At 37.7% G+C, this 144,179-nt stretch overlaps 3 protein-coding genes and 1 long non-coding RNA gene across 11 annotated transcripts; 2 read left to right on the forward strand and 2 right to left on the reverse strand.

Annotated features, from left to right (window-relative positions):
• Positions 1-527: 527 nt before the first annotated feature.
• CTXN2 (cortexin 2) lies at positions 528-23,789 on the reverse strand. Of its 5 annotated transcripts, XM_055279030.1 has the most exons (3): positions 23,581-23,758; positions 10,343-10,455; positions 528-968 (listed from the first exon to the last, which is right to left on the reverse strand). In XM_055279030.1, the coding sequence occupies exon 3, from the start codon at positions 909-911 to the stop codon at positions 666-668; it is 246 nt and encodes an 81-aa protein (XP_055135005.1). In that variant the 5' UTR covers positions 912-968; positions 10,343-10,455; positions 23,581-23,758; the 3' UTR covers positions 528-665. The 5 variants fall into 5 exon arrangements, with proteins under 5 accessions (XP_055135005.1, XP_055135007.1, XP_063496789.1 ...); XM_055279032.1 differs by lacking the exon at positions 10,343-10,455 and having other exon boundaries at positions 23,581-23,789; XM_063640719.1 differs by lacking the exon at positions 23,581-23,758 and having other exon boundaries at positions 10,343-10,813.
• On the forward strand, positions 10,486-17,635 carry LOC134736847 (uncharacterized). 3 transcript variants are annotated; one of them, XR_010121233.1, is made up of 4 exons: positions 10,486-10,553; positions 11,140-11,268; positions 12,687-12,707; positions 13,306-17,635. It is a non-coding gene; the product is annotated as an uncharacterized lncRNA (long non-coding RNA). The 3 variants fall into 3 exon arrangements; XR_010121235.1 differs by lacking the exon at positions 10,486-10,553 and adding an exon at positions 10,582-10,818; XR_010121234.1 differs by lacking the exon at positions 10,486-10,553 and having other exon boundaries at positions 10,825-11,268.
• A 93-nt stretch (positions 23,790-23,882) lies between the features above and the next one.
• MYEF2 (myelin expression factor 2) lies at positions 23,883-62,786 on the forward strand. Of its 2 annotated transcripts, XM_055279023.2 has the most exons (17): positions 23,883-24,150; positions 33,416-33,624; positions 34,851-34,903; positions 36,103-36,110; positions 36,205-36,298; positions 42,343-42,534; positions 43,232-43,385; positions 43,933-43,982; positions 44,101-44,164; positions 48,343-48,444; positions 49,951-50,001; positions 50,294-50,362; positions 50,669-50,767; positions 51,065-51,136; positions 52,859-53,067; positions 53,147-53,198; positions 59,147-62,786. In XM_055279023.2, exons 1-17 carry the CDS (start codon positions 23,990-23,992, stop codon positions 59,308-59,310), a joined length of 1,803 nt encoding a protein of 600 aa, XP_055134998.1. In that variant the 5' UTR covers positions 23,883-23,989; the 3' UTR covers positions 59,311-62,786. The 2 variants fall into 2 exon arrangements, with proteins under 2 accessions (XP_055134998.1, XP_055135000.1); XM_055279025.2 differs by lacking the exon at positions 51,065-51,136.
• On the reverse strand, positions 59,554-94,638 carry SLC24A5 (solute carrier family 24 member 5). Its single transcript, XM_055279026.2, has 9 exons — positions 94,463-94,638; positions 93,593-93,772; positions 67,858-67,941; positions 67,661-67,764; positions 67,215-67,315; positions 65,248-65,528; positions 63,038-63,244; positions 61,005-61,106; positions 59,554-60,192 (listed from the first exon to the last, which is right to left on the reverse strand). Exons 1-9 carry the CDS (start codon positions 94,581-94,583, stop codon positions 59,870-59,872), a joined length of 1,503 nt encoding a protein of 500 aa, XP_055135001.2. The 5' UTR covers positions 94,584-94,638; the 3' UTR covers positions 59,554-59,869.
• Positions 94,639-144,179: the final 49,541 nt, after the last annotated feature.

The following is a 144,179-nucleotide window of genomic DNA, read 5'->3' on the forward strand; positions in this document are numbered from 1 at the left end:
AAGGTGTAGGGGAGGGAGCATCAGTATGAGGCAGATCTAGTTTGGATTCCAAGCTATGGGATTTTACTGCAAGAGATTCGACAAAGAGAAGAGATAGGAGGGTCAGAGCTCTGTGAAATTTGGGGACCTTTAGGGCCTGTGACTACTTGTAGGCTTTGGGTGTTAGATTTTTGAGATATTTTTTCACCTGTGAACATTTTGGGCCTATGGTTATTATTAGACAAGTAATATTTTGATTATTCTTTGGACTAAATTCTCTGTTTAAGACCTGACTCACTAAAGCTAAAGGGGTCTGAGTCAGGAATGTGGAGGGGGTGCCTGGGCTTTGCAGAGCGGAGAGAACAAGATGCCTTTAGCACCGTTTATTAGCACAAGAAAGGAAGCAGAAATTCAAGGCAGTTGTTTAGGATAAGAATAAAGATGGTAAACATGGCTGCAGCCATCCTTATGCTCTATTCATTGGACACCTCTAAGTGGGAAGAGAGGAAAGTGACGAATCCCAACAATAGTTTATCATTTACACAGTATGGTGAAGAAATTAGTCACAGATGTTTATTGAATTCGCTGAACAAAATGAGCCTCTCTCCCACACACTCAAGGTAATTACAATTGTATCCAGAATGTGTCCCAATGGCGCAACCATAAAAACCATATAGCTGGAACTCTCACGCGAGTGCATATTCAAATGTCCCTTTATCAAACTCTTCAACTTCATCTTCCCATGTAGAGGAAGGCATGCTACTATATGGGTCTAGCAGGATTTTGAAGCATCGGATAATAAGAAGTCCCAAGAAGATACACAAAATCCCAACAAAAGCAAAGCCAGTTTTTTGCTCCAGAGTCAATGAGAAAGCTGATACTTCGTTGACACTCATCTTAGCTGAAGAGTTGCCACAGTAGGTACTACTCATTATTCACTGGCACATTGTTGTGGCTCTTCACAATTCCTTCTGGAGTCAACTCTTTGCCTAGGTACAAAATTGGAATCAGTTTAGTTTTACCCTTGTATGGTATTGGGTAGGTTGTTGCTTAATAAAATCTGACATTTTTCAAACCTTCTTGACTTAACTCACAAAAGATGTTTGAAAACATCATCAGATACAGATTAGAATCAAATTAGCATTGGAGGTCCTATTTCTAAATGTTGTAATTGAAGAATTTCCTTTGTGGACATATAAGACTGTGCCTACCTACTCTAAATAAGTCAAGTATGAAGGTGAATATTCAAATTATCAGCCCTAAAATCTTTTGATTCATTGCTAGACAGTTAGATAGCTGCTTCTTTGATCTGAATTGTCATCTAATTTTCACCTCATATTTGCACGTGTAGGTGGATAATATAAACAATCATAGCATATAAGCCGCTCAAGCTGTTTAAAGTCCATACTTCAAGGTCTATTTCCAGTGCCATTTTGACAGATATAGATTCTGATCCTTTTAAACAGTTATAATGATGTCTTTCTTTTTCATCCCCTTAGGTTTTATATCTATGTATTTACATTTTTTTCCTTCACTACCACTGGATACACTAAGTGTCAATTTCTTAAAGAGAGGAATTATGTTTTTAAAATTACATTAATGCAGGCAGTGCCCAACAGAGCAGCTTGCAAGTAATAAGCAGCAGTGGCTATGGCCATTAGCCACCTCCCCGCCATCTCCATTAGCTTTCAGAACACTCTAAGTAAACATAAAATCCAAGTTAAACAGCGTGCTTTCTCTGCAAATTCAACTTCAAGACAAGCTCCCCAGTCTCCCTCCCAACAAGATTTCCACTCCTAAGTCCCTATTGTGCTGAGATTCTAAAACTACCACTAAAGTGTTCAGAAAGTATATGTTGGACTGAAACAAAATAGGTTTTTTTCCCATTTGATGTCTTAAGTTAGTTAAATGAATTAATTACAAATAAAGATAAATTTAAATTAATCAAATAATTACTAATGTACAGCCACCTTTTTTGAGAGGACTGTCACCAAATAGCTTTTCATCCAATAACTGCAAACAATAGACTGTTGGTATTTTCTTTTTTATTGTTGCTTTTTCTGATAATTTTCAAGAATTATATTTATTAAAATTACTGACCCTTGAGATTTGTTTGGACCGAATTTTCAGGAAACAACTGAGACAGAATAAAGGATGGGAGGTAAGGAAGAAGAAAGAGGGTAATAAAAGCAGGCCTTGTAAGCTTTCAAAGTTATTCTGCAAATAATACACCAACTAATATCAATCAATATTTTGTTTTATAATGATTTAGATTACAAAAAGCTCTATCCTCAAACCTTAAGTGGCAGAAACATTCAATAATTATGGCTTATGTTCATTGTTTGATTTTTTTGTTTAGTAAAGGGAAAAAATATTGTTCAAACCCCTGTTGAGTTTCTTTCCACTAAGTCATTTTTTGTCCTAATCAATATAGTGTGGTGAAAAGACTTTAGTTTTTTAAATATAGGGACACTTATTGGCTGAGAATGATCTTCCTGAAGATTGAGTTCTTGTTGTAGTATTTATCCTGTAAAAGGCATAGAGGACTGGATTGAATCTCTAATGACTCTGAGACTTAGCTGGAACTTCTTTTGCTGACTAGATGTCTAATTTTCTTGCTTTTGTCAATTAAAAACCATTTTTTAAGATCCATACACTCACTGGATCATTTATTTAATGGATGGAGAAACTGAATAGCAGGATGTTTCTCTATGGAGATGTTGGACCAAGGAGATGATTCAGCCAACTAGCTTGTTCATTTAGTTTTTTACTAGAGCATAACCTTGCTGGGCTACAACATGTGGATATTTCATGGGATATGTGGGTAAGAGGAGGCAATAAACATGGTTTATTGATGGACACCATGGTTTCCCAATAGATTTCCTTCAGTGAAGGACTTGTTGCTCAGCAACAAAGAATGTTGCCAGCAAACAGTCTTCAGCTGTCAGCCCCTTTCACCGATTGCTTCGGTTGCAGAGAGCTGCTTCACCCAAAGTCATGGCCCTTCCCAGGGAAGACCATACTAAATCATTGATTATATAATAGTATAAAGGCATGGCCATCTTGTATCAAAGGGGGACAACTCTAAAAAACTATTTTAGCTTCAGAATTCTATATGGGGTCAGTGGAGACTGTCATTGGGTCCATAGCACAGTTCAATTTCTGGCCACTCCTGGTTAATTCCCCACTCTTCCATGGGTGCTGAGCCCAAGGACAGTCCTCAATAAAAATTCAGCAAACTAACCTCTGTCTCAGAGTCTGGCTCCTGGAGAACCCAACCTTTAACAATTGACATCACAAAAGTTAAAGCAGCTGGGCAGTTTTAATGATCTGTTCATTTTTCAACTAGTTCTTTTCTTTATCATCTAGCAGTAGCCTAAACTGATTATAGTTATGATGTTAGCTAAATTTATTTAGGTGTTTTGAAAATGCATAATGTAGTCACAGACACAGTATCATAGCTGATAGTTGGAGGAGTTAAGTCTGTTGGCTCTTAACTAGTGATTAATCCACTACACTCTTATTTTTCTTAAAACCTACTAACCAACCAAACAAAGCAACAAAAAGAGGCATTTTTTAGAGGCAGCAATAAAACATTCTTGTCATTTGTTACTATTAGTTTAAAACAAGGCATCTTCCTAGTTAGACAAACAAAATCCTTTTATTCTTTAGAATATAATATGTCCATCATACACCAAATGATACTTTGTTCCTAGAGCCTTAGATGATATGTAAATTAATGAGTTATTTATCATTTTTAAAGGGAAAATAATTACTTCTCACATAGTGATCACAGTTCCCAGCACACTGCAGGTATTCAATAAATATTTTAATTGAATTAAACTAAATATATTGAAGAATATATTTTTTGAGAAATAAAGTCCTTCAAATAAAGTTTTTTACAAAACTCTAGTTTTTAGATATCCAAAAAGCATGAAAATACATTTAGTTAAAATGAAAAAGACAATTTTTATTTGATTTCAAAAATTGGATTTGAAAATAAGTATAAAAACTCAGTAGCTCTTTCAGAGTTCAGTGTTTTTGTTCTTTTCTATCAAATTTACTTAGCATTCTCAGACTCACATCATTTTTAGTATTCAAAGATGGAGAAAACAGATCTTTCCTAACAACCTTGGGAGTTGCCTTTTGTTTTCTAAGGAAAGGTATATAGCCATCATATATTTTGGCATTAGTTTGTGCCAGGAAGTACAGGGTTAAATTTTGTATTCAACTGTAGTGACACTGGTTAGCTTAAGATTTCTGGTATAATTACTCCTTCTTCCTCTGTCCCTGCCCTCTACATTACTTGACTGTTACCCTTAACTAAGAAGGTATTGTAAGATACTTGAAAGGCTTTTGGAATCAGGTAAGGGCATAAAGAATGAGTAGATATGCAGAGTCACTGTTAATGAATAAACAAAGTCACCATTTTTATACTACCTTGGAGGAATAGATGAATGGCTATTTCATGGCTTTAAACATAATTTATAAGCACTCTGTGTCTCTATTATTGGTACAAATATAGGAGCAATGCAGTATAACTAGAGAAAATGCTGAGAAGTGACCAAAAACTTTCAGAATGCTATTAAGAAATCTAAAGAGCTAAATGAACTTAAGGTAACATATAATAATATTTTAATTTATTCATTAACCAAATATATATTGAGTATCTGTTAGATGTCAGCACTTTTCTTGGTACTAGAGTACAGTGGTGAACTAGATAACAATGTGCACCTGCCAAACTGAAGGTTACATCCAGTGGTGAAGACAGACACAATTATTTAAAAATATCTATCTCTATATATCCATATCTATATATTATACCAGGTACTCATAGTCATAAACGCTATGAAAGAAAGCAAGCACGTTAAGCGAAAGAGAATGATGGTGGATAAGTGGCACTCCTTTAGTTAAAGAGGTCAGCAAAGGCTTCCCTAAGGAGACAATATTTGCCCTGAATGATGTCTAGAAGGGAACCATGAAACTATTTGGAGGAATAGATTTGAAATTTGTGGAAACAGCTTTTACAAAGGCTTTGAGGTGGAAGGGTTTCACATACCATATGTTCAGATCAAGAGATAGACCAATATAAGATTAAGCCCTTTATTTGTACAAGATGGTTTAATGCTATCAAATAACAAAAAAAGGCAGAACTACTTAATCTACTTCTGTCTTTTTAACCAATGTAGAATGGGCTTTAGAAATGACAAAAAAAATCAAACAATGTAAGCGGATAATACTTTAGTAGAATAATGTTTAGCCACATTAAATCAGTTAAAAGTCTCATGATCAGACAATTTGTAACTTGGAGATATACTTTCAAGACTTTTGAGAAATTACAGACCATGAAAAAGCTGCCAGAGGTAAGGACATGGACAAATGTCTCAATTTTCAAGAGGAGTAAGGGGGAATTGTAAAAATTATATATTGGCAACTCGGAATTGATCTTTGTTGCAAACCCATAATTAATTATTTAACAAGTAATTTGTCAGTATTTAAGAAGTCATTAAAAGTTAACATGAGTTTAATAGGTAATGCCAATTCATTTCCTTTTCAAAAGTTTGCTACTAATATGATGAATCAGAGAAATAGCATGGACATGGTTTAGTTATTTTGGCAATGCATTTAACAGTCTCCCATGATATCTTTGTGAGGAAGATATGAGATATGCCTGGATAATAGTGTTTTTATGTAGATTCATAGATCTGAACTACCCTAATAAATATCGGGTTCTGTAATCATGGACATGGGTCTCCAGTGTGGTATTACAAAGGTTTCACTTTAATCTACACATACTTTTCAGTGTTTTTGATCAATGACTAAGTTGAAGATATTGAAGTGAAGCTTACTGAATTTGACAAAGCTTGGCTGAAATATGATAGCACATGGAAAAAAGACTCAAAACAATTCTGATGCCTAGAATTCTGGGTTGAAGCTAGAACATAAAATTTAATAGAAACACTTCTAAAGCCCTTTGTTTAAGTGGGAGGGAAGGAGATGCACCAATTCCAAACAGGGGAGATAATGACTTGGCAATTCATTTAAAATAAATCTGTAAGCTGCAATTAGTCAAGTTAGCCTGAGCCAACGATATGAGGTGGTGGCTTATAAAAACAAATGTCTTAAATTGAATGGGGGTGCAAATGATAGAAAGTAATAACATTATTATAATGTGTCAGGCCACGTATAAAGTAACACTGCATATATTCACTATACTTTCATTGAAAAATATTTACTGGGTTGCTAGTATGCTCTAGTAGATGTGGACTCCTCTACTCAAAAAGATTCCAACTAGTAAGGGAGAAAAGCCATGTACACACATGGAAAGAAACAACAACGTAGGCTTCTAAAAAAGCAATAAAAAAGGAAGAGGAAGCAAACTAGTATTTAAAATCTACTGTGTATCAAATACTGCGTTACATATATTATTTTATTTTATTCCCACAACACCCACATAGTGTCGACATTATCTTCAACATCTTGGTGAAAAAAAATAAGATCCAAAAAGGATAAACAAGTTTAGATGAAATCAAGATTTCACCCACTGAGGGATCAGGAAAGTTTTTCTTGCAAGAGGTTGTATTTGAACTGAGTCTTGAGAGACAGAATGATTCAGATCTGTGAAGAAGAAAAGAGCATGACAATAAATATGAAGGCAGAAAAGTACTGGATTTTTTCAGAGCACAGTGAGCAATTTGGTACAGGCAAGGGGGAGTATGGGAAACAAAGTGTTGGAAATGTAGATTGGAGCCAAATTGTGAAATATTTTGACTGTCAGGCTAAGAGTTTGAAATTAATTTGGTTAAAGGCTGAGTGGCTTGATGATGAGGCTGAAATAGACATAATTTTGAGGGAGACAGCATCATGGGAAAGAAATGGTTCAGGTCAGAAGCAATGAGGGTCTCCACTAGGGAGTAGATGTATGGAAGAGGGTAGAGGTTGGAAAGATATTTAGAAAACTAGGAGGGATAGGATTTGGAAAGTAGTGGGCCCAAGGAGAGAGAGGCATCAAAGATGACTCTACACTATTAAGCTCGGAAAAGTGTAAATATAGTGTTTTTATTAATCAAAACAAAGAAAATAAGAGCAAAGTATAGACTTAGAAAGTAAATGACAAGTTTATTTCTGGACCTGGTGAATTTGTAGTACTCATGTGTGGTGCATAGTAGGCACTCAATTGTCAGCTTTCAATAAATTAATACAGATCATTTTGTCTAGCATAAAATTTTTGATGGGGAGAATATTTTCAGGTATTGTTGTCAAATAATGTTTGTGTAGAAGACTATCCAGGATGGAGAGAGCCCAGTACATAGAAATATTTGCAGCTCAAAACTTAAAGAGAAGAAAAGAATTGTTGAGTTTTGCCTAGGAAAGGGAAGACCAAGGAAGACAATAGGTAGACTCAAATATTTGAAATATTATCTTGTAGGAAGCCAGATGGACTTGTTGTAGATTGACAGAGAGCAATTTTACTGTAATTCCATTAAAGTCTATTTTCTGTTACCAGAAAAGATTAAAGATGGAAGAAGCCTAGCAAGGAGCTTCAGGGAATGCCTCCCCTACAAGGAGGATCTCCTAGTGGAGTTATATAAGATGAATCATTAGTAAATCTGTAGCAGAAAGTTCACCTATAATAAAGGAGGCTAGGGTTTCTAGAAGGAGGCATTAGCAAACAGTGTCAAATTCTGCAGTGGTGATGGAAACTAAGCACTGAAAAACAGGGTCTTATGGTTGGCATTCAGAATTATTTCATCATGATAAAAATTTAGTTGAGAGTCTAGGAGGGACACTAAATTGAATTGGATTTAGGAGCGAGGGGTAATGAGAAAATGGAGTCAGGTGGTAAATAAACTTGACAGAAAATGTTTTACTTAGTCAGTACAGAAAGTTAAATCATATGATGAATCACTTTCAATAATGAAGACATGACTGCATATTCAGTTTTTAAAGGAAGAGCTATGTAAATTTACCTGGATTCAAAGAACTATAAAATTTCCATTTTTAACAAAAAAAAAATGGGTCGAGAAAGAATAAATGTTTTATTAATGTCTTAAAAGGGAAAACAGGCTTTTATATTTATCATAAAAGTATGCTTTATACTAAAGATGAAAACAAAATACAGGTCAAGGAGAGCAACTGAAAAAGTAATATTCAAAGGCTGATTAAAAAGTCTGTCCATTGCTGCAGGCTGTGCCTACACAAGCAAATAGAAGTAAAAAGTTAAGCAATTGCCTAACAATGTGTTCAGCAAATAGATGGTTTTGGTAATTTAAACCATATATGTAGCAGTTGAAAAATCAGTATTTCAGGCCTAAATTTTTCAAACAATTGGCCAAACTTTCCATTTTACTTGCTCTATGAAATGAACTACTTGTCTCATTTCAACACCAAATCCAAAGTTTTTGAGAATATACTGTTAAGTGTGCCAAGTCTTCTGCTTTTCTATTGATATAGAGCATAATATGATATGAAAATATTGTTAATAACAAAATATTGTTAAAAAGCCTCCAGTTATAAAGCTGATTCATTCACAATTACTAAGGTATTCAAAATACTCAACAATTATAGATAAAATATGCATTTGCACTTTCTCTAATTGCTGGAAGAGCTCTTCACAACAGACACTGTGATGCCTAGCTCCGGAGAAGCATCATCTTAATATCCTGTTTACTGGGAAATAGAAAAAGAAAGAAATCTGAGAAAATTTAGATTAAGTTACAAAACCATATATTAAAAAAATCCATATAAAAACAGTTAAGAAAAAAATGAACTTTCAAAAATAAGTAGAATGTAAAATTGAGTAGTGGTAAAAATTATTTGAAATATATTATACCACAAAATTGGGTAAAATCAACAATGCACAGTTTAAATATCAGGATCAATATATATATAATGATTAAAATATTTAAGCATCTTGTAATACTACTGATGCAAATGATAAAATATTGTCTTGAGCCATATTCACTGGAATAAATGGTTAGGTACTTTGGCAATGAGTAACTTGGTTGAAAGCACATTTCCTTCATGGCAATTGTCAGGCACTAAGATTTCTAAGTACTGATGAGTCATAAGATTGGGCCAAGGGTATTCCTGTAGATATCAAATAGCCCAAATCTCATGAAGTTGGTTTGTAATTAGCAACTAGTAAGTAAAAAACAAAGTCTTCCTATGATCAGTACTTACAAATCATATGTAGTTAAGCAAAGATGATAGTATTTTTATACCTGATATGCAGCCTTTCATATTCATGAATATTGTTAGTGATGTTTATTTCTTCTGTGAAATAACCTTACTAGAGATATAAAAATACACCTTTCAGATAAAATCATTTAATCATGCAACAATGCACAATTACAGAAACTAATGTTAAAAAGTGTGTACCCATTAAAGAAAGAACCTCCTGTGTTTTATTTTAATCAACAGGTTTTTCCTCTTGTTTATTTCTCTAGTAATGGTATTCCAAACAATAAACCTGAAATAATAACTATTAGAGTGGAATATGATGTTCTAGGTAGAAAGTATTTTAGCACTGGTCATTAGATACAATCATCTCTACTGCTAATGATGACATTCATAATTTCATGAAATAAGACATATAAGAAAACCCAAGCTTAAAAAATAATGAACCATTCCATACATATACACACCCCACACAAAATATAAAGATTATATCGCAGTAAAAGAAGCATTATTGAAACCACATCTGCACAGAGGTAGTTAATCATTAAGAATCAAATGTGTTGGAATCGAAGGAAAACCTTAAATTACAAACCTAGATGTCTTCATCATGGTGAAATGCATAAATTTCAGGGCTTTCCAGAGATCCCAAACCTTAGGATCTGCCAGAATCCACCCCTAAACCCTCAGATTTCAACCTTAAGAGAATTTCTCTCTTAAGAGAATCTTTGGATGGCTCAAGGACTCTGACATTCAATCCTTCCAACGCACTGGGAAACGTGGTCTGAAAATTCTCCAAATATCTCATTAAAGAAACCTAGACCATCATCATCATTCTGCGTTGTTTGTTTCCAGGTCTCTTTCTACGCACTAAACCTAAGAAGCATGGAAACTTCCTACAAAACATTATGGGAAAAGCATCAGCAATCTGCACGTACACAACACTTTTCCCCCGCCTGGCAGCCGCATCAGCAGTGGTGCTAGCATTAGGGGTGCTGTTTCCCCTTTAGAATTTGGACTTATCAGACCTACTGGCTCCTCCACCCACCGCCCCACCCCCCGCTCTTTTGCTTCAGAAATACAAGAGAATGAGGACATCCTTCTCGTCTGGACCTGCATTTGGAACGCTGTCCGTTAATGCGGAGGGAAGGGGGAGAAAGTTACTTCGCAGACAGCGATGTCTCACCTTCCATGCTTGTTGCCATGGAGATGAAGTCCAGCCAGTAGGCTTAAGTGTTGGCACGTTTGTCTGTGTTCGCTGATCGGTTCAGTAACAATGTAGAAGGCGTGTTCTGGAACCTGCGTAGAGTCACAGGATCCTGGTTAGCGCTTTCCTGGCCTAGAAGTGTAAATGTCTGTGTCTGTCGGTGAGGCAGAGGACGTGAGCGCCCGCCGAAGTACGTGTGCGCGCGCGCGCGTGTTTGCAGGAAAACGTGCATGGATTTCTTCGGTGTGGCAGTGTGTAAATATTTGCGCTCGCGTGTGTCTGTGACAGCGTCTGTGTGTGTATGTGAGACTGAAAGGAGGTGGGAGATGAAGAGGGGAAGGGAATCAGCTCCAGCAGCAACAGGCTCTATCTATTCTTCAGTTCTGCTAAAAGAGGGAGAAAAAGAGGAAGAAAAAAATAGACGCTCCTTTTTTTTCTCATAACAAACCCTGAAGGTTAGCAACTAGATTTCATCACTATCTTTGTTTACTAAGGCAGTGAGGGTTTAATTGATTTACTGCTGAAATCCTTGTTTTGCTCTTTGCTGCATTCCTGGCTGTGCCGCGGGCATTCTGCTGTGCTTTGGTGACAGCCGTTTTCAGTAGAACAGTAGGCAGTAAATTCTTACATGTTTCTTCTTATCCGGTAAGGAAAATTCAGGAGTGAAAGGTGTATTAGTTTAACTGGAGACTGAATGTGTCGTTTGGAGTTCTTTTCCTCTACTCTTTCCCTTCTCTCTTCCACACAAACACAACTGAAACCTCTTCCGTTTCTAGGAGAAGGCGCTTAGGCGCTGTCCGCAGTGCTGAAATGGTGCGTGGTGAGACCTGGCTCCCAAACACAAGCTAGAAGACAACAAAATAGCAGCCAGGAAACGCTCTGATAAAGCCTTAGATAGCTGCCAGGTACGTTTTCTAAACAGTGTTGAATATGTAGATTCTAAACCTAACCGACATTGAAAGCAAGGCAAAGCAAAGCAAAGCAAAGGAAAACAAAAAACAACAGAAACCTTGCTCTTTATCCTTATTTTAGGGGTCTGGTCATTTCAACAAACTCAGTTATAGGGTTCCCAATTCTATTTATGTTTTGCTACTCTATCCAGAACCTACAAGTTGCAATCACTGGTAGATTCCCTACAACCTTAATTATTCACCTTATAACTACTGGACTGTGAGTGGTTGGGGGAAATGTAGATACAGAATTGGGACATTCATCTAAAGAAAATAAGTTGAAAACATAATGTAAGTGTAACTAGATTCAATAACAAAGTGAAGATAAACTTTATGATTATTTAGAGTATTTACTGATTTAGGAAATGTAATGGTCTTACAAAAAAATGGGCAATGTATAACTGGGAGTTCATATAAGACCGCATTTTTTAAAAGTTGTTTTTTGATTTGAAACTATTAAGATGTCCTAAAATGTAGGTGAACTAACTGCCCTCTATGAAAGACTGAAAGACATATCTTCTTCTAGGGACATTTCCATGGCCATGGTTTTATTGACCCTTTTTAAGCTTGCCAAGGGCCACATTCTTTATTAGCACTCTGGGCTGGAACAGTGCTTCTTGAAATATAACATGCATATGAATCTCCAACGATCTTGCTAAAATGCAGACTCTGATTCAGTAGGTGTGGGGTTGGGTCTCGGATTGTGTTTTCTGACAAATTCCTAGGTGATGCCAGAGATTACTAGTTTTGGGACCAATTAAAGTAGCAAGATGCAGCCAGGAGTGGTGGCTCATGCCTGTAATCCCAGCACTTTGGGAGGCCGAGGTAGGACGATCACCTGAGGTCAGGAGTTCAAGACCAGCCTGACCAACATGGCGAAACTCTGTCTCTACTAAAAATACAAAAATTAGCTGGGTGTGGTGGTGGGTGCCTGTAGTCCCAGCTACTCAGGAGACTGAGGCAGGAGAATTGCTTGAACTCAGGAGGCGGACATTGCAGTGAGCTGAGATTGTGCCACTGCACTCCAGCCTGGGCGACAGAGTGAGACATTGTCTCAAAATAAATAAATAAATAAAAATAAAGTAGCAAGATGCTAGAGATATTGTATTCTGGCAGTGCAGTCAGTCATAGATTGTGGGAAAGGAGATCATTTTATTCCATCTATTATTCTATGTATGTTTCCAAACTGTTACAAAAATAATTTATTCAAAATTAGTTCAGAGACTAATCATGTAAACATTTTATCTGTACAGTATGAACAATTTTTTATGGATTTGAATGCTTTGATTTTGATTTTGACATTGTCTGGACCAGTGGTATAGTTGACTCTGTATTTCCATACTATGATCTACAATCATTCATTCTCTTTGCAGGCCAAGCTCAAGGGAACAGAAGTAAGTTACCTGATTCTGCTGCAGATGTATGAGCTCCACTCCAATAATTTATTATCATGGTTGGAGACTTTGACTTGTCACTTTATGACTTGAAATATGGCTCCATGGTAAATGCCCATGAAGCTGATTTTTAAAATCTGGACATTACAGATCTAATTCTCACTTAGTTTGAAAGGTAGAATAGGGTTCTTGTTTCATAGATCATTTGTGTGAATGTTGATTTGTCATGTCATTGACATCATACACACATGCTTACATTTTGAAGGTTGTTAGTGTTTCCCATTAATGTTTCTGAATTGATGCCAGAGGAAAGCATTGATTATAAATTAGCTTCCTTGGTATTAGTTGGTGCATGACCCTGACCTTTTTCAAGCTATATGAAAGGTAATGATGCTCTCAAAAGTCTGCAGAATGGCTTATTCAGGAAAGCATAATGGATTAAAAATCCATTAGGTTCCACTTTCTTTGCTAGATGCTGAGATACAAAGATAAATGAGATTTGGTCTCTGCCTTTGAGGAGATACATGGCAAAATAATATGGTAAGTTCTACAAAGTTCTATACAAACACAGATTAACATGCTATTCCTATTTTATTAGCCATTGCCAAAGAAGGGATGAAGAACTGCAAAAAGATAAAACACAGAATACTTCTACTTCAGGTCCTTGCCAATATCTGCTGCCCAACTTTTACAAAAAAAATTGCTGAAAGACATGAAATATATGAATGACTTTCTAAAGCACACATGGATTATCTATACTTCTGGAACATCTGTGATTTATTTTCAGAACAATCCAAGTTATTAGAAAGGTAAATATGTGGGTGGCATTGTTTAGAAGTTCCCCGAACAGAATTGCCTTTACTGTGCTTTGACATTATGCTCTCAGCTTATATACAGTAATTCTACATGAAACAGCTCCCAGCTTACACAACCTGCTCTATATCTACTACAGAGCTGTTACTAAAGTCTTGGTCAACATATAACTTACTATTTCTTATATAAAGATGCCTAAGAAATTTAGATTTCATAGACATATCCCCAAAAGCATTTCTTTCAATACCAGTTTAATGAATTGAACTTTCATACCTCTCTTCCTCACTTAAATCAATCCAGGGTAAAGTGGTATGTTCTGTTCTTACATACAATGAAAATCATGTAACTAATTAAAGTTAGCATTTATTTTAGTTACTAGGGATGTCAGAGTCAAATTAACAGCTGAAAATGAATAACTATATAAGACCTTAAGCCTTTTATATCTTTTCTTTTGTTTTTGTCACCATAACTACTGCAATTTTGGTTTCTCAGGTAATGGTAATATTATTTTCTTTTAATTATTTGTTTTAATGTGTGACCTCATGTAAATGTCCTCATAAAATCAGAAGTGGAGTAAATAAATAAATTTCTCTACTTTTTGATTATTGGGTGAGTGTATATGGTTGTTTTATAAATTTATTCTAAATAGGATACTAAAATACAGAAAATGTATCATCTAATTAGCTATGAAGATAAAAATCTAAACTATAATGAGGAAATATTAAAATGTCAAGATGACAGAAGAAATTTTTCAGTTTATATAATCATAGATCAGCTTAATTTCAAACCTCTTTGTTACCCTATTGCTATTTTTATACTCTAAATAGTGTTCCTTATATGACTAAGACTTTTTGTTATCTCAGAGATTGGAAATGTTAATTGTCCACCTTGTTAGAAGACATGGTAACTATAGGAATTTAGAAAGCATGATAGCCCGACTCTAATGAATATATTCTAGAATGAGGTTGTCACAAGGAAACTGAAAACAAGAATTTCCTCTAACAACTGAGCTCAGGATTCTTTTCAGAGGAAAATTTAGCTTGCATAAATTCTTGCCATCCTGGCTCTTGTTGACTTCTTGCGCTCAACTTTTGCAAAGTGAGATCACCTTTACCTCTTCAACCTATTAGGCCAACATGTTACTTTCAACTTTTCAGAAAAATCTATATCTTGTTTGGCTGTTTGATTACTATTCCTTAACTAAAATATTTTAATGTAGCTGTGCTTTTTAATTTGAATATTGCTATTGATTCAAATATTGGATAGCATATCTTTCAAATGTGAAATTTTAAAACATGTATTAAAGACAAACATAAATTAGTTTTGGTCTAACTATTTTTTAAGATTAATCTAATGCCTTTTTGGCTTTAGATGATGTTAGGTAATTAGCTATATTCAAAAGTCAACCTTTTTTTTTTTTTTTCAAAAAATGAATTCCTATGTATTTGAGTGTTATTTTTATCTACCCATGTCTTTTTTGTCTACATACACAGTTTTAATCATTGTTTTGGGGGGAGGAATAAGAATGATTTTGAAATTTCACTAAGAAATATATGCCTTCCTCCTAAAAATACATATATACAGATGTTTTGCTCACAGCTCAGGTATTCACGGACATGGATCTCTGGAAGTTCATTTTTATAATCCCAAGGTAATCCAAAGAGCCTACTAAAAAATCTGCTGTAAATGAATGGTACATGATCTCATTCCCTGTTTTACAATGAAGTATTGAATGGCTTAAACTCCTTTTTTTTTTTTTTTTTTTTTTTTTTGAGATGGAGTCTCCCTCTGTCACCCAGGCTGGAGTGCAGTGGCTCAATCTCTGCTCACTGAAACCTCCGCCTCCTGGGTTCAAGCAATTCTCCTGCCTCAGCCTTCTGAGTAACTGGGATTACAAGCACATGCCACCAGGCCTGGCTAATTTTTTTTTTTTTTGTATTTTTAGTATAGTCAGGGTTTCAGCCTGTTGGTCAGGCTGGTCTCGAACTCCTGACCTCATGATCCACCTGCCTTGGCTTCCCAAAATGCTGGGATTACAGGCGTGAGCCACCGCGCCCGGCCAACTCCTACATATTTTAAAACCACCCTCTTAGTTTTCTATTTTTTTCCCCTTGGAGATCTTCCTTTAGGTCATTTTTACCATCTGATATCTCAAAACTAAGCCAAGGCTGAATGTGCTGAAATAGGATTAGAGAGTACAGTAATAGGATAATTAGATTTGATTAGAAAATGACTGTGTGGGATTTTGTCAACAGTGAAGAAATGGTCTAAGTATGTGGACTCCTAAGTGAATTGAGCATGATGACACTTTAGTGTAGTTAATGATCTAATGCTGGTCTGGTTGATGAGTCCCATTGAAAATGAGATGCTATGTTTTCTGGTAAACTTTTCTGCAAAGAAAAATGTACTAAATGTTTCAGTTCAGAGTGATCTGTTTAAATGAAGTTTCATTTCATTACTTTTAGTTTTACTGCCCATAAGCCTTCAATTGTTTCATTTAAAGTGTACTTTAAGCCCTCTACTATATTCACTGGTGAATCTAATGAGTATGAGAGGGTACCTTGGGCACAATCTCCACGAATGTGTGAGCCATAACTACAGTATAATATATAGAGATTAGCTTAAGTTATTTTGCTCTGCTAAAGATAGAGAAACAAGAGCAGTTTTCTAACATAATGTATGCTTCTGTAATAGGACTCAGTTAAAAAATAATTGGCAAATAGGAATGTCAACGGAATGTGGAAATCAACTGTTTTACACATGATTTTCCCCAATACATTAATGTTTTGACTACCAAGTAAAAGCTGTTGCACTCTAAGTCCACTAACACAGCTGAAGGCAGTAAGCTGTGGAGGAAAGTAGTCCTATATACAACACCCATTCACTCCTCCTTTTTCCTCTTGGCTTAATTTGACCACATGATCTGTCTTGAAAATGCTTATTGCACAATTCTTCCTGATCTTTGTGCATTTGTCCTTGTTTTTGTAACTCAATCTTTAGTTTACTTATCCCATCATTCTTTCTTAACTCAAACAAATTTGTGAAGTTCCAAATATATTGAAATATATATATCATAACTTTTATTTTTAATTGTGCTAGCATTTTCTTAGCTTTGTAAATGTTTTTGTAGTGCTATGGTTGTGATGTTATGTAAGTTTTACACTTTTTTCTCCAACATAATTTTTTCCCTAAATATTGCCAGTTATTTTTGTTATTGAATAGACTTAATTTTCTTAGAGCAGTTTCAGGATTACAGAAAAGTCAGAGAATACAGAAAGTTCCCATATATCTCCCATCCCTTTTCTCACAGTTTCACTTGTTATTAACATCTTACATTAGTGTGGTACATTTGTTAACAATTGATAAAACAATTTTGTTACATAATTATTAATTAAGTACACAGTTTACACTAGAGTTCATTCTTTGTGTTGGTCAGTTCTATGAGTTTTGAAGAGGTGTATAATGTCATATATTCACCATTATATTTTCATGCAGAATAGTTTCACATTTCTAAATATCCCCTATTTATCCCTTCCTCTTCCCCTCACAAACCCCTGGAATCCGTTGATCTGAAAACTGTCTTGTAGTTTTCTCTTTCCCAGAATGTATGTATAGAGTCATATAGACTCTGTTGCCCTTTCAAACTGGCTTCTTTCATTTAACAACATTCATGTAAGCTTCCTTCATGACTTTTCATGGCTTGATAGCTCATTTATTTTTTATTGTTCAATAATATTTCATTGTACGGATATGCCACAGTTTATTTATCTATACATCTGTTGAAAGATATCTTGATTACTTCCAATTTTTGGCAATTATGAATAAAAATACTATAAACATTTGTGTGCAGGCTTTTGTGTGGACATAAGTTTTCAATTCGTTTCAGCAAATAACTAAGAGCATGATTGTTGGATTCTATGGTAAGACTATATTTAGCTGTGTAAGAAATTGCCATACTGTCTTCCAAAGTGGCAGCATCATTTTGTATTTCCACCAGTAATGAATGAGAGTTCCTGTTGCTCCACATCGTCTTCAACATTTAGTGTTGTCAGTGTTTTGGATTTTAGCCATTCCAATAATATATAGTGGTTTCTCATTATTGTTCCAATTTTCAACCCCCAGTACATCTGATGTTAATGATAATTTCATATGCTTATTTTCCATTTGCATATCTTCTTTGTTATGTGTCTGTTCAGATTTTTCCACTCTTTAATTGGGTTGCTTGTGCTCTTATTGTTGAGTTTTAAGAGTTCTTTATATATTTTGGATATAAGTTCTTTATTAGATATGCATTTTGAAAAGATTTTATTCCAGTCTGTGGCTTATCTTTCCATTTTCTTAAGTTGCCAGTTATTTTTAATGTATGATTTTGTAGAATGTGAGTTATTTTTCTTTTTCAGGGTTCTGTGCATTGTTAAAGAATAAACACTTGTATACTTGGTATCAGATGTCTAAAACTAGGCTAGCCAAATAAAAGCCACACCTCTCATAATTTAAGCAAAGCTAAACTGAATGAACATTTATCTGGTGAGATGTGAAGGCACTTGAGGCAACTATACGAGACAATCAGAAAGAACTAAGGAGGGGCCTTCTTTTTCAATACTACCTAAAAGTCAGTATAAAATAAATCGAAGTTAGTGACTATTATCTAAAACAGTACTTAAAAATATGAAGATTTTTGAGGAGAAAATGTAAGCCTAATGTTTTGAGGACTGATTAATTGTAATAATTTTTTAGTCTACAGTAGTTCTTATGTGACTGTCCCCAGGACTTTAGATAGTGTTCAAAGCAAAGGCACTTGGGAAGAATAAGGTTTGATTTTTCAGAAATGTTGTTGATACTAGTTTCCAGAAATATTCAGAGTCCTGATGCAGAAATCTGGTTTGAAGTACATGGACACTTATGCAAGCCTACATTTGCTCTGTAACGTTGGGACTGTCAGAACATCTAGACTGACAGTACTACCATGCAGTCTCTTTAGTAGCCTGAACGATATTGCAAGGAACTTACAATTGAGATTTGTTAATGGAGTCAAGAGAATAAGATAAGTCACAAGTATTTTTACATACTTTATCTTATTTAGAAGTTCAGGCGATTTTTAAATCCAGCACACACAATGAATGAATGGATTGTTAAAACAAAATAAAATAGAGACCAGGCTTGAGAATCCTCTGAGCAGACAAAACCAGTTAGGCTACGTAAGAGTAACTTAGGTTATTTCTTGTAAATACCTCTGAAAATTGTAAGTAAAACTTAAGTTGTCTTCCAAAAATGGTATAAGATGATGAATATTAAACCAATCTGTTGTCTGAAAACCTCCATGGTAATAACAAGTCACCGTAAAAGTTAAAGTTTCATTTTTGCTTTATAAGCCAGCCTATAATGCCATGCCTCTGAGCTTCCACTTAGCATTTTTGGTTTGAGATCTCTCAGTTCATAGGTTGTTGTTTTCTATGTATAATTTACACATTTTAAAACATTTGACCCGATTTTATTTTTTACAGCACGCTTGCACACATAGGGTAACTGTCTCCTTCATATGTAGGTACCTCAGAAAGCATGCCAAATGGTTTAGAAACTGTGAGAAATATTACCTATTGACACAGCATCATTTTCGCCCTTCTAAGTTCTGTCTCCTATGAGACATTTCTCAAACTCTGTTGCTAATAGTATTTCAACCTAAATTCTACCAAGGAGAGGCACTGTTACAAAATTTGCAAGGAGGCAGGGAAAGAGAAGCCATCAATTTCAGTAGTGGCTGCAGGTAACTTTGTGGGTATCGGCAAACGGCAGATGGAATGTTAAGTCAGCAGATTCTGGGCACAAGGAAGTCTTGAGACTTACCTTGTTACAGGTCAGAGGGATCCTTGGCCATGGTTCCTTGTGACTCCTGCTCTTCCCAATAGCTCCTGGACCTTTGCCCTCTCAGCCTTACTAATTGTTGTATAAGCCTCTAAGACTTTGTGCATTAAATCCTTTCCTAGAGGAAACATCTATAGTGTTTGACTGAGTCCAAAGCTTTCTTTTCCTGACTGATAAAAATAGCTAGAAATGAAAATCATGGAAATATATCTTGTTTATATACATACTGCATATTGCATATACACACATATATTCTGCATGTTTAAACACTTTGTGAATTGAAACATAATAACATGAAATCACTTCAATCTGCCACTTTGCAATACACCATGAAAAAATACCACATTAGTACGCTACTGAAAAATCATAGCTTTCAACAAACTAGGCTCATAAGCAGCTATCAGGAATGGTGTGACCCTTGAGGAAAAGGGCTGTAATAAGGTACAGTTTTTGCTGTTTAGTTTCATGAAATGGAGGATCACAGACAGAAATCCAATGGCAATGCCTAAAGGCAATGGAGGTTATTTTCTGAATTATTTGAATAATTGAGGTAAAAGTGGAGTTTCTGCCTGGATTATTCAGATAATTGTCTTAATTCTAAACTTCACTTAGCTAGCTGGTAGAGACCTTTCTATAGGATGTATTTTTGGAATGCTAAATGCTAAAAAAAAAAAAAAGGACTCCTAAAGTAAGCAGAGCGGTGGTGTCATGAGGGTGTATGGGGGGTGATAGACGGATAGGGAGGGAGAGAGAGAGAGAAAGGAGGAAAAGAGAAGAAGAGAGAGAATGGTAAATAGCTAATTGTTAGAGTAAGATTAAACTTTACTTTCTACTTGATAGTAACCAATGTCCACATTTTCATCACAGAATGAACTTTTTATAAAAAGGGAAATACACATGTAGATTTCAAATATAACCCATAGTATTTTAAAAAGTTACGAATTCCTTTTTAAGCTTTACAGAGGTAACTTTTTACTTTGTAAGGTTTAGAAACTTCATGCCTTCAAATCCAGCAATTTAATTTATATAGTGAAGCAAACTGACTTAGAAATTATACTATACTTTTTGTTTTACTTCATATTGTTGGTCTTTGCCTTTTAATTCTTTTTTTTTTTTTGAGTTTCTGAATCCTGCAGAGAAGGTAATCTATTTATTATGAATTCTAGGGCTAGAATATCAGCACAAATATGGAAGTATTTTTAGAAGCTGTTGTGACCATAGCAATGTTAGCCACCATTTTTGTCTGGTTTCTTTTTTAAAAAATTTTATTATTATCCCTAAAACTTAATTCTTAAAGACAAAATAAATTTTAAAAAAGAAGAATGATGACATCCATTCTCTTCTTCATTGGTAACAGAACCCTGTGCAGTAAGCCCAGCCCCCAAATTATTTGCCAACCTCCCCCACAGCTGAGTGTGTCATGTGACTAAGTTCTCGCCCATAAGCGGAAGTGTTGTGTGAGACTTCTGGATAGCTCCCTTCTTTTCTGGACTCCTTCTGACCTACAATGCAGACAAGGTGCTTTGATCTCCAGCAGCCATCTTGGGTCATAGGGCAACCTTAAGAATGGAAGCCTCAAACTAGGATGGTGAAAGATTAAGGTAGCAGAAACCTGACTCCATGATGACTGTGAAGCTACTATATATCCTCTGGGATGCTCCTTCTGCATTCATTTTACTTAAGAGAGTAAAAATGTATACCTTGCTTAAGACACTATTATTTCTACTTATTGTTACTAGCAGATGAATACAGTTCCTAAGTGATACATATATTAAGATATTAATTGAAAATATTTTGTGATTTCTAGGATTAGATTTCTAGATATGTGTAATAGCTTTTTCCCTATCCCCACCACGTACACACACATAAACATGCATTCTAATTTGTAAGAAAGAAAACTAAGTGATTATGTGAAGTTGTACCAGTAATATATTTTGTGCAATTGCAAAAGATAATGCTTTTGCAATGTGAATCATGGGAAAATAAGAATTTGAGCATCACTTAAGAATTTTTCAATGTACCTACATGCACTAAAAAACAAAAAACACCAAAAAACCAAGGCCGGGTGCTCTGGCTCCCGCCGGTAATCCCAGCAATTTGGGAGGCCAAGGCAGGCAGATCACAGGGTCAGGAGATGGAGACCATCCTGGCTAACACGGTGAAACCTGTTTCTACTAAAAATACAAAAAATTAGCTGGGCATAGTGGCGGGCGCCTGTAGTCCCAGCTACTCAGGAGGCTGAAGCAGGAGAATGGTATGAACCCAGGAGGTGGAGCTTGCAGTGAGTCGAGATCGCGCCACTGCACTCCAGCCTGGGCGACAGAGCGAGACTCCGGCTCAAAAAAGACAAAACAAAACAAAACAGTAGAGAGGAAGACAAGAAAATACAGAAATGGAATTCAGCAACAGAATATTAATAGTTTTTTTCTTTATCTTTTGCAATTAATAGCAAGAAAGGAAGGAAAGATCAATCTACTGAGCAGTCAGATGGAATGGTAAAGATTAATCATTCTCTTCCCTTCAGAAGTTGCCTTAATTCTTTGTCTTTTGAGGTCCATCTCTTTTATAAGGCCCTCACCAATCTCTCAGTAGGAATTACCCACTGCTCTTTATCAGGACTAGGACTAAGCTATAGCAGGTGAGGCGTTTGTCTTGGGTACAAAATTTAAAACTCAGTAATCAAGATAAATATTTTAATGGAATATTTTAATTGGCAAACTAAGGCGTGTGGGCCAGTCTCCTGTTTTTGTAAATAATTTTTTAATTATACTTTGCTTTTATTTGTATTATAGCACTCAAATAGTACTTTTTACATTGGCCCTCTACCAACAGGGCTGTACTAATTTTTGTATTCCTCATGTACCTACTACTCTGTTTGAAGCATAAAGGCCTCTTAAAAAAATCTTGCATTGAGTTGATTAAAGGATTTTTGCAAGAATATATTGTACTGGTGATGGTGGGGTTCAATTTTCATACTGAGTTCAACAATAGCAAAAGAATAACAGAATGATGACTATTTTGAAAGTACTTATAATTTGGTGCTGTGGGAAAAATCACTTGGCTTGTCTTTGACTAAAACCCTGCTGAGCTTAGGGAGATAGAGAATTGTAATATTACATTATGTTCATATTGCACTTTTTCCTACATAAAGTGCTTTCTTTTAATCCTCACCTCAATCCTGTAAGGTCGGTATTGCTATCCTTATTTATTGTAGAGAGATTGAGAAATGAGGTGACTTGCCCAGGGAGTTATGGGCAAAAAGAGGCAGAGCTGGGGTTCTAACCCAGATTTTGTCTGTCACAATTGAATACCCTTTCTGCGATTATAAATCTTATGTCTCAGAGTTGAATGAGAAACAATTTATACAGCAACTACAATAGCATTCTCATCATTAAAATGTTCTGATTGTGTGTGTGTGTGTGTGTGTGTGTGTGTGTGTGTGATGAAGTAGCTGAACTTGGTATTTTTTGGTAGAGGGTAGGAAACTACACATTGAAAAGCCGAAGATGAAATTATGTTATTTGAGTAATATTTGGAACTATAACTTTACCACTGATATGTGTATGATATTCTGCAAAGTAACTAAACTGTACATGTTTGCTTCTTTATGAAAAAAAAACATTTGGGAAGGCATTTAAACTTTTCAGCTGAAAAAGTTTATGTCAGTATGAAAGATTATAGTACTTGAGAATTAGGAGTTGATTAAATTTAACGGGTTTCCTTTTCATACTTAGGGGAAAAATCTACAACTATATTTTAAAACTCCATATGACAATTAAATTTGAGAGTGTATAACTACTTCATATAGAATTTCCATCAGTATACAATAAACACACAAGCAAAACCTCAAACGTCCATTATTAGCCCATCTAGTAGACGATATTTTATAATTATGGATTCCCCACATTGATTGATGTCCAGAGAAAAACTGCAGTCTTCTCTTACTAAGCTGATAGCTGAGTTCATGGGAAATCCTCACTCCTAAGAACAAATAATCTTCAAAGAAATTCAAAGTCATTCCTTTTGGTGAAATGCAATCAGTCATCAATAACTATTTATGGAATGTCCGAAGGGTGCCTAGGCATTGAAATGGCAAGAGACTTATATTTGTTTAATTCAAAGGATTTCTAAAGGGAGTCTGAGGACTTGCAAGAAGTCTTTAAAGATGCAAAGTGGTGTGTTCTTTAACTGTCCCTACCTGGAATGAATTGAACAGTCTGGGTGTTAGGGCTTTGGTGTCTAATCCCGCTTTGCAAGCGAAGACTCCACTGGTGCCAAGCGACAGGCGGGCTGGTGGGCAGACATGGCACCACCACCGGGGGCTTTCAGGACTGGTCCAGCCCTCCCAGGCAGGTGTAGGGCCGACTGCAGCAACGGCGGCCCTGACCCCCGCTCCCATGGCTCCCCTCCCCCCGCACTCCCACCCCCCGCACCCGGCACACACTATCTCCCAGTCGCCCAGTCTCGACCGGTTCTCGCGAGATCTGGGTTACTGAGCGCTCGGGGCCTTTTCAAATCGGGATCCGTTACCGCTTCCCCGGCAGCCGCCATTGTCGCGCTCGGAGCCCCTCAGCTCAGGCGGCCGAGGCGGAGGCAGCGGCGGCGGGATGGCGGACGCCAACAAGGCCGAGGTGCCCGGGGCCACTGGTGGCGACAGCCCGCACCTGCAGCCCGCGGAGCCGCCGGGCGAACCGCGGCGAGAGCCGCACCCCCCGGAGGCGGAGAAGCAGCAGTCGCAGCACAGCAGCAGCTCCAATGGCGTTAAAATGTATTGTCTTTTCCTCCGGGAACCGGGGCGAGGTGGGGGGCGGGGAGTCCGCCGGGGGGCCAGAGGCCGGGCTGGGCCTCGATGGGGGACAACCACCCCCAGACCCCGTCCCGCCCTCTGGCCATCGGCTGCCTGAGGAGCAGGTGCAGCTGGGCCGCTCCCAGGCCCTTCCCCGCCCGCCCCAGGCCTGGCCGCCTGCGATCCCGGGAGCCGGGGCTGGGGGCCTGGGGACCAGCGCTCCTCCCTGATTTCTAGCCCGAGTCAGCGGACACCCCTCTTCCCTGACTTTGGTTAAAGAGTCTTTGAGCAAAGCTCAGCGACTGCCACGGTTTGCAGGAAAATGGTCCCCCTTTAAGGACCAGTAGTTAGTGTTCATCACTAGGGAGTATCTAGGGATGACATCATCGGACATTTCCTCTTAACCACCGAGATCATATTTAAAAGGAATATCCCTGGCTTCTTTCTGAGCTTCACAAGTTTAGTGTTTTCTTGTTTTCTAACGTGTATGTTCATTTTTAAACTGATTTATACCGAGAGGAAGTTTAATAATGTGCTGTTAGACTTTATGTGTTGTGTTACTCTTGAATTGGCTAGACGTACTTTAAAAAGGGAAATGTGCGATGTACGTGGCTTCCTTTCCCACTGGGTAATGTGCGTCAGCTGTGGAGAGTATTTTTTTTTTTTAACTCAGTGTATGATTATCTTGTTTGGTATAATAGATGGTTAAGATTTTTTTTCCTAAATGAAGGAAAACTTTTAAGGTCGCAGCTGTCACCAGTGCTTATAAAGAATTTAGTTGACCCCAATCCATAAGAATTTCTGGTTCTAGGGAAATGTTATGCTCCCCTTTGTTCTTGTCCTGTGGGAGGATATGAAGTTAAGCGCTTACTTTCATATGCCTACCTCCTTAAACCTGAGGTTGAAAGTATGTTAATAATTTAGTGAAAACATCCTTTTCCTTCTCTGTTATGTCTCAGAGCAGAAAGCAATAGATACATGCTCACAGTAAAATAGACAAGGGAAAGATCTTTTCTGACCTTTGTATAAGAATGTTTGAAATGGTATGGTAAGACCTGGACCAGTCTGTGTAAAAGTTGGTGGCAGATAAGATGGGGGTAGCTCTCTCCAGCTCTTTGACACTCTTGCTCTCAAATGAGTTTGAATAGGATCGGCAGCATCTTCTAGGAGAATAGAGGTGCAGGTATAAGAGATTGAAACTTAGTGGAGTTTGTTCCTGGATGAAGAATGGTGCACCTCAGTAATTGAGGAACCAGAAAGTGAATGAAGCACTTTCTACCATGCTTGCCAAAATGTGGGCTTTTGGGAATTTGGCATTAAAAATAGAAATGAAAACCGGTTGAATGATAAACTTAAAAATATGTGCTATTCATATGTAAACACGAGTATACATGCCACCTTTTCTCCTGAACAAAAAGTGCAGCCTTGAATTACAGAGAGAAGCGCTCCTATACTTGGGTATGATTAGTGTTGATACAGGGGAAGTTTGGTATCTAAACCTCCATCAGATTCTCTAATCCCTTCTAAAGTCTCATCGTGATTTAGCAAGACAGGAAAAGAGAACGGAGAAAGGTGGAGAAAGAATCCCTTTCTAATTTAGGAAGAGAAAAATATAAGGTGAAGAAATGCAGAAATATTACTAGTAAATACAGATTATTTCCATATTGCTTATAATTCACCTCTCTCCCCTTCTCTTTATCCCAGAAGTTGAATCGAGTCCAATTTACTCTCAGGGATTTCTCTTACTGTCTATTCCATAAGAACATACGTGATGGTCCAGCATGAGTCATTCAAACTGAAAAACTAGCGACCTAGTCCTTTTTTTTTTTACTTCGTGAACTAGTAGGAGTGGATAACAACCCCAATGTATAAACCTAGAGTTGATTACTATATGATTTTAATAAAAATAATTCATTGTTCATTATAAAAATTACCATAATATTACCCCAAATTGTATATTGGTTGGAATTGAACAGAGTACTGCTTGTCATCAGGATTAAAATAATATTTGCTGAGGCTAATCCATAGTTATTGAGGGTGGGAGACCAAATATTTGCTGAGGTTAATCCATAGTTATTGAGGGTGGGAGACCACTATGTCTTATTCTTCTTTGTATTCTTAAGGCCTGGTAAATATTTGTGGAAGAAATGCAGAAGTGAACTTTCATGCTTATGAAACTCATATACAGGGAATTTAGTTTCCATGTTCACACCTTTAGAAAAGTTCCGTTTTCCAACTGTAGTCTTCTTTTTTAACACCAAATGGTATACTAGCTTTCCTTTTCTTAAAAATGAATAGGAGGGAAAAGAGAAGTATTATTATAACTTTATTATTCATGTGTAATTAAATATAACTTTGGAGTAGGTAGAGATTGAGAGTTATATTAGGGTACTATAAAATATTAAGCATTGGAGCAAGGTAATGTGTTCTTTAGTTGCGTGATTTTTATTAGGAATAAAGACTAGAACTGTTCCCCCCAGCTGTATTGAGGTAAATTGACAGAAATTGTATATTTTGAAGTGTACAATGTGATGTTTTGGTATACAAATAAATTGTGAAATGATTACTGCAATCAAGCTAATTAATGTATCTGTTACCTCACATAATTACCATATTTTTTGGTGTTGAAAATACTTAAGATCTACCCTTTAAGCAAATTTCAAGTATACAGTAAATAATTATAGTCACTATATTGTACCTTAGATCTACAGAACTTACTCATCCTATAACTGAAAGTTTGTGCCCTTCGAACATTTCCCCATCCCCTGCTGCCCTCCACCTCTGGTAAACACCCTTCTACTCTCTGCTTCTGAGTTTGACTTTTTTTAGAGTCTGTGTGTAAGTGAGATCATGCAGTATTTGTCTTTCTGAGTCTGGCTTTTTTCACATAGCATAATGTCCTCCTAGGTTTATCTCTGTTGTTGCAAATGGCAAGATTTTGTTCTTTTTGTAAGGCTGAATAATAATATTCCAGTGTGGATGTGTTGTGTAAACACAAAATATAATATATATCATGTTTCCTTTAACCATTTATCTGTCAATGGACACTTAAGTCGTTTCCATATCTTGGGTATTGTGGACGATGCAGTGAACATGGGAGTGCAGATATCTCTTTGAGATAGTGATTTCATTTTCCTTGGATGTATACCCAGAAGTGGCATTGATGAATCATGTGGTAGTTCTGTTTTTAATTTTTTGGGGACCCCTGATGCTGTTTTCCATAATGGCTGTACCAATATATATTCCCACCAGCAGTATCTAAGGGTTCTTTCTCCACATCCTCAGCAGCAGTTGCTATCTTTTGACTTTTTGGTAAATCATCCTAACAAGTATGAAGTGAGATTGCAGTGTGGTTTTGAGTTGTATTTCCCTGATGATAGTGATATTGAGCACCTTTTCATATACCTTTTGGCCATTGGTGTGTCTTCTTTGGAAAAATATCTATTCGGATCCTTTTCTCATATTTTAATTGGGTTGCTATTGAGTTGTATGAGTTCCTTATACATTTTTTAAATTAATCCCTTATTGGATATATGGTTTGCAAATGTTTTCTCTCATTTCTTAGGTTGCCTTTTTATTTTGTTGATTGTTTCCTTTGCTGTGCAATAACTTTTTACTTTGATGTTGTCCCAGTTGTTTGCTTTTGTTTGTGTTGTCTGTGCTTTTGGTGTCATATAAAAAAAAAAAAATCATTGCCAAGGCCAAGGTCATGGAGCTTTTGTGTTTTCTTCTAGGAGTTACAGGGTTTTAGGTGTTATGTTTTAAGTTTTTAATCCATTTTCATTTTGTTTTGTATGTGGATATCTAGTTTTCCCAATACCATTTTTTGAAGAGACTGTCCTTTCACCATTGTATATTTTTAGTGCCTTTGCCAAGGGTTAATTTACCATATACTTGGGGATGTATTTTTGAGTGTTCCGTTATGCTCCATTGGTCTGTGTGTCTGTTTTGGGCCAGTACCATATTGTTTTGATTACTATAGATTTGTAATATAACTTGAATCAGGTAGTGTGATACTTTTAGCTTTTTCTTCTTGTTCAAGATTGCTTTAGCCATTTGAGATCTTTTATGGTTCATACAGATTTCAGGAATTTTTCCATTTCTGTGAAAAATGCTGTTAGAATTTTGATAGAGATCACATTGAATTTATAGGTCATTTTGGGTAGGAAGGACATTTTGGCAATATTAATTCCTCTCATCTGTGAACATGGAATATCTTTCATTTGTATTATTTTCAATTTCTTTTATCATTGTTTGATAGTTTTTCAGTGTATAGCTCTTTAGCTTTCTTGGTTAAATTTATTTCTAGGTATTTTATTCTTTCTGATGCTATTTTAAATGAGATTGTGTTCTTAATTAATTTTTTGGATAGTTCATTATTATTACTGTATACATATGCAATGGATTTTTGAATGTTGACTTTGTATCCTATAACTTTACTGAATTTGTTTTAATAGTTTTTTTTTGGTGGTGTCTTTAAAATTTTCTCTGAATAATTTTCTATATAAGATCACATCTTCTGAAAACAGAGATAATTTTACTTCTTTCTCTCCAATTTCGTTGCCTTTTATGTCTTTTATTTGCCTAATTGCTCTGGCTGTGACTTTCAGTACAATGTTGAATAGAAGTGTTGAGCATGGGCATCTTCTCTTTTTCCTGCTCTTAGAGGTAAAACCTTCAAATTTTCACTGTTGAGTATGACATTAGCTATGGGGTTGTCATATATGACCTTTATTGTGTTGAGGAACATTCCTTCTATACTAAATTTGTTGAGAGTGTTTATCTTGAAAGGATGTTGAGTTTTGTCAAATGCTTTTTCTGGATCTATTGAGATGATCTTTGATTTTTAAAAAATCCTTCATTCTGTTAATGTGGTGTATAACATTTATTGATTTATGTATGTCATCCTTGCATCCCTGGGATAGATACCATTTGATTATGGTGCATGATCCTTTTAATGTGCTGTTGAATTAAATTTGCTAGTGTTTTGTTGAGAATTTTTACATCTGTGTTCATCAGGGATATTGCTGTAATTTTCTTTTCTTGTAGGATCCTTGTCTTGCATTGTTATCAGGGTAATCTTGGCCTTATAAAATGATTTGAAAGAGTTTCCTCATGTTCAGTTTTTTGGAAGAGTTTGAGAAGGATTGGTATTAGTTCTTAAATGTTTGGTAGAATTTACCAGTGAAGCTATCACGTCCTGGGCTTTTCTTTCTTAGGAGATTTTTGATTACTGACTCCATCTCCCTTGTTATTGGACAGTTCAGATTTTCTAATTTTTCATGATTCAGCCTTGGTGAGTTGTATATTTCCAGGAATTTATTAATTTCTTCTAAGTTATCTAATTTGTTGGTATATAATTGTTAATAGTAGTTTCTTATAATTCTCTGTATTTGTGTGGTATCTGTTATAATGTCTCCTCTCTGATTTCTTTATATATTTTTATATTTTTTCCTCTTTGATTTCTGATTGTTTTTTCCCCCTTAATCTAGTTTAATCTTTGTCAGTTTTGCTTATCTTTCAAAAACCAACTTTTAGTTTTATTGATCTTTTCTATTGTTTTTCTAGTATATTTCATTTATTTTTGCCTTGATTTTCGTTATTTTCTTCTTTCTACTAACTTTGGACTTAGCTCTTTTTTCTAGTTCCTTGAGGTGTAAAGTTAGGTTGTTGGAGATCTTTATTCTTTCTTTTTTTTTTTTGAGACGGATTCTTGATCTTGGCTCACTGCAACCTCTGCCTCCTGGGTTCAGGTGAATCTCCTGTCTCAGCCTCCCGAGCAGCTGGGATTACAGGCATGCATCACTACGCCTGGCTAATTTTTGTATTTTTGGTAGAGACAGGGTTTCACCATGTTGGCCAGCCTCATCTCAAACTCCTAACCTCAAGTGATCCACCTGCCTTGGCCTCCCAAAGTGCTGGGATTACAGGTGTGAGCCACTGCACCTGTCCTGGAGGTCGTTTTTCTTAATATAGGCATTTATTGCTCTGAACTGCCCTCTGGTAGTTTTCCTCTGGAACTGGGATTAGTATTGGATCTCATACTACACCATTATACTTTTAAAATCACACATTAGAACTATGTTTCTTCTTTTGATGTTGGAGGTTGATTTTTTTCAGAAATTTGTGTTATAATTTAGATACGCATAGTTCAATTTTTAAGAATAGATAACATTTTTATGACTATTTTAGAGGTTTTTCGTACATTGTGGGAGTTGTTGTCTAAGTGAACAGTTTGGGAATTTAGTACATTGAATTCTGGATGTAGTATTAATATTTTGGAATTATGTAGCATCATTTCCTTAAGAGTTTTCACATATATTTTTGCTTTCTCTTCCAAAGTATTTATGACTTGGAAATAGTTCAGAAATTATATAATTATGGCTCAGTTTCTTAATAATTAAAGCATCCCTGTAGCCTCTAAACTGTTACGCCTTTTATAGATTTTTTTTTCTTTTTTTGTTATACACTGGGAAGAAAAGATAAATTTTAATTCATACATCGTAGATGAGCAGTTTAGCAGTATTTTTAAGATGCTTCTTATTGGGGAAAATGAAGAAATTACTTTCTCTGATCATCTTTGAGTAAATATTTTAAATAAGATATTATATATAATGTTATTGTTTTTAATGGAATTATCAGATTGTTGTAAGCAAATATTTAATCTATGTAACCCCACCCAAGTCAAGAATAGAACATTGTTAAGTACTTCAGAACTTCATGTAATTTTCACAATTGGTTTAATCCAGGAAGAAAATAGGCAGGGGAAGGGGTATTAATCTAGAGACTATATAGATATCTGCTTACTGAGTAGAGTCTTAGTTACTTTACAAACATTCATTGAATTCATCTAAGCCTATTATGTAAACAGGCCCTTTGGGAATTGAAAAGAAAGGTTTGTTCTTCTATCTGCGGTACCCAGAAACCAGAGAAAAGGCCTTTGTGCCTTTTGGCTGCTTGCTGCCATTTTCAAAAGTGTCACTCTGTTCAGACAGGTAGGTACTTTCTAGATTTAGACAGTTGAGAAGACTCCCTGCTAGGCCATGCCATTTCTGATGAAGGAATATGTTTGATAGTGAAGATGTCCCTTTCAAGGTCTAAAAAAAATGGCAAAGCAAGTTTGGTCCAAATGTCTCTTTCTTTATTCTAGCAGTTTTTCTGGCAACATCTGTGCTCAGATGAGTATGGATTCTTAATTGACTGTTAATTCATTAAAAAATTACAGCACAATGTTATATGCAGTCACCGTGCGAGGTGCTGCTGATACCAAAGTAGATAGTTTTTGTTCTCATAGATGCCAAAGCAGATAGTTTTTGTTCTCATAGAGTTTACATACTATATTTATGGCTGTTACCTACAAAGAGTATAGTGTTCAAGAAGCTCTGCATATTATGTAACAAATGACTGCAGTTAGAGGTGTGTGGCGCATTGCAATGTAGGGATCACCAGAATTGTTGGGCTTAGAAGATAATTTAGAGCCTGGCTCATGAAACTTGGTTTGTTGTCAGAATAATCCAGAAAGCTTTAAAAAAATTTAGATTCCTGGGTGTCATCCACAGTGATATTATTAGTAATGTTTGTGAAAAATTGCTTTAAAATTGAGGTTTTGTTATTAAAATAGTTTTAAATTGACTAGAGCACTTATTTAAGTAAGAAATCTATTGGCCGGGCACGGTGGCTCACACCTGTAATCCCAGCACTTTGGGAGGCCGAGGCGGGTGGATCACCTGAGGTCAGGAGTTTGAGACCAGCCTGGCCAACATGGTGAAACCCCGTGTCTCTACTAAAAATACAAAAATTAGCTTGGTGTGGTGGCAGGCACCTGTAATTCCAGCTACTTGGGAGGCTGAGGAAGGAGAATTCCTTGAACCCAGGAGGTGGAGATTGCAGTGAGCTGAGATCCTGCCACTGTACTCCAGCCTGGGTGATAGAATGAGACTCTGTCTCAAAAAACAACAACAACAACAACAAAAAACCAACAAAAAAGCCCTATTGTTTGTTCTGTAAAAAAGACTTGTTTTGAAAAGTAAATTGCATTTTAAAATAGAAGTCCAAATTTTTAACTGTAGGGTTTAAGTGTACGCCTACATCTTTTGGATGGTTGGCATATGACATCATAGAGTTGCATTGTGATTACGGTGTTATAAATTACTTTTTTTTCTAGTTAAGGCCTCATTAAAAATCAGGTTTGGCTGGGCGTGGTGGCTCATGCCTGTAATCCCAGCACTTTGGGAAGCAAGGCGGGTGGATCACGAGGTCAGGAGTTCAAGATCAGCCTGGCCAAGATGATGAAACCCTGTCTCTACTGAAAATACAAAAAATTAGCTGGGCGTGGTGGTGGGCACCTGTAATCCCAGCTGCTCAGGAGGCTGAGGCAGAGAATTGCTTGGACCTGGGAGGCGGAGGTTGCAGTGAGTTGAGATCGTGCCACTGCACTCCAGCCTGGGCAACAGAGTGAAACTCCATCTCAAAAAAAAAAAAAAAAAAAAAATCAGGTTTATGAAATTTTGGCTTATGTTGCTTTTATGTACTGCATCTGTCCTACATTACCCATTGTAGGTAATATTAATGAAACTGTATAATTTGATGAAGTACCCTATTCTAGTTTATAGGTTAATTTGTAACATAAAATATTAGGATACTTTATAAGTTTTCTGTGTTGATCAAAATTGGGAATAGAAGAAAGTTTGAGAGTCTTAATGTGAGTATATACATATATAGATGTGGATTTATAGACATAACTTTGTATTTTAATTATGCTTCTAATTAAGGGAGGAGAAAGTTCTGAGAAGAAACTATTAACCTTTAAGAGATGAACTTTTTCAGAGTAACATTGTGTTAGTTTTTATAAAAGTTTTTAATGATGCCCGGAAAGTTAATTCTCCATCAAAGATGGCAGTTTTAGATACCTTAGAAGTAAAATTATCTGCTCTCCCCTCTGTTCCAGTCTAATAGCATTTATTAATTAAGTAGTGTGATGGGAAAAACTGGGTGATTGTTTGGATGCTTACAACAATTTAATGTGGGAAAAAAATGAGGACTGTTAAATGAGAAGCCAAACTCTTGCTTTGAAATAGCATTGGGTAATTTCAAAGCTCTCAGGCTGATTCTCCAGCTACTTTGCTGAGGTCTAGCTTAGTGGAGAGTTTTGCGAGGTGATAAATATGAAATATTTATTTAATATAGACTTCCATTCTTATATACACAACTAAGGGTTTTTGTTTGTTTGACTTTTTTTAATTCACAGGGAGAATGATGAATCAGCGAAAGAAGAGAAATCTGACTTAAAGGAAAAATCTACAGGAAGTAAGAAGGCCAATAGATTTCATCCTTATTCAAAAGACAAGAATTCGGGCACTGGAGAAAAGAAGGGTCCTAATCGTAACAGAGTTTTCATTAGCAACATCCCATATGACATGAAATGGCAAGCTATTAAAGATCTAATGAGAGAGAAAGGTAACTATCTCTGAAATAAGCCACTGTTGGATAATCTTCATATAGGCAGAGAGGGAACTACACAAACATTTTTATTCCTCTGAGCCACACAGACTCAAAAAATTGATTTTTATTTCTTGACATGTGAATTAATCTTTTCCTCTTCTTTCACTTGACACAATTTCATTACAAGGTAGTATGGATATTTTTCTTTTTGCCATTTTAGTGGGATAGTAGCGAGCCAGCATATGCATGCCACCAAGAATTTTGTTAAAGTGATTGCTTTGTCTAGTTGAAGTTTTTATAGATTTTAAAAGGGCTATTGCATTAGTTAAGCAATACATTTAGCGTGTTAAAGAATGAATAATAAGGTCTGATTATTTATTTTTTTTCCAAAAGCTGTTTTGTTATTATCTTGGTGGAGTCTGGAATCTGGCTGTGGAATTTATTTTGTTTGCATTGTCATGACTGCCATGATGCTGTCTTTGCAGTTCTAAATTAAAATTGCATTACTGCTGTTGCAGTTTTGTTTTCAGAATAATCTGAAAACCTTCATCTTATATACATGGTTGGTTTTGGGGAAAAATAATTTTAATACTTGATCTTGTAAAAGTTAGTTTTGTTATCTCTTGAAAAATTGAGTTTCAACAGTCCTGCAAACTATGTACTTGGCTTTGAGGCTGATCTCTTCTAATAAATTTTTTTAAAAATTGCATTGGTGTATCTGTTGTAAGGTGACAACTATTTGATTGGTTTTATTCATTGACTTTATTTAGAAAGTGTGTGGCTTGCTGTGAAGCATGATTTGTAAATTTAGTTTACTGATGGCAAACATGATTGAAGACATTCAGGTAGAAAGTCACCTTAAAACAGCTGTTGTGTGTAGGCTGACCAAAGTTATTTGAAAAGTGCTAATGTTGATGTTTTTTAATATGATAGGTTAAGGGACCATTTGTATGTATATGTGCATTTGTTCACCAACTATATCATGCTGGCCAAAATATGATCTGTAGTATGAATTAGGTTAATATGGTTGTTAGCTTTTTTTAGAGAATGTGGATGATGTACATTTCTGAAAATTAGTTAAATTTACATAGCCATTGATAGGAGGTATGTTGGTCTGGTTTTGATTGTTGGTGAATAATAGGTGCTTCTCTGTAGAGTTGTGCACAGGTGTGCAGTAAAGCAAGATACTGGTGTTTAAATGTATTGTTTCTTGGTATCTTCCTTTTGTATGTCTTATGTAGTTGGTGAGGTTACATACGTGGAGCTCTTTAAGGATGCGGAAGGAAAATCAAGGGTAAGTGCTGTGGGCAATAATCTGCGTGAGGTTTAAAAGTTCCTCAGCAGCTTACTTTTTGTATAATACTTGTACCAGTTTTTGGAAACTTAAGTTTCATTTTGTTTTACTTTATTATGCAAGATTTGAGGCTCTATACCAGCAAGTCTGACACTTATACAAACCTAGCTTCCTGGAAGGGATGGGTTTTGTAAACACTCAAAAGGGGCATTCACTTTTCCAATGCTCTAAGGTAATACTTCTTCTTAGCCAATAAGATTTTAGCATAGGATTTTTTTTTGTTGTATTTTGATGTCTTCAAGGATACTTTAAAAGTTACTGAATTGATAATATTCCTGAGTTTTTTGAGGGGACTATAGCTTAAAGGTGTTAGTTCAGAATGTATTTTTGAAATTTTACTGAAAAGCTAAATTTGGTAGCCTGCGTGCTCTGACCAATTGGTATGAATGACATTTACGATTATATTGACATAGAAGGAATTGGTTGATAGTATATTTTGATTTTTAGCAATAAGAATGCAGTATACTGAAGAATACAATGGAAAACTTTTAGCAATGTTTAATAATGTTAGTAAAACTAGTTGGGTGCATGATGAATAAAAATTTTGTCATTACATTCAAATGGGACTTTGAATGGCAATCACAGGGAATTATTTTTTAAAATAACTCTCCAAATTAATTTATTATTAGTTTATAGGTGATGTTTACATACTTCCAACTGGGTGCTGTTAAATGTGCAGCCAGTTTTAATCTAATAGATAACTTGTTACAAATAAAATTAATATTTATTCACTATTTGATTTTAATAGAGTTGAAAAATATGCCGTAGACAATACATCTTTTGAAAATATTTGTAACTATAGAAGGATAGATCTGTTGGAGACTTATTTCCTTGAATTCCTGTTGATTTAATTTGTGCAGTGATGTTAGTTTTAACTTAATGAAAGTCACCTAAAAGTAAAAAATGTGCTCCAAGCTTGTTACTTGTTAGATTCTACTATCTTTAATAGATGTATTTAAAAATTTAGGGAAAATTTGTGGTTACTTGCCTGTTATGTTCTGGAGGTATAAAAGATGAAGTGATTCTACCATATTATTAATTGCCTTAATGATTGAAATGTTAGAACTGATTATTAACTTCATGTACTGATCTAAAACTTTTTTTCTTTTGCATATTTTGACAAATCTACCTGGATATAGGGTTGTGGGTAAGAAATTTTTTCTTTAAGTATCTTAAGTCAAATTAAACTTGGGAAAAAAATTAGCACATAAACATTTCCTATAAATTTTTTCCCTATTAAGTGTGGTTGAATTCAAAGATGAAGAATTTGTAAAGAAAGCCCTAGAAACTATGAACAAATATGATCTTAGTGGAAGACCCCTCAATATTAAAGAGGTAAGATTTCTTACATTTAGAATTTAAACATTTGACTATAAAGACATGTTTTCCTTGGATTTTCAGTTTGGTAATATATTTGCCTGACTACAACTTTTTTTAAAGCATAGGTGTTTATGAAAGCATTATATATTGATGATAGTTTTACTTGTACATGATTTTATATTTGCTCTTAAGCAGTTATCCTATATACTTGATTTGTTCCAAGTTGTTAAAAATAAAAGCACATAATTTTTAAAAATTTGAGGACCTAGAAATTCAAAGGGGATAAACTTTAGGTGCTGAGTTTATTCGGTGTGGACATTTTCAATTTTTAGATTTTGTTATTTGAGAAATATAATATCCTTGTAATTGATAATTAAAGGTCACTTAATAATGCAAATATGTTATGGATTTGGATAAAATTGATATCCACTTTTTATCAGAGTTACTTGGAAACTGTACTAGATTAAATTTAAGAAAAAATTATAACTCTATTAGTGAAATTGATGACTAGAAGTTGGAATCCCCTAAAATGGAAATGTCCTCTTTGTACAAAATTGTAGCAGTGTAAATAGGTTGACAAAAAATGACTAGAAGATAGAAACAAAATATTTACAGTTTAACCTTGAGAATGATTGGCTTGAATAGCAGTCATCTTCATAGGTTCCTTTATTTTATATTGTTAATCTTAATAGTTTGATTACAGACCTGTTACGTACATATACTTGCTAAAGTCTGTGTTAAAAGAGATAAATAGTGTAACTTTGGGACCCTGAAAATTTAGTACTAATACTGATGCTAATCATTGGTTGTAGAGTAGTACTGTCAACCATGGCATTTAATAGTATAGTAATGATTTGATTCCTGGCTTTATCACTTTCTAGTGGGTGTCTAGACATGCTACTTAATTTCTCCAAACTGAAGTAATTGTAGTAGTACTACTGATAATAGAGGCATACCTTGGAGCTATTGTAGGTTTGGTTCTAGACTACTGCAATAAAGCAAATATAACAATAAAGTGTGTCACATGTATGTTTTGGTTTTGCAGTACACATAAAAGTTATGTTTATACTATATTCTGTTTAAAGTGTGCAATGGCATTATGTCTAAAAGCACAATATACATGCTTTAATTTAAAAATACTTGATTGCTGAAAATGCTAGTGATCATTTGAACTTTCATTGTAACCCTTTTGCTGGTGGAGAGTCTTGCCTCAGTGTGATGGCTGCTGACTGATCAGAGTGGTGGTTACTAAAGTTTGGGGTGGCTGTCGCAATTTCTTAAATTAACAATGAAGTTTGCTGTATCAATTGAGTCTTCCTTTCATAATAATTTCTCTGAAGCATGTGATGTTGTTTGATAGCATTTTACCTACGGTAGAACTTCCTTCAAAATTGAAGTCACTCCTCTCAAACCTGCTGCTGCTTTATCCATTAAATTTATGTAATATTCTAAATCCTTTGTTGTCATTTCAACAGTGTTCATAGCATATTCACCAGGTGTAGATTCCATCTCAAGAAGTGACTTTCTTTGCTCATACAAGAACAACTCCTAGTTTGTTTAGGTTTTATCATGAGTTTGCAGCAATTTAGTCACATCTTCAGGATCCACTTCTAATTCTAGTTTTCTTGCTCTTTCCATCACATCTTCAGTTATGTCCACCATTTAAGTCTTGAAGCCTTCAAAGTCATCCATTAAGATTAGAATCCATTTAATTCCAAACTCCTGTTAATATCGATGTTTTGACCTTATGAATCACAGATGTTCTTAATGACATCTAGAATGCTACATTCTTTCCAGAAGGTTTTTAATTTACTTTGCCCAGATCTATCAGAGGAATCACTATCTATGACAGCAATAGCCTTACATAAGAAATTGTATTTCTTAAATAATCAGACTTGAAAGTTAAAATTATTTCTTGATTCATGGGTTACAGAATAGATATTGTGTTAATAGACCTGCAAACAACATTAGTCTTCTTGTATATCTTCTTTAGTGCTCTTGGTGACAAGTGCATTGTCAATGAGCAGTAATATTTTGAAAGGATTTTTTTTTTTGAGCAAGAGGCCTCAACAGTGGGCTTAAAATATTCAGCAAACTATTCTTAAAGAGATGTGCTGCCATCCAGGCTTTGTTATTTCATTTATAGAGCACAGGCAGAGTAGATTTAGCCTAATTATTAAGGGCCCTAGGATTTTCAGAATGGTAAATGAGCATTGGCTTCAAGTCAATTTAAGGTTACCAGTTGCATTAGCCCCTAATAAAAGAGTCAATGTGTCCTTTGAAGCTTCGAAGCCAAACACTGACTTCTCCCTTCTAACTCTGAAAGTCCTCGATGTCATCTTCTTTCTATAGAAGACTGTTTTATCTACACTGAAAATCTATTGTTTAGTGTAGCCATCTCATCAATGATCTTAGCTAGGTCTTCTAGATAACTTGCTGTAGTTTCTACATCAGCACTTGCTGCTTCACTTGCACTTTTATGTTATAGAGATGGCTTCTTTCCTTAAATCTCATGAACCAGCTTCAAACTTTTCTTCTGCAGCTTTCTCACCTCTCAGCCTTCATAGAATTGAAGAGAGTTAAGGCCTTACTCTGGATTAGGCTTTGGCTTAAGGGAATGATGAGGCTGCTTTGATCTTCTGTTCAAACCACTGAAACTTCCAGACCACTGAAGTGTTATAAGCACAAACAAGTGAAATATCTTAATAGTTCAAGAAGCATCTTCTCTGTTGTGTTATCCTTCTTCCCCAAAGGTAACCGGTATCTTAAATTTTGTGTTTTTACCTATTTTTGAAACAGCATTAAGGCTGTTTCACTTTCTCATCATTCATGTGTTCACTGGAGTAGCACTTTAAGTTTCCTTCAGGAACTTTGATTCAGGAGGCCCGGCTTTTCACCTGTCTGAACTTTTGACATGCCTTCCTCACTAAGCTTAATCATGTCTAGCTTTTGATTTAAAGTGAGAGACTTGCAACTCTTTCTTTTACTTGAACACTTAGAAGCCATTTTAGGGTTATTAACTGACCTAATTTCAATATTATTGTGTCTTGGAATAGGGAGGCCTGAGGCGACGGAGAGAGATGGGGAACGGCTGGTCGGTGGAGCAGTCAGAACATTTATTGATTAAGTTCGCTGTTTTATTTGGGCACAGTTGATGGTGCCCCAAAACAATTAAAACATCAAAGATCACTGATCACAGATCACCATAACAGATAATAATGAAGAAGGTTGAGATATTGCATGAATTACCAAAATGTGATACGGAGACACAAAGTGAGCACATGTTGGGAAAATGGTGCTGATAGACTTGCTGGACATGGGGTTGTCACAGACCTTCAATTTGCAAAAAGTGCGATATCTGCAAAGCACAGTAAAGTGAAGCACAATGAAATGAAATGTGCTTTTATTTACCTCATAGGATTTTTATGAGGATTTAATGAGCTACATGGTAAAGAACTTATGTTCTGGCATCAGAGAACCTCTCTAACTCAGGGCAAATTACTTAAACTTTCTCCTTTGTTTTCATAATTACCAAGATGGGAGTAATGATAGCACCTACCTCATAGTGCTATCAGGACTCGAAGAGTTAATATATGTAAACCATTTAGTGTTGGCTATTTATTATGCTTCTGATATTACCATTGTACAAAGCACTAAGCACAGTGCTCAAAATATTTTAGCTACATAATAAATGTTAGCTGTAGTAATGATGATTGTTATTCCTGTCCAAGAGTCTCTTGTTCCTGAGGGTGAGATAATAGCTTGAAATCAAAGGCCATGCTACCAACATATAACATGTATCCCAGATACCTTTATTTGAGTTTGCTTCCAAATTATTCTAGTCCTGTTTGAGTCTGGGGTTTATAATTAAAAATGTTATTAACAGGAATGTATAGAATTAGCAGAGAAAATTTTGACTGTTGTGGTTTGTGTCAGCCAATTATTTGGTGGTTTTTATGCATAAGCCAGGGCCAGTGCTTCAGAAATATATTGGTATCTTGATTTTCTTTAAATTATAATAATCAGAATGATTATTTTGAGGATTATATCAGGTTGGTGCAAAAGTAAATGCATTTTTTGCCTTTAAAAAAAGCTTTGGATTAAAATAGTGGCAAAAACTGCATTTACTTTTGCACCAATCTGACAATTTTCTGTTTTATGTTTTCTGTTTCTCTTCAAAGGACAAGTACTACAGATTCTTAGTGTCTTTTTCTTTTATAGGACAAAAAAGTTTATTGGATGCTAAATATCAAAGCCATGTTATTATGTTCTTTTAAGTTTCAGCAAATTGTAGATCCTCAGTAATATTTCAGAGACCCTGGAGTTATATAATCGAAGTTGAAAGAGGATGCCGCCATTTTTAACCTTTTTAAGAGAAAAAAAAAAGTCTAAATTTGGCCTAGCTAAATGATGAGGGATTTATTCAGTTGACTTTTTTGAATTAATGTCACTTTGGCGGTCCCTTTCCTGAGATATCTAATTTATAGAGGGGTGGATGGAATGAATGCTTAGAACTGCTACTGAGGAAAGTCTAAGGAAGGTGTATTTCCAATGTTCCTTAACAGACTTTAGAATTACATTTTTTTCATTTAATTAAATGCAGAATAGTAGCAGTTATAAACTGCTACTGTAGGCCCTCCAAAAGCAATAGCAGTCAGTAACCAGCGGGCTGACAGCAAGGGGAAAAGAAGAGTAAAAGTCATGTTGTATAGTAGGTGGTTTGTTTTATATAAATTTTATTTTATATATGTTTTATATATGTATGCATGTATTGTATGTGTATATATTTCTGTCATATATATGTATATAAAAGACACATCAACACAGCAATACATCTTGTTAATGTTATAAGCACAAACAACCGAAATAGCTTACTATACTAGTTCAAGAAACATCTTCTCTTCTGAGTTATCTTTCTTCCCCATAGGTAGCCACTATGCTAAATTTCGTATTTTTACCTCTTTTTGAATCCTCAGGCCTGAAGAATTTATTATTAACTTATATGTTTTGAAGCATTCTTTGATACATTTTTTTCTTTTGTAATGGTTTTATTATTTCATTTACATTTTCACCTTTTATTCTCCAGCCATCCTAGAGAATTTATTAAAGTCACCCAACTTTCTTTTTATTAGTACTGTATTCCCAGACTGAGGCCAGCAAAGTAGATTCGATGGTTACCTTTACACTTCATCTTAGCCTAAAGATGGAGAAGTGATGATGGTGATTACCTTTAACATAATCATTTGGCGTTGCAGATGATAGTCTATCAATGTGTTTATGTGGTTTTTGTTTATTTGTTTTTGTTTTTTAGTATTCCACCTAGTGGAATGAGTGAGAAGTACATTTATGTTTGTGTGCGTGTGTGTGTGTGTGTGTGTGTGTGTGTGTGTGTTTGGTTTTGTTTAAAGATAGGGTGTTTCTCTTAAAAAATTAATGAACCTAACGAAAAACAATGTTTAATATCGTTTCTTACTTGGACACTTAGCCCTCCTCTATCTCTCCCCTCCTCCATCTCAGATTATAATCATTGTTGAAGAAGGTAAGAGTTTAGAAGGTGGGTAATTGTATTTTGTTCAGGAATAAAATTTACAGATTACAATCGGCCATCCTATCCTCTATCCCAATATTTGGGTTTTATAACAGTCTGTTCCACTATTGAAAAGCTTTGAATTTGGCATTCCATTGGGCATCCGATAGTGAGAATTCACCATTCCTACATTTTGGTAAGAAAAGTCACAGTGAGTACTTCACTCTTCTTTGAGTTATGTGTATGTATACATGTACCCTAGTGTGAGAGCAAAATTAAACTAATTTCAAGTTCTTAAGTGGCTTTAGTGATTGGAAAAAATATTTAACTGACATCTCTGGAGGCTGAAATCTTTTGTCTATCCACAGGTTTTTATGGGACTCAATTCTCTGGATGAGAAAAAAGCTCACTCTCAAGAGGGTCAATAATTTGAGCCAGACGGGATAGCTACTGTAGAATTTTAAGTTGTTATTTTAATTATGTAGAATTACTGATGTATTTAGCAGAATTTAACATTCAATGTGTGTTACAGGATCCTGATGGAGAAAATGCTCGTAGGGCATTGCAGCGAACAGGAGGATCATTTCCAGGAGGACATGTCCCTGATATGGGATCAGGGTTGATGAATTTACCACCTTCCATTCTCAACAATCCAAACATTCCTCCTGAAGTCATCAGTAATTTGCAGGCCGGTAGACTTGGTTCCACAATTTTTGTTGCCAATGTAAGTTCAAGCTTTAGTCTAAAATTGGTCATTCAGATAGATAATTAGATAATTTGATTAAATGAATGAGTTATAGGTTTATAGAACATTTTGCTTATTTTTAACTAAAGTAAGTGAAACAGTAATTATTGTAAACTCAAAATCAATTGTCATAGACATACGTATATATATATACACACACACAGACACACACAAGGTTAGAGTTTAAATACAACTGTTTGGATTTTTTAAACATGGAACTGTACAGTTTATACACATTCAAGCAGTTCTTGAGATTATGTGTGTTTTGGTTTATATTGGTGAATTTATTTCTTTTTTGTAGCTTTGATATTTGTGAATATGCATGCCATAGTTGGTTTGTCATTTGTTCTAAGCATTTGAAAGTCAGTGAAAACAATACTTTTCAAAATCTGGATTTCTCTTGGTAAAAATAGATATGCAAGTTTCAAATGTACAAAACAGGTTTGAGCAGTTGAGAGATGATTTTGGAAATTAAAAAAAAATAAGGATAAGGAACAATGTAGCTTAAATGATTTTAAACAACTGAAGATGTTTTTAAGTTTGAACATTATCAATATATTGTTGAACTAGAATTATAGTTCTTTATGGTTTTAAGAGTTTAGAAAAGATTCTTTTGTATTTACAGTTGGGGAGACGGATTTATTAGGTATGTAACTTTATAAAATTTCATATTAAGCTTGACTTCAAAGTTGGTTGGAAGAAGCTAAAGGAAGTGTTCAGCATAGCTGGAACTGTGAAGCGGGCAGATATTAAAGAAGACAAAGATGGCAAGAGCAGAGGAATGGGCACTGTCACTTTTGAGCAAGCAATTGAAGCAGTTCAAGCAATTTGTATCCTGATTTACATTTCAGCATTGTCTATGAGGTTGAAGAAGCATAATACCACCTTTTTTTTGGTGGGGGGTAATTGAATTTAAGGTTTGCCTGGCTTAGAGATGTGTGTTAGACTTTAGTCTCCAGCAAATAAAACCCTTACTAGGTCCAAGTATTAAAGTCACTCTTAAAACTTGAATTGGCCATATTGTACAGGGCTGGTATGAAGTTTTTTCTTTTCTCTCTTCCTACCACAATTAATTGTATACATGCATTTAACAATTGTGTAATCCATTGTATATTAATGCAGTTACTTTAAGTGAAACCATACAAGTTTACTTTTTTCAATGGTTGAATTAAAAATACATCTTATTGATGACATAAAACCATAAAGCAAAGAATTGAATATTTTTTTGAGTATATGAAAGTGGCTAATACCAATAAGTATTGAAGATGTTAATTAAAATATCAGAGATAGTTGGCCGCTAAGATTATTAAAAATTAGTTTGTGTTCTGTTATGATTTTATAGTTATCTTAACTGACTTTCCTTGACTGAACCAACAGCTATGTTCAATGGGCAGTTTTTATTTGATAGACCTATGCATGTGAAAATGGTGAGTTCCTGTATATCACTTCAACCTCCAACCTCTTCAAATCTTTTATTGGCTCTCTTCTACATTACAGTTCTTTGTGGTAATATGTTAACCATATTATAAACTGTCTTGCAATTAGGATGACAAGTCTGTTCCTCATGAAGAGTACCGTTCACATGATGGTAAAACACCACAATTACCACGTAAGTAAAAGCTATTATGAGAAACAACATAGGCTTTTTTTGGTTTGTTTTATTATGTGCTAAGCAAAACTTTGTTTTTGTGCCTACGTCCTAGTTTCTCACAATTTGGGATTAGTTTGGAGTTATGAAGATAGTTTGGCGCTATTGATTAGGAAGACTGAGAAGATAAGTGTAACGTGCCATTTTTTTTTTCTTTTTGGTAACTTTTCCTGACTAATCAGCAATACATTCTAAAATGTTTGGTAAATGTATACACTTGAAGGAAAAAAAGTCCTTTGTAATTTCACCATCTGTGGGTAACCTCATTATAACATTTTTGTGTATTTTCTTCTAGCCTGTTATGTATATTTTTTACATAGTTGGGAACAAAAATAATTTTGAATTATTTTTTGTTTAACATTAGAGTATAAGCGTTTTTTCATGTTGAAAATTCTTTTCAAATATTTTTATTGGTAGTATAATTGTCTATCATATAGATGTTCCATAACTATTTCACTGTTCTGTATTTTAGGTGTTTTAACTTTTATTTTATTTCAAGTAACTACAGAGTAACACATGCCTTTTTGTTCACAAATCTTTGTAATGTTTTTGGGTACTTCCTTCAGACAGATATTCTGAAGTAGATTTACAGTTCTCATGGGTTAGTGTTATCAAATTGTTTTCCAAATGACTATAACAGTGTAATATACTTATTGTATTATGTGTTTCAGTGCCTCCTTTGAAAAGTGGGAATAATAATAGTGTCTACTTCATGGGGTTGACATGAGTATTACATGAATTAATATATGTAAAGCACTTAGAATCATTTTGGCATAATGTAAACCCTCAATAAATATTAGCTATTGTTTTTACTATTTCACTGCATCTTCTCTGTTTTTTAAAGTATTCTTATAAGAAATCTTAAATATACAGACAAAAGTAAAATTACTCATATATTTATCATATGCCATACTTGTTGTAGATTTTTTTTTCTTTAAAATAAATAAAATTTTACAGGTAAAATGGAGCTTCCCCATCTCCCTTACCCAGAGGAAACAACTTATGGATAGAGTATTTATCATTTAGGTTTTAATAGTTTGACTACACATTTGTATATCCATAAACATAGGGAATTGTTTCGTTGGGTTTAAAATTTTGTTTGAGTGATATCATAATGTATTATGTAACTTGCTTTTTTTGTTTAAAATTGTTTTTGAGATTCATTTATGTTGATAGATGTAGCTCTAGTTTCTTCATTTTAACTGCTGATACCACATTTTATACGTTTTTCTGTTTTTTAGGTTATTTTAATTTTTAGTTATTGTGTATTAAGTTGGAAAGTATTTGCTATTTTTTATCAGAATTATATGTTCTCTTTATATTTGCTAGAAATTATGTGTAAAACTGGCCTTCCTCTGTTGTTTCTGGGAAGTTTTTAACTACTGATGGTTTATATTTTCTATCATTTTTTGAGTCAATTTTTGTAATTTCTATTTTTCTAAGGATTTTTTCTATTTTCATTCATTTTCAAATATTTTGGCTTAAATTATCTCTTAAGTTTTTGCTACATCTATGTTTCTGCTTTAAAAATTCTGAATGTTTGCAATTTTTATTTTTTTCTTGGTTAATTTTGTTAGAAATTTGTCAGTTTTAATAGTGTATTCAAATAACTGAATTTGGGTGTTTTGTATTTTGAATTTCTACACTTAGCCTTATTATTTTTTCCTTTTATTTATTGGGGTTTAGTTTGTTTTTGTCCTAACTGCTTAAGTTGAATGCTTGCTTTAAATTGGTAGCTTTTCCTTTCTAATATAAGCAGTTATGACTATAAAGTTAGTACATGGGTTTTGCTATAGAGCATTTTTATGATGGGTCAGTTTTTAGAATATTTAAAAATTACCATTATGGACCAGGCATGGTGGCTAACACCTGTAATCCCAGCACTTTGGGAGGCCGAGGAGGGTGGATCACTTGAGGTTAGGAGTTCGAGATCAGCCTGGCCAACATGGCGAAACTGCGTCTCTACTAAAAATACAAAAAAAATTAGCCAGGCATGGTGGCACATGCCTGTAGTCCCAGTTACTCAGGAGACTAAGGCAGGAGAATTTCTTGAACCTGGGAGGCAGAGGTTGCAGTGAGCTGAGATCGCTCCCCTGCACTCCAGCCTGGGTGACAGAGGGAGACTGTCTCAAAAAAAAAAAAAAAAAAAAAATTACCATTATGATTTTTTATTGAGCCATGTATTTGAAAATAGAAGTTTTCAATTTCCAAATGTATGAGTTTTTTTTTTCCTTTGTACTTTTTCATTTCAATGTGGTCAGAGAACATGGCTTATATTTGAGTGTGATTCTTTGGAATTAATTTGGACTTATGGATGGCCTACCATATGGCACATTTTTCTTAGTATTCTGGGTATAGTTGGTGAGTGCAGTGATCTATATATGTTCATTAAGTCAAGTTTGTTAATCATTTAAATTGTCTTAGATCTAATAATTTTTTCTGCTGTAACACTGTTTATCTTATTATCTTATGTGTCTGGTAAAATTGCCCAATAGAATAGTGGATTTGTCTACTTTTTCTTGTTTTTACTTAAATATTTTTAAGCTAGCTTAGTAGGTGCATCTAGATTAGAATTGATGTATTTTCCTAGTGAATCAAAAATTTTATAGGGTGATTTTTTTCTCTAGTAATTACTTTGAGTCTTTGGTCTCATTTTAATGTAAGTATAGCAGCTTTATTTTGTTTAGTACTTGCCTGGTACATTTTTCCTATTTTTTTACTGTTTTAGGCATGCCCGTTATAAACAGTGTTATTGCTGGGCTTAGGCTTTTTAAAAAAATCGCTTTGATAGTTTTTTTCCCCATGAAATTGAGGAGTTCAATTTCTTCACATGCATTGGTTCATTTGGATTAATTTCCATCATATTGTTTTGTGTCTTATTTTTCTGTCTTACAAATACTTATTTTTCTCCTATCTTGGATTGTTCTGGATATTTTAATATTTCTATGAAGCCTGAAGTTAATATAATTTTTCTTTTATGTAATAGTAGAGTGATCTTTGGATGCAGTCACTTTCCTACTGAATTAATTATACTATCATTGCTCAGTGTTTTAGTTCTGTATTATTAGTTCTGTACTATTTTTTTTTTTGTCCTGCAAATTAGACAATGTTATTTACCATTTTCTTGTGTCATCACTCCACTGCTTTTATAGACTCTGGCACTAATTTTTTTCCTCTGAAGCGTATATGTTAGAAGCTCTTTTAAGTGAGGATCTTTTATTAGTAAATTCTCTCAATTTTGGGTTTTAAGTGTCTTCAAATATAGTTTAACTTGTATAAAGATCGATAATTGTTTTCTCTAAGCACTTTGAAAGTATTCTACAGTCTTCATGTTTACACTGTTGCTATTAAGTCAGCTATTTGTTGAATAGTCCTTTCTTTATAAGTAATCTGTCCTTCCCGGTAGCTGATTTTAAGACTTTGGTCTTTGTTGTGCAGTTTGACGGCAAAGACCAAAGTCTTAAAATCAGCTACATGTCATTATGCAAGTAACCTAAGGTCTCAAAAATTTCGTCTTAGAGCGCGCCACTGCACTCCAGCCTGGGTGACAGAGCGAGACTCCATCTCAAAAAAAAAAAAAAAAAAAAAAAAAATTCGTCTTGTATGGACAATAGATGTGGAAACACTTAAGGTGCTATATAAATATAAATAAATATTTATATCAATGAGAAAACTGGGTAATATAATATTTGCCTTATTCAGTGTTAAATTTATGGTTATTGACTTTTTAGTTTGATTTGAACCATTTAAAAAGTAATTATCAAATTTTAAGTGGGTCTACAAATTTGGGCAAGATGCTCATTTGCAGATATGTGTGCCATATATAAGGTGATATGATATTATTCAAAATCCTCTAGGTATTTTATTATTCCTTTCAGTATACCTTTAAGTGGGGTATAAGGTGTACTTTATATTATATCATGTTTTATTTCATAAAACACTTCTCATTAATAAATGGTTTTATAGTCGGGCTTCAGTGTGCTACTTTCTAGATAAAAACAAGAACCAGTGCTTTTATTTGAAAATTTGCAGAAATTTTAGAGATACTACTACAGGTATATAGCTTTTTAAAACATTTTATTACCAATTAGTTAATCATATATGGATCTTTGTAATAATTGTTCTCATTTTTGTTTTAGGTGGTCTTGGAGGCATTGGGATGGGACTTGGTCCGGGTGGACAGCCTATTAGTGCCAGCCAGTTGAACATAGGTGGAGTAATGGGAAGTTTAGGTCCAGGTGGTGAGTATTCTAACTTTCTCTTTTCTTTTTAAGTGATACATATGCTAGCTAATAAAACCTCCATTGATGTGGTCTGTAATAATGTTTAAAGGACTCTAATTAATAGTTAGATATTTACAGTGTCACTTCATTCTGAAAAAGGAATGAAACCTTGAGCACAGCTAACATGAAAGAGATAGGCAGAAGTCAGGAGGGTTTCTTTGGGGCCAGCTATGTTGTAGCTAGTCTTTTAGCATTTTGGATTTTGAAATGTCTTGAAGGCAGAAGGAGAATATATCATGTATGAACAGTATTTATGGAGTAGCTGAAATGCTACCATATCATAGGCAACTAAAATTTGTTTATCCAGTTGGGAAGGTGGCTTTTCAAGTAGTTATTTGGCTGCTCACCTGGAAGAACTCACAGTTCATTTTTAGAGATTGGTTTTTAAACTTTGGTGTTAGGACCCTTTTATATCTTAAAATTTGTTGAGAACCCAAAAATGCTTTGTTTACGTAGTTATAATTACCAGTATTTACTGTATTATAAATGAAAAATTAGAAATTAAAAAAATTACATATTAAAAAATGATAAACTCATTACATGTTAACATACATAAAAGCTTTAAGAAAATAAACTATTTTTCAATGCAAAAAAGAAATTGGTGAGAAGAGTGGCATTGTTTTACCTTTCCACACATCTTTTTAATGTTTGGCTTAATATTGCTGTTATATCTGTTTCTGCATTTAGTTTTTTGTGATATTGTACATCATATAGTCTTTGGAAAATTACACCTTAAACTCAAGAGAATGAGGGTAAAACATCAAATAATGTCTTAGTAGTATTTGGTGACTTAAATAGTTTTGACCTATTGAACCCTCAGGAGTCCCTGGACCATACTTTGTGAATTACTGTTTTAATTGATGGACTAATAAATGCTATCAGATTCCTATTTTTGTCGAGATGCTGTAGTCACACTTTAAATTATGAGGCTCATTATCATAATCATTCTGATCCAAACAAGTTTTCTCCCTTACCCTTAGACTCTCACACCTACCTACCCTTTCCTAAATACATACTATTTATATTTAAAAATTTTTTACTGCTCTTTTAACTGCCATGTTTAGAGAGTCCTTACATTCTGGCCTGATTGCTAAATCTGCTGTAATGCCATTTCTGTGCCTATGCTGGAAAAAAAAATCATTGATAGTAGTATTTCTGTGTTTATTGTGGAAAAAAAAGTGAATGATTACCTAGTTCTAGATATTCGCTAACTGAACGTTGTGGGTGTTACTAGTGAATTTTGCTTTCTTGTCTGATAAATGTTCAAAGAAACCTTTTTGAAGATTCATGATTAGACAGCTGCTATGGCATAGCACTTTAAACCATGCCTCCTGTACCCTACCGCTTCTCTAGTTTTTCATTGTGGTTATACCAGTGGTATCTATTTTGCTATAATGCATTATATCATCTTTTAGTCATAAAAATAAAATATACTTAAAGTACATACTGTGTATTTTATTTGAGGTATGGGAATGGATGGTCCAGGTTTTGGAGGAATGAATAGAATTGGAGGAGGTATGTATAAAGATTTGTTTTTTTGTATGTACCCATCACCATTTTTAATAAACTAGAAACTGTGTTGAGAATTCCATGAAAAAAAAGGTCATGGTTTATTGTTGGCTCATGTTCTAAAGGCTGCTAGCAGAAATTGAGCCTGGTACATACTTAAAGGAAGGTGATGTGTTAAGAAGTAGCTGCACAAGGTAGGGTGGATGAAGAGCTTACTGGTGAGATTTAACATTTACAAAATGTACCTTTCAGCTACATGACTGACAGTAGGATCTCAAAATTAATCTTTATTCCATAGGAATAGGGTTTGGTGGTCTGGAAGCAATGAATAGCATGGGAGGATTTGGAGGAGTTGGCCGAATGGGAGGTAGGTAAATGTATGCAGTGGAAAGTGTGTGCACATTTAGTTTTCCCTATTATTAAAATTTCCCCCCTATAACTTAGGAATGTGTGCTAAAAATGTCTTCAGAAGGCATATAGGCACTAGGGGATAAGGACAGGCCTGGTGGGAATGGGGATGGTATGTGTGGCATGTGAGGTAAATTGGGTAAATGACAGACTATTTTGTATTTGTGACTTATGCTGTCTTTTCATAATTTAGATACATTTGTGAATGTTTTCATCATATGTTGATATATTTGAAAAGGGTTAATTTGTTGCACAATTTTTTCAGAGCTGTACCGTGGTGCGATGACTAGTAGCATGGAGCGAGATTTTGGACGTGGTGATATTGGAATAAATCGAGGCTTTGGAGATTCCTTTGGTAGACTTGGTAGGGCTGGCTGCATACTTCTTTTCTTTTTGTAGGCTATAATTTTCGAAATTTGGTTTCTCTTTTTTTGTGAAAAATCAGAAAATCATAATGTTTTATACAACTTATTACCTGAAGAAAACACTTTAAGGATTTTAATATGCTAGCTCTCTTTTTCAACATCTTACATATTTGAACTCTATTTTCAGAAAACTTTATGCTTTTCATTTATTGTAAATCAGAGCACATAGTACCTTGGGAATTTTTAAGTATGATTATTTAAATTAATTAGTATATTATCTTTCCATCCTTGTTTAGGCAGTGCAATGATTGGAGGGTTTGCAGGAAGAATAGGAGCTTCTAACATGGGTCCAGTAGGATCTGGAATAAGTAGGTTTAAATTTTACTAGAATTTATTCGGTAATATTTGAGTGCTTGCAAAGACTTTGCAAGAGTAGTTATTGTAGTATAGTAATACTTTGTTCTTATATGTTAATGTGTCTTGCTATAATTGAGAAACCTTGATAATTGAGCAAAGCCTTTCTGTTTGATTATTGTTTGAAATTTCTAAATTAACTGTTTGAATTTTACTTCTTTGATATTTCTGAACTATGTGTTAACAGCCAATCCAAGAGCCTTTTTCCAACTAAGGAATGTGGGGATTTCTCTGATCATGTGTCAGGAACAACTTTTGCTTTAGCGCCAACTTTGTTTCCTTGCTTATTTTCTATAATAGCTATTAGTGACTAGCTTATTTTATTTGTAAACATCTATGTCTTTTGGTAAATGCAGATATAACACTCTTAGGCATCTCCTCAGCTTGAGTCAGGCTAAGGTTGAAAGAGGTACTTAATTCTTTTCCTCTTGAACCTTTCCCGTAATAGCATCAAGAGTAGTTGCGGCACTGGGGAGTGCTGAATCTCCCATCTGACTATTTCCACTACTACCTTTTAGGCCTTATATTAAGCCTGAATACATGGATAATTTATTATTTTTTTTTAGCCTCTTTTGCTTACTGGGACATGTCTCTGAGCTCTTCGTACTTTATTGACTTCCTTTAATTGATGAAATTTCACAAATAGAAAATACAACCTATTTAAACTTTTCTAAGAGTAAATTCTAATATCCTGTCAGCTGAAGACATCTACTTCCATTGTATCTTGCTCCTCATTTTATTCCTCTTTCCATCATCTTTTAGCCTCAGCCATTTCCTGTTAGTCCTAACTTCCTTACCTTCCTCTTTTATCTCAGTGTTTGTACTTCTGTTTCCCTGATTTTATATTGGTTATTCACAAAAAGCCAATTTGAGGGTGATGTTAATTTTTAGAATTTCCGTGTTGGGGGATATTACGTACAAGACAAAAGGTTTGATAATGAGTAAGATGGGAGTAATTGAAAAGGACAGGAAATCAAGTCAGTGCATAAGAATGAAGTAGGTATGAGTTCGGAGCTAAATTCTTAAGCTCTGGCTAACGGAGTGATAGCATTTTTTGTTCCCTTGACAAGTTCTGTATAATATTGAGATTAAAAGTTATGTATTGCTATGATTATTGAATTACCATGAGAATAAAAACTGGGAAACAGAGGTGAAGATGCTGAGGTGAAAGATAAGCTAGGAAAGGAATATTTACTTGTAGGAGAGTATGATGAGAGCGGCTGGAGTGCTAGAGTTGTAATAATTTGAATTTATCTCTGTGTATCTTTATTCTAGCAATTATTATGCTTGATATTGGAAAATAAAAATAAGGATAAGAACAACTGTCACGTTATTGGAAGCAGTGATTGGTAGAGGATTTATGTATTTATATATTAATGATCAGAATATAATTTTATACAGTTATATATGTATAATGTATTTATACAGTGGCTAGAATTTCTCAGCTAACTAAATGTATACTTAAGCAAATTCTGTTCTTTGGAAAGTTGTTATCTGTATGAAAATAATTTTATGTTTGTATATTATTTAATTATATAAACAAATTAATTTTCCCCCTTCTTTCTCAAAAATGATTATCTCCTCTTTTCCTCCTTTCTCCTCTTCTCCTTTTCCTTATGTTTTTGAAACAAAAACACAAAATTCCCAAATCCCCCCGTCCTTTCTTGAAAATCTAGGTGGTGGAATGGGTGGCATGAACAGTGTGACTGGAGGAATGGGGATGGGACTGGACCGGATGAGTTCCAGCTTTGATAGAATGGGACCAGGTATAGGAGCTATACTGGAAAGGAGCATCGATATGGATCGAGGATTTTTATCGGGTCCAATGGGAAGCGGAATGAGAGAGAGAATAGGCTCCAAAGGCAACCAGATATTTGTCAGAAATGTAAGCAAATAAATATTAAGGATAATTGAAATTCTTTTTTTTCTTGTATATATGTTACTAATACCTCTTTTCATTCTAGCTACCTTTTGACTTGACTTGGCAGAAACTAAAAGAGAAATTCAGTCAGTGTGGTAAGTATGCAAATGACTGCAGATATGTTGATATTGATTATGGAGGAAAATTGGTTTTAAACTTTTATACACTGTGTTTAGACCTTTGCCTGTCCAGATGCCTATTCCTGGATAGTCTTGATAGTGTGCCAGGTCTAATTCCACTTCAGATAAATGAATTATTTCACTATCTTTTGACTTAGAGCAGTGCTATTACTACTAGGTAATAACAAGGTTTAGGTAACAAGGTTTAGGATATATCCTATCATTGTTTTCTGTTAATAAAGATAGGGCTTATTTTATTACCTCATTTTAAAAACATAAATATATTATCATTCTTTGCATTAAACTTTTTCTTCTCATGAGAAATATTAATAAGTGGTATATTTATTTTCTTGTTTATAGTATAGTGCAGGGAATTATCAGCATAACCAACTGAGATGCTGATGTCCAATTGATAAAGGAGTTAATAAGTGAGACCCATTCTATATACACTGTATTCCTACCCAACACAGGAAACCTAGGTGGTAGCATACAACCCACTGCCAGGAATGCCTTGGACATGGGTACATTTTGGTTGCCCTTCTTATTCTTTTATAAACTGTTCTTAACTATAATGATACTACTTATACAACCTTAATGTGTTGCATAGGTCTGTGGAAGATTAGGTAGTTTATTACTTTTAAAAAAGAGCTTTTTATATACCATACTTACTTTTGTTACAAAATATCTTAATTGACTAAATTCTCACTTTTTCTTTCTTTTGCAATAATGGGTGAATTCATGTGAGTGTTATAAAGTAAAATATTTTTTGCTAGTATTAATATTTTTCTGCTATTGCATGGAATCTCAGTGACCGTAGTCACAATAGGAAGTTACATAAGATAGCGTATATATAATTTCTGAGGTCGGGTAGCATATATATAATTTCTAAGGTCATGAAGGAATAGGTTTAGTGTTCTGTCACAAAACAGCCTTTGTGGCCACTACAGAGATAATATTATCTCATATTTCTTTATATCTAACTCTTTCATAGCTTTTATTAATAGTTATTTGTTCAAGTTTTCTTCCATCCTACGTGGAAGCTCTTGAAGGCAAGAACTGTCTTTTTATCTTAGCTCCTTTTATTGCCTCTTTACATATAGTAAGAGTTTATGAAAAGTTTATAAGTTAATCTTTCTGGGTAGATGTTCATTTATTCAGTAATTTATTCATTAAATCCACAAACATATTTTTGGCAGTCTGCTAGGCACTAGAATTTTGAAGGTAAACAAAGTCAGATGCTTCTGTCCTCAAAGAACATACAACATGAATTTGTCTAGGATATTCTGTTGACTTGTCTTTCTTGATCATCCTTTTATTTTGCACTTATCAAAAATTCAAGAAAAAGTTGTTGAAAACAAGTCAACTGGTTAATAGTCACCACTAAGAGAAAGCAAAATAGTAAAGTGGCCTTGAGGTATTGGTCTTCTTTGCAGGCGTAAGAAGATCTACCAGAATGAGTAAGCAGTGTCTGGCCATGAATCCTGTAGACTACAGAGGAAAGAATGTATATAGGGTCTTAGTGAAATACATCAAATGAGGAGCAGTGGCAGCAAAGATAATCTCTGTTGATTGAGTGAAAAAAAATCTCCAAATGAGATATGACATTATGTTAAAAGTAGAAATGAAACTTAGCAAGATAAAGAGCAAAGCAGGACAAAGAAATGACGATCAAAAGGTGACCAGTGTTGAGCTGACTGTTCTTTATTCTCTGTAGGCTGCTTTCCGTATGAGGTTAGATATGAGCAAGGCTTGCAGCAAACTTGAAGTGTTTGATGGGCTTCTGGTTGGAGTGGCATTGTTTTGACATGAGGACATCAGCAATTGCAAGACATTTTTTGAAAGGAAAAAGCATTCAAATCTACATAGAAAATTTTTATAGTACTTTAGCCATGTAAATAATGGTTAAATTATTATTCTTTGCTATTTTAGTTCTATTCTTAAAATCCTTTTTTGATTAATCTATAATTATATTTTAAGATTAATGATTTTTGTTTTATCAATTCTTTTGTAAAAGTTTCTGACTCTTAGATTTTATATTAAGATAATACCATATTTACACAATTCCCTATATCTCCCTTATTTTTAACCTTGAACTACATTGATGGAAAAGAAAGTTGTACTAATATAGAATTAAGTGTCCAGCTGTTGACAATATACAAATTATCTAGCTAGTATGAACTGAACCATCCATTTTTCTGCCATGTCACTTATTTATAAATCTTTTTCTTAGTATGAGACATTTCTTTTTAACATGCTGCAAGCCATTAATGGCCTCTTGGGCAGTAAAAGGCAGTCTTCTGTTGTTTTTCTTGTAAGCCCAAAGAGAGTAAGTATATTCTCTTGCTTGCTTCTTAGTAAGAATCTAGTAGTACTCCATGCATCTCCCATAAACAATATCTGTCAGTAAAGGGTGCCATTGGCAACCCCCTCTGCTTATAAATTATCTCTAGTGATCAACTGTTCTTGATGGAGTAATTAGAAAGGCTGAGTAAATGTTATATTATGGGTTATATTACCCTCAATAGAACATTTTTCAGCCTTTGTAATTCAGAAAAAATTGTTTTCAGATCTTTCCAAATATAACAAGATGAGAAATAAGTGAATATAACTGCTATTTTCTAATTCCATCAAGCCCCTAAAGGTAATGTTTTTGACCCCAGGCTGGTAAGATACACATCTTTCCTGTAGCAAAAGAGATCTATCTTTTTATCTTGCATTGTGTAATTCCTCAGAGAGATGCATTTTCAAAAAGGCTGAGTATAAATAAATTAACGTATTTAGTATTGGACCCCACATCATTTCAGCTTGTGCTAATGGGGTCAAATAGGCATAGTCTTTTAAACGTGCTCCCATGTCATCTGTATACTTTAGCTGCATTCTGGCCTTCTGGCTCAGTATGATGCAAGACTATAACATTTTAGAACTTCAGCACAAGGAAAACCCATTCTCAATTATTCTTGCTGTAAGCCGTACAAACAGATATAACTTTGTTCCACAGATTTCCGTTATGTAGTATTTCTACATCAGTATGCTTGTTAACTGCATGGAAAATGGAGGCTTATGGTAGATTTTATTGATTAAAGTACTTGCTGCTTCAAGCATTTTGAGTGGACTTTAGAATAACTTAAGAGTAAAATTGCAGTAATAGTACAAATGATATATGATGAGCATTCATTGATAGACACTGTCTTTTGTTTGTAAAGAAACAACAGAATACTTTGCTTTTCTATCCCTTATATCCTTACTATGTTTTCTTATCGTAGAATGTCTGATTTTCCTTTTTTCATCCATGGTTGTGTTAACAGCTTCATGTAGGCAGTAGATTTTATTGAACATCCTTTAATTTGGTCAATTTTTACATGTGTTTTTATACTGGCATATCCCAAAATATACCCCACAAGATGTTAATAGGCTGGGTTAAATAAAACAGAAAGGTTTCTTTTACTGTGGGACAAATCCTTTTTATTACTAGTATATGTAACAGCAATATGTTTGATTATTCTGTGATACTGATTTCTCATGGCATACTATTTTGTCCTGTGCTGTTGGCCAGAATATCAGTCCTGTTTTTGTTTTCTTGGAATCGTACAAGATTATTATATATTTAACTTAGTTGAGGAAGTTCTCAGAGCATGTAAAAAGTCAGGCAGGTCTGATTTTAATCAGCTATTTGAAACTAATTTTTTTCTCCTGAATTATTTATCTTTAGAAAAGAAAATATTTCAGTTGGTGTTTTTATAGGATCAGGAAGAAACTTAGAACATTTATAACTCTTTCTGGTTCTGTCCTGCTGGGATTCTTTTTAGGGGAACAGTCTAACCATAAAACAAATATTTATGGGCTACTGTCCATATAGCTTGAACATCAGAACTGTAAGAAAGTTCAAGTATCTTAGCTGAGGGACCTTGTCAACTAGAAAATTTTTGAGGTCATTGCGAGGTCAGGAATTTGGAGGTCTGAGCGCTGATTTCTAAACTGAAAGAGACAATTTAAGAGAAAAACAAAAAAGAGAAACTGTCCTGAAAGATTGAGAGACAGATTATGCAAGAAATAGTGACATATTTTCTTTTGAGGTTTTTGAAGAAGATTTCTTGCTTAGGTGAACTTTACTATTGCTGATAAATCTATGGTGGGATACTTAAGAAAAACTCTACGTTTTTAGGTAAAATTAGAATAAGGAATAACCTTTAACCTTAAAAGCCCTTGAAAATCCTCCATAGTTCTTTTCAAAATAACTGTAAGGTGCTGTCGTTTACCAACAGCTTCTTTAATTAAACTTGCTTTTTTTCAGGTACCAGCATTCAAGATATTAAGAGGACTCTGGAAATTGTGCTGCATTTATCTTTAAATTGTTTTAAATTGTGTTTTCCAGTTTCATTTTATGGTGTTTATTAGAAAGTGTGATTGCTGTGTTTTTGCTTTTTTTCCCCATTTCATTCCAGTTGTGGGCTAAATATTATTTGGATCTACTTTGACCATCATCATGTAATTTCTCTGGAGATTAGCCTATTTTATAACTTTTCAGAACACATTTAAAGACTATCTGGCCTGTGTAGCAAGATACTGGTTTTGTCTCAGTATGACATTTATTATCCTAGACCATTTAATTAGTGTTTAGTAGGTGAGCAGTTGACTACCAGTTGGTTTTCAAAAAGAAATGCAGTAATAGGGAGTGGATGAAAAAGTGAAAGTATAAAGTAGCCCATCATGTTATAGGTAAGAGATTATTCAGATCAAGATTTCAACAGAAAAAAAACTTCCTTATGGATTGATATTAAAATTTGATCTTATCATCTGGAAAGGGTTTATGCAGTTTTTTGACAGGCCCTCTTGCTTTTACCTTTCTCCTTTTTTTTCTCCTCCCTTTATAGAACTAAGTATGTCTGGCTGTCTGATTTGGTTGCCAGACTAAAATTAGCCCATAGTGATCTGGCAACTATAATATTTAAAGTCTTCTAACTTGATTTGTTTTGACTTGTACATCTAGTGGGGAGGGAAATATTTTGGTAAGTAGTCACACCCTAAATTTATGACCTGTTTGGATTGAGTGACCATGTATTCCAGTTTGCCTGGGAATAGTTTCCCTTTACATCTGTTGCTTATGTGTAATTATTGATAACTCCCCTTTTTACTCTCAAAAGTGTTCTGTTGTAGTGATGAATTCTTATGGCCACTTTGTATTTTGATAAATGGTATTGATTTACTTCAAATACCTGTCTCTAGAGTTAGCAATGATATTATAACTGCATAAGGACAGGTTTCTGGTTTTCTTCCTCTTTCCTGAAGCTTCTCTGATATTCTCCTTAACATCACTGTTTTTACCTTTATTGATTTAAATCTATGCTATCTCTTCCCATGACTATTTCCGTAGCATATTTGGTGCCATTCTTAGACTTTGGCACTGTGGTTGCAAAGCAGAATTAGTGGGGCCCTTTGTAGCCTGATAGAAATTAGATTTCTGGTCAGTTGCACTTGTTTGCAGGGGATAAAGGAGTGAAATGAGGATAAAAGGGAAGGAAGAGAGATTAGGGAGACTGGGCAGTAAGCAACCATTTATTCTAAAAATAATTTTGTTTAAATGTGTAAGTTTGTTATAGGGCGTGGTGAGTTGGTGGCATTTTGTGCTAGCTTGACTTATTGCTTATAAAATTAACCTCAGGAATTAGGGATTTAACATAAATAAAATACATTAAGTCCTAAGAAAATATTTCCTGATTCCAATTTTGTATATTCTAATATGTATATATTTATTACTTTATATGAATTGTATTTTACTCCAAATGTAATGCTTATATTATTCGTTATTTTAAATAATGTTTTTAATCAAATTAATTATCACAATTGGCTATGAGGAATTTCAGACCTATAAAGTGAAATAGAACTCATTTAAACTGACTAGTAATTCTGTAACTTTTATTTTACAGGTCATGTAATGTTTGCAGAAATAAAAATGGAGAATGGAAAGTCAAAAGGCTGTGGAACAGTCAGATTTGACTCCCCAGAATCTGCTGAAAAAGCCTGCAGAATAATGAATGGCATAAAAATCAGTGGCAGAGAAATTGATGTTCGCTTGGATCGTAATGCATAATTTGAAGCCATGGTTGGAACATTCCTACATCTGTTTTGCTGAATCTCCTAGTAAAAGTCATTTTTTTTAAGTAATATTGTATGCTTACAAAAGCTGTAAAAATGAACTTTTAAAACTCCCACCAGCTTTTAACAGTATAATGTTAAAAATATACTGTAATTTTTGTTAATCTCAAGTTTGGGTTTTTAAAGACAGCAAATCTGGTCATTCAGTTTAAATGAATGGTTATACTGTTTTTAATGAAATAAGCCATTTTCTTGTTGTTTTCAGTACTACGTAGTTGGATTTGTTTGTTCTAGTTTCTCCAGTTTTTGTCAACTTATTGTATGGTAAAACATAGATTTTTTTTCCCCAAAACTTCTGTTTTACAATATGTAATTTTTCATGAAAAGAAAGGGCTCAGAAAAATTAGGATGTGATTTTGGTTGGTTTTAAATTACTGTAAGTAAGTTTTAGATCTAAGGTTCAGGATTTTTAAAATTTGATTTAAATGAAGAAATGGATTTTTCTCTCTGCCCCTCCTGCCATTCATATTTTCTGCATAACACTATTAATAATATCAACCTCCACAGCCCCTTATTTTATTATTTCCAATAATTCCAAGTTCATATAGAACTGATAATGTAGCAAGCCCCAAGTATGATAATAGGCAGACTATTCCCAACTTTCTGTCTAGTTTCCAGCCATTGAAGTGAACTGCTAAAAAAAGAAAAATAATTGAAACATTGAGAGAGATGGTTATGTAAGTTAGTCCTCTGCTGTTTACTTCTACAGGAGCTGATCCATTTATAAATGCAGTTTTAATAAACCATGGAATACCAAGGCACAACATATCAAACACATTGGATCCCACGATGTTAGACATAGCCATATCTCCTTTCCCTACAAAAGAAAAGCATACTGTTAAAATGTGCTTACCAATACTGTATTTTATTAATAATCTTCATAAGAAAAGAAACACTGGATACTTTTTTGTTGTTGATTCGTTTTGAAAAATTGTTGTTAGAGCAAAAGTCTTACTGAATTTGTATTTTAAAATTTTTCTTGGGTTAGTATTTAAAGTCTTAACATTTATTTAATAATTATATTTATTAAACCATTTTTCAATAAGGTGTATAGCTTACTTGTTGCTTTTCATTGTAATTTAACATGGTTAATGGTTAATTACTATTTAATGCACATTTCAAATGAATATTATTTGGGGGATTAGATTGAGTGAAATTAACCTGCTATTAAATAGTAAACTTTCCCTCTTCAGTCACTTTTTTTTTTTCCCCCTTCAAAGTATGTTACTGAGGAAGTAAACTTTTTTTTTTTTTTTTTTTTTTTTTTGAAACACGGTCTTGTTCTGTTGCCTAGGCTGGAGTGCCATGGTGCAATCTTGGCTCACTGCAACCTCCGTCTCCTGGATTCAAGCAATTCTCCTGCTTCAGCCTCGTGAGTAGCTGGGATTACAGGCGCATGCCACCAAGCCCGGCTAATTTTTGTATTTTTAGTAGAGACTGGGTTTCACCATGTTGGTCAGGCTGGTCTCAAACTCGTGACCTCGTGATCCACCCGCCTCAGCCTCCCAAAGTGCTGGGATTACAGGCGCGAGCTACCACACCTGGCCGGAAGTAAACATTTTTAAAGCTACTTTTACTCATTCTAGCCTTGTAGAATGACCATTGCAGCTTGAGGGACCTAGTTCTTACCTTTTCTTGCAACTAACACACTTGCAATTGTGTCTGGTATGCTTGTTCCTGCTGCTAATAAAGTAAGGCCCATTACTGTATCTGGAATTTCTAGTGTTTCCCCTGTAATAAACAGATATTTCAAGTTACAAATCTTAAAGATTCACTAACCATCCTTTGCAGTTATTTTGGATATTTCCTTCCTGAACAAAAATAAAATAGGCACATTTAGAATTCAGAGCCAATATGTGCTTGCTTAGTTTTTTTAGCTAGCAACATATTTGAATCAGGCTGGTAATTCGGGTAACCCAGGTAGCGCAGATTTTTAATGACATATCTAAAGATATGTAACAGCCAAAATTCTGCCAATGAGAAATTTTCCTGTTTGATATTCTTACAGAAGATGTTTATGTCCACCATTATCTCATCAGGGCTGTGCTGAATATTTGCTAATGAGACTGATCGTTCCGCTTTTTCTTTCTTAAAAATTTTTATTAAATTAGAGTTAAGCAAATTAATTATAGCTATCTTTAAGCTATAAATGTGTTAACATGTATATATACCATTTATTACGTTCTACTTTAGTGATATACCTTAATTTAGTGGGCTTTGGCAGGGTGGGGGAGGGAGAACGCTCATTAATCTCTGAGGAAAACAAAACCTGTTTGTTTTCTACTTGAGTCTAACATATGGTCCCAATTTATTAATACTTCTGTTAAATTTGATGTCAGGTCAACATTTTCAGAATGTATTTATTCTCAGAAACAGAACCAGAGAGAAGTTAAAAAAAGGATATGTAACTGTTCTTTTAATGGTGTAATTGAAAACTTGGTTTAGCATCTTTTTTTCTTTCTCTTTTTTTTTCTTAAAATGCCAATTAAAATAACTTAATTAGAAAGTAGCTTATTTATTGCATGCTTATATATTGATACTGGAATTGGAATTGGTTGTTAATTTCTGTTACTGGCTTTGCTAGAATTCATGTGTGCATAAATAACACTAATATTTATCATCTTGGGGGCTGTTCTGTGATCTATTACATGATTTTTGCTCTCTTTTTATTTTCCTAATATCAAATGTGTTCTGGCTGAGTGAATTTGGATAGATATAATATGCAAGCTAATTGGACTTTTTCATTTTTCTCATTAAAAAAAGGAAGAAATAGTCCACTTTTTGCTAGCATACTATTCTAAGACTTACATTAATTTGGGAAAAGTCAAGGGTCAACACCTTTTTGTGTCTGTGAGGGGCCAGATAGTAATTATTTAGGCTTTGCAGGCTGTGTGATTTCTGTTGCAGTTATTCAGCTTTGCCAATGTAGTGTGAAAGCAATCATAGATAATATGTAAAACCTTACTAATAAAAACAAGCTGGGTTATTTTGGCACACAGGCAGTAGTTTGTTCCCCTCTCCTATGAGTTAATTTGGGTTAACCTTTGTAAGAGAAATTACAGATTATTTTTGTCTTTGTTTATAGTATTTTTGTTTAGGGACTGTAGTGGATTATGGCCAAGCAGCAGTAGTTAGTTAAGTCTTAATCATGAAGGTAGTGGAAACCTAGAATAAAACTTTTATACCCTTTTCACTCATTTCATAGTATGTTTGTATTGCCATGTTGAAAAGCCAAATAAAATATAATCCAGTTAAGCAGTGAGCACCCATTGTTTTCCCAAAAATAGAGCTCCTTGCTTTGTTTTTTGTTTTTTTCATTGTGGAATGGAATTCAATATAAAGAGTTTGTTGTGGACCCCATGGAATGTGATTAAATTATTAGCATAATAAAAATACATCCTATGAATTTTATTTCATTTATAAGATCTCTTGAATTGTACCCCAGGCTGAATAACAGTGGAAAATACAGTTTATATATAATATGCAACTCACAAACTCAAATGATCTTGTTATAGTAATATTTAATCATTTTGTAAATGGTGCTAATCTTCAATCTTGCTGAAAAGAAACTTGCTGTGTAGCTAGACTACTTTGAGTGAACGTATGCAATTTGTCCTTATATGAATATTTTCAAGTTGTGCTATTGTACTTAAAATACATACCAGTTATTGTGACCATCCAAACCAGGATATATGTAAATGCAGATATCCATATTGCAGACATGAAAAAGGTTATCACAAAGTAGTTTTTCCAAAACTTTGTTCTACAATCTGGTGTGGTTAGAAAAAGTAATGTAATAATAGGAAGGGATAATACCCAAAAAATTCTTTTTAAGTCTGCTTCAGGCATGTTGAAAACACTTGGTGGATCTGTTGTGGAAAAATTAAACACTTTTGAGTTTTCTCAAATGGCTAACTTAGAAATGCCTATTTAGAAAGTTATATTGAAATAAATTAGCTGTATCAGTTTTTAAAAGGCTGTTTAAAACATTTGAGTCCTCATTACTGATATTGCTGGTGAAAAGAAACTAATTGAAACTTTAGGGCAGACAATGTAAGATGTGATACTCAGCATTTCTTTATTTGGGGCCTTAAATCTATCAAAATGTCTTGGGCCATTCGCTAAATATATTGTAGATAGTGTTTATGAAGTGTCAATTGGACATCTCCTGTGGATTGTCTTCAGTAACTTTTTGCTTAAGGGATTAACCTGGCTTCTAACCTGGCTACTCTAGTTGTCTCCACGTCACAGCATTGATGATGCCTCTGCCTGCCCTGTGTACCAGATAATGTATACTTAGAGAATATAAAATAATTACAGCATAATTTTTTTTATTAAGTTGCATATTCCTAATTCTTATTGGAAGTGTTTTTTTTGCCCTATTTCATTAGTATTTTATTTATTAAATTCAGACTTTACCACAGTTCATAGAAATAACCTTAAAGTAGGAGGTAGTATATCATCTAAAATATAATTTCTGAAAATTGAGTTTATTTCTTTATTCAATTTAATTTAGTAGAAGGATAATGATAATATATTGGATAAAAATTGGAATTTACTTTAAAATTGTTCAAAATTTGTGTGGTGTTTACAAAATAATAATTGGATCAAATCATGTTAAAACTAATGCTAGTACAACAATTCATAAAAAGTTTGCCAAGCTTCAACCAATGTGCTATTAAGTAATATTAGATATAATTTTAACATAAGCAAAGAATTTGGTTCTTTTGCGTTTTTTATTATAAACTTAATTTAGAGAGGCATACCTCTTATACCTGAAAGAGTAGAAGCTAAGATTTTTGTAAAAAGGGGGAAAAGTCATGTTTTAAAATTTTAAGTAGTAAATTAGAATAAGTACCCTCCTAAAGGCTTAATTAAATTTAGAATCTGTTTTGGACAACCACTTTATAAAAAGGTAACCGGTGAACTTATAATTCTGACCACAGCTGAATTTTCTGACTTCCTACTGAACATATTTACCTAAATGTTTTGCTACTGCTTTAAACAATGGTAAACCTCAGCTGTTTTTCTTCTTTCTTTCAGACCAGCCCCTTTTCCTGAGTTCCCAGTTTTAATAAGTGGTGTTCCCATTTTCTCAGTCAAGATTAAAACATAGGAGTTGTCTTTGTTCCTTTTTCTGGCCCCATATAGTCTTGGTGATGCTTCCTTCATATAGTCTCACATCTGTTCTCGTTTATTCCCACCACTTTCACTTGGTTTAGGCACCTAGTAAACACATTAGCTGTTGTAATAGCCTCTCTTACAGACCTCCTTGTCTCTTACTTCATATTTTAGTTCGGTGAACATCATTTTGGGTAACATTACTAAGATAACAGTTCTAACAATTTCTCTCCTCAGAAACCTTCCAAGATTCTTAAAATGGCATTTAAGATTCTTCTTAACCTATTCCTTTCTACCTTTCCTCTCCTTCCTTGCTATGCATATACTGTGCTCTATGTGTTTTATCTCTGCATCATTTATGAAATAAAGACCTCAGTAGCTGTTACTTATTGGTCATAACATCATGTCATTAGTTAAAATCTTTCCTGTCCAGCAAGGCCCAATTTAAATGTTCCCTTCTCTGTGAAAATCTCCTATCTGTCCTCACCACATTTTGACAATCTGTCCCATTTGTGAACCATAGTCACACTTTATTTTTCTCTTTTTATGGTACTTAACGTTCATACTTCAGCTTTTTTGTATTTCCTGTGATATTGGAAGTTCCTTAAAAGTAGGGACTTAGTTTTTATCATTTCTGAGTCTTCACAGTCTTTTTTACATAAAAAGCACACAATACTTGCTGAATTGAAATGAAATTTTAAAGTTTTTCTTTTGTGAATAGACTTAATAGTGGGCAAGATTTAGTGATTACCTTCAGAAACCTGACTAAGATCATGTAAACTTATAGAGAGCTGAGAGTAGCCAGAATCTTCATAAAATATTCCACTATCAGTTCTTGAGTGCTGACGAATGAATGGTTGACCTTCATCTTCCCATCCCATCAGTGACTGTTGTTCACTTCTCTCCATAGCTTTGGCAAGACAGGTGCAGCAAGGACTGCATTTCTTTATAATATATTGGTTAATTTTAATGTCAAAATACAGCACCAAAACATACAATCCGTATATCAAAAGCAGTAAAGTTCCTTCATACCTATAAATTAAGAGAAGTTTGTGTTTTTAAATTAAAAGTGAAAGTCATTTTAGAGTTGATAGCTTTTGGGCAGTATCTATTGAATGATTTTCTAACAAAAGTAGCCATAGAACAATCAAACATTTCTAGATATTTTTTGTTTTGTAGATTTGTCCAAACTTGGTTACAGCATTATTATAAGTTTATTGATAAAAGCTGGACACATCTATGTTTTGTTTTTTTTTTTTAAAAAAACAAGATCGACAAACTCGTTTTTACTTGTAGATTCCTTCCAAAAGGTAGGTATAAAAATGCAATGAAAATGATAATTGGAGATTTTCAAAATAAATGTAAAATTAATAAATAGTGGTGAACATTTTCTACCTCAGCTCATTGGCATAATACATTCCCCAAAATACATAATAATTATAAAATAATATAGTAACTGTTAAGTTATTTTAATTGTCCAAGTTTTCTGGTATAGGAACTTTGTGTAAAATATTATTCAGAATATGGGAGGCTTTGGCTGGGATTTTTCAGTTTGTCATACAGAGCATTTTTAATGATTTGAATGTAGCTGAATTTGGCTTATAGTCACAAGAAAACAAGATGTTCTAAAATATAAAATTATACCCTGGGAACCAAGAACTGTTTCCCTCTACTCTGGCAGTTAGCTAATGCCATCACATTTGAACCTTGCATTTACCTTTTATAGCCAGTGAACCTCGTCTGCTATATCCTAAAGACAGTTCTGATTTCCCTAATGGAGGAAGAATTAGCTTGGATACTCTCACAGTCACTGTCCCTTACAGACAACTGCTGAGTTCTAGAAGGATTTCTACTCTACCAACACAGTGTCTTAGGGAGACAGACTAGAGGACAGGATGATTAGTTTAGAAATTATGCTTCTGGCTAGGTTTTAAGTTTCTTGATAGCAGGTATTATGCCGTGCTGCAAAGTTGTGGTTCTCCAGATGGACACCATTACATTTTTTTTCCTATTTTTCTGGTGTCCTCTGGAGTTACGCAATGTATAACCTGTGTAGCTGTGTTTTACATTTCATTATCCCTTATGATATCTAGCATAGTGATAAGGACCTAGTAGGTGCCTGCTGCTTACTAGTTGAAAAAGTTAGTATCTGTCCACTCAGTCACCACCTTTTTCATTTTCTTGGACCAGCTAGGCACAGAGAGATTACAAGGAAAGAAAACAATTTTTAATATTAAAAGCTAAGCATTGTTGGTTCTTAGAGGAAGGCTATAGTTTCTCCTGAATGAGCATCAGAAGTTTGGAGGAATTTAAAAAGACTTCTTTTACTTCCTCTACCATCCTTCTCCAGTCTTTTGTGGCCATGACCACTTCTAACCAAGGTAAGGTGAGCAGTAACCCAACAGAAGAAAAAGTCAACTGTTGTGGCTTTAATGGACAACAGGAGTTGGGAAACTTTCTGAATAGGCAGCCAGTGGGGAGAAGGAAAAGTGGTGTCTCCAGTGACTAGTGAGGGAAAAAAGGAGACTGTGAAGTGACTAAAAAGAAATTGCAAACTAGTGAGAAGAACTCAATCAGCAATTGTGATGATTCACTTGGAATATGGTATAGAGGTGGCAGATTAAGTGACTGAAATAACATTGATGAAAAAAATATTACTGAACCATCAGAAATTCATAAAATGTCTAATTTTTACATAAGAATTATTTTCAAGCTTACCAGTAAACTTGGTTGTCATATATTATACCAAGAACTGCTGCTACACTAATTGTGTACGCTGCACAGTCTCTGAATAGGGGCCAACATGATAGTGTTGAGACCTGTAATATGATAAGTTATTATTTCCATTACATTGTAACTTCTTCAAGTACCATCCCTAGTATAATACTAAAATTGTTTATATATTTGTAGTTAAATATTGTTATCTTTTGCATATTGCTTAGAGAAAAAAATGTAAAATTGTGTTCTAACTTACACAGACTTTCATAAATCTGACCAAGAGCTATTTGTGGATTAACATTAAATTGAATACATGTTGTTTTTCTACTGATTAATAAATTCGATTGCACATATTATTAGTGCCCTGTTGTCCATCCCAGACGACGAACAGTTATCTTTAGAATTTTTTAAGACAATAAATTTTGTTGAATGGTTTTGTTACATACCATATTAGATAGCAAGCCACAGGCAGCACAGATGCCAAGGAGATTATAAACTGCAGATCCAAGAATGGTGCTAATGCCAATATCTCCCTTTGTGATAAATACACCTATGTGCGAGATAGTAGCAGCTAAGTTAGTGCTAACTTGAAGAAAATAAAAATCACACTGAGTAAGCAAAAAGTATAAGGAGCAATATTTACCTAGGAAAGCAGTAACTAATTCAGGAGCTGAACTACCCGCTGCCATGAAAGTTGCGCCTGCAACATCCTGAGACAATCCAAGGGCTGAACATAAATGAAATGATTGTTATGCCTAATAAAGTGAAAGAGTATGTCTTTACAACTAAACACAATAGATACTCAAAGCTACAGCTTCACATAAAACCACTATTAAACTAGAAAAATAAAATACACAGATTAAAAGAGTCCAATGTTTTGCTTCTTTATGACTTCATTACTTAATGCTTCTATAGAAAGGGTGAGGGAAGGCCAGGGGACTAAAGGGAATATCCTGAGTGCCAAATACAGGGTTATTTGGAACCCAGAAAAGTGTTTAGAGCCGGAGGGCTTGTAGGTGAGTAGCAATAGCATGGCTTTGAAAATTAAGATAATTTGGAAATCCTAACCCAACTTCAAAGAAGAAAAAAAAAATAGTAGTTTTTTAGATGTATAATGCAGCTGAACAGAGCTTGTTCACAAATTTGCACCCATCTGTTAAGTCATTTCAACTGTCCATTCAAATTTTCTGGTATAGGAACTTTGTGTAAAATATTATTCAGAATATGGGAGGCTTTGGCTGGGATTTTTCAGTTTGCCATGCAGAGAATTTTTGATGATTTGAATGTAGCTGAATTTGGCTGATAGTCACAAGAAAACATGGATATTCTAAAAAAATTTGCAGTTTCAACCTTGTCTAATTACAAATGAGGGAAAATAACTAGATTTAATATTGTGTAGTCTATTGATTTAAAACATGGATCTATTAAAATTTTGCTCTAGAATAGGAATATAAGAAAATACATAATACTACAAACAGTTTGTGTCTATCCACCAGGCTTGCAAGCATGCAAGTTCATAAACTTTAGTGACTGACAAGATGAGAGTCATAAGAAATTTTTTGTCCTTTCAATTTTAGGGCCAAGGGACCCACCATGGTAAGGAATAGAGAAAGCCATAGGCCGAAATAGGTTTGCATAAGAAATCTCCAACCAGGCTTTACTGATAAACTAAAAACTAGCTAATACAGGTAGCATGCCATACATTAAATTATCTACCCTAGGTCACAAAGTTAGTATCAAAGTCAGAACTAGAATTTGGGTTTTCAAGACTTGATGGCAACTCTTTGTTGATGTTTATTGTCGTTTACTATACCTATTGGCTTTCGATGCTTCAGTCTTCCCAGACCCTCAAACTCTGGTGTGCTCGGTTGACTCGTTGTCACAGTTGGTTGGTATTTCCTTCTTATTCTTGTCTCTGGGACCACCTGTTGCCTGCACTCAGGTCAACCTTGTTCTCTAGTCTGCTGGGACTGCATTTGAGCTTACTGATTCCTTTTTTGTTTCTTGGTGTGGCAGATCGTATATTACAATAATAGTTATGGTATTTTTCTGCTCCACGTAGTTTTCCAGAACCCTTTAATCCCCTACATAAAAGGTGATACAACTTCCTTAGTGTAATCACAGGACATTTCCCTTAAGCTATGACATGGTAAGTCCTGCTACTTTGTTGAAACCCCCATACTGGAGAAACCTCATGAAAAGCCCATATAGAAATAGGCATGTCTGCTATTTCAGTCCCTAGATTTTGAAAATTCCCAGCTTAGGCACCAGACATGTGAGAGAGTGAGCTCTCAGATGATTCTAGCTCCATCCTCTGGTAGCTGCACAAGAGACCCTGAGTGAGAACTACCTAGCTTAGCTCAATAAACACCCAAAACCATGAAAAGTAATTGTTGTTTTTAGCCACTAGTTTTGGGGTGATAGTTAAGTCATTTGGTGGTTCATTTATTTGTCGTATTTATTGAGTATTTACTATATGCCAGATGCTTTTTTAATGTGCTAGTAATATGGCAGTGAACAAAACAGACAAATATTCCTGCTCTCACAGAGCTTTACTGTTAGTAAGGGGAGGCAGATAAGAAAGGGAAAATAGGTATGATGTTAGAGATAAGTTGCAAGGAGTAAAGGCAGGGAGGGGAGAGAGAGAAAAATGTTAGAGAGGAAGGATTGAAATTTTAGATTGGATAGCCAGAAAGGACTTAATTGAGAAGGTAACTAAAGACCTTGAAATGAGGAACTAGTCACTTGTATACCTGGGATAAAAGTATTCTGTGCAGAATAAATGACTGCAAAGGTTCTGAGGTAGAGGCTACTCTGTGTGGTGAAGAAAAAGAAGACCTGCATGTCTAGAGTGAAGTGTGTCAAGGGAAAGCAGTAGGTGATGAGATTAAAGGTAATAGGCAGATCATGTAAGGTCTTGTGGATCCTAGTAAGGACTTTGGCTTTAATTTTGAAAGATGTGGGAAGTACTTAGAAATCTGTCACACACATACTGTCTGCTGATGATACCAGCTCCAGTCATTAATTTTATCCCTTGGGGTAATTTGGTCTGAGAGATCCAACCAGTCCTAATCTGAGCTATTTTGAAACCTGAAAAACCAGTGTGAAAAGTTTTCTTGGGGTGGTTAGAATTATTTAGGCCAGGCCCTCTATTCTATTTGCCTTTGGTCATGTCACTTGTTGAACATCTACCTGCAGTGGCTAGTGAAGGGTGAGAAATAAATGGTTTGTGTAATTTACATTGTATCCTAGTGCATTTTGTGTTGTATAAAGGAATACCTGAGACTGGGTAGTTTATAAAGAAAAAAAGGTTTATTTGGCTTATGATTCTTCTGTCTGGAAAAGTTCAGGATTGGGCATCTGGCGAGAGCCTCAGGCTGCTTCCACTCATGGTGGAAGATAAAGGGGGAATTGATGTGTGCAGACATCACATGGTGAGAGAGGAAGTAAGAGAGAGAGGTGGGTGGTGCCAGGCTCTTTTAAACAACCAGCTCTCTAAAGGAACTAAAGAGAGAGAACTCACCCCCTAGGAAAGGATTAACCCCCACAATCTAAACATCTCCCATTACTCCCCACCTCCAACATTTAGGATCAGATTTCACCATGAGATTTGGAGTGGACAAATACCCAAACAATAGCATATTTCCTAGTATTTCTTTTCCTGATTAGAGTGATTACATACATATACACATATACATGCATATGTATAATCACTCTAACCAGTGTGTGTATATATGTATAGACACACATATGTACTATATTCTTTTTTAATTTATTTTTATATTTTATTTACTTAATTTTTTATTATTATACTTTAGGTTTTAGGGTACATGTGCACAATGTGCAGGTTTGTTACATATGTATACATGTGCCATGTTGTTTTGCTGCACCCATTAACTCCTCATTTAGCATTAGGTATATCTCCTAATGCTGTCCCTCGCCCCTCCCCCCACCCCACAACAGTCCCCGGAGTGTGATGTTCCCCTACCTGTGTCCATGAGTTCTCATTGTTCAATTCCCACCTATGAGTGAGAACATGCAGTGTTTGGTTTTTTGTCCTTGCGATAGTTTACTGAGAATGATGGTTTCCAGTTTCATCCATGTCCCTACAAAGGACATGAGCTCATCATTTTTTATGGCTGCATAGTATTCCATGGTGTATATGTGCCACATTTTCTTAATCCAGTCTATCGTTGTTGGACATTTGGGTTGGTTCCAACTCTTTGCTATTGTGAATAGTGCCGCAATAAACATACGTGTGCCTGTGTCTTTATAGCAGCATGATTTATAGTCCTCTGGGTATATACCCAGTAATGGGATGGCTGGGTCAAATGGTATTTCTAGTTCTAGATCCCTGAGGAATCGCCACAATGACTTCCACAATGGTTGAACTAGTTTACAGTCCCACCAACAGTGTAAAAGTGTTCCTATTTCTCCACATCCTCTCCAGCACCTGTTGTTTCCTGACTTTTTAATGATGGCCATTCTAACTGGTGTGAGATGGTATCTCACTGTGGTTTTGATTTGCATTTCTCTGATGGCCAGTGAAGATGAGCATTTTTTCATGTGTTTTTTGGCTGCATAAATGTCTTCTTTTGGGAAGTGTCTGTTCATGTCCTTTGCCCACTTTTTGATGGGGTTGTTTGTTTTTTTCTTGTAAATTTGTTTGAGTTCATTGTAGATTCTGGCTATTAGCCCTTTGTCAGATGAGTAGGTTGCAAAAATTTTCTCCCATTCTGTAGGTTGCCTGTTCACTCTGATGGTAGTTTCTTTTGCTGTGCAGAAGCACTTTAGTTTAATTAGATCTCATTTGTCAATTTTGGCTTTTGTTGCCATTGCTTTTGGTGTTTTAGACATGACTATATACTATATTCTTATTACAATTCTGATGTATACAACTGACCATAATATTTAAAACATAGAACAAAAAGATAAAGGAGATGGCTATGTAATTAACTGTTTTTCATTTTAGAAATGAAGTAAATAATATATTCATGGTGTACAATGCACTCCCATATACATAATTTAATATCAACTATCATGAGATATGAGTGGTGGTATTCCATTTTACAGATAAACAGGTCCAGGAGGTAAAATAATGTCACATGGATTGCTAGGATCTTAAATGTTGAGAGTTAGGGCATAAACCCTGAGCCTGTTGATTCTAAGCCCAATGCTGTTTTTATTTTACCACAGAAACCCAATATAAGAATGGCACTTAGGCCAATTATAACATGGTGGGTGATCGAATCTTTTTTGTTTACACTTTGTGGCACTGGCACCATAATCACCCTCATTCTATTCTTTCCTGGTGGAAAAAATAGTTACCAAGAGCCAAGAATACTTTGGAAGTTTTCTGGCACATTCTAGAGAATTTATAGATTTAGTGCTGCTGGATATTACCATGAATTGTCTTCCCAAATAAAATCAGGGCTAGATAATATGTGGAAGAAACTGAAAAAGAACAGAATGCCTTATCTTAAAATAACTGCCCAAACAGTGCAGCTGAATACTGAACAATCTTCATTTAGCACTAGCTGAAGAATGCTTCATTAGAAATCTCAGTCTCAAGGAAGGACAATAGGTGGTCCTTCAGAAAAGTTTCAGTCTCAAAAGGCAGTAAGAATAAGGCTTGTTCCTATTCACTGCACTCAAATTATGAAAGGAAAGATTTTGTATAGATGGATGGATAAAACTTAAAGATATTTTAACAAATTATACCTTAATGTTCTAAGAATATTTTATAAAATGTTTTATACCTCTGAACTTTAGAATAGATTGGCTTTGTCTTTTTTGACCTTTTGGGTAAAATTTCTTTCTGCTATAGTTTATTATTAAGGATAAATTTTTCTAGTTTTTTCCTCCCATAGCTATTATTCTTTTTTTCCTCTATTATTCTAAAGGAATAATCACATATCCTGGTAGATACAGTAGAAACGTTCAACTTGAGTTTTCTTTATAGGTTTAGGTATCAACACATTGTTATATAAAGTACAACTTCATGGTAATGAGCTGATTATGAAAATTCATCAGACTTTTTCTTAAATGTGTTCTTTTCTGTGATGTCATCTTAGAAAGTTTATAATGGTTTTTGAAAATCTCCTTCTGGAAATATGATATAGTAGGAAGAAGATTAAACGAAAACTGAGACCTAGATTCAGCCCTGCCAGTAACTTGATAGGAGACTTTAGACAAGCCTCATTTTGCCATCTGTGAAATGGAAGATCAGACCACACAATCTTTAAGGTATTATCAATTTTTTTCAATCTTTACTCAAAGTTATAGAATGTGAATTCTATGCTTTAAGACTTTATACCACTTTTTATTTTTAATTACATTTCTTTTATAATACCTACCCCCATACCCCCAAGTCTACATTACCAAAATTTAGACGATGAAGGGGAAAAATAGAGGAATACTTTTATCGTTGTATTTTAACCACTCCTATCATTTCAATGTGTCTAGTCCTTTTCACAATGCACATTTTACTATCATTACAGCCATAGGCTATATGCAATTTGGCATCCTCTGGCATCGTTTTAAAAAGTCTGCAAACCTTTGTGCTTTGTGAATGGATTAGAGTTTTAGAAACAATCAAAAGTCTATCAGACCCAACTCTAGTGACTATGGTGAGTAGTCATGCTGAGTCATGCAATTTAGGGTCCAAAATGAAGTGCAACAGCAAACTGATGTCTTTTTTATGATTTGCAAAACTGGTTCTGAAATTAATTACAAATATTTTCCTAGAAATATTTTGAATGGAATAAATGCCTAGAGGGGAAAAATAGTTACTGAGAGTCAGGAATACATAACTGCATGTATATGCTCTGGGATGTTTTTAACAACAAATAAGATAACTTGATTACCTTACATTTACCAACTCATATTTTGTCTGAGCAATGAAAGAATGAATTCTGAAACCTGTAATGCTTTTAAAGGCCTGATTCCACTGAAAAAGACTCTCCCTATCCCCAATCTAACAGTTATAATATTACAGTGGATTTCCACCTGCCCTTAGCCTATCATATGAAGCGTACTTCTTTTATACAAGACACTTTACCTCCAAACCTAACAATTACTTCATTTTTTGTTCCATAACTTTCCCAAGGTCACATAGGTAATAAACACAGAGGTAGGAAGGGAACCTAGATCTTTTTGACACCAAGAAGCTGCCCTTTCAGCTACCCATGTGGGCAAAGTAAAGAGATAATACATAACTTTATTATTATTTCTTGTTCCTGCAATAGCATCTTGGTAAAATACTGAGTACTTAGCACTTATTTAGATCTATATGCCTGGTGTAGATTTAGATGCAATCCAAAAGGACCACAATTTAGATCAGAGAAAAAAGAACAGCAAAGAGGATGAAATTCTCTTAGGAGAATGAGTGTGTAGCAGGGAGGAAGCACTATTCTTAGATTCTTTATTCTTTAGTAAAGCTTTTGCTTCTGTAAATTTCATGAGGATTAAAAATCAAACAATCCCCTGAAACTGTAGGCTATCCAAATGCCATACTCACAGAATTATTTGAATCCCATTTTTTCAATTTAGAAACAATTCTACCTGGAATTAAAACTTGCATTTCTTTCTTATTGCCTATTTCTGAAACATAAAGTAGAACATAAGCAAATATTAGTCCAAAGCAGAGTAAGTGAAGATTTTTTTTTTTTTTTATACTTTAGGGTTTTAGGGTACATGTGCACAATGTGCAGGTTTGTTACATATGTATCCATGTGCCATGTTGATTTCCTGCACCCATTAACTCGTCATTTAGCATTAGGTATATCTCCTAATGCTGTCCCTCCACCTTCCCCCCACCCCACAACAGTCCCCGGAGTGTGATGTTCCCCTCCCTGTGTCCATGAGTTCTCATTGTTCAATTCCCACCTATGAGTGAGAACATGCGGTGTTTGGTTTTTTGTCCTTGCGATAGTTTACTGAGAATGATGTTTTCCAGTTTCATCCATGTCCCTACAAAGGACACGAACTCATCATTTTTTATGGCTGCATAGTATTCCATGGTGTATATGTGCCACATTTTCTTAATCCAGTCTATCGTTGTTGGACATTTGGGTTGGTTCCAACTCTTTGCTATTGTGAATAGTGCCGCAGTAAACATACGTGTGCATGTGTCTTTATAGCAGCATGATTTATAGTCCTTTGGGTATATACCCAGTAATGGGATGGCTGGGTCAAATGGTATTTCTAGTTCGAGATCCCTGAGGAATCGCCACACTGACTTCCACAATGGTTGAACTAGTTTACAGTCCCACCAACAGTGTAAAAGTGTTCCTATTTCTCCACATCCTCTCCAGCACCTGTTGTTTCCTGACTTTTTAATGATGGCCATTCTAACTGGTGTGAGATGGTATCTCACTGTGGTTTTGATTTGCATTTCTCTGATGGCCAGTGAAGATGAGCATTTTTTCATGTGTTTTCTGGCTGCATAAATGTCTTCTTTTGAGAAGTGTCTGTTCATGTCCTCTGCCCACTTTTTGATGGGGTTGTTTGTTTTTTTCTTGTAAATTTGTTTGAGTTCATTGTAGATTCTGGATATTAGCCCTTTGTCAGATGAGTAGATTGCAAAAATTTTCTCCCATTCTATAGGTTGCCTGTTCACTCTGATGGTAGTTTCTGTTGCTGTGCAGAAGCTCTTTAGTTTAATGAGATCCCATTTGTCGATTTTGGCTTTTGTTGCCATTGCTTTTGGTGTTTTAGACATGAAGTCCTTGCCCACGCCTATGTCCTGAATGGTATTGCCTAGGTTTTCTTCTAGGGTTTTTATGGTTTTAGGTCTAACATATAAGTCTTTAATCCATCTTGTATTAATTTTTGTATAAGGCGTAAGGAAGGGATCCAGTTTCAGCTTTCTACATATGGCTAGCCAGTTTTCCCAGCACCATTTATTAAATAGGGAATCCTTTCCCCATTTCTTGTTTTTGTCAGGTTTGTCAAAGATCAGATAGTTGTAGCTATGCGGCATCATTTCTGAGGGCTCTGTTCTGTTCCATTGATCTATGTCTCTGTTGTGGTACCAGTACCATGCTGTTTTGGTTACTGTAGCCTTGTAGTATAGTTTAAAGTCAGGTAGCGTGATGCCTCCAGCTTTGTTCTTTTGGCTTAGGATTGACTTGGCGATGCGGGCTCTTTTTTGGTTCCATAAGAACTTTAAAGTAGTTTTTTCCAATTCTGTGAAGAAAGTCATTGGTAGCTTGATGGAGATGGCACTGAATCTATAAATTACCTTGGGTAGTATGGCCATTTTCACGATATTGATTCTTCCAACCCATGAGCATGGAATGTTCTTCCATTTGTTTGTATCCTCTTTTATTTCATTGAGCAGTGGTTTGTAGTTCTCCTTGAAGAGGTCCTTCACATCCCTTGTAAGTTGGATTCCTAGGTATTTTATTCTCTTTGAAGCAATTGTGAATGGGAGTTCACTCATGATTTGGCTCTCTGTTTGTCTGTTATTGGTGTACAAGAATGCTCGTGATTTTTGTACATTAATTTTGTATCCTGAGACTTTGCTGAAGTTGCTAATCAGCTTAAGGAGATTTTGGGCTGAGACAATGGGGTTTTCTAGATATACAATCATGTCATCTGCAAACAGGGACAATTTGACTTCCTCTTTTCCTAATTGAATACCTTTTATTTCCTTCTCCTGCCTGATTGCTCTGGCCAGAACTTCCAGCACTATGTTGAATAGGAGCAGTGAGAGAGGGCATCCCTGTCTTGTGCCAGTTTTCAAAGGGAATGCTTCCAGTTTTTGCCCATTCAGTATGATATTGGCTGTGGGTTTGTCATAGATAGCTCTTATTATTTTGAGATACGTCCCATCAATACCTAATTTATTGAGAGTTTTTAGCATGAAGGGTTGTTGAATTTTGTCAAAGGCCTTTTCTGCATCTATTGAAATAATCATGTGGTTTTTGTCTTTGGTTCTGTTTATATGCTGGATTACATTTATTGATTTGCGTATGTTGAACCAGCCTTGCATCCCAGGGATGAAGCCCACTTGATCATGGTGGATAAGCTTTTTGATGTGCTGCTGGATTCGGTTTGCCAGTATTTTATTGAGGATTTTTGCATCAATGTTCATCAAGGATATTGGTCTGAAATTCTCTTTTTTGGTTATGTCTCTGCCAGGTTTTGGTATCAGGACGATGCTGGCTTCATAAAATGTGTTAGGGAGGATTCCCTCTTTTTCTATCGATTGGAATAGTTTCAGAAGGAATGGTACCAGTTCCTGCTTGTACCTCTGGTAGAATTCGGCTGTGAATCCATCAGGTCCTGGACTCTTTTTGGTTGGTAAGCTATTGATTATTGCCACAATTTCAGAACCTGTTATTGGTCTATTCAGAGATTCAACTTCTTCCTAGTTTAGTCTTGGGAGGGTGTATTTGTCGAGGAATTTATCCATTTCTTCTAGATTTTCTAGTTTATTTGCATAGACGTGTTTGTAGTATTCTCTGATGGTAGATTGTATTTCTGTGGGATCGGTGGTGATATCCCCTTTTTCGTTTTTTATTGCGTCTATTTGATTCTTCTCTCTTTTCTTCTTTATTAGTCTTGCTAGCGGTCCATCAATTTTGTTGAGCTTTTCAAAAAACCAGCTCCTGGATTCATTAATTTTTTGAAGGGTTTTTTGTGTCTCTATTTCCTTCAGTTCTGCTCTGATTTTAGTTATTTCTAGCCTTCTGCTAGCTTTTGAATGTGTTTGCTCTTGCTTTTCTAGTTCTTTTAATTGTGATGTTAGGGTGTCAATTTTGGATCTTTCCTGCTTTCTCTTGTGGGCATTTAGTGCTATAAATTTCCCTCTACACACTGCTTTGAACGTGTCCCAGAGATTCTGGTATGTTGTGTCTTTGTTCTTGTTGGTTTCAAAGAACATCTTTATTTCTGCCTTCATTTCATTATGTACCCAATAGTCATTCAGGAGCAGGTTGTTCAGTTTCCATGTAGTTGAGCAGTTTTGAGTGAGTTTCTTAATCCTGAGTTCTAGTTTGATTGCACTGTGGTCTGAGAGACAGTTTGTTATAATTTCTGTTCTTTTACATTTGCTGAGGAGAGCTTTACTTCCAACTGTGTGGTCAATTTTGGAATAGGTGTGGTGTGGTGCTGAAAAAAATGTATATTCTGTTGACTTGGGGTGGAGAGTTCTGTAGATGTCTATTAGGTCCACTTTATGTAGAGCTGAGTTCAATTCCTGGATATCCTTGTTAACTTTCTGTCTCGTTGATCTGTCTAATGTTGACAGTGGGGTGTTAAAATCTCCCATTATTATTGTGTGGGAGTTTAAGTCCCTTTGTAGGTCACTGAGGACTTGGTTTATGAATCTGGGTGCTCCTGTGTTGGGTGCATATATATTTAGGATAGTTAGCTCTTCTTGTTGAATTGATCCCTTTACCATTATGTAATGGCCTTCTTTGTCTCTTTTGATCTTTGTTGGTTTAAAGTCTATTTTATCAGAGACTGGGATTGCAACCCCTGCGTTTTTTTGTTTTCCATTTGCTTGATAGATCTTCCTCCATCCCTTTATTTTGAGTCTATGTGTGTCTCTGCACGTGAGATGGGTTTCCTGAATACAGCACACTGATGGGTCCTGACTGCTTATCCAGTTTGCCAGTCTGTGTCTTTTGATTGGAGCATTTAGCCCATTTACATTTAACGTTAATATTGTTATGTGTGAATCTGATCCTGTCATTATGATGTTAGTTGGTTATTTTGCTCGTTAGTTGCTATTGTTTGTTCCTAGCCTCGATGGTCTTTACAATTTGGCATGTTTTTGCAGTGGCTGGTACTGGTTGTTCCTTTCCATGTTTAGTGCTTCCTTCAGGAGCTCTTTTAGGGCAGGCCTGGTGGTGACAAAATCACTCAGCGTTTGCTTGTCTGTAAAGTATTTTATTTCTCCTTCACTTATGAAGCTTAGTTTGGTGGGACAGGAAATTCTGGGTTGAAAATTCTTTTCTTTAAGAATGTTGAATATCGGCCCCCACTCTCTTCTGGCTTGTATAGTTTCTGCTGAGAGATCAGCTGTTAGTCTGATGGGCTTCCCTTTTTGGGTAACCCGACCTTTCTCTCTGGCTGCCCTTAACATTTTTTCCTTCATTTCAACTTTGGTGAATCTGACAATTATGTGTCTTGGAGTTGTCCTTCTCGAGGAGTATCTTTGTGGCGTTCTCTGTATTTCCTGAATCTGAATGCTGGCCTGCCTTGCTAGATTGGGGAAGTTCTCCTGGATAATATCTTGCAGAGTGTTTTCCAACTTGGTTCCATTCTCCCCATCATTTTCAGGTACACCAATCAGACGTAGGTTTGGTCTTTTCACATAGTCCCAAATTTCTTGGAGGCTTTGTTCATTTCTTTTTATTCTTTTTTCTCTAAACTTCCCTTCTCTCTTCATTTCATTCATTTCATCTTCCATCAGCGATACCCTTTTCTTCCAGTTGATCGCATCTGCTACTGAGGCTTCTGCAATCTTCACGTAGTTCTCGAAACTTGGCTTTCAGCTCCATCAGCTCCTTTGAGCCCTTCTCTCCATTGGTTATTCTAGTTATCCATTCTTCTAATATTTTTTCAAAGTTTTTAACTTCTTTGCTATTGTTTTGAATTTCCTCTCGTAGCTCAGAGTAGTTTGATCGTCTGAAGCCTTCTTCTCTCAACTCATCAAAGTCATCCTCCATCCAGCTTTGTTCCGTTGCTGGTGAGGAACTGCGTTCCTTTGGAGGAGGAGAGGTGCTCTGTTTTTTAGAGTTTCCAGTTTTTTTGCTCTGTTTTTTCCCCATCTTTGTGGTTTTATCTACTTTTTGTCTTTGATGATGGTGATGTACAGATGGGTTTTTGGTGTGGATGTCCTTTCTGTTTGTTAGTTTTCCTTCTACCAGACAGGACCCTCAGCTGCAGGTCTGTTGGAGTTTACTAGAGGTCCACTCCAGACCCTGTTTGGCTGGGTGTCAGCAGCGGTGGCTGCAGAACAGCGGATTTTCATGAGACCACAAATTCAGCTGTCTGATAGTTCCTCTGAAAGTTTTGTCTCAGAGGAGTACCCGGTTGAATGAGGTGTCAGTCTGTCCCTATTGGGGGTTGCCTCCCAGTTAGGCTGCTCAGGGGTGAGGGACCCACTTTAGGAGGCAGTCTGTCCGTTCTCAGATCTCCAGCTGCGTGCTGGGAGAACCACTACTCTCTTCAAAGCTGTCAGTCAGACAGGGACATTTAAGTGTGTGGAGGTTCTTGCTGAGTTTTTGTTTGTCTGTGCCCTGCCCCCAGAGGTGGAGCCTACAGAGGCAGGCAGGCCTCCTTGAGCTGTGGTGGGCTCCACCCAGTTCGAGCTTCCTGGCTGCTTTGTTTACCTAAGCAAGCCTGGGCAATGGCGGGCGCCCCTCCCCCAGCCTCGCTGCTGCCTTGCAGCTTTATCTCAGACCGCTGTGCTAGCAATCAGCAAGACTCTGTGGGCATAGGACCCTCCCAGCCAGGTGCGGGACACAATCTCCTAGTGTGCCGTTTTCCAGGCCCGTTGGAAAAGCGCAGTATTAGGACGGGACTGACCCGATATTCCAGGTGCCGTCTGTTTCCCCTTTCTTTGACTAGGAAAGGGAACTCCCTGACCCCTTGCGCTTCCCGAGTGAGGCAATGCCTCGCCCGGCTTCGGCTCGCGCGCAGTGCGCTTCACCGACTGTCCTGCACCCACTGTTAGGCACTCCCTAGTGAGATGAAACCGGTACCTCAAGCAGAAATGCAGAAATCACCCGTCTTCTGTGTCGCTGGGGCTGGGAGCTGGAGACCGGAGCTGTTCCTGTTCGGCCATCTTGGCTCCCGTAAGTGAAGATTTTTAAAAATAAAAAGTAAATATTTAAGTATATTTCCCCCAAACCTTATTAAGATCATTTTCATGTAAGACGTGTTATAATTCAAAGGTATCAGTGTGGTAGAGAGGTTATATTTAATTGAATGGTATATTAGTGTAAATTTTTTTTTTAAAGTTTCATAGCTGGCTCACTGTGGAATTTGGACTCTATCAAGTGACCAATCTTAAGGGGTTCTCAGAGTTTTCTATGTATATAGTTTGGAAAAATAAAAAGAAAGCTGCTCATATTTTTCCAAACTATATACATAGTTTGGAAAAATAAAAAGAGGTGGTTCAACACCTCTGAGATCCCCATTACATATCAAAAGGACATTTTGTTTTCATTTTATATCAGCTTTTGTATTTCTAAAATTAAACTGCTTAGAGAGATTAGACATACTGGTCCTATTTGGTCTTTAAGTGAATATAGTTTATATTATATTTTTAATTTATATGATATATTGGCTTATATTTAAATTATTTAAATTTAAATTATATTTAAAAGTGACTTTTTAAACAATAAAAGAGGAAGTAAATGTTATAGATGCTAATGTAAATGAAATAAAAGGAACTTTAAACATAATATCTTTTAATTTTAATTTTTATTTATTTATTTATTTTGAGATGGAGTCCCACTCTGTTGCCCAGGCTGGAGGGCAGTGGCACAATCTCAGGTGAGTGCAAACTCTGCCTCCCGGGTTTAAGAAATTCTCCTGCCTCAGCCTCCTGAGGAGCTGGGATTACAGGCCAGGTGCCTGCCACCACGCCTGGCTAATATTTGTATTTTTGTAGAAACGGGGTTTTACCATGTTGGCTAGGCTGGTCTTGAACTCCTGGGCTCAAGTGATCCACCCAACTTGGCCTCCCAAAGCGCTGGGATTACAGGCGTAAGCCACTGCTCCCAGTCTAAACAGAATATTCCAGAGATATTTAAGGTATAGTTTAAAGTTGTCACATGGCTTATTAGATAAAATAAAATAACTGGTTTAATAAGCTTACTTCATACCTTGTCAAATAAACCTTACTTTTATTTACCTTAAATTTGGTGTTCAATTCTAGCAAATGCACCATAGATTTGGTTATTTTCTCCAAAAATACTTAAATAGGCTTTGGTATTCCCCATCTCTACTTTCATCTTTCCTGTGTAAAGGATTCTAACCTCTGTAGTCTGTTCTTATGTAACAATGAACATTCAGTGAATGTTTTCTATGTGCTAGGTACTTGTGTAAGCAATTCACTTGTGTTTCTTCATGCACTTGTCACACAGTGCTATGAACTGAAAGTTGTGATCATCCTGTTTCACAGCTGAGATAACAGAGGCAGAGGGAAGTTAGGAACTTTGCCCAAGGTCACAGTGCTAGCAAATGGCAGAGCCGGGATTTGAATCTGGGCTGTCTGGCTCCAGGGTGGGCACTTTCAATTGTCTCTCTATAGGAGTGTGGCACTAGAGCATATGACGGCTGTGTCCTCCCCCTCCAGCTGTCCAGGGATTCTCAGCATTTGTCATAGACCATTCAGCAACTATATCAGTATGGAGATAGAAAAAAGTGGAAAAAGCCCCAAGCAAACAATACCAGATAGGACTACAAAGTGATTAACTAAATTCACAAACTAAGCAAGGGAATCTTAGACACAGGTTTCTAAGTCAGGCTTACATGAATGATCAGAGACGACAAAGGCTCCCTCGTTTTCCTTAGTCATTTGGATTCCTCTCTCACTGTGTCTCTGTCTCTCTTCCTCTCTCTCATACACACCCCTCAGGGTATCCATCCGGGTAACATTCTAGAGTAGCACAACTGGTTGGGATGAGGAAGCTCTCTTTAGGTTTATTCCTCACCCCATTACCTCTAGCTCCTTTAGCTCTAACTTGGGCTTGGATAATGCTCCTCTTTTGATCACATCTTTAACTCTTTTCCCAGAATCTCCATTCTGTTTCCCAGCACAGAAGCCAAGGCTTTTCTCCAAACATGAAATGCCCTGGACAACTAGAGGGTGATACATTTGTTTCCCCTCTACAACACTGATTAATTTCATTTCAGACCTCTGTGTTCAGAGAATTACTAGCTTCTTTTCCTATAGAACCAAATGGAAAGAAAAAGAAGATAGGATTAGAGGAAGGGGGCATAGCAATAGCATTTTCTTTTATTGGCTCCATACAGTTAAGATGGTGGTAAAGTGTCTGAGGTTGCCTAGTAGAGATACGTGCTTTTCCAGCTTTTCCAGTGTTCGAGGGTAGAGGAGAGGGTGAGTGACTTTTATGATCATGAGCAGAGCAAGGAGAAGGAAAAAAATTCCTTGCTGGAAGCCTCTGGTTGAGGCAGCTTAGGAGACCAAGACCAACATATGTAGGTCCAAAAGAGAAAGAGCACTGGTTTGACTGAGCGGGGGCCCTGCCAGAGCACCAGCAAGAGGCTCTGCCCTCTTCCACTTCAGTTCATCCCTGCGCAGAGATGACAGTCCTGGGCCTCTTCTAGTCTTCACCTTGCTAAAGTTCCTGCTGTTGGCCAAATGAGCCATTGTGGTGATTTGAGGAGTGAGTGGGGCTGGGGTGGGACAGGGGCCTGCCAATCCTTCCATTGTATTCTAGGTTGGAACTCAGTATACATACCCCACAAGACATTATAGCCTCATCTATGATGATTAAGTTCCACTGTAATATATTATGATCTCATGGTCTTGGACAAAATGTTTAGGCCTGGGAGCTTATTATGGATAAGTGTCTATAGCATTGATTTACAATCACTTATAGGTTGCCAAAGGTCCAAAATGATTTTTGTAAATAATTCAATGTATTCTCTTTATTTTGTAATATACTTCTTCCATAGTAACTGTGGGTATTTGACTTTTTTTGTCAAAATTTTCAGTGCTCTCGAGAGGAAAATTTCTTGTAAGATTGTTCAGATAGAACAGTTCTGAAACAACTATATTCTAGCAGCAAATCTCAAACAAGGATGTGTAAAGTTTTAACATGTAGCAGTTGAGATCATGCTTGATTCTTGGCATTAGAGAGATTAGGACTTTCTCTGTGTGGCTATGTGGTCATGAGAAACTACCTACCCTCCCAGCCTTGGCTTCCTCATCAGTAAAACCAAAACATTACTCCCTATTTTGTGAGGTTTTTGGGAAGACTAAGTGAAACCATATATATATATGTATAATCTTCTTATATATATTATATAAACCATATATTATTATAAGATATATATCTTTCATCTATAATTGTATCATAAGTAACTGATAAAAAATAACACTGTAGTACATTGTGGAATACTTTAGTAAACTGTTCTGAGGGTTATGTTAATAACTATTAGTTGACAAAATGGGTGGAACTATTATGCCTCAATGCTCATCAAGAAACTGGGGAAAGGCAAAGCACTTGCAGACTTTTGCAAGCCGTTTCTGCAGATGTAAACAAATTTCAGGAAAATTGTTTTTTATTGCTGATGTCATAATTTGGATAAGACCATGCTAGAACTTGGAAAGAGAAGTGACAGGGCGTGGAGCCAAGATGGCCGAATAGGAACAGCTGTGGTCTACAGCTCCCAGCGTGAGTGACGCAGAAGATGGGTGATTTCTGCATTTCCATCTGAGGCTTGGAAAACGGCACACCAGGAGATTGTGTCCCGCACCTGGCTCAGAGGGTTCTACACCCACAGAGTCTCGCTGATTGCTAGCACAGCAGTCTGAGATCAAACAGCAAGGCGGCAGCAAGGCTGGGGGAGGGGCGCCCGCCATTGCCCAGGCTTGCTTAGGTAAACAAAGCAGCCAGGAAGCTCGAACTGGGTGGAGCCCACCACAGCTCAAGGAGGCCTGCCTGCCTCTGTAGGCTCCACCTCTGGGGGCAGGGCACAGACAAACAAAAAGTCAGCAGTAATCTCTGCAGACTTAAATGTCCCTGTCGGACAGCTTTGAAGAGAGTAGTCGTTGTCCCAGCATGCAGCTGGAGATCTGAGAACGGGCAGACTGCCTCCTAAAGTGGGTCCCTGACCCCCGAGCAGGCTAACTGGGAGGCACCCCCCAGTAGGGACAGACTGACACCTCACTTGGCTGGGTACTTCTCTGAGACAAAACTTCCAGAGGAACGATCAGACAGCTGAATTTGCAGTTCATGAAAATCCGCTGTTCTGCAGCCACTGCTGCTGACACCCAGGCAAACAGGGTCTGGAGTGGACCTCTAGCAAACTCCAACAGATCTGCAGCTGAGGGTTCTGTCTGTTAGAAGGAAAACTAACAAACAGAAAGGACACCCACACCAAAAACCCATCTGTACATCACCATCATCAAAGACCAAAAGTAGAAAAAACTACAAAGATGGGGAGAAAACAGAGCAGAAAAACTGGAAACTCTAAAAAGCAGAGCACCTCTCCTCCTCCAAAGGAACGCAGTTCCTCACCAGCAGTGGAACTAAGCTGGACAGAGAATGATTTTGACAAGTTGGGAGAAGAAGGCTTCAGACGATCAAACTACTCCGAGCTACAGGAGGAAATTCAAACCAGTGGCAAAGAAGTTAAAAACTTTGAAAAAAAATTAGACAAATGTATAACTAAAATGACCAATGCAGAGAAGTGCTTAAAGGAGCTGATGGAGCTGAAAGCCAAGTTTCGAGAACTACGTGAAGAACACAGAAGCCTCAGTAGCCAATGCAATCAACTGGAAGAAAGGGTATGAGTGATGGAAGATGAAATGAATGAAATGAAGTGAGAAGGGAAGTTTAGAGAAAAAAGAATAAAAAGAAATGAACAAAGCCTCCAAGAAATTTGGGACTATGTGAAAAGACCAAACCTACGTCTGATTGGTGTACCTGAAAGTGACGGGGAGAATGGAACCAAGTTGGAAAACACTCTGCAAGATATCATCCAGGAGAACTTCCCCAATCTAGCAAGGCAGGCCAGCATTCAGATTCAGGAAATACAGAGAACGCCACAAAGATACTCCTCGAGAAGAGCAACCCCAAGACACATAATTGTCAGATTCACCAAAGTTGAAATGAAGGAAAAAATGTTAAGGGCGGCCAGAGAGAAACGTCGGGTTACCCACAAAGGGAAGCCCGTCAGACTAACAGCTGATCTCTCGGCAGAAACTCTACAAGCCAGAAGAGAGTGGGGGCCGATATTCAACATTCTTAAAGAAAAGAATTTTCAACCCAGAATTTCATATCCAGCCAAACTAAGCTTCATAAGTGAAGGAGAAATAAAATACTTTACAGACAAGCAAATGCTGAGTGATTTTGTCACCACCAGGCCTGCCCTAAAAGAGCTCCTGAAGGAAGCACTAAACATGGAAAGGAACAACTGGTACCAGCCACTGCAAAAATATGCCAAATTGTAAAGACCATCGAGGGTAGGAAGAACCTGCATCAACTAACGAGCAAAATAACCAGCTAACAGCATAATGACAGGATCAAATTCACACATAACAATATTAACTTTAAATGTAAACGGTCTAAATGCTCCAATTAAAAGACACAGACTGGCAAACTGGATAAGGAGTCAAGACCCATCAGTGTGCTGTATTCAGGAAAACCATCTCACGTGCAGAGACACACATAGACTCAAAATAAAGGGATGGAGGAAGATCTACCAAGCAAATGGGAAAAAAAAAAAGGCAGAGGTTGCAATCCTAGTCTGATAAAATAGACTTTAAACCAACAAAGATCAAAAGAGACAAAGAAGGCCATTACATAATGGTAAAGGGATCAATCAATTCAACAAGAAGAGCTAACTATCCTAAATATATATGCACCCAATACAGGAGCACCCAGATTCATAAAGCAAGTCCTGAGTGACCTACAAAGAGACTTAGACTCCCACACAATAATAATGGGAGATTTTAACACCCCACTGTCAACATTAGACAGATCAACGAGACAGAAAGTTAACAAGGATACCCAGGAATTGAACTCAGCTCTGCACCAAGCAGACCTAATAGACATCAACAGAACTCTCCACCCCAAATCAATAGAATATACATTTTTTTTGGCACCACACCACACCTATTCCAAAAGTGACCACATAGTTGGAAGTAAAGCTCTCCTCAGCAAATGTAAAAGAACAAAAATTATAACAAACTGTCTTTCAGACCACAGTGCAATCAAACTAGAACTCAGGATTAAGAAACTCACTCAAAACCACTCAACTACATGGAAACTGAACAACCTGCTCCTGAATGACTACTGGGTACATAACGAAATGAAGGCAGAAATAAAGATGTTCTTTGAAACCAATGAGAACAAAGACACAGCATACCAGAATCTCTGGGACACATTCAAAGCAGTGTGCAGAGAGAAATTTATAGCATTAAGTACCCACAAGAGAAAGCAGGAAAGATCCAAAATTGACACCCTAACATCACAATTAAAAGAAATAGAAAAGCAAAAGCAAACACATTCAAAAGCTAGCAGAAGGCAAGAAATAACTAAAATTAGAGCAGAACTGAAGGAAATAGAGACACAAAAAAACCTTCAAAAAATCAATGAATCCAGGAGCTGGTTTTTTGAAAAGATGAACAAAATTGATAGACCGCTAGCAAGACTAGTAAAGAAGAAAAGAGAGAAGAATCAAATAGATGCAATAAAAAACGAAAAAGGGGATATCACCACCGATCCCACAGAAATACAATCTACCATCAGAGAATACTACAAACACCTCTACGCAAATAAACTAGAAAATCTAGAAGAAATGGATAAATTTCTCGACAAATACACTCTCCCAAGACTAAACGAGGAAGAAGTTGAATCTCTGAATAGACCAATAACAGGCTCTGAAATTGTGGCAATAATCAATAGCTTACCAACCAAAAAGAGTCCAGGACCTGATGGATTCACAGCCAAATTCTACCAGAGGTACAAGGAGGAACTGGTACCATTCCTTCTGAAACTATTCCAATTGATAGAAAAAGAGGGAATCCTCCCTAACACATTTTATGAAGCCAGCATCGTCCTGATACCAAAGCCTGGCAGAAACATAACCAAAAAAGAGAATTTCAGACCAATATCCTTGATGAACATTGATGCAAAAATCCTCAATAAAATACTGGCAAACCGAATCCAGCAGCACATCAAAAAGCTTATCCACCATGATCAAGTGGGCTTCATCCCTGGGATGCAAGGCTGGTTCAACATACGCAAATCAATAAATGTAATCTAGCATATGAACAGAACCAAAGACAAAAACCACATGATTATCTCAATAGATGCAGAAAAGGCCTTTGACAAAAGTCAACAACCCTTCATGCTAAAAACTCTCAATAAATTAGATATTGATGGGACATACCTCAAAATAATAAGAGCTGTCTATGACAAACCCACAGCCAATATCATACTGAATGGGCAAAAACTGGAAGCATTCCCTTTGAAAACTGGCACAAGACAGGGATGCCCTCTCTCACCACTCCTATTCCACCTAGTGTTGGAAGTTCTGGCCAAGGCAATCAGGCAGGAGAAGGAAATAAAGGGTATTCAATTAGGAAAAGAGGAAGTCAAATTGTCCCTGTTTGCAGATGACATGATTGTATATCTAGAAAACCCCATTGTCTCAGCCCAAAATCTCCTTAAGCTGATAAGCAATTTCAGCAAAATCTCAGGATACAAAATCAACGTACAAAAATCACAAGCTTTCTTATACACCAGTAACAGACAAACAGCCAAATCATGAGTGAACTCCCATTCACAATTACTTCAAAGAGAACAAAATACCTAAGAATCCAACTTACAAGGGACGTGAAGGATCTCTTCAAGGAGAACTACAAACCACTGCTCAATGAAATAAAAGAGGATACAAACAAATGGAAGAACATTCCATGCTCATGGGTAGGAAGAATCAATATCGTGAAAATGGCCATACTGCCCAAGGTAATTTATAGATTCAATGCCATCCCCTTCAAGCTGCCAATGACTTTATTTACAGAATTGGAAAAAACTACTTTAAAGTTCATATGGAACCAAAAAAGAGCCCACATTGCCAAGTCAATCCTAAGCCAAAAGAACAAAGCTGGAGGCATCATGCTACCTGACTTCAAACTATACTACAAGGCTACAGTAACCAAAACAGCATGGTACTGGTACCACAACAGAGACATAGATCAATGGAACAGAACAGAGCCCTCAGAAATAATGCCGCATAGCTACAGCTATCTGATCTTTGACAAACCTGACAAAAACAAGAAATGGGATAAGGATTCCCTATTTAATAAATGGTGCTGGGAAAACTGGCTAGCCATATGTAGAAAGCTGAAACTGGATCCCTTCCTTACACCTTATACAAAAATTAATACAAGATGGATTAAAGACTTACATGTTAGACCTAAAACCATAAAAACTCTCGAAGAAAACCTAGGCAATACCATTCAGGACATAGGTATGGGCAAGGATTTCATGTCTAAAACACCAAAAGCAATGGCAACAAAAGCCAAAATTGACAAATGGGATCTCATTAAACTAAAGTGCTTCTGCACAGCAAAAGAAACTACCATCAGAGTGAACAGGCAACCTACAGAATGGGAGAAAATTTTTGCAACCTACTCATCTGACAAAGGGCTAATATCCAGAATCTACAATGAACTCAAACAAATTTATAAGAAAAAAACAACCCCATCAAAAAGTGGGTGAAGGACGTGAACAGACACTTCTCAAAAGAAGACATTTATGCAGCCAAAAAACACATGAAAAAATGCTCATCTTCACTGGCCATCAGAGAAATGCAAATCAAAACCACCATGAGATACCATCTCACACCAATTAGAATGGCGATCATTAAAAAGTCAGGAAACGACAGGTGCTGGAGAGGATGTGGAGAAATAGGAACACTTTTACACTGTTGGTGGGACTGTAAACTAGTTCAACCATTGTGGAAGTCAGTGTGGCGATTCCTCAGGGATCTAGAACTAGAAATACCATTTGACCCAGTGATCCCATTACTGGGTATATACCCAAAGGACTATAAATCATACTGCTATAAAGACACATGCACACATATGTTTACTGTGGCACTATTCACAATAGCAAAGACTTGGAACCAACCCAAATGTCCAGCAACGATAGACTGGATTAAGAAAATGTGGCACATATACACCATGGAATACTATGCAGCCATAAAAAATGATGAGTGCATGTCCTTTGTAGGGACATGGATGAAACTGAAAACCACCATTCTCAGTAAACTATCGCAAGGACAAAAAACCAAACACCGCATGTTCTCACTCATAGGTGGGAATTGAACAATGAGAACACATGGACACAGGAAGGGGAACATCACACTCCGGGGACTATTGTGTGGTGGGGGAAGGGGGGAGGGACAGCATTAGGAGATATACCTAATGCTAAATGACAAGTTAATGGGTGCAGCACACCAAGATGGTACATGGATGCATATGTAACAAACCTGCACATTTGCACATGTACCCTAAAACTTAAAGTATAATAATAATAATAATAAATAAAGAGAAGTGACAGAATTAATTTATAAGCATTTAAAAATGAATTGAGCTAGCACTATTTCTGTCTCATTTTTTTGCCAGTATTTTCAATACTCAAGATGAGGGTCAATTTTTAACAGCTGAAGATTTGGCAGTGGTGTGGATATTCACCAATCACACATCTGTAAGAACTACTGTATTTCGGGACAGAGAGACTCACTTGAGAAGTGCATGTTTGGTGATGATGTTTCAAAGCAGTTTCACAAGGAGCATGTTGGAAGTCATTTAGACATATTAAGTCACCTAATGAACATTATTTTGAAGTCATAATCTAAATTTTAATGCAGTAGTGTCTTCTACAGGGCTAGAAAGGTTTTTTATTTATTTTTTACTTCTCCTAAGATAAATTTTTATAATAAAATTCTTGATAGATTTATTTTTTCAGTCATATCATTGTTCAGTTAAGTCACTGGAAATGGAAATAATTCCTTACAATTTAAATTTCTATGTTTTATATGATTAACTTTTTGATTTTTTAATTTTTAGTTTTTTACATTTTTTACATTTTCTAATTAAAAGTGCAGTATTGGCATAAGAATGAACAAAAAGCTTATTAGAATAGAGTTGGGAGCATAGAGACAGATCTACATCTATATAAGAACTTAGTATATGAAAATTGATCAACTTTTGGATCCTATAGCAAGACAGATTCTTGGTGGAAGAAATAAATAAATTTTAAAAAATCCTGCATGTAGAATAAAATATGATGATTTTTATGACCTATGGATAAAAATGTCTTTCTAGTTATAAAACAAAAGGAGAATCATAAAGGACAAGATTTACAAATTTGCTTAAAATATTTAAACTTCAAACTTCAATGTGTTAAAGACAAAATGCAAAAACAAACAACAAACCATGAAAAATCATATGATATGAAGTAATACTAGAAAAAGGGTTAATATCCTTATATATTTTTAAAGTCTTGAAAATCGGTAAGAAAGAGACAGAATACCCCTGATATAATATGGGCAAAAAAACACAAAAGCAAAACCACAAAATTAAATAAACATATAAAATAGTCACCCTCATGAATAATAAGATAAATACAAATTTTATAAAATAATGTTTAAAGCAACTAAGGATATTTCACATATTTTTCATGGTTTTCTGGACTGGATGCTTAAGGAGGTATAAGTAGGCACACCTTTTGTGGGATGCCTTTTGCAAATATATATCATAAGACTTAAAATATCCACATCTCTCCCTCTTAATCAGGAAATGATCAGAGAGGTGTGCAAAGATTTTATACAATTATGGGCATGACATTAACACAAAAAACTTAAAACAGGCCAATTGTCCAATGACAATAATAGTTTTAAATTTTATGATAAATTTCTACTGGGTGCCTACTATGTGTAAAAACCAGTGTCAGATGCTCAAATCATTTATAGAATCATGGACTATCATGATATCATTAAAAGTAATGTTTTCGAAGGATGTTTAATAATATTGGAAAATGTGCACAATAAAATATTATGTGAAAACAAGGAAAGATCCCAAACTGTATATAAAGCAAGATTCAAAAGATTTAAAGGAAATATACCAAATGGTAACTGTGTAGATCTCAGGGTGATGGAAATATAGGTGATTTTATCTTTCTCTTCTATTTTTCTTGTATTTCATTAATCTAAGTAAAACTGTTAAATAATTTAATCCTTATTAAAGAAAATATCAATGTATACATAAGATGTAATGTCAAGATAAAAGTATATGTTTGTATCTACTTAAGAAAAATTGTAATAAATTAGGCTAATCTATTATATATATATTTTTTCATTAAACAGATAGGTGTTGAGTGCCTCTGCTATCACCAGTTACTGTTTTAGATCCTACAGATACTGGTATACTGCAGCGAACACGGGAGAAAATAATTCTCTTTGCATTTCAGCAGGGGTTGGGGGTGGGGTGATGGGAAAAGGGAGAGTTTACATCCATGCTCTTTCCCTTTATAAAGAAATGGCAGCAATGTGTGTGTGTCGGGGGGGTGGGTGGAGGTTGAGGATGCTGCTGTTTCTGTGCAGTCTTGTGAATATGCAATAGGAAACCCAATCCTTAACTCTGACATTGCTTTTTGCTGTAATGTAAGCATGCTCAACCAGATAAATAACCAAACATGACACCAAGTCTAGAAACACACTTTTGCTCATATGGCACAAAACATAACTGCTATCCTGGTTTTTAAGGGACCAGTGCACCAGTGAAGGTCTATGCTCAGAATTCTGGGCAACATATACTGCTGAAGGAACAGAACTCAGAGGCTTGGACTGGCTGATCTTATTTTCAGAAACCAATAAATGGAGCTCTTAATTTTTAGTAACTGAATTTACAGTCATCTGATGTCTAAGGTCACTTAGGATACAGGACTTATTCATCTATTTGTTTATTGGTTCTTAAATATCAATTAATTTCCTTAATGGTAGGATGCTGGGAAAGGAAGATGGGGAGGGTGTTCCTTAATTGCATTTGTTTGCCACTTAACTCTTTACAATCAAAGTTATAGTGAGCTTAGAGTAAAAATTAAAAAAAAGTTTTTTGAAGCATAAAATGGCAAATATTAGGAGTTTCATTGTTTTAGGAGCGCACACAAAGTACATGCAAGTGAAATCTTAGAACAGTTCTTATCACAAACATCCAGGCAGTAGACAAACTAGAGATGAAATCTTAGAACAGTTCTTATCACAAACATCCAGGCAGAAGACAAACTAGAGATGAAATCTTAGAACAGTTCTTATCACAAACATCCAGGCAGTAGACAAACTAGAGATGAAATCTTAGAACAGTTCTTATCACAAACATCCAGGCAGTAGACAAACTAGAGATTTCTGGAAATAGGCAGGAAAATAATAACTGCTGGGTTCTAACTTAAAAAAACTCTGACTCACATTAACTACCAAGAGAAACCACCCTCTACCAGTTCCTTAAGACACGGGACCCCACAACACAGAAGCTGGTGCTCTGCGACCAGTTGAGAAGTACAGGACAGCTGCTGAGCTGTTTCCAAGACAGTCATACCTGTGTGGCACACTCTCCCAGAAGGTTACAGGGCAACTTTCCAGCCACTTACATTCACTGATGCTTTCCAGGGAGGGGAGGAAGTACTCATCACAGACAATAGATATGGCCATGAACATGTAAACGATAATTAGGAAATAGATTATGATGCCTCCATCTCTGCGCTCTTGTCTCGTGAAAAACCCTTCGGGAAACTCCGATGATGGAGAAATAACACATTGGGTGCTATTTCCTGTTAAGGAAAAGGAGGTAAAAGTTTGAAGAGTTTGGAGTCACACATTCCAAGCCAACAGAGAGCTTCCTTAAGAAATCTGTAAGTGTGGGGTAACCGGGTGGAATTTTAAGAACCCGCTGAAAATGTATAAAGCACTTCTGAATATAACACAGTTGTAGAGTTTTTTAAAAAAATTTTTTGGGGACTGAAAAGAGATATCTTAATGAAATATGTTGATGATGGTGAAGAATTAAAAAGAGGAAATCATGAAATCACTCCTCCTTGTTTTTATTTATGAATCTCTCGTCCCCAAGTAGAAACTGTATCTCTGATACATGAAGATTTCTATTATTTGTACAATTTCGTTTTCTCATTGCAGAGCCTAAATTGCTCACAGGCCTGCAAAGAATCATCCACTGTTGCAGAGAGAATTTCTGAGATAAAAGATTTTTTTTTTTCACCAAAAAGTCTCCAAGAATAAAAACTGGAGACTTGGCCTACTATGATCTCTGTGAATTACTTTGGAGTATATTTAAGAACTTATTTGAAGGATCAAAAGTGTTTGATATCTTTTTAAATGCTAAAATTCAGAAGCATAAGTAAAAGTGAGCCCATTGAGAATTTTCCTCTTTTTGTCTCTTCATCTGTATGTGGTGGCGGCAGCACCTGCTGCTGCAGCAGAAGTAACTGACCCCAATGTCCACCTACCTGTGGCCCTTGGGAGACGTTGGGGCAGGGAGGTCCCTGGGAGAGGCAGATGTGCAGTGGTCCACAGGATGCCGAGCAGCAGAGCCCTTCTCGCCCATGTTTGGCCCCCTTTTGTCTGCATTTCTGCTGTGCTCTTACTGCAGTGTGCAGCTTCAGGAAGGGAGAAGGGGAGGATTAAGCTGGATCATGTGAGGAGTCTCCTTCCTGCCCAATACTCTGCCCAGGGCACATCTCAGCAAGGCCAGCACGGGAGAAAGGGCGAGTGTAGCCAGCCAAGCTTCTCTGATCAGGAGACCCAATCTCCAGGGAGGCCGGAGGAGACGGAAGAGGGCCAAAAACCATTGTTTATAGCTATTTCCATGGCCTACAGTCTCTAAGGGCAGATTAAGGCAGCTTGTACTTTATGAAAATGCATGGTTTTATTTAATGTCTTCATACTGGCTCTGCTTTTGACTTTCTCTAGATTTGTAAAAAGTTGGGTTTGCAACTGCTTCCCATCTCTCTCCAGCCCTTTCTCCTAGAAGTTGTTTGGGTTGATATTAATATATGTACATGCTCTGGCTAGCTTGGCATCCTTTCTTATTTGTTTTAGCCTCTCATCTTCATCTTCAGTTAGGGCCAAAGGGAGAAAGGCCAGTTAGGGCGTCACTGCAATCATCTAGCTGAGAAATGATAGTGGCTTGAACCAAGGCAGTGGCAATGGGGATGGAGGGTAGCCGACAGTTTCAAGAATTATTGAGACGGAGTGGATGCTATTTGATCATTGATAGGCTGTGCTTTCTGCCAGAGGGAGCTATCTAAAATGCAAATTTGACGTACCAGGTAGTGTTTAAATATAGACTACTATCTTCTCTACGCTAACATTTATGAGGCTTGCCAAGATATTTAGAACTTTTGGCAGTGTGGTAACCTATAGCTAATAGCACAGGCTATGGGACCAGACCACATGGTTTGAGCCCTAGCACTGCTACTTACTAGTTATGTGACTTTTGACAAGTTTTTAACCTTTCTACTACACGGTTCCACTATCTGTAAAACAGGGAGCACCTGTATTTGGATTGTGGTAAGAATTACAAAAATGAACGCAAATGATTTGCTTAGAACGACCTCTGGCTGATGTCTTCATTCCTTCCTTCCTTTCTTTTTCTTTGTTTTGTCTTCCTTCCTTCCTTCCTTCCTTCCTTCCTTCCTTCCTTCCTTCCTCTTTCTTTCTTTCTTTCTTTCTTTCTTTCTTTCTTTCTTTCTTTCTTTCTTTCTTTCTCTTTCTTTCTTCTTTCTTTCTTTCTTTCTCTTTCTTTTTTTCTCTTTCTATTGAAATAGAAGCATTTTTGTTCATAAAAATTTTTGTAGTTTTGCAACTTTCATGGTTCCTTTGCTTTGCAGAAAAAACGCAAAAATTGATATGCTTAGTAAGTTTTCCATTTAGAAACTAGCTTTATCTGATGGAACGGAGTAAGTTGCTTCCTGATGTTTGTGATCTTGGGTGGGAAAAAGGTCTCAAACACTCCTTTGTTTTGCTGGGAATTGGTATCCACTATAAACCTCTCCAAAACTGTCATTTCTAGGAACTAGATATTCAGATGTGTGGTGTGGTTGTGAGGCTGCGATGATCAGTCACCAAAGCATAGCCCAGTGTAGAGCAGACTCTCAACAAGCAGAGTCCCAGCTGTCTACACTTGCAGGAAGCAGCACCGTGATCACCGGGGAGGGGCCTAGGTGCCAGCTAGCTAAGAATAAGGGAAGAGGTCGTTTAGTTTTGTGCTGAGTGGAAGTGTGCTGCGAGCCTCTCCTCTTCAACACACGGTACTTCAGTCAATTCCTAAAACATCATAAACAAATAAAACACCAACAATATAAAAAGCTCGAACCCAAAGTGAAAACTTCCAATGCACATTGTCAACTAATTCAAGAGAGAGAGCGAGTGTCTGAAGGTACAAGCCAACTGCAATGGAACAGCAGAAGTGCCTTGTGCATAGTTAGTACTCCACCGACATTTGCAGATCGATTACATTGCAATGGTCTTGAAAACACATTGCCAGAACATGCATATGCTTGGTCTAAACAAATTACCATTTAAATATGGATTTACCAAGAAAAGAGAATTTAGGAGATGAATTAGATATGCTTTACACACATTCTTCGTTTTGCAAAATGATCTTAAAGATCTTTTTCTTGTAAATCACACACAGATAAAGCTACATATATGAATAGTTTATTATATTATTATTTTTTTAATAAGATGAACACCCTTGTAAACATCCAAGGTCAAGAAATAGAAATTTGCCAGCCACCCACATATACACCATGGAATACTATGCAGCCATAAAAAAGGATGAGCTCATGTCCTTTGTAGGGACATGGATGAAACTGGAAACCATCATTCTCAGCAAAATATCACGAGGACAAAAAACCAAACACCGCATGTTCTCACTCATAGGTGGGAATTGAACAATGAGAACTCATGGACACAGGAAGGGGAACATCACACTCCAGGGCCTGTCGTGGGGTGGGGGGTGAGGGGAGGGACAGCATTAGGAGATATACCTAATGTAAATGACGAGTTAATGGGTGCAGCACACCAACATGGCACATGTATACATACGTAACAAACCTGCATGTTGTGCACATGTACCCTAGAGCTTAAAGTATAATAAAAATAAACAAATTTGCCAGCCCCTGCCAGAAGCCCCTTTGTGAGCCTCAGTCTCCTCTCCTCCCTTTCTCTGAAAGTAACCACTATCCTGATTTGTAATCATTTCCTCATGTTGTAGTTTTAAGTCTGATCTAATCCAGTGCATCTTTATGATGCTATAACTTAATTTTGCCTTAAAAAGGTATCTTTTAACTTTCTTTTAGTCTATAGGCCTCCCCTTTTTTCTCTTCTGTTTCTTACAACTTGTCTCTGGGAAAAGCCCAGGGCATTTGATCTGTAGAGTTTCCTACAGTTTTGATTTTGATCATGTGTCCTTGTGATATAGTTCAGTATGTTCCTGTTTTCTGTATTTTTGTAAACTGGCAGCTGGATGCAGAGGCTTGATCAGACTCAGTCCTATCCCTCTGGCAAGGCTGTAGGTGGTGGTGTGTTTGTTTACAGGAAGCACACTGTGTCTGCTCATCTCTCTTTTGTAATGTGAGCAGCCACTCATGCTCATTACTCCCATTAATTCTTTGGGAGTTGCGAAAGGGTGGTGTATTACTCAGGGTTCTCTAGAGGGACAGAACTAATAGGCTATATATCAATATCTATAACATATATATATATATATATGTAGTTTATTAAGTAGTGTTAACTCACATGATCACAAGGTCCCACAACAGGCCATCTGCAAGCTGAGGAGCAAGGAAGCCAGTCCAAGTCCCAAAGCTGAAGAACTTGGAGTCCAATGTTTGAGGGCAGAAAGCAGCGAGCACTTGAGAAAGACATAGGCTGGGAGGCTAAGCCAGTCTAGCCTTTTCATGCTTTTCTGCCTGCTTTGTATTCACTGGCAGCTGATTAGATGGTGCCCACCCAGATTAAGGGTAGGTCTGCCTTTCCCAGCCCACTGACTCAAATAAATATTATTCTTTGGCAACACCCTCACAGACACGCCCAGGATCAATACTTTGTATCCTTCAATTCAATCAAGTTGACACTCAGTATTAACCATCACAAGTGGCATTCTAATTCTAATTTATTCTTCATTCATCAGTAGGAATATTTTACAAAGAGATGATTTCGATCATCTACTCTTTGAATACCCAGGGGTACTCAGTTTCTGATTCCTTCCCTTTATTTATAGGTTTTCAAAACAATAAATTGGTTCCCTATTTTCCTCCATAAATAACCAATTAGATTGTTATTATGAATTAATATATTTAAATATATTTGATGGGTTCCAATCAATTGCAATTATTATCCAAGTTGAAGCTCAAATTGTCTCATCGTTAGCCAGTGGGAGCCCCTTCAGCATGGTTTCTGAGTATCTTTGACATGATCTTAATCATCTTTGATAGCTTCCTCACTACCTAGTATAAAAAGATGTTCCATGCTCATCTTATATATGAAATCACCCATTTCTCCAAAATCTTTATTTTTTTAAAGTGGAGTCTATTTCAAGACTGTGATCTAAGAATCTGGGTTGCTAGAGGTGCTCATTGCAACTGGGTTGGTCATCGTTTCTAAATCTCAGTCTCTCTCTCCCTGACACACACACAGACACACACACACACACACACACATTCCTACCTCTTAATAAAATACATCATGAGTTAATACTGATACTTAGCATTCAAATTCATGATGACAACTTTTTATTTTAATCTGAACTTTTTCTATACTAACTCTGTGTCCCCTTTCTTTCATACCACAAGTTATGGTTCCCAAGAACACAGGAGATGACAAAATAGGAATATCCAAAATTTTATAATTTATGATTTTATAATTATAAATTCATATACGTATAATATAGGTAATGGTACCACATTACCTATATACCAATGCAAAATAACAATATTGTTACTACCACCCCCAATATAAATACTGAGAAGAGTTAAACATTTGTGCATATGCTGTTCCATTCTCCCTCTATTCTTTTAAGAGCTATAATCTCTCTACATTGCCGCAGCTTATAGTCATTAAATCTACTGTTTCTCCCTTTTAACCCACATTTTGCTGGTTCTACAAGTAACTATGTGTTTAATGCTTGCCATCAGTCCTTAGGCTGTTGTTTCTCCAGATATTTTGATACCTGCAACTTATTTTCTAGTAGATTGCTGGGAAGGACCTTTGGGAACAATATCGCTTGAGTTCTATCATGTTGGTAACAATTTGTCAATGATCTCTATACTTGCAAGTCAGCTCTGCTGGATGTAAAATTCATTGGCTTGCATTTTTTCCTTTGAATATCTTAAATATGTTACTCTGTTTTCTTCCACCATAAAACATTGTTATTGACAAGTCAATAATTATCTAATTTGTATTCTTTTACAAGCCACTTGCCCTTTTTTTCTAGATATCCAAAGGATTTTTTTTCTCTTAAACTTCCATAATTTTATTAGAATATATCATAGTGTGGGTCATTGTAGGTCATCATTCTTAGGTCTGTAGTGTGCTTTTTCACTATGTAATTTCAAATCCTTTTATTTCAAGAGTGTCTTCTTGAATTATAGTTCTTAGTGTTTGTTCTGCCCTCTTTCTCTGGATTTCTTGTTCCAGAGACTTCCACTTTTTCTATGTTGGATGTTCTTTGAGTATCTTCGATATTGTAACTTGGTTACAAATCCTCTTTATCTCTCTTTTCAATTTCTTTCTTGACTTAAATTTTTTTCATGCTTTTTCCTTTCTATCTCTGAAGACATTATCTGTCATGTTTATTGCTCTTGCGTTCCTTCTAGCTTGATATTAATTTTTGAGATGGCTTTTATCCTTTATATCTAATTATTTCCAGAGTCCTACCACCTAATTTCTGAGTTTTTTTTTTCTGCTTCTGATTTAGGTTGTTCTTTATGTTCTGTATGATTTCCTTCATATATTTTTTTTATTTTTTAGATTTTAGAAGGTTGAAATTTTGATCTGTTCTGTGGACACGTCTTCCTGGCACGCTTCTATTGTCTGAAGGGATGTAATTCTACTTCTTATTATCTTTTATTTATTTATGTATTTATTTATTTATTTATTTATTTTTATTGAGACAGAGTCTCACTCGGTCACCCAGGCTGGAGTGCAGTGGCACCATCTTGGCTCACTGTAACCTCCACCTTCCAGGTTCAAGCAATTCTCGTGCCTCAGCCTCCCGAGTAGCTGGGACTACAGGTGTGTGTGCCACCGTGCCTGGCTAATTCTTGTATTTTTAGTAGAGACGGGGTTTCACCATGTTGGCCACCCTGATCTCAAACTCTTGACCTCAGGTGATCTGCCTGCCTCAGCCTCCCAAAGTGCTGGGATTACAGGTGTGAGCCACCGTGCCTGGCTCTTTTATTCTTACAATAACTTTGTGTAGGCTTTAACCTCTATGCCTTTCTTTTCTCATTTTTATAGAAAATTAATTTTTCTTGAACTTTTAGAAGAAAGTGTTATTCACTGTGGCTTTCCTCAATTTGCAGAGCTCCCTCTTTTATTGTTTCTTACGGTGTTCCAAAATAACTTGACTTGCTTTCTGAGATTTTCTGACACAGTCCTCCACGCCTGTGTTTATCTGGATCTTCTCTTTCCCTTTATTCTCAAATGTCGCTGTCCCGCTTAGCTTTTCCGCCATGGGTAGCAGTTTCAATGTGTAGTTTAAGACCTCCACGCATTGGGCCCTGTGCTGAAAGGAGCTCTGGCTGATCAGTTTTGAGAGTTCATATGGGTCAGACCTTACTATGACCTCTATATTCACCTGCTATTGGAATGAGCCAAACCTTTTATAGTTGTAGCTTTTTTTTTTTATTATTATACTTTAGGTTTTAGGGTACATGTGCACAATGTGCAGGTTTGTTACATATGTATCCGTGTGCCATGTTGGTGTGCTGCACCCATTAACTCGTCATTTAGCATTAGGTATATCTCCTAATGCTGTCCCTCCCCACTCTCCCCACCCCACAACAGTCCCCAGAGTGTGATGTTCCCCTTCCTGTGTCCATGTGTTCTCATTGTTCAATTCCCACCTATGAGTGAGAACATGCGGTGTTTGGTTTTCTGTCCTTGCAATAGTTTACTGAGAATGATGGTTTCCAGTTTCATCCATGTCCCTACAAAGGACATGAGCTCATCATTTTTTATGGCTGCATAGTATTCCATGGTGTATATGTGCCACATTTGTTCTCGAATTGTCTTATGGTACTTTTACAGATACCTGTTGTGTATTTTGGGGTCTCCAGTTCTCAGGTCAATCGGATTCCCTGTGCCCTTCCTGTACTTCTCTCTCATAGAAGCTGATACCATGCATATTTGGTGTCATAATGATAGTTTGTCCCCACTCATTTGCATTTGAGTTTCATAGGGGTAGCTTGACATAATTATAACTCTTGTCCATGAGTCTTTGGATTTGCTACCTAGTTGCTTTGTCTTTTTCTATGTAGGAATTTGGAGAGATTGGAAAACCATATAACTGCTGTCCCCATCTTCAAAACACTTTTTGTTTTTAACCAAAAGCATTCATAGATATATTCTTTAATCAGAAAATTATTTTAGTACATTGCACATGTGATTTGCTTTACGAAGATTCTATTTAATACAACCAGTAGAGAACCCTACTGCATTTTGGCTTATATTTTCTTTTTTATAATTATGACTTTTCATTTACTTAAAAATTTTGATAAATGTATGTGTTTCTTTAAAATAACCACACAAAAAGGACAGTTTTTTGCTTTGTTATTTAAGATGGATATATCGGGACAAAACCCCACCATAAATCAAAGAACATCTGTATTATGTAAAGTTGCACACAGCTAAATTGTTATACAAGTTTGTGCTGAGAACAAACAAAACAAAACTTTGCACCTGTTGGACGTTTGATCTTGGGAAAATCACTTCACTTCTTAGGGATTCCTTGTTCTCATTTGTAAAATGAAAGGTCTGGGCCAGATATGATTCTAAGATATGTTCTTAATTCTACTCCTCATTAGCATTTGCTAGTATGAAACAATATTAAGCACTGAATGGCTTTTTCTAAAAATGGAAATTTAAATAAATCAATAAATAAGCCATCTCTTGAAACAGCCAAGTAAGCTTACTCATTAAAATCAACACAGTGGTGGTTATTGAGCTGTGATCAAGTTATAGACTGGCAGTCATTTTTTCCCTTTAGGGAAAAACCATTAGAAAGATCTTCAGCTCTTACTTGCTCATGGACCAGCTTCAGGTTAACAGTCTTCTCTCATATACCTGGACCTCTGATTCCTCTGATTAGTTAGACGGCAGCTGTGATGTTTGGGACTCAAAGCTAACATGTTTACTAAGCACAAGGTATTCACGTACACTATTCAGTGCAGTTCCCCCACAGACCCTAATGAATAGAAGGGTAGTTCTCACTGGCTGCTCAATAGATGCGTCTGGTGGCTTTTAAAATTACTGATGATTTGGTACTTAGACCAATTGAATCATAATCTATAAGGATGGCTCAGGGATAGGTATTAAAAAAATTCCTATGTGATTTTAGGAACGTGGAGAACTACTGGGGTGAATATTGCTAAGCCCTGCTTTATAGATGATTGATTGAGTCAGTTACCCAAGATCTGAGGATCCATAACTCATAAGTGAAAGAGCCAGGATGTAGACAAAGGTCTGTCTAATGCCAAAGCGCATGAATATCCTTAACTACTAAGCTGAGCCAACTCCTCAGAATCTGTTTCATGAGGGCATGAAACCATGTCTACCTCATTTCCTACAGCACTTCCAGTGTACAACACAGTGCCAGGCACATGGTGGGTATCTAATAAACATTATTGAATGGATATATAAAGTAGATAAGCTATTCCACCTTGGATTTTATTTGATAACATCCACAGGACCCTGTAATAACACCTTGAGTTTGTTGAGGGTGTGACTGGCTAGGGCCGGTGTTGTGGGTGGTAAAAGAATTTACCAGGACAGTTATAGGTTAAAAAAAGGCAGATTTGATAAAGTTCCGAGACACATTGCAAGGGTGCAACAGGCAGCACAGCAGAGAAGGGGCTGTCTGCAAAGAGGCAGGGGCTGGAGGGAAGTTTTATGGGGTCATATTGGAGGGGCTACATGCATATAAGGTATGCAGATCAGGTCCTGCTGCGGGGGCCTACATGCGAATGAGGTATTTAGAAACAGGATGTCTGCAGGTTGTCTGTGATTAGCAGTTTCTCAGAACAATTATTCTCTCTGACCTGGGACCCCTTCCTTGTTGTTGCTTGCTTATCTTATTAGGACTCCGTGGGTTTTTTGTACATTGGCCTTTCTATCTCATCCAAAATGCCATCTGCCCAGTTCTCGAGGCACTAGTCTGAGATGTCCCCTTACTCAGCGGCTCCATTAGCTCTTCAGCTCCACCTGCTGATGCTTCCACACAGGTTAGGCTTTCCCAACTTCCCTTGAAGGGAACACAGACCAATGTAGTGTTAGGAGGCCTGTGAAATCTGTCATTTGAAAAGGCATTCTGACTCTGCCTCTGAATGAAGAATTCGCAACGTTGATCACCCTTGCACTTTATTATCTGCACCCGCATCCCTCAATATGAAGGCTTCCATAGGTGTCCCTGATCACTGTGAAGACTAAGGCAGGGAAAGGAAGCAGATGGCTTGGGCTATCCCATACTCTGACTCCAGCTTGTCAATATTACTTGTTTATTTTTAATTTTTTACTGGAATATATAATATACATGCAGAAAACAATGTACATATTTTGCAGTTACCTTTTGCAATGTAAACATGCAGAGTCAGATCGCGTGGGTAACCTTTAGCAAGATGAGTGAGTGATTGCTAACAACAACGTGGAGCAGAGTGGATTTTGAATGTAAATGCATTGTTTTGTGGAGCCTTCATTGCCTCAGTTGCTGCTGTCCCACGGGCAGCTTTCCCTCAGGATCCTGGAACAGGAGGCCAGTGTGGGCATCAGCTCGACTAGGAGCTTTCAGCTTATCTACCGAGTCTCACTTTTTTTGTCTCTAACCATCACATGAGTTTCTAACTGGAGCCACAGCCATGACTGAGTGTTGAATGGCATTTCACTCAATGGTTCACATATTCACAAGGCACCTGCCAACTTCCCAAGACGCTTGTCCTTTCCCAGACTCAAGTTGGGCACTAAAACCAGGGTTCAGCCCTGGTTTAGAGCATGAGTGAACATTTCTAATTTTCGACCCAATTCAGATTGGTCTAATTTTACTGCTGTATGGCTCCAGTGCTGTGAAAATTGTCTAAAACATTTTCAATTCCTAGGAGGCCTTCACTGTCTTCTTAAAGTGTAACTTCTTAAAGTTATACTTTTTATTTCCTTCACTGGAAGGCATATTCTAGTCCTCTAAATACTAAGGGGGAGTTTAAATTATTTTGACAGTAGTCAAGTTTTGCAGATCAAATATTATTTAAAATAAACAATATTTTAGAGTGGAAATAATTTTAGAGCTTGCCAAATCTGGGTTAAATTCTTCCTCCCCATTCTTTCTGAAACAGTCAATGTGGATAATACCGTATGCTTTTTAGGCTGTGTGATAAAAAACAAAAATATAAACCACTTTTCCCTCTGTACTATAACTGTATGAGAGCACATTTTATGTTAGTAGAACTTGGCAGAGTCCTTAACTCTCAATGAAACTGAATGCATTGGGCAGGCCATCAGCTGGGGAAAAAATTAACAGATAAGACATTTTCATTAGCTATATTTACACAGAATGGAATTGGATATTTAGCCTCTGCTCTTTGATACTTGTTGCTCTTACTTCATTTGTGCTAGCCTTACTCTGCCTTTGTTCTCAGAGTTTGAATAAAAGCCTTCCCTGAGTGTTTCAGTATGTGGTGGTTTAAGGAGTGATCTGGAAAAAGGCCTGCCTCTTGCTTGGCTTTGCCATTTTCTCCTCTAGCTCTGTTTCATCAGGGGGTTCTGAGGGGGTGGCCAGTGAGAACAAGAAGTGGAGGGGCCCTGACTCAAACACAATAGAGTGTGGAGATTTATTTCCTTCACTTTAATATAATAAACCCTTCAGGGTCTGAGTTAGCACCATCATTTTTCCTTAGTCTGCTATGTGAAGGCTGCCATCCCTGTGTGGGGAGATTAATGCCTCCTTTACTATAAATAATCGGGATGAAGGAATTCATCAGGGATGCTTCAAAATTTGCTGGGCTTAGAAGTTCTCCTACAGGTTTGGAACTTAAAAGCCAAAGAACTGAACATACAAGACTCTGGTCCTGAAGAGAAAAAGCCAACGAATGCTTTATTATAATTCTCTCTGTCCTGGGATAAGATATGCAAACTACTCAATGTGCTTTGAAGTCCTTCCTTGGCAATCAGAGAGGGAGGTTGTCATGTCTCTGTTGTTGTTGCAGTTGTTGTTGCAGAGGATGCAGGGGCTGGTATGGGGTCAGAGAACAAGGAGCAGAACTGACCATAAAGACTGACCATTGTAATCTGAGTAGCTTAGTACATCATGCCCATGCAGTCCAAGACTCTTCCTGGGACTGGGACTATGGCCATTCCTAGTAAGTCTGTCTGCTGAGTGCATGACCTGCAGAAGTCTTTGTGAAAAGGGTCCTTGTGTTCTGGCCTGCTGGGCTACTGTTTTAGGTATGTCCAAGGAATTAGAACTATATTACTTTTTTCTAGAACATGAGGACACACAAATCTCCCCTTTTGCCTTTCTCTACCTCATTTTCCAGTTCTTTCTGAAACTATTAGGTCACTGTGGTCTACACGGACATGGGCCTCCCAGATCCCCCTTGAGGAAGGAATGTCACCCCAGCCGCTGCGAGTGCCAGCTCACAGCCCCTTCATGCACTCCTCAGCAGCAGGGAGCCACCTCACCTGAGGGCAAGAGGTTCACAGGGCAGCCCATGTCCAGGTAAGGCAGGGACATCAAACCCAGCCATTTCAACCCAACACACAGCTCTAGTGGCTAATATTCATTTCGGAGCTGCCCTCTGGTTTAGCTGAGGCTTTGTTGGACTTAACTTTGAAGTTTGACTTCTCCCACTTCCTGATCCTGCTCCCTCTCACAGTTGCTGAGTCCAATAAATATCTTGTACTCCCAACTTCATCTCAGTGACAGCCTCTGAAGAACTCTACCTTCAGTGACTTCATCTCCCTGATAGGCTCAGCCTGCCGGGTAGCCTGGTAGAGTTCTATGCTCAGACTTCCGAACTTTACTCTTGATATGTAAACAGTGAGTTTTAGATTTTAGAAAATGCTTTTTTTTTTTTTCCTTCAACAAATCTTGGCTTTCAAAACTGTTGTCCTCTGTGGATAGAAGGAAAAAATTGCATTTGACACTTGAAGTTGGGGAATGACTCCTTTGTTCTAGGCTGTGTTTGGCCTTTACTTGAAGCAATGAATGCCATTGATTCAATGCGTGGGTAGCCATAGGGCAAAAGGAAATGAAAAAAAAGTTGGAAGGCATTTTGAAAACATTATCTCCATTACATCTATGTGAAAGAGTTTTGTAAACTCCAGAGCACCAGGCAAATGCTGGCTGTTACTGATGGCAGAGCACCGCGGCAGTGCACTGAGCACTGGGCTGGCCGCCTCTTAGTCTCCCTCAGGAGACACTGTTATTCTGCCAGGTTTGGGGGTCTGGAAAGTGTGGAAGGGATGAGGCAGCAGCTATGATGGTGGGATTGGCTGTGTTCTAGCTATAATCTTTTTATTTCAGCGCCCCCCTGCCTCATGTCCTGGGCTTTCTGCCCTCCTTTTGACGCATGTGCTTATTTTTGTGGCTCTGGAGGATCTTTCTAATGAGATTTTCCTCCTGGATACAAAGGGAACGAGAGGTTTCATTTCAAGGGCAGGCTGTCCTTCTGCGCCTTCTGTGCTTACATTTTGAGCATGACTGCACAGCCGTCAAATCGTACTGCATGTGGACTCACACTCATATCATTGGTGTGGCCACTGGAGAACCTCGAATGAGCAGCCACTTTAGGTTTCTTTCTTAAGGGATGTGGTTTAACTGCAACATTGAGTGTCCGCAGGGCACCCACCCCGTTAGCAGACTTGGCCTTCCCTGCAGAGGATAGGTCAGCAAGAGAAACATGAACGGGGGCTGCCATGACGGTAGCGTCTCTCAGACACTGAGCTTCATAGAGACCAGGTCTTTGCGCCTAGGAGACTGAAGTAGACCTCAGAAGTTTCAGCAAAGTCTCAAGTCTTATTCTCCTGAAGACCCACAGTTTTCTGTTAAAAAAAAAAAAAAATCATGAAAGTCATTTGGCCCTTCTACGTGGCAGAGTAGAAGTTTCCTAAAATATATTATTATTAATTATATATGTTATTAATCAAAATAGCTCTTTTCAGCATGCACTGCTCTAAGCGTTTACATTTATTAATAACACAATAACTTTAGGAGAAAGTTGTCACTAATATTCTCATCTTATATATGAGGAAGGAGAGGCACAGAGAAGTTAAGAGGCACCCATTCTTGTGTAGTCCCTAACTGTTCATAAGGGTTTGCTAACTAGGTTTTCAGTTACTGAGTAACTATTCATAGAGCACCTGCTGTACACCAGATGCAGTGCTAGCACTGGAGACAGAGTGCTGAGCAAATAAACATGGTCCTTGTAACGTTGGAAGACAAGGATGGTCAGAGTGTGTGGATCTTGATGGGCAGTATCTACATATCAGTTTTTTTTTTTGTTTTGTTTCGTTTGCAGGGGAATAAAACCTCTTAAAAGCTCAGTTGAGAGAAACCAGCTTTCTGGAACATTTCTAAAGGAAGTATTATATGTGGCCCATCTTTCTTCCCAATCTCAGTGAATGATGCCACCCAGGTTGTCATCCTCGACTCCTACTTCTCCCTTCCCTCGCAGCATCCATCAATCGCTGAGTCCTGATAACTCTGCTTCCTAAACTTCTCTTGAGTTAACTCACTCCTCTCCATATCCATCACCACCATCATCTGTTGCCCAGAGTTCTGCAATAGCCTCCTGTCTTGTCCCTTGTCATCTCTCTTGCCACCCTACAGCCCACTGTCCTTCCAACTCCTGTGTGTCAAGTGGGCAGTTGAACATAGGGGTCTAGAGATCGGAGGTGCTGCCAGGCAGGCAAGGAGAAGCTGGCAAATAAATTTCAGATACGGGGTCACTGAGGTAGGAGGAAAACCAGAGGAATGTGGTACTTCCAGAGTAGAAGGCGGGCGGCTTTAAAGGAGGGAGCAGTTAGGGGTTAAGGTGAAATATGAAACATCCCCTAACATTTGCCAGCACGGAGAACATGGGTGTCTTTCAGAGACTTTTCAATGGAGTCCTTTGGGTAGATGTAAAATTGGAGTAAACTCTTAGAAGTGGAAATTAATTTTTTTTAACTGTATGTGAAAGAAAAAATTGAATAGCAGCTGGAGGGGGGATATTGAGTGAGGGAGTTGGTTTTTTGTTTGTTTGTGTTTGTTTTTACCATGTTAAACCTTACAGCATGTTTATGCATTGATGGGAATGACCCATAACAAGAAAGAGATTGAAAATGCAGCAAAGAGAGAGGAAATCTTTGAGGTGCTGGGGTTCCAGAGCCTCAAGGGGAAATGGCATTTGTTGGATGAACTCTGCTTTTCCCACTGAAACAGAGGGAGGAAGAGAGATATAGATAAAGGAGACTTACGGATTTGGTGGGGAGGAAGATGCATACATTCTTATCTGATGGTTTCCATTTTTCTAATCATAAAAAAACATTTAAAAATGTTTAATTTATATTTGAAGGAGGCTTGAGGAGAGACACTACAGAAGATATAAGATAATCATTTTGAAGCTGGAGAGGCTAATTAACTAGGGAAAGGTAAAGCGAGTGTTGAGTGTTTTGTTCAGGTTTTCATTGTGGGTTTAAAGTGCATCTGGTCAGCAGGATTGCGTTTGTGTTTTCCCTCAGTAATATTCAGTTTTTCAAATGCAGGTGTGGATAAACTGGACTCAGTCAGGCTTGGTTTTATTCCAGGGAAGTGTGACAGAAGAGAGAGGAGTCAAGGAGGAGAGGACATTTTCAAGGAGGTGATTGGGATGATAAGCTCTGTGATCTACATGAGTGAGAAGGAAAATAAAATCAGGAGCTGGTGGCTGGATAATGAGCAAGTGGTTGATGGTTTGGGGATACTGGTGAGGCTGATGACTATGTCAGGGAGCTGGAGCTAGGAGAGGAGGTATGGGTCAGAGATGGGGTTTTCTGAAACGGATTCCAGAGGTGGTGCTGATTGCAGTAGCAACAAGGTAGTTTGTGATAACAAGAACAGATTGGCTACAATGAAGTGAAGGGAAAAACAACTGGGCATGAGACATTCAAGGAGCTGCAAGCCCGGGGTTTAGAGGTCCTCTCACTGTGCACACATCTCAGTATTTTGTGGTTGTAGGCTCATCTTTCCAACAAGTCTTATTCTCTGCAGGGAGAAACTACATTTATCTTGTCACTGCTCCCTCCCTAATGCCCAGCACAGTACCTGACCCACACAAATACTCAATAAATATTTACTGAATGAACAAGGAACTCCATTCTTTTTAAAATTTTACAAGTTATTCCTGAATTGAGAGCTGCACTCTGGGACTCCATTGTCTTGACTCCATATGGACCACTTTTTGTGAGCTGCCTTGTGGGTAATGACATTTACTGCTGCTGTGGATGCCGTAAGAAGCTCTCCTGTTTAAGTCTCCTTGGTATTTAATATAGGAGGGTGCTGAGGAAGTAATTCACTCCTTTACACAATATTCCCTTCATTAGGACCAACAAAGGAAATTTTTCCAGGGTTTCATTGCTAGGGAGACCTGTGACTTTCCTAAGTGAACTGATACTTTTTTGTAACTCTCATAAGTAAATATGCTTTCCTCTTTGCTTTGCCCGGAAGAGCCAGATTTATGGCCCCAGCTCAACCTCAGCAAATATGTAGAAAAATAGGATATCTGTTTCTTAGGAATAATTCTACCCTTTGCTTTATCTGATTGTCCTGGCTTCCTCATCTTGGTAATTTCTTCTCATGTTTCCTTTTTCATTCTAGGATCTTTCCCCAGAATTTAATGCTAAAGTATGTTTCTCTGAAGTTCAGCTGGGTGAGATTTTCCCTTGATCACATCAGCTGGTGCAAGCCTCTAGTGCAAGCTTCTGGTGATCACGTGAAATGTAAGCTTATTGTTTTATAAATCATAATAGTAAAATTCAGATTATGACCATTTATAAGTAATATGTTTCTGAGGATTTATTAAGCTAATCTTTTTCAGCTAAGTTTAGAATTTCTACAACATATAATGTTAAACATGTCACCTATTTTAGACTGAATATGAGACACAAAATTGCTTACAAGAAGTAAAGTATTTCTGAGCATTTATCAATTAAAGGCAACCTATCTGAGCCCCTTATTAATTTAATCAAGAGACTTCATGAATTTTTTTGAACATGTATTTGCTTAGGCAAATAGTTTAAGAAATGTAAAAATAACTAAATTATGAGTTAAAGACTTAGGAAACTTTCTAAAAATGCAAATGCAGTAACAAAGCAGGGATCAAGATGCAAATATGGACGGAAGCCACTGCAGACAGAGAATAATTAATGGAAATGGGAAGACAAGTGAAATTCCACAGGACTAACCACACGGAATACTGGACACAAAATCTACATGGTGGAAAGGAAATAAAAGGAAAAAACAGAAGAAACATATTACAGCTGTGAGCTCTACCATATACAATATTTGAGAGTCATTAAATGCATTGAATAAGCCCATTAAATCCTGTCATGATAGGAACAGTTATTCCAGAACCCTGGTTGAGAGCACCTACTATATTTCATAAGAGTTGTTTTCAGCAAATACAAATGCAAAGCCTGCAAGGACAGAGAAAGATACATGGATACAGCTCAGCAATGGCCCTCCCACCAGTAGAGTGGAGACCACATTGTTGCTTGTAATTTGGTCAGGGACAACGGCACACTTCTTTCTCCAAGCTTTGATCACTAAACTCATTTAGTGTTGTATATGAGGAGAAAGAGATTGTTAATTGTGTTTGCCATGGGATATATGAATAAGTAAACAAAATGCATTAAAATTTTATCAACAACCCTGAAAATCTTCTAGAATGCTTTAAGTTATGTTGGTACAAGTCGCTTTATGTATTTTCAGAAGCTGCCTCAAATTCCTTCTTGTGAGAAGCCAGGTTATTTATTAAAGACTGTATAAAATAAGACCACTTCAATTCATATTTTCACTATTAGAATTTTACAAAATAACTCTGGTAATGGATGAAGTCATATTTTCACAATTAGATTTTTTAAAAATAATTCTGGTAATGGAATGTTTATAAGTATTATTAGAACTACTAGCTATCTGACATTGTGGGCTTCTAATATGCTAAGAAACGTGCTAAACATTTTTTGTGCATTATTTATCTATCCTCATAGTAATCAAATAATAGATGCAATAACTATTCCCATTCACTCATCAAGAAATATTGAATTGCTATTATGTGTTGGCCACTCTTCTAGAATGAGTGAGACAAATTGCTTGCTTTCCTGATGCTTTCCTACCAATGAAGGACAATAAACAAACAAATGATCTTACAGAATATTGGTAGTAATAAATATCCAGAGGAATGTTAAGCAAGACAGGAGATGATGGATAGTGATAGGAAGCACCGTTTTAGACAGAGTGGTCTGGAAGTGCATCTCTGTGGAGGTGACATTTGAGAAGAGACTTGTACACAGTAAGAGAGAGTGAGATATCTTATAAAAGAGGTAACATGAACTCAAAAAAGGCTAAGTAACTTGCCAAGAGTTACACAAACAGAAAATGGTGAAGCTATAATTCAAGCCTAGGGATGACAAACTTTAGAACTTTCACTTTCAGCTACTGTACTTCACAGCCTCAGTGTTCTGGGCTAATTCCTCCACAAGCCTAGAGGGCAGATCTGAATGCATGACCCCAGCTCCTGGAATTTCAGCTACCAAGGTCAGGGCTTGCTGCCCACGAATGTTCAGTGGTGTTCTTGCTATGGCCACTGCAGTGTGGCTGGGTTGCGATTTCACAGCAAATAGATAAACACGTCTTTGCTTAGATCAAATGTGAAAAACAGTTGAGGCTCTGTTTTCTGGGTAAAAATAGTGGGAGGGGAGTGTCTTTTGGAACTGTGTGGTGCAATGTTAAGAACTTCTAAACACTCACATTGTTTAAGGGTAATTCACATTGTGCCCTCAGCCTGAGTCCTACATGATAAGGTTAACAGAAGTGGAAACACACTTCTCCCTTTAATCTCCTCTCTTTCCGTGTGTAGTTGCTCCTAGAAAGGAGTGCAAAGACTCTGCCTCCTTTACATTTTCCAGCCCACCTTTGTTTGACTAGAATTTCTGTAACCTTCCTCTCTCCTCATGGATATCCAAAATATGGATGGTAGATAGTACCAGGTTCCATGGCACTGTGTGTATGAACTAGGTTTAATCACCTTCTTCCCCAGTCCAGGGATGAGAACTGATAGTAGGTGTTTGTTCATAAAAAGGAAAGAAGAGCATTCTATTGAGAGGAGCCTGGATCTGGGATAAGACCCAGAAGAAACCCTGGCCCTTAAATGTACAAAATGACAGTCTTCAAGTTCATGTAGGTTTGAGTAAATCTCTTAACTTTTGGAAACATCACAGATGGAGTCACCTGTTCATTCACTTGCTCATTTATCAAATACTTATGAAGCATCTTTAATATGCATCGCTTAATTCTTTACCCAGGAGATACAGAGAACACATGGTCTCATGGGAGACATGGGCATGAACAAGATGATTGCATTCAGTGTTATAAGCATTTCAAAAGAAACATAAATGGGGTGAGGTGGGAGAAACAGAGTGAATGCTGGGGAATCCACAAAGGTGTCCCATAGAAGGTGCTATTGGGGTGGACCTTCAAAGATAAGCAGAAGTTGACAGGGGAGGAAGGAAATAAAGTTAATGGTTTAAGATTGTGGGGATAGTGTGTCCAAAGACTCAGAATTCAAGAATGGCCTAACTAATTCAGAAAACAGCACAGCAGCATGAAGATGTCCTAAAGGGAAATGGAGGAGGGATGGCTGGAGAGGAGGCTGGCCCAGATGAGGTCTGTGAAATGAAACCATAGATTTTTCTAAAAGAAGGGACCTTAGAGAACATCTAGCCAACAAAAAACCTAAGACTCAGATGCTGACTCGGTTAAACCAGATTTTAAAAAGCAATGTGGTTTGGGGGTTGTTGCCAAATGAGAATCTCCTGAGGATTTTTGTTTTGGTTGAACAAGTATATATTCCTTATCAACGTAAACATTTTGTTTCAAAGATGTGCTTGTGTGCAGAATGATAGAAATGCAGGGGCCTCAGATTCTTAACAGTCATAAACAGTTGGGTCTGCCAGTGAGAGTTCGTGGCACAGTATAAAGAGGAATGCTGTGGACACTCACACTGGACAGGTGGGAGTCCAAGTTGGAACAGCTCTTCTGAAGGGCGATTTGGAAATTCACATCAAAACAACCTGTGAAATCTGAACAGCTTTGACCTCAAATTCCTTTTGAAAGAATTTGTCCTGAGAGAATGGCCAGAAATACTTCTAGAGTATATTCATTCATTGTAGCATTGTTAATAACATAAAAACCAGAGATGGCCTACATTTTCTAATAAAATAATTGTGATACAGTGGAGTGCTCTGTAGATATAAAAATGATTAAATAGAAGTTTATTTGTTTATATAGAAATATATTTCTAAATGAAAAAGTAGGTTAGAAAATACTATGCACAATGACCCTGTTCTTATAAAAATTAGGTATATATACGTTATTTAGGTGTCTGCATGAAAAAAGTCTGGACAAATATATACCAATATATTAATAGTGGTTATTAACAGGTGATAGTGGGCAATTCTTAATTTCTACTATTGGCTTATCTAGATAATTTTTAGGGTTTTTCTGATTTAATAATAAAAATGTTTTACTAGATTACTTGTGCAAAATAAAGCTATGTACCATCTCTCCATGTGTGCACAGACTGGCTGGCTGCCTCTTCACCACACCTATTTACAATTCTTCTATTGTTCCATTCAAGGCCAACAACTAGGGGGGAAGAAGATATAAAGTTTTGGGCCCATATTTTATGGTTGGAAAACTTCTTCTTTGTGTAGGCCGTTTCTGTGATGGGAAAGATAAGCTTGGCTTATCTCTATTACTTTTTGGAAAGCACACATCTTTAGATTAAACATGACTGGCCAACTTCCAGAATTTCCATTTCCTTAGTAACTGAGTGGTATAATAAATTGGATAAAAGCCTCTGCTACTTTTTTAATCATCTATGCTGTGCAAACGTTTCACCCGGACACCTGGATTCCCTTTCAAAAGCTGTGCGATTTTCACATTCTGCACACACAGATGGAAATAATCTGAGGGTAAGCCAGTCCCCTCCACAGGAGTTGCTTTTCTGGTTGTGCCTGCTATTTTGACTCTAATGTTCAAGTGGATGTCACCCAAACCTTGTGTCTGTTTCTAACACGTTTAGGAAGGGTTCTGTAACTTGGTTTTTGAAGATGGTAACTGTTTCATGGAGAAGGAATGGAAACGTCATTCACTGTTCTGATGTATAAACTTCAAGTTGGAAAGGAAAGATAAGCGGCAGATCCAGCCTTTTTCTCTTTTTGCCTCCTCACTAAGAACTTTGAGATCACCTTTTATCGAACTAGCTCTGGTACAAACTGGTTTCTTGACTCCATGTCTCATGTTGCTTTTTATCTGAAGAGGTCTGATCTGCCCTGGGATATCTGTATCCTGCTATATTTTTATTACAGAGTCTTTGTTTATGGAAGAAAAAAGGATTGAGATATTTATTGGTGTATGCATGTCTCTGTTTTCCCTCTTTCTTCCTTGTTGCAGATGGGAAACAAACTTGTTTGTATTTCTTTTTTCTGGAAATTTTTGTAGGGCAGAGAGGAGAAGCTGCCTGAGGGCCAAAGTCCACCAGTGCTTTATAAAGTATTGAGCTAATCAGAGAGGTGGTGTTGGGCAGGAAGAGTGGTAAAGGGTGCACCCTGGAGAAGAGGGGATACTCAGTAGGGTCTGAAGGCCAGCCCATGCCCTTCTCCCCAGCAGTGCCCTGGGAGGGCACCTCTAGGGGCAAAGACTGATGGGCAGCTGGGCAAGTGGGGTTAGGCTTTCTGCTTTGGGATAGTCTGACTTCAAGGAATCACATTAAACCTTGAGATGCTAAGCCTTAAAGACACCAGAAGAAGCCATTATAGAAATGAGGACCTGTTCCTTTTCTCCAGGTTCTTTGTAAATCTTCTGGATATTGGAGGAGAAAGAGGCTGGAATAAAGTCTGAGAGGCCATGTGTTCCCAGGCCCAAATAACATGAGAGGTTAGGCAGATTTCAGTTGATAAAAAGAAAACAATGTTTCTGGCTCTGATGTCAATGGCCCTGAGTCCATCAGTTACATTCTTTAGAAGACCTGGTTTCCCTTCAGTATCCCTCCATCATGCTGTCTATGGTCATGTAGATCGCTGAGTTTTGTGGCTCTAAGAAGAGATTGATTGGAGAACTGCCCTTCCTCTGTAAGGATTAGTAATTTGAGGGCCAGAAGCTGATATTTTAAGGGCTCTGATTATTGATGGCGTTTGTTACCCCTTTATGTGGGAAAAGTCAGATACAGTTTGAAGCTAAGAATAGATCATAAATTTCTGTAGTATCGTGAGATTTCCTATATCACATTATTAAACAAAATCCCTCTCCTCTGTAGCAGCTCCAGCTCTAACTGTTTCCCTATACTTAGCAGCAGACAATCCATTTCTAGTTGCACTATTAAAAACTATGGCATTGATTATTCCTTGGTTTATGTCGTGGTTTCTGAGGTTGTGATATAATGTCACTTTGTCTCAGTCACTACAAGTATGGGTCTCTAATGGTTGTTGCTCATGCAGCAAAGGGGGCTATTAATGCAGGCTGGAGCCACAAGGGTGACACAACATGAAAATGAACACGGATTCCAAACTGAGCATGAGAAATAAAGGCAGGAGACCTGACCTCAGGTTTCTGCTGGCCCAGTGCAAAAGTTGCAACATAGTCAACAGCAACTATAACACGTGAATAAACTTAAAATAAGGCAGGAATTAACAGAGGCTAGACTCAAGTTACAAGGCATTATGGGCACTTAAAGAAGGAAGAGTTTATTCCCAGATAGAATATTTGTAGAATAGTTTTAAATAATGGGTAGGCAGAAGGAGAAGGGGTTATCCAGACGTCTATTTTTGATGACGTATTGAAACGAAAGCCTCTGAAGTTGATTCTTAAGATAATCCACAGGCAACACAATCTGCCATATTTTTCCATCACATCTTAAGCCCGAGTTTGAGGTAGTTCAGAACAAGGTAAAATTGTGTTCCGTTTCTTTTTTGGAGAGTTTTAATTTCATTTCCTTTCTCCTTTTCATTCCTTTAAACTGAAGATTTAACTGAGCCAACGATGTAAGTCTAGGCATTTCCCAGGTATCAGGAATGATTGGGGACAAGGGGAGGTTTGAGACCTCCTTTATCCCTTGAAATCAAACTGCACTGGTCTACACTATTCTGCCTGTGCTTAAAAGCAGTATCAGTGAGCAGGGCAGGAAAGGGTGTAGAAAAAGAGGTAATGTCTCCAGGCTATTCTGCTGTTGCTGGATACCTGCTATGGTTTGAGTGTTTGTGTTCCTCTAAAATCCATACATTGGAACCTAAAACCCAATGTGATAATAAGAGGAGGGGTCTTCAGGAGGGGTTAAGTCTTGAGGGCCACACACCCTCCATGAGATTGATGCCTTGTAAAAGGGCTTCAGGGAACTAGCTAGGGCCACCTTCGGCCATGTGAGGAAGCAGCAAGAAGACACCGCCTTGGGAGCAAAGGTTGGTCAAATCTGTTGGTGCCTTGATTTTGGACTTCCCAGCTTCCAGACCATAAGAAATAAATTTTTGTTTTAAAAATTATTCAGTCTCAGGTATTTTGTTTTAGCAGCACAGACAGACAAAGACAACACCAGACATGGGGAAACTACAAGGCAGAATGAGGCAGTGAAATGTGGGGGACATGGTGATCAATAGAAACTTGCCTTCCATGAACTGATCATCCGTGAGGCAATGGTGAAATAGAGAAGGTCCCAGATAGACTAGCAGTGAGTCAGGCTACTGTATCACTATCTAAACACAGTAGCTGATATTTATTGAGTGCTCATTTGCTGCCAAGATCTTTATAATGCATTATCTTGTTTATTCCACATAACTACACTATGAGAGAGATACAACTGGTAGCCCTATTTTACAGATGTGGAAACAGGCAGAAAAGTTAAGGAAATTGACCAAGGTTATTATCTAGTAGTTAGTGTAGCATTGAAGTCAGATTCCAGAGCCCCAAAGCTAAATTCTTAGGCCAGACTGACTGATTTCAGGAGAAAAGAGCAGAAATAAATGTATAGGGGATTTGTGTATAGGGAATTTCTCTTAGTTTCTTGGTGTTCTGGTGGGTAATGGAGATTTTGCTTAGTTTACTTGCATCAGAAGATAATTTAATAAATCAGATTAAAACAAAAGCAGTGGCTGTGCTTACAGAATTCATGTCTTGCATTTCCCCAGATATTTTATCTTTTATTCTCTGCCATCAATAGGGTATTGGCTAGATAGTGGCATTAAAAAAAATCAATAATAAATTAAAATTGCTTTCTTATGGAAAAACTACTGATAGCCTAAAAAACAGTAATATTCTTATAACTTGCCTGGAGTTGACTGAAGAAGGTAAATGAAACAAATTTGCAGCACGTTGTATTTTGCTGGTTTATTTTCTGAAAGATAAATAAGCCAAGAAACTCCACTATTACAAGATTGTTCGCTGTGTGTTGAGTTACAGGACTGCAACATTTATTCACCAATCAGAAAACAGGAGCTTGCATTCCTAAATATGCCTTTGCTTCTCAGACATGTATTTTGATAACTTCAGGAGTGATACTGAACCTATATCCTGTGTTACTGTTATTTACAAGTTTACAGCCAATTCTAGACTCCACCTCCAGTACTTAGAAGGAGAGAACACTTTTAAAGTAGCCTTCAAATTTAAATCTCTAAAAAACTCTGGTCCAAATACACTGGAATTAATGAGGATTTTAATCTTGCATCCTCTCAGGGTAGGTGTGGACTATTCTCTGGGACCCCAGTGCAATGGGTCTGCTAAGGGCATACACGACTTTAAAGAAAACTCATTCATGTTTTGGTTAAAAGATAATTATGACACAATACACAATGCAAAAGGTATTAATCAGATATACCAAAAACTACTAGTCTCTCTGACCTCCATCCCCTAGCCACAGCAATTACTTTCCTTTTCTTGTGTCACGTGATGTCTTGATTCCAGTGAAACCGAAAAACAAACCGTTAAACTTTCACCTTAAAAAAGTTACCATATAATTCCCATGAATAGTGCAACACTGCACTCCTCCTCCTCCCAAGTACCAGTTCTTTCTTTACCAACACTTTGATCCTTACCCCAGTAAGTACAAGATAAAGAGGAAGGTGGGAATAGGGATGCTGAGAGGCTCAGGGAGGGGCAAGGATGTTGGGGAGTCAAAGATGGATGAGGATGAGAGAAGAGATAAGAATCAGGGTTGTGTGTTGTGCCGACTAATTTTTAAAATCCAATTTTTAAAACTCAAATTGGTTGCTTCATAAACTCCTGTTTTATGTTAGCAAAGTTTTGGTGATAGGCCTCAGATGAGCTTGGAATCTGATTGGGACATTTGGTTGCCTATAGTAATATATCAGGAGTTCGTGACTAAGCCCTGATGATGAGTAATCACTGAAGGCATCATGTGTGGTTCAGCGTCCGTCACCAGCGGGATTGAGCTGCAACCTTGCTTTTAGCAGCATGAAGAAGGGGAAGATAGGAGGCTGTTGTAGGATGAGTTCCCAGACTTCACTGAAGCTTTTCCATGCCCACAGGCCATGAATATTTTTGAAACATTTTTCTCACAGCTTGTTTCTATCTGCCTCCCCCAAAGTCTACAATAGCTTTTAGTTCTGATTCATCGCAATGTGAAGTGTTCATTGCAATGTGAATATATATATATATGTACTCACTACATTTTCCAGTGGAACAAGAGAAGATGGCAGTATAGGAAGAGGAATAGCATGAGTGAAGGACTGGAAGAGGGACAGATCCCTGCATGTTTGCACAATGGACAGTGTAGGGGTATGGTGAAGGTGCGGGTGAGCAGCATGGAGTGACTCACTTCTCTAGAGGAAACCTGGGCCTTGCATGAAAGGGGCCTTGTACGAAATGTGGCAGGGTTGTAAAGAGGAGAGAAATGTGTGGTATGCAAACCAGGAGGCCAAAGAAGTGGGGCAAGGAGCGCCAATGGTGTGGACCGCATCTCACATCATTTGAATCAGTAAAGGGATGTGGTCAGAGTTGAGAATGACATCCATGATCACCATGTGGAGCATGGTTTGAAGACAGAAGTCAGGGTTGTCTGTTTCTACTACGCTTACTGGTTAGGAGCCCTAAATATTGCTGCACCAAGAATCCAGGAATATAACTGTAATTCTAAAACTATTCTAAATTTTTAAAACTTGCTTAGGTATAAAAAAGTCATGCTGTATGATTCCATTCATATCAAATACAGAGACAGACACAATTCATGTATGCTATTAGAAGTCAGGATAGTTGGGGGGAACGTTGTCCGGAAGGGTACATGAGGGAGACTTTGGGGTGGTGGTAGCCTTCTATGTCTCAATCTATGTGCTAGTTATATGGACGTGTATCATTTTGAAAAGGTATTGAACACTTATCTGCCCTTTTTTTGTACATATATTTTATTTCATTAAAAAATTAAAAGCAGCCGGGTGTGGTGGCTCACACCTGTAATCTCAGCACTTTGGGAAGCCGAGGAGGGTGGATTACCTGAGGTCAGGAGTTTGAGACCAGCCTGGCCAACATGATGAAACCCCATCTCTACTAAAAATACAAAAATTACCAGGTATGGTGGTGCGTGCCTGTAATCCCAGCTACTCGGAAGGCTGAGACAGGAGAATTACTTGAAACTGGGAAACAGAGGTTGCAGTGAGCTGAGATTGTGCCATTGCACTCCAGCCAGGGCAACAGAATGAGACTCAGTCTCAAATTAAAAAAAAAAAAAAAAATTGAAAGCTATTCTGACATCCTGTTCTACCCAGACTAAGCAAGTCAGAATTTTGGGTGGAGTCCCTGGGCTTTTTGTTAAAGCACCCTAGATTATTCCAGTGTGCATCAGTGACTGAGAGCCACTGCTATTTGTTCTGCAGGCAATGAGAAGAGCCAGAAATCAGTAGAGCCTGGAGCTGTGAGTTCATGCTTCCTTCTTACAGGAGGCAAGGCGTGTATGGATCCTCAAAGGCTGGGAGGGATTGATGAGACCAGCAGGGCTCCACAATAAATGAGCATTTTCAGCCTAGGAAGCATTGAATTTCCAATTCTCATTTTTCTGTTTTTCTGGCACTGGCTACATTTTGCCTGGAAACTTGATTCCCCGTCTTAAATGCTCTTGTCATATGTTGGCCCCTTAGGGTCAAGAGCTGTGAAGAGAGTCTCACCAGACTTCATGCAAATAGAGAAAATTAAAAAGCAATTAGTCTTATGTACCCTGAGCACTGTATTTTGTCTAATTTGTACACTTTCTTGTGTTTCTACTCAAGCCTCAATAAGCCTTTACGAAAGCATGGGTGAAATAAATGACTGGAAAAACAAGCTGCAGCATCCAGATTTTGACCACAGAAGCACCCTCTGTAGCATTAGTGATCAACTCCTAACACACAATACATTTAGGGTGTGAAGCTGGGGACAGGAGACCCTTAGGGGCAAGGATTGGTGGATTCCAGGTGTATAGAGGGGACATATTCTGTGCTGAGTGTGTGTTGCTGTTTACAATTCATTACTAGTCCAGACAGTTCAGTTGACTCACTGGTACGTTTCTTATTATAAGGGAGAGGGGACCTATAGACTATAGACTAACAGCATTTAGGAATTTATAGTTGGCATTTGCATTCAGAGAGCCATTACTTTCCTGGGCTCATTATAGTTTACAATAATGCAACAACAATAAAAACAGCTGACCTTTATGAGTGGTCAGATCATTCCAGGCACTTTGCCAAGCCCTTTCCGTGAATTACCTCATTTAATCCTCACTTCAATCTTATGAATCCCCACTTGACAGGTGAGAAGACTGGTGCCCAAGATTAATAAGTTATCTAAGGTCTCACCACCTGTCAGAAGCAGAGCTAGTTTTAACAAAGCAGTTGATTCCCCAGACAGTGTTTTTAACTGTGATGTGATACTGGTTAAAGATGGGATGACATGGCCTTGTAACAAATTGTCCTTAAAGTTCTCCTTCCTTCCCATCCTAGATTCATCCACCCTACCCTAAGTCACCCTGCCCCTTCTTCTCTCCCTTTGCCTTTCTTTTCCTGTCTTTTGATATTTGTGTTTATTCTGAAGAGCTGTTTCTCTTTCTTTCTCCGCTTCTCATCTCTAGAAGAGCAAATGATGAATTAAATCATACTAAGATGTTTGGGATTTGCTGTGTAATTTCTCTCAAGAGTGATTGCACTTGAAGAGAAACTGCACAAGGACAATGCTTACCACCCATGAGTGCTTATGAAGGCAACGTAAGCTAACCCAGGGGTCAGCAGACTATGGCTTGCTGGCCAAATCCTGTTTTGGTAAATAAAATTTTATGAGGACACAGCCACGCCCATTGGTGTATTTATTATCTAGGACTGCTTTGGCGCTAGCAGGGCAGAGTGGAGCAATTAGGACAGAGCTGCTAGAGACCACAAAGCATAAAACGTTTTCTGCCTGGGTCTTGCAGAAAAACTGCTGATTTCTCAGTTAATCCAGAGAGAGCTTCTAGTGCAGAACTTGGTGCATAGGCGCTCAATAAATGCCAATTTCCTTTTCTGTAGGTTTCAGGTGCCTTCGTGTGGGTGGACTCTGGGCAGGAGGCACATTCTGAAATCACATCACATGGGTCATTACTGACCCTGTCCGTTCACAGTGGGCAGCGGGGGTGACAATCCTTACTCAATATTCATTTACACTTTGGCAAGTGAAAGAGTGACAAGTGTCCTCACAGAAACAAAGTGATGTATTATTCAGTTTGCAGAGAGTGCTTCCTGATGTGAAAGCAGTGGGGCAGACCCAGCTGGGGTGGAGGTGTCATTTCTGTGCCAGCAGAAGTGAGCAGTCAGGCAGGGACCATGCCTCCATGCCACAGGCACAGGACAGTTATGTTTCTTGAGAATTGTTTCTTTCACCAGATATGGATTTTGCGTCAAAGAAGGCACTTAAGGTCTCCTTCAAAATATGTTCAAAATAATAAAAACTGAAATTAGTCTTGCAACACTTGAAGTTAACTGCAGTATCAGCTTTTTTATTATATTTTTGCAAAAGACCACTGTCCATCATGCAATCTTTGTTCTTCCCTGGTTAGGGCAGGGGTGATGTGGGATTATTAGGGACAAGATCAAATGTCTAGGCTGAGAGATGCTGCCTTCAGCGCCATTCCAGGAAGCCACTCAATACAAACCCTTGGCTCCTCCTTGAGTTTTACTTTCTCTGATTTGGGGGAAGCAGGGGTCTTGCATTTGTGGACCCTTCTCTCCAGGTGCTGTATTTCCCTTAAGGGTACCCAAGTTCTGGGATCTCTTATTATCTCCTGGATGATTTAGGATATCTTATCTTTTTTTTTTTTTTTTTTTTTGAGACGGAGTCTCCCTCTGTCGCCCAGGCTGGAGTGCAGTGGTGCCATCTCAGCTCACTGCAAGATCCACCTCCTGGGTTCATGCCATTCTCCTGCCTCAGCCTCCTGAGTAGCTGGGACTACAGGCATCAGCCACCACGCCCGGCTAATTTTTTGTATTTTTAATAGAGACGAGGTTTCACCGTGTTAGCCAGGATGGTCTTGATCTCCTGACCTTGTGATCTGCGTGCCTTGGCCTCCCAAAGTGCTGGGATTACGGGTGTGAGCCACCGCGCCTGGCTGAGATCTTATCTTCTTAAAGGTGCCTCCATGACTTGATAGTTCACATTGTGCCTCTCACCACCCTAAGAAGATCCAGTTTCTATGAAGTTGGTACAGTGATGGAAATTTGGGATTACAGTAGTTCCCCCTTAGCTGCAGGTGATATGTTCCAAGACCCCCAGTGGATGCCTGAAACTGAGGAGAGTACTGAACCATATATATACAATGTTTTTTCACCTGAAAACTGAGATGGCTACTAAGTGACTAACGGATGGAAGCCTATGCCGCATGGATACCTGGACAAAGGGATGATTCACATCCCGGGTGGGACAGAGCAGAATGGTGGGAGATTTCATCATAATACTAGAATGATGCACAATTCAAAACTTATGAATTGTTTAGTTCTGGAAATTTTCATTTAATATTTTTGGTCCATGGTTGATGGTAGGTAACTGAAACCATGGGAAGTGAAACCATCGGTAAGAGGGGAGTATTGTAATAAGAAATTAACTGTGTTGTCTTAGCCAGCAAAGCTGGAGGCCATGGCTTATTGGTACAACTTAATTCCAGGGAGCAGGTATGAGGACTGAGGGGAATGAGGAATGGAGGAAGAGGAGAGATTAGGATGGGTTGGAGAGCCAGCCTTCTCTAAGTAAGATGGATTGTATCATCTCATGAGATCATTCTCCGTGAAGATGTGTAAACTGGGCCCCAGGACAGTCCACCCTAAGGACAGAAAGGGAGAAGAATTTATCCACCAGCTCCTGTTTTTTTCCCACCAGCCTCTGAAAGGTCTGAGCCACAAGTTCTTACTTCCCTTGGGTTTCCTAGCTGCATACACAGACCCTGAGTGGGGTTTTTCAAAGTCCCAGGACTCATCGGCACAGGTGCAGCCACTTTGTGCTCTTTTCGGGTCCTCAGCACTCTCTATTTCCACACATGCCTTGGCTCTCTAGGGCAGCACCTGCAGCTCTCTGCTTGAGCCTTTCCCTGGTTGCAGGTTCATGACAGGCCCACATGCCATGGAGTTAACTGTCCTGGGAGTTGAGAGTGGGTGCGTAAATACGCCAATGCCTTTGTCCCTTGGGTGAGCCAAACTTGAAGCATGTGCTGTGTAGTCTCACAGAGATGTCAAATGGGATCGAGTCCCAGTTATTCACTGCAACAACTGGCTCATACACACACCCTTTGTTGTCTTTCTTCTCACCCTTGTCTCCCTTCCCTAGACCCTTATCAATGTTCCTAGGATTACCTCCAAATTCTTATCTTGCCATCTGCTCCTGGGAGAACTCAACCAAAGGCAATAGAAAGGCCTTTGCAGAGGTGAGAGGCACACAGCACAGGCATGCAGTGAGTGCTACAATATTGCACCTGTGTAAAGCTGCTCAGAGACCATGAAGAACTGGTCACTGCAGTGACCACTGGGGCAGAAGTCAGGTGAGACTGAGAGGATCTGAAGTGGCACATACAGGTATCATATGGGTGTTTGATTTACCTGAGAAAAAACAGTAAAGTTCATAGATTTTGTGTAGGCCCTGAGGAGGTATTCACCCCATGCAGTGACTGTGCTCAGCACTACCTGTAAGTCGATGCATCTAAGCCTTGCCATTTGTGAAATGGGTACTATGATCATTATCCACATTTTACAAATGAGAAAACTGAAGCCCAGATGGACTAAGTAAATTGCCTAAGGTAATAAAGTAAGAAAAAGGCAGGAGCAGGACTTGAACCCAAGGCAATTTACTTCCAGAAGCTGTGCCTTTAAGTTCATGGTTAAGGATGATGTGCCTTGACCATTACTATGATAATAGCAGGGTTACCATGGCCAACAGAGACATTCAGGCGTCCTGTCCCACTGACCTCCGACAAGACTCAGTTCCGTAGGCTGAGTGGGTGTGTGTGAGTGTGAGTGTGATTGTGAGTTTGTGTGCTTATGTATTGAGTGATGGGAGCAACGGGAAAAGGTTAAAATGTAGAGACCACATTCCCTGAAGTGTTATCCAAGGAAATAACCCCCCACTCTTTGCAATCAAAGCAAAAGCTGGGTCTGAGTCTCGGGTCTTGGTTTGGGTCTTTTTCCAGGACCTGAGGCTGTTTCTAAATTAGACTTTAACTTACTGACCATCAAATAAGCACAAAGCAAAACAACTTTTTGATGAGTTAAGTGTAAATGAGTCAGAGGCAGACAGATTAAATTTTCCCTCAAATGCACATGGGTTAAAAAAATTATAGTCTCCAGAGAGGCTGGCTCCTTGAGGACTGAGTTTTTGCTAAGTCAGCACATTGGAGGAAGAGTCTGCGACTCTCTGCCAAACCCCAAGCGCCACTGGCCTCCTCGCCTTGGCTTCTTGCTGAACCCAGGAGGAATCCATCTTCCTAAATCCTTGCTGTCTGTCAGAACTGAGGGCCCATTTCTGTGCAAATGATTCATTGTTATAATTTGTGCCACTCCTTACAGACTTACGGACTTTTTATTTTTTACACCAACTCCTATGTAGTATTTCAAAAGTCTCCTTTCTGTCCCTGTATCCCTCCTGCCCTGCTACCATCTCTTTGCCAACAAATTCAAAACAGGAGTCAGCGACAGGCGTTCTTTGAGTCTAGCCCAGAATCTCACTCTGCCTCTGGCAGTATATTTCTGACAGGTGCAGAACAGGCAGGAGAAATGACAGCATCATGCAGAATGCAAGCAAATATGGCACTGTGAATCATCATTTCTCCTGCTAGGATCCGTCTGGGTTATAGTGAAATCATCTTTTGGGAGTTTTTGTTCTTTTGCTCAAACAAAGAAATCACTTGTGGGTATTATTCATTCTCCAATTCCCTTTTTAAGAACACAACAATTAGAAAAGGATTAGAATAATTTGAGTAGCTGGATACTTCTCATTCCAAGTTTTTGTGGTAAAAATATGTTCTCCATTGCAGTGTGGCTATAAAAACAAAACTGCAGCAAGACTGTTGATGTGTCTCTGAATACTGGCTGCAGAGGGCAGCGGGATGACATTTACAGGGAGCATACAGGCTGACTGACAGTTGAAAACTGAGTGCAAACTGGACTACCTAGCCTTGATTTGTTAAATTGCAGGCAATTCTAGTTCCAAGGTGGGTGAAATGAACAATCTAGAGCCAGGAAAATAAACCTCTTCCCTTTGCAAAATGGATACAGTTTCTAAAACGGAGCCTCTGGCACCTGCCAATTCCTTTGCATTTGGCTTGGGTTTTAATGAGTGCCCAGGGTGTAGTTGTCTCTCACAAGCTTTTTGCTGAGCATCCAGCTAATGCCTCAGAACTCCACTTGTAGAACTTCTGGCATCCCCACCTGCAATATTCCAGAGGCCTTGTCTGTTCAGGCACTTTTTGTTCTATGGATCCTGGAAGGCGCTTGGATCTGAGAGTGGAACAGATTTCAGAGAACATGCACATCAACCCATCGAACATTCTGCAGGGTTGGTGACTACAATGGTTTAGAATAGCGCCCATTTAATGGCTTGCATACAGCTCACGAGAGGATTCTGAAGTGCAGCCTCCTTTGATACTGAGCTGTATGTGTGGAAGCCACGGTGAAGTTGAACAGCAGATGGAAAACTCCACCAAACCTTTTATTGGCCATATGTCACTTTTGAGTGTTGGCCAACAAACTAAATTTGCAGCTAATATATAATGATTTAAACAGCAAAAAAGAGCAGCTGCACTTCGATTTCTGATGTCTTTTCTCCAGGCTCCCCTAGCTTGCTGGAGTTCCTTGAGTTTTTTTTCTTTAACCCTGTGCTGTCTCCCTGAATCTTCACCAGGTGGCACCATCTTCAGCACTACAGTGTAAACTGCCTCCAACTTTACCGGCTTAGCTCCCTGCTGCTTCTTTCTCATGGGCCAAGATTTCTAATTTTTTGCTATTATTATCATTTTTATTCAATTTGATAAGAAATACCACAAAGCACAAGACTCTGGTATTTTTGTACTTTCACCCACTTGGCTATCTTCTTTTTTTCAAATCCCTCATGGGCACAGAGCCCCCTGTAGTCTCTTTTGGGGTGTCTGGGCTGGCCTTCTGCTCAGCCTGTAGGGTTTGTCCTTGGGGTGGAATGTGGAAGGGCAGCTCATTCTGCTTTATGAGGATATGACCTGGGATGGAGCTCCCCTGGGAAACTCAACTCTCTTACTGTCAGAATCATCTAGAAGGAAATGATTAATGTCTGAAATAAGGAGAACAGGCCACCTCCTGGCTCGATGCAATTGAAGTGGCAAGTCTTCACTCCCAGTGGCCATGAACACACTGGCTGGCCTAGTGCTTTCAGTGTCCTGGAAGAAGAGGCTCCTTGTTACAAAGTGAGGGTTATGCAATTGCTTTTGGGGTCAAAGTGCTGGAAACAGCCAGGAAAGGAGCGGGGAACCATATGAATCTAAGCCTGCGTGTCTGCCAACCACTAACTCAATAATTCAGTTTAGAAATATATGATTGCTGAGGACATGTGATCATAAAATGACCCTAAAGTTGTTATTGTAACCGTCTCCAACTCAGGTTTCTGTGTATTAATTTTCCTGAAAAACTCAGCCACCTCCCTAAGGTTGTTCAAAAGACTTTAAACAGCATTGTGAATAAAAATAGTAACAGAGTACATCAAACTCAATGATTTCTACAACATCTGGAGCAAAGCACATTAAATGAAGAGTAAAATCCACATTCATCATGGGTGTTTGGGTTTGTTTTCTGTTTTTATAAAGAGATGAAGTAAGAAATATCTTTCCTGTAGGGATTTTTAGTTATCTGTTCCTGTGCTACACTGGACGCTTCACAGAAGAATTATAGCCTTGTTTTTTGTATTTGTAGGAGTTGGTTCTTTTTTTAGGTTGGATAGGTTGGATTAAGATTTTGTCCTGCAGCAACTTCACCTTGGGGAATTTATCCTACAGATAGAACTGCTGCATGAAATAACATGTGTACGTGGTTAATCATTTCATCCTTATTTATAAGAGCAGGAGATTGGAAACAACCCAAATGTTTATCAATAAAGGACAAACTTATAATGCAACCATACATTGGAAAGAGCTCCAAGACATTTGTCAAGGTGCAGAACAGATTGGATTGTGCACTTTTAAATCCGTGTAATATTTGTTTGTATACACAAAAAGAAACTTTGGAAGGATACATACAGAAGTAAGCTGAGGGGACTGCAAGGACAGAGTCTATAGGAGAGAATAAACCACTTGCTTCTCAGCCTCTTGGAAGCTGGCTTTTGTGTCCATTGTTCCAAAGCAAAAATTCCCTACTGGCTCACCTATCATGTCCTAACTGCCAATCGTGAGCTTCCTTGATACTCCTGACCATTGCTGACCACTCGCTCCTTTACAGTGAGGCAACTCCAGTGTAGAATAATCAGAAATTCTGCCATTTGAAATTCTGCAGCTCTGCTGGTGAGGGAGCTGGTATTTCTGAGCATGTGCTGTCTTTGCAGAGGTTATCTCTTTTAATCATTTTTTTTTTTTTTTTTTTGAGACGGAGTCTCGCTCTGTCTCCCAGGCTGGAGTGCAGTGGCGCAATCTCGGCTCACTGCAAGCTCCACCTCCCAGGTTGTTCATGCCGTTCTCCTGCCTCAGCCTCTCCGAGTAGCTGGGACTACAGGCGCCCGCCACCACGCCCGGCTAATTTTTTGTATTTTTAGTAGAGACGGGGTTTCACCGTGGTCTCGATCTCCTGACCTCGTGATCCGCCCGCCTCGGCCTCCCAAAGTGCTGGGATTACAAGCGCGAGCCACGGCGCCAGGCCTAATCTCTTTTAATCATTACAACGGCCCTTTGAGAGAGGTACTATAGTTATCTCCATTTTCCAGATGAAGAAACTGAGGCTCAGAGAGCTTAATTAACATGTCTTGAGTTGTATGACTCCTGGGTGATGGGGTCAAGATTAAGCCCTAGATGGCTAGTCTCCAGTGCAAGTGTCTGACCATTTTGTGAATCTGCAATGCAGCAATGCTCCATTTACTGCTTCTGTCTTCCCTCTGACTCTGCTCTGGCCTATTTCTTCTTTTTCTCTTCTCCTCTTCTTCTTCTTCTTCTTTTTTTTTTTTTTGAGACAGAATTTCACTCTTGTTGCCCAGGCTGGAGTGCAGTGGCACGATCTGGGATCACCGAAATCTCCGCCTCCCAGATTCAAGCAATTTTCCTGGCTCAGCCTCCTGAGTAGCTGGGATTACAAGCATGTGCCACCACATCTGGCTAATTTCGTATTTTTAGTAGATACGGGGTTTCTCCGTGTTGGTCAGGCTGGTCTCGAACTCCCAACCTCAGGTGATCCACCTGCCTTGGCCTCCCAAAGTGCTGGGATTATAGGCATGAGCCACCATGCTGGTCCTGCTGTGGCCTATTTCTTCCACTACTCTTGCTGGTCATATCCTAACTCCTTTACCAGCTCTTCTTTTTTCTTGTTCTCAAACACAGATGTCTCCAAGGTCCCACCTTTGTTCTCCTCTCTGTAGCTACCCTCACACTACCTCTGAAAAGTTTGACTCTCACCCAATGGGTTTGCCTTCTGAGTCTATGTGTGTATTTTCAGACACTCATTTCCAGCTGCTTGATGGACATTGCCACCTGGACGTGCTGTAACTGGAGGGCCAATATTTCCCAAACCCAATACCTCATCTTCCTGCTCACAATTTGGTTCTTCTTCTTGTTTCCCTTTCCTGATAATACTACCCCCGAAACTTCCCATCCCTTAAGCTCAAAACCTTAGAGAAGGTTTTGATTCCTTTTTTCTCCCTTGCTTCCAATTTCCAATAATTAAAATATTATGCTGTTTTGGGTTCTGCTGCCTTCGCATGGCTCTGTTGCTCATGACATCTTGCCTCTCCTAACTAACCATCCCCCCTGTATGGGATGTTCTTCTCCTGTTATCTAACCAATAATCCTGATATAGTATGCCACCCATGAGATCAATGTGAGGGAAACTTTCAGATGTGGAACACACAAAAAGACTTTGTAAATGGAAAGGCCAGGAGCATGACTTATTATAAAGCTGCCAATCATCCTTAAATTATAAATTTAGTGAGGCCCCAATAAAAATAGCAGCAGGTTTCAAAAAATATTTTTTTGTAACCAGACAAGCTGATTTGAGAGTTCTGATGGAAAAATAAGTATACTAGAATACCAGGAAATTTCTGAAAAAGAGGACTAATAAGAGAGAACTAGCCCAAATAGATATTGAAATTATTATAAAATGTTGTCCATTAATATAATTTAATAACTGTATATGAATAAACAAGTAGAATAGACATAATAGAATCAAACTGACCCCAATACTTACAAGGATTTAGTATTTCTTAGATTTTGTGAATCTTTATCAGTGGGGACAATTTTTACAATTCAATAAATAGTGCTGGGACAATTGGGGAGCCATCTGGAAAACAATAAAGTTGTATCTCTCCTAACTCTCTATACCAAAGTGAGTTCCAGATGGACCATCAACATGAAAATTAAACTATCAAAGTTCTAGGAAAATAACTGAAATTTTTTAAATGATCGTGGCATAGAGAAGGCCTTTCTAAGCATAATTAAGACCAAACATTTCTGCATGATAGAAAACAGTATAAATAAAATCAAATTCTGAACAGGGAAAAATATTTGTAACAAACATGTCAGACACAGGGCTTAATTTGTTAAAATATAAAGAACTACTACAAATCAATAGACAAAGAGATCAAAACTCTAACAGAAAAATTGGCAAAGTACATGAGCCAATAGCTCACAGAAGGAAATACGAATAGTATTTAGATATTTGAAAACATGCCAAGGCTCCACACAATAAGCGATTGTAAATTAAAACTGTATTTTTCACCTTGTAGCCAAAGATGATTAAAATGTATTTTCAGTCGCCTATTTTGGACAAGATTGTGAGGAAACAGGCATACACACCTTTTTTTTTTTTTTTTTTTTTTTTTGAGACAGGATCTCACTCTGTCACTCAGGCTGGAGTGCAGTAGCACGATTTCAGCTCACTTCAACCTCCACCTTCCAGGTTCAAGGGATTCTCCCACCTCAGCTTCCTGAGTAGCTGGGATTATACGCATGCACCACCATGCCCAGATAATTTTTGTATTTTTTGGTAGAGACTGGGTTTCACCATGTTGGCCAGGCTGGTCTTGAGCTTCTGACCTCAGGTGATCTGCCCACCTCGGCCTTCCAAAGTGCTGGGATTACAGGTGTGAGTCACCGCTCCTGCCCCATACGTATATTTTAGTTATGTAAACAGAACAACCTCTAAAGAGGGAAATTTTTGAATATCATCAAAATTTGAAATGTGCATACTCTTTGATGTATCAATTGCATGTTTGAGAATTTCTCCTACATTTTTATTTGTACTTATGTCTGAAGAAATCTAAAGATATTTGCTGCAGCACCAAGTGTAACAGTATGTTTTATCAACTCAAAAAAGAAATGAAAACAATCCCAAGCATGGAGGCTGCCATGCTTACCCTCTGCTTAAAGCCTCCCAGTTGATTTCTGCCAGTGATGAAAGTTTTTGTAATCCAGCCCCAGCCCGCCCTTTTTCTCTTGTGTCTTGCTTCCCTCTGTACTCCCTACACTCAGGCCAAATGACCACACTGTTTCCCCTGCACCTTCCCATCTCCATATCTCTCTTTGTGCTGATTCTGCTGCCTGGTTGGTCCTCTCTCCAGCCTTTCCCCTCTTCTTCAGCTGTGTGAATACTAACCTGCCTTACAGGCCACCTCTTTCTGAAGACATCTTCAGTTGAAAATAGCCACCTCTTCTAACCTGACATGATCCTTTTTGCCAAACCATTAACTTATATTTTCTACCAAGAATGAAAATATATTCATGTATTTTCTGATATTAAAGTATGTAATATGCACATACTTTAAAAAGTGGAAAATCTCAGGGCTCATCCCCATATGTGTACATGTGTGTGATGTGCAGGTGTGGGTGCATAGAAGAATAAAGAAAAAATAAATTTCCTGAAGTAGATTTCTGGGTCAAAGAATATGCATATTTAAAATGTTGATATGTGTTGCCAAACTGATCTCAGGAAAGATTCGGAATTCACTCGACAATATTTATTAAGAACATAACATGTGACAGGAACTATATACTAAATATTCAGGCTGCAATGGAGAGCAACACCAGATGTGGTCTCTGCCCCTGCACCAAATCAAATAAAAGGGATTTGATCTAGTTGTGAATTCAAGGATGACTTCCTGGAGGAAGTGACATTTCAGGTAAAGCCCAAAGGTTACGTAGGAGATTACTAGACTAATGAGAGTTAATAGGTCTTCATTCAATGCCTGTATAAATGTGGCTGGACAGGGAGTTTAAGAAGGCTGGGATGGCGGGAGTAGAAATGAGGTGGAGTGTGGTGCAAGATGAGGCCAAAAACATGTGTAGGGAGCATACCATAGACAGATTTGTAGGTCCTGTGAAAGATCTTACTGTTTTTCTAACAGCAAGGAGGGGTATAAGCAAGGTTTAGGGATCATATTTGTATTTCGAAAGGATAAATTAGCCGAGTAGAGAGAACTGATTAACAGAGGCAAGAATGAAGATAGGTTGACAAGGTAGGAGGGTATTGCAGCAGTCCAAGTGACAGATGATAATAGCTTAAACTAGTCTGAATTGCAGACTGTGATACATAGCTTGGACCAGGATAGTCAAAGCAGACATACAGAAGAGCAGATCATTTTATGATTTTACCAATTTATACCACTATTAGAAATGGATATCATTGGTCAATTTTGCCATTGCCAATCCAAGGTGATTGTGTGTGTGTGTGTTTAATATATATTATGTTGTACATAGTATATATAATTTAAAGTATGTATTATATATGTAACATTTTTCCTTTCTTTGATAATTGCTAAGGTTGAATATGTTTTCATATTTCATTGACCACTTTCATTTCTATTTATCTCTTCTTTTGAATTATCTCTACATATCCTTTGTCTATTTTCTTACTGGGACTTATGTTCTTTTTCTGTTTGGGATGCAGTCCAGGATCTCACATTGCATTTAATGACCATGTCTTTGCTGTTGCCACTGATTGATGATAGTTTCTCAGGTGTGTATCTCTTTATTAATGATTTGAATAAACTATTGTCATATTGATGCAGGGTAGCGCTTGGTAAGAATCCAAGTACAAAATCAAGGCAATCTTAAAGCAATTTTAACAAATGATGATCTGTGACATATGTTGAAAATTTTTTTCCAGTTTTTCTTTCTGTTTGTTTGCGTAAGTTGTTTTAAGTGTGGGTTTGTGTGTGTATGTGTGATATTGTTGTCAAATGAATCGATCTTTTCCTTTATTATTTCTAGCTTTGGTATAATGCTTACAAGTCCTCCCCATCCCAAGGTTATGGTGAGTTGTCCTCTACTGCTTTTACAACCATACATTTTCCAGGTCATATCCAATACGATGCAAAACAGACATCTTTACCCTATTCCTCAATTCTTCCCCCCTCCCACCCCACGCCTCCAACTTTACCAGATGGGGCAATAAAATGTGGTGCTGAGATGGCACTTAAGGTATAAATTCAGCAATGTCAGATTCTTGCTCTACAGCTCTCTTCTGAACTGCTTTGACTGCAAAAGACCTACCTTGGGTCCTGACAAAGGTCTTTCCTGCACCAATGCTACTTTTCAATTGCTTAACTAATTCTACCTAATCGTAAGTTCTCTGAAGTCAGGAACCAGATCTATTTTATTTTGTGCAATACTCATGTGGCTGGGCCTTAATTTAATTTAATTTAGTTTAATTTAATTTTGATGGAGTTTTGCTCTTGTTGCCCAGGCTGGAGTGCAGTGGCACGATCTTGGCTCACTGCAACCTCCTCCTCCTGAGTTCAAGTGATTCTCCTGACTCAGCCTCCTGAGTAGCTGGGATTACAGGCGTGCATCACCACACCCGGCTAATTTTTTATTTTTAGTAGGGACAGGGTTTCTCCATGTTGGCCAAGCTTGTCTCGAACTCCCAACCTCAGATGATCTGCTCACCTTAGCCTCCCAAAGTGCTGGGATTACAGGCGTGAGCCACTGTGCCTGGCCGGCTGGGCCCTTTTTAATAGCCTCTGCCAATGTAACATTTCAACGCATTATTCCCATGAGAAAAACACAAACCCTTACCACATTGATGAAAACATAGATATTGTCAAAGCTTTGTGAGGTAGTCATTGGAAGTGAAGGTCTATCATAAATCATATAGCAAGACAGTCAAATTTCTACATGGGGAAGTATTTTTGCCCACTTTCTCATCTCCTCTCCAATCTCTCTCCAGCAAGAGTAAAAAGCCTACTCAGCAAAATTAACACCCCCAGAAAATCCTAGTAAGGATGAGATATTTTTCTTCAAACTTCCCTTAAGGGTTTCAGTTCATCATGACTGTAATCTCCTGATGTTTTTATTAGAAAACTTTGTGCATGCCAGAGAGTCAATAAGTACTCCTGGGATCAGTGAATTGGTTGGTAATCCTGTTCTGATACTTGACTTACGTAGTGTCTTTGTTGGAATCTAGGAGATAAACAAGACTATTTTCTTTTCTATCTGCTTCTTGTTTTCCTTTTACAGAAAGAATTAGGGCTCTATTGAAATCTTACCACCATTTTATGGGCTATCAGGTCAAGTTAATTATAATAAGGATCCATCTTAAATTCTCATCAAAGGGCTTCGTTACTGAAGCAGCATTTTCTTAAGTGATCCCTTAGCACAGACCCAGAGGACAATATTACTGCAAAGTGAGTGGATGGTCTGGGTGAGCTAAAAATAAGGAGTTCACCTTTCTGTCCTGGGTGGCCAGACAGATCTAAATCTATTTGGAATGAAGCCTCAGGCTAAAAGCTAAAAGCCAACAGTTCCCAAATGAGAAATGATCTCTTCCCTGAAGAGCGGGAAGGAGAAATGAGCTGAAATGCTAGTGCAACACTGGATACAGTAGATGGGAACAATTTTGGTTCTAAGGAGCAAGCCATGTGCACAGTGGCAGCTGTTTCACTTCAGTTGACCTGATGCCACACCAGACTTTGATTTCAAAAAGAGCCATGGGACATTTGAATCTCAACTGGGCACCGGGGAATAAAATGGAAGTCAAGTTCAAGTTATTAAAGGACTGATGTCTCAGCACCTAATTCTAACCTAATGGTGAGTGGGATCATTTTCCCTCTTTTCCTCTTTTCTTTCATTTCCTAATGACCCACCCTGTTTTCTGGGTCCTTTTCAGCCTTAATTCATCTCTAACAAGTTCACCTTTGGTGAAGCTATCTCTTGTTGGTGATGTGACTGCAGGCAAATCACTTTTTCTCTCTTAGCCTCATCTTAAGACAATAAGGAAAATAATGAGCGATAATGTGGGTAGAGCAGCCAGCACAGTACTGCGTATCCAGCAGGTGCTCCTGTGATTTGTTTTAAGAGAATCCAGTTTTCCAGCTGTCAAGATACCTCAGCCCTCCTCTTTTTCTTGGGCTGTTGGGAGGGAGATTCCTCAAGCAACACGGACAATAGGCATACTCCTTTCTGATTCCTGGCCACAGCAAAGTTCTCAGCATTTAGATTTCTTGCCCATTCTGAAAGCCTGGATGATGGCTCCCTAGTATCTCTTCAGATGCCACAGCCCATGAGTTACGGCTTCCACTGACCTCTCTGCAGGGTAGGACGATGAGCTGGCAACAGCTGTGGGAGCTGCAGTAAAGTGCCCACAGAATCAAAGCTGCATCTGGGTTAATGACACTGTGGCATTGGGGTGGCTGTCTTGAGGACTATAAAGAAAGAAGGGAAAAAGAAAAACAAGAAAAAAAAAATCCCAAACCTCAAAACAAAGACAGATGTTTTGACTTAGGAAAAGAACACAAAGAGATATCAGTTTAGATATTTGTTTTCCTAACAGCAAATCGATAATTGGGTTAAAATAAATGGGAGGTTGTTTTATATTTATAACAAAATTAACTCAAAAAGGAAATGAAAATTCATTCCTCTCTATTCTTCCATTTCCCCCTTTCTTTCTTTATTTTCCTCTCTCTTCCTCCAATACAGAAACAAAACAAAATGAAAACTCCCCCTCCTCAGAATTATTCCATGGGGATTAGGTGGGCTGGCCCAGAGATGTGGTGGATGTAATCTATGTATGGGAATCTTGGAAATTCCACCCCTCAACTTTTTCTGCTAAGTATACCTGAATCTGACAGTGGCAGAGACCTCAGTTAATTAATTTATTTTATTTTTTGAGACAAGGTCTGGCTCTGTTGCCCAGGCTGGAGTGCAATGGCATGATCTCGGCTCACTGCAAGCTCCGCCTCCCAGATTCAAGCAATTCTCATGCCTCAGCTTCCCAAGTAGCTGGGATTACATGCATGCACCACCATGCCCAGCTAATTTTTGTATTTTTAGTAGAGATGGGGTTTCACCGTGTTGCTCAGGCTGGTCTTGAACTCCTGAGCTCAAGTGATCCACCCACCTCGGCCTCCCAAAGTGCTAGGGTTACAGGTGTGAGCCACTGTACCCAGCCAACCTCAGTTAATTTAAATGTTAGTTTAGCATGCTAAATGATGGCTAGCAAAGTAGGGAGAGAAGGATTATCACCTGGGTTTGCAGATACTCAAGCCCTAGAGTGGGATTCATGAGACATAGGTTTTAGTTCTGTTTTGGCCCCTCAACTGACATATTACTTTGGGAAAATAACTCCACTTCTTGAGGACTCCACTTTCTACTGTCTCTTCGTCATCTGAAATTCAAAGTCTATGTCTTAATCAGGGCTTCTGTGTGTAGTGATGTAGGTTAGATGCCTATACTGGGGGAAGGTATGGCTTAAAATCCAGCTTTATTCCTCTTGCCAAGACTCTGCCTTCCCAGAGGGGCCACTTTTTGAAATGGGCTCAAAGTGCCTATGTGCCAGCTCTGACCTCGATTATGGGCCTGAGAAAAAGTCCTCCCTAAAGTGGGGCAGAGATGACGAATAGAAGAGGCATTTTTGAGAGGCTGGGAGCTGAAAGCCAGTCGATGTAACTATGCTTGCGGGATGATCAAGAGTGATCACAAGACAAGGGATGTCTGCAGGAGACCAGATGAAGTTTGGAGGGTGGAGAGGAGGTTGAACATCTAGAGTTTGGAGGAATCCAGAAAGGAATCTGAAGAGAACAAGGTAAGTATCTCTCCTCCCAATAGCAGGGTGACTTAGAATGCAGTGTAGCCTCAATTCAATAAGACACAGAGAAACCAGACAGGGAGGACTGCACACCCCACTGACATACAGAGTTATGACTGATGCTATGCTGTGGCTGAGGATAGAGAGGTGGTTATAGGGGAATGGAGTTGGGGACAGACTGGGAGAAGGTGGAAATAAGAGTAGAACATGAGGATGAAACAGACTCAAAGCCCATGCTTTCAGGTAATGAAGAGCTGTGATTTATGTACTGTCATGCACATAGAGTTTGTCCCCTCTAGAATCTGCTCCCTGAAGTAAAGTGGTTTGCATTGTGCTTGGCTACATCTGATTGACAGGCCTCCCATTGTGTCTCAAGGCATCCTAAGATGAAAAGACGCTGAAGATAAGTGATGGGGAAGTGAAAGATCCAAGGTGGTGTTATAAATTAAAAAGGCTTTAAAATCAGCTGTTAAAAATACGAGATTCTATCCGGAATTCCCCAGACGTGGTTTGTTTGAGATGGTGAGATAATTATAATCTGGAAGATAAGAGCAGGAAATGTGAATAAGTTAAAAAAAAGACTGTAGAGAATGGGGCTGGGAAGTGGTGAGTAAATCCTCGACCTACTCAGATTTCTTCAGGAGGAGTAAAAAAAAAAAAAAAAAAAAAAAAAGTTTCCTGGTTCCAAAGAGAAGGTTGGGGGCAAAATGAAAAAAAAAAAATAAAGAAACTTCTTTCCAAAATACATTCAGACTTGTCACAACTGGGAAAAATGGAAGAGATTCTATCTGAAGAATTCCCAGGGGTGAATTGGTGGCTGGGGGTGAAGGCACTGTGGGAAGGGTGCTTTGGCTTGGGACTGGGATGGGGAGGAGCATCCCAGAACAAGCAGCAGGGCCCCGGCATAGTTAGGTGGGAGCTAAGAAGCAGCCAGCAGCAGTAGGTTGAACTCAAACTGACTTTCATGCCAAACGGGGCCAAGTGCAATGTGAGGGTTGGTGAAAATCCCCGTTACAGCTGTCAGTATAGACCGTGCTCCCTGGATTTTCCCAAAATGTGCTGAGAAGTTTCCGTGGGAGTTGTGTGAGCTGACAGCCCACATGAGGTGCTTAAAACATCAGAGGCAAATGTAGACCTGGGAGGCAGTTCTGCCTTCTCACCTGGTTCAGAGGCTGAGGAAGAGAAGGGAGCAGGCACACAGAGTGGAAACAGCTCTGGGTCACATGGGCACAATGGCGAGTTCCAGCCCTTCTGCAGACAGCTGACCTTACTTACCTAGTGGGCTTTGATGTAGTTTGAATGTTTCCTCCCTCCAAATCTCATGTGGAAATATGATCCCCAGTGTTGGAGGCGGGGTGTGGTGGGAGTTGTTTGGGCCATGGGGGCAGATCCCTTGTGAATGGCTTGGTGCTCTCCCTGCAGTAATAAGTTCACATGAGGTCTGATGGTCTCATAAAAAGACTCTGAGACCTCCCCAACCTTCTTTCTCCCTCTCTTGCCATGTGCTACACCTGCTCCCCCTTCACCTTCTGCTTTGATTGAAAGTTTCCTGAGACCTCACCAGAAGCTGTTCAGATGCTGGTACCATGCTTGTACAGCCTGCAGAACTGTGAGCCAAATAAACCTGTTTTCTTTAGAAATTATCCAGTTTCAGGTATTCCTTTATAGCAACACAAAACAGACTAATACAAGCTTCTTGGTCTTTAAGATTCTTATGAGTTCTCTGAAACGGAGATAAACCTCATGTTCTTCTACATAACATCCTCGCCTCAATCTTCATGAAATGGCAGAGGCTTGTTCACATTAGGATGACCACAGCTGGGGGTACCAAGAACCCCACGAAGAAAGCCTTTCCATAGACATCGGGCCCTGGTACACCATCCACACAGCTTGTTCCCACATGCCACACAGTTCCCTGCTGTGAGAGCCACTGCTAGCAAGACATCCAGTGCTTGCATACCATCCTGAGAATCCTATCCTGAAACATCCCTGTTAGGCTGTGATATGGATTGGCTATGTCCCCATCCAAATCTCATCTTGAATTCTGGCGTGTTGTGAGAGGGACCCAGTGGGAGGTAATTGAATTACGGGGGCAAATCTTTCCAGAGCTGTTCTGATGATAGTGAATTAAGTCTCATGAGATTGATGGTTTTAAAAAAAGGAGTTCCCCTACACAAGCTCTCTCTCTTCACCTGCTGCCATCCATGTCAGATGTGACTTGCTCTTCCTTGCCTTCTGCCATGATTGTGAGGCTTCCCCAGCCACATGGAACTGTAAGTCAAATTAAACCTCTTTATTTTGTAAATAGCCCGGTCTCAGGTATGTCTTTACTATCAGCGTGAAAATGGACTAATACAGGCTGGCATCATTTTCTTACTAAGCAAATGAGAAATACATTCAGCAGAGGTATATGACCTACCCAAGGTCACAGAGCTAGGAGTCAAACCAAACTGTGTTTTTCCTACTATGCCTTAATCCTCCTCATGACATCCATGTCCATACTCACTCCTTGAACTGCCCTCATTTTCTCAAACTCCCAACTTATTATTTCAGAACAGAATTCTGTTCTTTGTAGCTATCTCTCATAACTTCAAGGAAATACAAGTTATTGGAACAGATATACTCAAAGAAGCTCACCTTTGGCAAACACTGTCAAGATAAGATTTGTAAGCCACAAAAGAAAATCAAGTAAAATGATATTATTTTGTTTCTTTAAATCCATAAAACCAAAAATCTCCAGTGAACCAGAAAATCTGTCTACAAAAATCATTAAGTTAAAAATAAACTTTAAAAATTGACTGGCAATCAACAAGAAAAATAGAAATTTTAAGACCTTCAGACTAGAGCAGTAATTATATTATTGATCCAAAGGATTAAGGCAAAGAGGAGGAACTTGGGGATAGAGTATGACTAATGATTGCTGCCGTTTCCCTGGGAACTTTGAGGTATGATGGGTGATTAAGTTTTGGAACCCCAGGAGGAAGCCATTCTCTCCCTACCCCCAAACCCAACTTAAAGAAGTTTGTTCAACAGACTATACCCCAAAGCAGTTTTGCTAACAACTTTGAATGTGGCCATATGATAGAATAAAGTACTTTGTAAGCTGTGACAAGCTTTACAAAAACAAGGGCTGTCTTCGTCCTGGAGGCTAGAACTTAGGTTTTTATCATGTTTGTATCCTTAGAATACTTGGACTCAGTAAGTATTCACTGAATGAATAAATCAAATATCCTACCAACAACATCCTACTGATGTTACTCCTAAATGAAATGATTTGGTGGGGTGGGGAGTGAGTAGGGGAGGCTGTCATTTACTATGTATTTGCAGCCTTAACACTGCCTCAAGGACTTTGTTGCATCCTATTCTGCTGTGAGGAATCCTATAGAAACAGAGTCCTGCTATTGAGAGACAGTGTGGAGGAGATGACCTTGACATTCCCTTCTAGAGCCTAGATTCTGGGATTGTGGATGCATAAGGGTTCCCCTGGTGACCCCATGTGGCTTTCCCTTTACTTGTTCGCTGCCACCCTTGGCTGGTGGCCCAGCTGGGCTGTCTCAGGTTGTTCATTTCAGCTCCTAGAAAGTCAGGCCTCACTTGATTTCTATCATCTGGCCCTTGGAATTTCCCTTCCAAAATCATAAATGAATCCACAGAAGGTACACTGGAGTAGTTATTTTTTTTAGGTTACTCTTGATAGTAGATTCCAGTCACTCATTTACTCAGCAGATTTAGTGCTCACTTATTAGGTGTCAGAAACCCTACTATTATTCAAGGTCTAGTTCTGAACAACACAGACAAGTCCCTCTTGTCATGCAAGCTGTATGCTAGTGCCTGGGAGAAGGACCCCCGGAGAGTGAGCTCCTCTGTGACTGGCCGCCTCCTCCCTACCCCACCACTAGACAGGCTTTGCAATAGAAAAGAACACAATAGCGTGTCTGAAAGGTCCAGGGAGGCAACAGAGATGGCATCGAGAACCTTACTCTCAACAATTTTAAGTTATTAACTTTGGTTTATATGGTTTTTACATTCTGACTAGCCAGGGGACTGCGCTACTTGTGAAGATGGTCGTGCTGAGCAGCAGAAACTGCTCCCAGCCATGTCTGTCTCCCAGCCTATTACTCAATTACCTTTTAACCTTCTCTCTGCTTCTCAGTAGAAAATGTGCAGCATAAACAAATTGACTCTGATACTCACTGAAACTATTAGGATCGGAACTTAGGGAAAAAATTCTGCTACTTTGACTTCAAAGTGTGCCCTGGTATGAACCCGTCTGCCAGGGCATTTTCTTCTCTCTGTAGAACTGTATAGTATGGCTAGCTAGAAGCATCAGATCTCGGTTGTGTACTTGGGGCTCCTATGGACTCCTTTGAGGGCTGGGGATGGAGCAAGGCTTTTCTCTGCTCCAGGAGCACGGTGAGGATGTTCTGCCTCCTGAAGCAGAGAGCGCTTGGCCCCTCTGCCCTGGCTTTTCGCAAATAGCTTTCAGGGAGGGCACAGCTTCCACTAAAGCTCTTGCCTTTGTGGGCTTGCAGGAATGTGCTTAGTGAGAGACTACCCAACCCTCCAAAGAGTTCTGGTGAAAAGAACTGACAAATACATGTGTATTAGTCTGTTCTCATGCTGCTAATAAAGATGTACCTGAAACTGGGTAATTTATAAAGGAAAGAGGTTCCATTGACTCACTGTTCCACATGGCTGGGGAGGCCTTACAATCATGGTGGAAGGTGAATGAGGAGCAAAGTCATGCCTTACATAGTGGCAGGCAAGAGAGCAGAGCGTGTGCAGGGGAACTGACCTTTATAAAACAATCAGATCTTGCGAGACCCATTCACTATCATAAGAACAGCACAGGAAGACCTGCCCCCATGATTCAGTTACCTCTCACTGGGTTCCTCCCATGACACGTGGGAATTATGGGAGCTACAGTTAAGGATGAGATTTGGGTGGGGACACAGCCAAACCATATCAACATGATTAGGTTTCCCTTAAAGATTCTGGGTGATGGAGTATTGTATCTGAACGCTGGGATAACTCCAGGCAAATTGCAAGTTTTATTTTTAGGAGCTCTTGAACAAGTCTGACCTGGGTTACCAAAACTGGTTTGAGAAGAGACTTCACAGCCTAACCAGCTCCCAAAGAGCTTGAGGCATTTGGCCAAAGATTTGGGAACTTCGAAAGATCGTTTCATCAACTACCAAAATAAACTAATCAAAATAACTCTTTGAAGCTACCTAAGGTTCATTCTGGAACAAGACAAGTTTATAAATACGGAAAATAATTAAGAAAAGGAATTGTTTTTTAGTAATGGGAGGGCCATGGGGAGAATAAAAATTTTCTGCAAGATTCACCTTTGCCATAACAAGAATTTACGTTGTAGGGCTTTGTCCATTTCATTCTGTCCTGTTGGCTGATTATGTGTACATTGTCTTCTCAACAGGGAGAATTCTGCCTGCCTTTTTCCCTTTTCCTTTTCCTCCTTTGAAGCAGGGAGGCAAACAACCAAGACATGAAGGAACAAAGCCAAACACTACAAAACATTAATAGAATATTCACTCCAAATGAGATTTGTAAAGAGGCACTTTAAATGCAGCAGAGACCTAAGCACCAATATCAATGTTCCTGTAAGCAGAAAATAGAATCTACAAATAAAGTTTTAGTGGAAGGTGTATCATTTTATCTCATTAATATTCATATTCTGAACTCTCATGTGCAATTGCAGAGAACTTCATGAGACAATTTTGCTCTTAGGAAGCAAACAACAGCCCTAGATCAGCCTAATAAACATTCAAAAACATCACCCATACTGGGCACAGGTGTTTTCCAATTGCCGCCTGTGCTGATGTTTAGTGGGCTGGAGCTCCAAGCACTGTCATAATTTGCGCTCTGGCTTTGCATCCCACATGCCACTGGAACGAAATGGGGCAATTTGTCCTATCTCTGTGTTGGAGGGGATATGGTTGAGATTCTCCTAGCAATATATGTCTTCTAGTTTATCATATTTGTGGTCAGAATGATACTCCTCCCAGCCTCCCCTAACTATTCAAGGACAGGTTAACTGTGAGGAAGGTGCTTGAAAGTCTCCTCCTGGTCTACTCCACTGTTTGAGCTGGTTTCTGACCCTCAGCCCGAGCACATGGAGAGACCGTTTAACTTAGACTCCAGTGACCTTCTCTTGGCGGGTGGTTAGACAACCTATATATCCCACCCAGATGCAGGAGCATTTTATTTTTTTAATAAGCTAGCCTGGCCCTTAGAGGATCACTGGACTATAGGAAATGATAGCTTGTGTTTGCACGGTGCTTTACTACTTACAGAGAATGTATATAACTTATCGTTTTATGCAACCCTTATGTTGGCATTTCCATTTTGCCTGAGGCATTGAGGTAAGACTTTTTCACTTTACAGGCTCCCAACACTGGGCTTTTGGTCCCAAGCCCTGGGTTGCTCCCTTCATTCCACAGCTGCTCTGAAGATAACCTGAGGATCATTTTGAATTTCCAAGGGAATTACCTCCCCGTTTAAAATTCCTTATGGTTATGTGGGGCTGAGGCCAGCAGATGAGAATATCCAGCTTAGAAAGAAGGTGAAAGAACCTAAGGGAAAACCAAGGATTTCAGCAGAACATATTTGAATGGGAAGAAATCCTCAAGAAGCCCTAGCAGTGAAACCATACAAATGATAGCTGAGAAACTGGAGAAGTGTCTGACCTAGATAAGTAAGGTTTGGTTTAATCTCTTGATTCTGGTTGCTTAGTTCTGGGACTGCTCACTGTCAGGCCTGCACAATCAATTGGTCTAAGGAAATAAGGGACCTGTTTAGATTAACATCAGAAAGAAAAAATAGCACATTCTCTGGCAGAAGATTTAGTTTTCCTCAGCGAACAGACAGGGAAGGTAGAGCAGAGGGGAGGATGCTGTTCGGCTCTGCCACCTGCCACCTATGTGACTGGACCAACCACTGACTTCCCTGAGCCTGGATCTCCTCATCTCCCCT

This window comes from Symphalangus syndactylus, chromosome 5, assembly GCF_028878055.3.
Source record: "Symphalangus syndactylus isolate Jambi chromosome 5, NHGRI_mSymSyn1-v2.1_pri, whole genome shotgun sequence".
Classification (NCBI taxonomy): Eukaryota; Metazoa; Chordata; class Mammalia; order Primates; family Hylobatidae; genus Symphalangus; species Symphalangus syndactylus.

What these genes read in the sequence shown, in the direction of transcription:
- CTXN2 (XM_055279032.1), bottom strand. Translation starts at nt 911, where the DNA reads ATGAGTAGTACCTACTGTGGCAACTCTTCAGCTAAGATGAGTGTCAAC.
- MYEF2 (XM_055279023.2), top strand. Translation starts at nt 23,990, where the DNA reads ATGGCGGACGCCAACAAGGCCGAGGTGCCCGGGGCCACTGGTGGCGAC. An exon ending in GACCCCTCAATATTAAAGAG is followed by an intron (nt 36,299 to 42,342) that starts GTAAGATTTCTT and finishes TGTGTGTTACAG; the next exon opens with GATCCTGATGGAGAAAATGC. An exon ending in AGATTCCTTTGGTAGACTTG is followed by an intron (nt 50,768 to 51,064) that starts GTAGGGCTGGCT and finishes ATCCTTGTTTAG; the next exon opens with GCAGTGCAATGATTGGAGGG.
- SLC24A5 (XM_055279026.2), bottom strand. Translation starts at nt 94,583, where the DNA reads ATGCAGACAAAAGGGGGCCAAACATGGGCGAGAAGGGCTCTGCTGCTC. An exon ending in CCTGGAAAGCATCAGTGAAT is followed by an intron (nt 67,942 to 93,592) that starts GTAAGTGGCTGG and finishes ATTTATGTTCAG; the next exon opens with CCCTTGGATTGTCTCAGGAT. An exon ending in GTGGCTTGCTATCTAATATG is followed by an intron (nt 67,316 to 67,660) that starts GTATGTAACAAA and finishes ATCATATTACAG; the next exon opens with GTCTCAACACTATCATGTTG.